Source organism: Ursus maritimus, unplaced genomic scaffold (assembly GCF_017311325.1).
Source record: "Ursus maritimus isolate PB19 unplaced genomic scaffold, ASM1731132v1 scaffold_10, whole genome shotgun sequence".
Taxonomy (NCBI): domain Eukaryota; kingdom Metazoa; phylum Chordata; class Mammalia; order Carnivora; family Ursidae; genus Ursus; species Ursus maritimus.
The window spans coordinates 64,114,069-64,258,247 of record NW_024423344.1 but is presented as its reverse complement, the minus strand read 5'-3'; the positions used below and the strand labels follow the sequence as shown (position 1 = coordinate 64,258,247).

General features: G+C 40.9%; 2 protein-coding genes, 1 long non-coding RNA gene and 1 other non-coding gene across 7 annotated transcripts; 3 read left to right on the top strand and 1 right to left on the bottom strand.

The window, feature by feature from the left end:
* Nucleotides 1–46,047: 46,047 nt before the first annotated feature.
* On the bottom strand, nucleotides 46,048–86,257 carry GPR180 (G protein-coupled receptor 180). Of its 4 annotated transcripts, XR_005833126.1 has the most exons (10): nucleotides 86,013–86,254; nucleotides 83,377–83,535; nucleotides 75,533–75,733; nucleotides 68,344–68,524; nucleotides 68,153–68,202; nucleotides 64,894–65,051; nucleotides 61,902–62,093; nucleotides 59,938–60,015; nucleotides 58,626–58,946; nucleotides 46,048–46,194 (listed from the first exon to the last, which is right to left on the bottom strand). XR_005833126.1 is itself a non-coding variant. In XM_040623834.1 (9 exons), exons 1-9 carry the CDS (start codon nucleotides 86,155–86,157, stop codon nucleotides 58,788–58,790), a joined length of 1,323 nt encoding a protein of 440 aa, XP_040479768.1. In that variant the 5' UTR covers nucleotides 86,158–86,254; the 3' UTR covers nucleotides 58,570–58,787. The 4 variants fall into 4 exon arrangements, 3 of the variants coding, with proteins under 3 accessions (XP_040479768.1, XP_040479779.1, XP_040479771.1); XM_040623834.1 differs by lacking the exon at nucleotides 46,048–46,194 and having other exon boundaries at nucleotides 58,570–58,946; XM_040623837.1 differs by lacking the exons at nucleotides 46,048–46,194; nucleotides 58,626–58,946 and adding an exon at nucleotides 60,097–60,144 and having other exon boundaries at nucleotides 59,936–60,015; nucleotides 86,013–86,257.
* Nucleotides 86,258–88,467: 2,210 nt separating this feature from the next.
* TGDS (TDP-glucose 4,6-dehydratase) lies at nucleotides 88,468–104,746 on the top strand. Its single transcript, XM_008685013.2, has 12 exons — nucleotides 88,468–88,686; nucleotides 91,253–91,319; nucleotides 92,317–92,385; nucleotides 93,525–93,615; nucleotides 95,209–95,351; nucleotides 96,481–96,579; nucleotides 97,429–97,488; nucleotides 98,681–98,724; nucleotides 99,354–99,519; nucleotides 101,337–101,395; nucleotides 102,037–102,134; nucleotides 103,301–104,746. The coding sequence occupies exons 1-12, from the start codon at nucleotides 88,601–88,603 to the stop codon at nucleotides 103,387–103,389; spliced, it is 1,071 nt and encodes a 356-aa protein (XP_008683235.1). The 5' UTR covers nucleotides 88,468–88,600; the 3' UTR covers nucleotides 103,390–104,746.
* Nucleotides 104,747–124,174: 19,428 nt separating this feature from the next.
* On the top strand, nucleotides 124,175–129,281 carry LOC121101197. The gene is made up of 2 exons (XR_005833125.1): nucleotides 124,175–128,138; nucleotides 128,214–129,281. It is a non-coding gene; the product is annotated as an uncharacterized LOC121101197 (long non-coding RNA).
* On the top strand, nucleotides 128,313–128,385 carry TRNAF-GAA. The gene has a single exon. It is a non-coding gene; the product is annotated as a tRNA-Phe (tRNA).
* Nucleotides 129,282–144,179: the final 14,898 nt, after the last annotated feature.

Here is a 144,179-nt window from a genome sequence, read left to right as displayed (position 1 = left end):
CCCCACTGAGCAAGGAGCCCGATGTGCTGGATCCCAAGACCCTGGGATCATGATCTGAGCCAAACACAGATGCTTTACCTATTGAGCCACCCAAGCACCCTGTTTTTGTTCTTTTATTAGACACTTACTGGCTGAGTTGAAGTTAATAATTCTCTGTATATGTCTGTATCAACACAATTGTGTGGAAAGCAGAGATGTCTTACTTAGCTTTGTGTATCAGATCAGCCCCCTCTCCTTACCCCAGTGCCTAGCTCAGACTCTGGTCCTCAGTAAATATTTGTAATAATGTACTCTCTGTGTTGGAATATCTTCTATCCTTCTGGACCTACCAACAATTGGAAACACTTCTAGCTTTAATCACTCAGCTTTCTCTTCTCTTCTGATCTTACTATGTGTGGTCTCACTATGGGCTCTTCGGTTAGTTCAAATCCAAATGCCAGATTTACTTCAAAGAAGCCTAAATCTTAGCATTTAAATATGAGATTAAGTCATAAATCTTCTGGGCTCATATCTTGTCTTTCTTGTCTATATCTTGTGGGGCATACAAAGGGCTGAAGAAAGGAGATCATTGAACACACAATATGAGAAGAACCTGTATTAGTTGGGGTTATTAGTGGGGATTGCTATAACAAAACACCCAAAATCTCAGTGGCTCATCACGATTTTTCATGCATATCACAGTCCAAGGCAGGACATGGGGCTCCTCTCTAACTAGTGACTTGGAACCCAGACTTCCTCCATTTTGTACTGAGGCCATTGCCTAGGGTCTTCTGAATTCTCTGCATTTAGCTGAGTGATAAGCACAGACAGCTCATGCCCTTGCAGGGGTCTTATGGCCATGCCTGGGAATGAGAGACATCACTTTAGCCTATGTTTCTCTGGCTAACATGTCAACCTGGTTATAAGGAATGCTGGGAAATATATTTTACTGGTGTACCAAGATGAAGAAAAGAGGGTTGGTGAACATCTAGCCTGTTTCTTTCAAAGGACCTAAGAAGTAATTTCTTCAGCTCTAACATTTCCCTGAATAGGGAGGTAGAAATCCATGTAAAGGGGGTAGGTGAGTGTCCCTGTAACAACAATCAATTTTTACTTCTCTCTTTTTTCTATAAATCCCAGAATTTACTCACTTTCAAAAAAAAATCAGGGGATAAGTAGGGAGTTTCTGCCATCAGGTATTGCTCTTCTCTCCTAGAACTCAGGCTACAAGAAATGTTCTCAGAGAGTGTTTCTCAACCCCAGCAGAGTATGAGAGTCAATGTGAGCTTTTGAACCATTACGTTGAACATTTCTCTCCTCCTAGAAACACTTCTTTCAATCAGCCTCCAGGACCCTTTCTTGGTTTTCCTCCTGTCTACTCCTTCCTATCTCCTTTTTCTGGTTTCTCTTCTTTGCACTAACTTTAAAATTAGGGTGCCTCAGGGCTCAGCCCTTGAGCCCTGCTTGTTTCTGTCTACACTCATTCCCTTGGTGATTGTGTTAGTTTTGTATTACGGCATAATACATTAACCACAAACCAAGTGGCTTACAGCCACATCCGCTGTCAGCTCACAGTTCTGTAGGTCAGAAGTCCAGGCATGGTGTGGCTGGGTCCTCTGCGCAGGGTCTCAGAACAGAAGTCAGTGGGTCATCCGGGTTGAATTCTCATCTATGGGCCCTGGAGAAAACTCTGCTTCCAAGCTCAGTCAGGTTATTGGTAGAGTTCAGTTCCACAAGATTGTAGGACTGAAGTCCCCATTCTCCTGCTGGCTTCTAGCTGAGAGCTGCCCTGGGCTCTTAGAGGCTGCCTTCATCCCTTGCCACGTAGCTCCCATCCTCCAGCTTCAAAGCTAGAAATGGAGAATTTCTTATGCACGTAATCCCTCTTGCTTCAAATTTCTCTCTTCTGTCTCTGTCCTCTAGAGCCAGATTCAAAGGACTGATGGAATTAGATCAGGCCCATCTGATTATCTCCCTTGACTTAACTCAAAATCAGCTGATTACTAACTGTTATGGACTGAATATTTGTGTCTCCCCCCATTCAAATGTTGAGCCCCTAACCCCCAATGTGATGATATTTGGAGATGGGGCCTTTGGGAGGTAATTGAGCTTAGAAGAGGTCATGAGGGTGGGGGGCCTTCGTGCTGGGCTTAGTGCCCTTGTAACAAGAGATGCCAAGAGCTTCCTCTTCGTCCTCCCCCAACCTGCCTTCCCCACCACTTTCTTTCTGCCTCACTACCATACAGGGACACAGTGAGACAGTGGCCTTCTGTAGGCCAGGAACAGACTTCTCTCTGGAAACTGACCATGCTGACACCCTGATCTCAGATTCTATCCTCTGTGGTATTCTGTTATGGCAGCCCAAGCAGACTAATACATTCGGTAACCTTAGTAACACCTGCAAAATCCCCTTTGCCATATACTGTAACATAATCACAGGAGAAAAATCTCATTATATTCACAGGTTCCACCCACAGTCAGGGGGAGGAGATTCTGAAAGGGCTATATCATGTTAGATATAACATCTATCAATGTTAGAATGTTGTTCACCTCAATAATCCCATTTAGTCTCATGGCTTTAAAAATCATGTAAATACTCATGATTCTCAAGTTTATTTCTCCAGTGTAGACTTGTCCCGAAACCTAGACTTATCCATCTACCTTTCTAGACAGTCCCACTTGGATGTTTTCCAGGCATCTCAAACTTCACATAGATGCAACCAAATTCTCCATCTTTCTGCCCAGGTGTGCTCCTCCCATAATCTTTTGACCTCAGGGAATGGCAACACCATCCTCCCTAGAGCTCAGGCAAAAACCCTTGAGTCATTCCTGATTCCTCCCTTTCTCTACACTCCATCCATCAGGAAGCTCTCTGGAATTTAGCTTCAAAGGCCCACACCATTACCATCTCTCACATGAATTATTGCGACCACCCCTGTTTTAGTGTCCTATTGCTGCCCAGACAAATCACCACAAAGTTAACAACTTAAAACAACACCCCCTTCTTATCTCACAATTGTGTGGGTCAGAGGTCCAGGGGCTTCGGCCAGATTCTCTGCTCAGGGTCTCACGAGACTGAAATCAAGGAGTGCACTGGCTTGGGCTCTTCTCTGGAGGCTCTGAGGGGAAAATCCCCCTCTAGCTTCCTTAAGATTGTTGTCAGGACTCAGATGCTTCTCATGGTTTCCCTTTAACAACAGAAGACCAACTCTCTGTCATACGTGGCCTCGTCCTGTCTTCTCTTTCTGCCACATTCCTCTTACTCCAGGTGAAGAAAACTCTGCTTTTAAGGGCTCTTGTGTTTAGATAGGGCCCATCTGGACAATCCAGAATGATCCATTTTAAGTCCATAAACTTACTTGCCCCCACAAAGCTCCTTTGGCCATGTAATGTAACATAGTCACACATTCCAGGGACTGGGGCGTGAACAGGTTGGAGGGATCATTCCACCTGCCCCAGCTTCCCCAACTGGGTCTCCCCGCTCACACACTTGTTCCTCTCCAGCCTATTCTCAACACAGCAGACAGACCTGCAGTGACTTCCCATCTCATTCAGAGCAAATCCACGTCTTCGCAATACCCTGTATACCCTACACAGCTTGGATCCCAGTTACCTTTCTGACCTCAGCTTCCTTGTTGTCACTCACACACCAAGCATGCTCCCTCTTCTGGGCATTTGCCCCCCCTTCCCCCCAGTATTTGCATGGCTCAGTCCCTCTTCTCCTCCTAGTTGAGCCCTAGATTCCACCTTCTTAGCGAGGCCTGTCCTGATCACTTTATTTAAAACTGCAACCTCCACACTCCCCAGGACGCTTAGACTCTTTCCAGGCTTTAGTTTTCTCCACAGCACTTTTCACTTCCGAATGTAATAAATATTTTATCTATGTTTGTTTACTGTAAGCACCAAAGCAAGTCTCATAGAAATTTTTGTCCATTCTGTTCACTGCTTTATCTCCAGTGTCTAGAACAGTGCCTGACCCACAGAAGGCACCCAGTAAATGTTTGTCAGATGATTGAATACATGGGTACGAAATGGGGATGATAGCCTGTCCCACATGGAGGAAATGTGCGCTTGGGACCAGGGGAAAGGAGTTGGACCTTCCTTCTCATGGAGTGCCCTCTATTTGCCAGATGAAACTGTAAGCTCCTTGAAGACCAGGCTGGTGTCACATCAGAGGACCTGGCACATAGCAGATTCTTGGTAGATATTTGCTGAATAATGTTGCTATCATGGTACTAGATTCTGCACATACATTATCTCATCTGACTCCCTACAACGTGTGAATTATTAATTTCATTTTACCATTTTAACCCTCTTCACCAAATGAGACATTACAGTGTGACAGCACACTGCCAGGTGTCACAGTATTTCTGGAAAGGAGTTTTGGGTCGTTCGGTCCACCTTGACATCCCATGCAGTATTTCTCTCCACACATGTGCGTGTGTTTGAAAGCAGTAATCGGTGGGAAGACTATATGATGCAGTGGCCAGAGCATGGAGTCAGCAGGGAAAGGTCTGACTAGTGTCTCACTGTTGACCGGCTGTGTGACCCTAGACTGGTTACATAATCTTGCTAAGCCTCCCTTTTCTCTTCTTTAAAAGTAGGGCCAGTCATTGCACCTTGTAGGGGTATTGTGAGGATTCATGAGATATCGCGGGTGAAAAGGCCCGGCAGGACGCCAGCGACCGAGGGGGCACGAAATCCTATGAGTTGCCTGCCTTCCTTGATGAGAGCCCAGATCCACCTCTCCGAACACTCACCCTTCACAGAGTGCGGTGCTGGGGAGCAGCGCAGAATGAAAGGCCTCTCCCTCCCAAACAGCGTTGAAGGCAGTTATCATGTTCTCCCTCAGTCTTCTCTTTCTAAAGGTGAAAATGCTCCGTTCATTCGACTGTTCCTTACGAAGCTGGTTCGGATTTCTCAGTGGGCACTAGTTGACAACGTGCCCTCTGAAATGCGCTGTCTGGGAAGGGCCTCTGTAAGAACCCAAGTTCCACGGAGGCGGGACTTCATTTGTGCTGAGCTCTCTTTGTCCCCCCAGCACCTGGAGAAGCGCCAGGCATACAGTGGGCCCTCAATAAATATGTGTCTGTTTAAATGATGAATCCACAGAGCAGTCTACATGGTTCCTTGTGGTGCTCAGACTGCTTTTAATGCTAGCTCTCCTTGCCACATCTCGATGGTTCTCAGTAAAGCAGAAATACACTTCAAACTAGTTTTTAAAGATAATCACTTGGACAATGTCCTCAAGGTCTCTCAACTAGAAAACTTGAAGTTTGTTCCCCATGATGCCCAGCCACCCTTCCATTTCTGGGTTTTGGTTTGTTGCCTCTTTTTTTTTGTTTTAATCAGATATAGGTCACGTAACATAAAATACACTGTTTAAAGTGTACAATTCAGTGGTATTTGGTGTATTCATGGAGTCGTGCAACCATCACCACTACCTAATTCCAACACATTTTCATCATCTCCAAGAGAAACCTCGCGCCTTTGAGTAGTCAGTCTTAATTCCTTCCTCCTTCCATCCCCTGGTAACCACTAATCTACTTTCAGTTTCCATGGATCTGCTTATTCTAATGCAGACCTCCCGTTTGTGGTCTTTTGTGTCTGGCTTCTTTCACTTAGCATAACGATTTCAAGGTTCATCCTTGTAGCGCATAGTCCTTTTTACAGCTGAACAATATTCCATTGTCTGGATATGGATATACCATATTTTGTTTATCCATTCATCTGTTGATGGACATTTGGGTTGTTTCCACTTTGGGGCTATTACCAATCAGGCTTCTACAAATGTGTGTGTACCAGTGTGTGGACATATGTTTTCAATGATCTTGTGGTATACACCTAGGAATGGAATTGATGAGTGATAGAGTAACTCTACGTCTAACCTTGTGGGGAACAGCCAAACTGTTTTCCACAGTGGCCGCACTATTTCGTATTCCCACCAGCAATGTACGAAGGTTCCAATTTCTCTACCACCTCGCCAACACTTGTTTTTACTTTTCTTTGATTCCAGCTGTCCTAGGGGACACGAAGTGGTATGTCGCTGTGGCATTGGATTTGCTTGTGTCTTCTATGTCAGAAAGTTTTAAGGATGTTCCCTCCAGATGTTCATTATCATCCTCTTTGTCTTGATATTAGTCATATATTTGTTAAACAATTATTAAAATTAATTTATGTTTTCAACTTGCATCCCTTCTCAGAGTAACAAGCTTGTTTCATGTACTCTCTGCCTAATATAATGCTTGCTTTTGCCATTAAAAACAAAGAGATTAGTTCAACTTTCACAAGTTATGCCTTAGTGGTACTCATGCATTAGTTGAGGGCTTTCCTACTCAACCCCTCCTCACACTTCAAGCTTCGGCGGACATACTTCGTCTTGCCACTTCTGCGTGTTTCAGCATCCTCTGGCCCTGGCTCTGGTGACAGGGACAGGTTCTGGGTCTGAACTGAGATGCAAGGAGGGCAAAGAGGTGCTGCGACATTTCATCCCCACGTCACTTCTTGTAGAGATAAAAGTCAAGCCTCTATCAAAGAGCAAGACTAGAAAAGAACTCTGGGATACATACAAATAATCGTGAACCACAAATTCACAGGAGGAAAAGATCAACCAAGGACCACACACACTTCATGTGACACAATGGCTTTCAGTCAGACAACTGTGCCCCCCAGGGAGCACCTGGCCATGTCTGGAGACATTTTTGGTTGTCTACTGGCATCTAGTGGGTAGAGGACAGGGACACTGCTAAACATCTTACAGTACACAAGACAGCTTCCAACAGCAAAGAACTCTCTGGCCCCAAACATCAACAGTATAAAATTGAGAAACCCCCATATAATAGGATACCAGAAGGGACTTTTCCTATCCTTGATCGTCAGCATATTTCACAGGCTTTAGCTGAAATTATTTGGTTCAACCTCTCTAGGTGGTAGTGAAGAATAGTTCAGATTTCTATACTCCTATTAACAAGTAGTGCTCAAAATCCCACCAGTGTCTGCAGTGAACTCCAGCCACAAAAAAAAAAAAACAACTTTATAGGATCCAGAAGGTAAGTGGAGAGATGGTATATAAATATAGATATATGTAATACACATACACATATATACATATATGTGCATATATATATTGTCATTTATGAAAAAATCATTGTCAGATAAAGAAGGGTATCTAGACAAAAAAAGGGAAATATTATAGAGGTGCATCTGGCAGTAAATTAAGAAAAATACTGTTATTTTTCTGTATGGGATTTGTCAGACTTTCATTTATTTATTTTGTGTGTGTGTGTGTGTGTGCGCGCGCGCGCACGCGTGTATGTGTTTAAGTAATCTCTATGCCCAACGTGGGGCTCAAACTCACAATGTCAAAATCAAGAATCACATGCTTTACTAACTGAGCCAGCCAGGCGCCCCTTGTCAGATTTTTAAAATGTAAAATGTAAATAATGTAAAATGTATTATATAATTTCTCATTCCAAACAGATTTTTATGATTACAGCTAATTTTGTATTACTTCTCTATTATTTTTCTTTGAGAGAGCCCCCAAGTTGTGGAGACTTCAGGTCACACAGTCAGCCTTCAGATCTTAACCACGACAATGTTCTGCCTTTCTCCACATACCAGGCACAGACCTGGGTATCTTTGAACTTGGCCTACCCCTGCATGAGCCCATCCCAAGCAAGCTTAGTCCTCAGCCCTCCACAGATGCTACTCCAGGGATTACGCACCACCTCAGCTTGGCAAACCCAACCCAGGGACAGTCCTCAGTCATTTGTCAAAGTCACACCTAGAACCTAGAGGGTTCAGTACATGTTTATAAAGTGAATGGGTGAATGAATCCCTGTTTTACAGATGGGGAAACTGAGGCACGGAGAGTTAGGCCTCTAGACCAAGGTAACACGGCCAAAGTTTGAACCCAAGCAGTCAGGCTTCGGAGTCTGTGATCTTAACCACTGTAACATCCTGCCTTTTCTCCACCCATCAGGCAGACCTGCTTATAGTTAGAGACCAGAAAGGCAAGAGGACACAGGGTGGCTACTCTGTCTTGGATCCAAGGGTGACGCCTCCTGGCACACAAGGAGATAAAGCAGCCTAGTGGGTCTCTTCTTAAATACTAGAAGGTGAAATAGGAGTAGATTTCCAGAGTCATTTGCAATCCACTCACGTCCAATTAGAACCCGTCACGGGGTCTTCAAATCAAGCCTGCAGGTGTGACTTTGACAAACTTGCTCCTAAAGGCTTCCCAGGGACTCTGAACAGACCTGAAAGTCACCCTCTCTTCACTCAAACCTAAAACAAAGCAAAAGAAAGTCCACTTCACAGTCGCTTTTAGGAGTAAGTGTGGTGGACCCTGGGGCTGCCATTTTGGCATTTCCAACTGTGGTCCCCTCATGAGGTGAGCATGAATGGGCTGGGAAGCCACTCCTACTCCCTGCTACACCCTCTGTCTCCTGTTCCCAGAGAAAAGAATTTCCTTCTCCTGCAAGCAGCTCACACTTTTAGAAAGTGGTCTCAGGGGTCCTGAGTCTGAGGTAATTTGTTTTTGCTGTATTTGATGAAATATTGTGGCCTATTCTTCCCAGGGCCTAAGTCACTTCCTGAAGTTAAATTTGCCCGTGGAGTGGCACTCTCATTCAAATAATGTATAGAGGTACTGCCAGGGAACTAACTTGTGTTAATTCAAGTGTTTAACAGTATCTTCAACCCACCCCACCCTCCACTGTTTTGCCCCCAGAGTAACTTGTTGGTTGTTTGGTTTTTTCTTTTTCCTGATACCTGGTAAAGTAGAAACCTTCCACACATTGTAGACACTCTCTGCGTTTTTCTTGTTGCCTGTGTGACCACAGCAGAGGAAGAAGGAAAGGCTTATACAGATCTCAGAAATGGAGTCTTTCCAAGCTCATAGCTTGGAGAAATTACTAATCACTTTCACAGAGGTTATTCATTTGGAATCATGTGATTTAAAAACACATTCCTCCCTTTCAGATGTAATTTCTGTGAAATGATAATAATTCAGCAGTTAGTACAAAGAGCAGTAAAGTCATATATCAAGATCACATTGCAGCCCTCTACCATTTCTATTTCTGACACATAAAAAAGGGCAACATATTAATAAAAGAGAAATTTAGAATTTATTTTCAACCAAGAATGACTGAAAAAAGATTACTTTTTGACCTTTGTCTTTCTTTGCTGAAGGAGAGCTAAAACCAAAGGATCAACCTTGGTTACTTGAATTAACCAAGATTAAATTTCTTTACATAATGTCTTATATGTTGCTTAGAAATGATTTTTAGCAAGCTAAAACACATACAGATATATGTACTTTAATACTAGAATTTAAAAGTTATTATTTAAATATGGAGAAATTAAATCTTAAGTAAATCAGAAAATTTGGGATCAACTCAATTACAATTTAAATTAAATGAGTGTGCGCACGCGTGTGTGTGCTTGTGTGTGTGTGTGTTATGCCCTTCTTCTTGAGGTTTGGAGCATCTAGCAGATATTTATTGATAAGGGCTTCCCAAAATCAAGGGCTGAGGTCATTGCCGGGGAGGTCAGAAGCAGCATTTCCACTGAGTTCAGACCTATGGAAATGTGCAAGTATATTCATCTTAATCAATACTCATCAGATCTCAGAGTTGGGAGGACCCTCAGAAGTTATTTAATCCCACCCCCTTGCATTAAAAAAAAGATTCTTATCATACGAGGATGGAGGAGGAAGGAGTTCCTTCCTCCCTAACCTGATCCCGTCTGGCTGGGTTGTATGGTAACCTTTCTGATTACTTAATATTTGTTATCTACTAACAAAAACGTTTGATCATTAATAAAGCAGAATTTCTACATGGGATTCTTCATTAATTGCTTGGATCTAACACATAAGATTGAGAAATTTGAGTGTTTGCTAAATTTAGATGCTTCTCGAGTAAGACGGGGTAGGGGGTAGGAGATGGTAATCCCCAAGAGATCTCAACATTCCCTTCCAGGTTTCCCAGGGTTCTTGGGCAGTTAGGCTTGGGCTTCAGTTAAAATCTCATGTCTTGGGGCACCTGGTGGCACAGCGGTTAAGCGTCTGCCTTCGGCTCAGGGCGTGATCCCAGCATTGTGGGATCGAGCCCCACATCAGGCTCCTCTGCTATGAGCCTGCTTCTTCCTCTCCCACTCCCCCTGCTTGTGTTCCCTCTCTCGCTGGCTGTCTCTATCTCTGTCAAATAAATAAATAAAATCTTAAAAAAAAAAATCTCATGTCTTATGGGAGGGAAACATCACTTCCCTAGTCCATCTAGGAATGGTTCAAGGTGCTAACAAATTCTCCTGGAGCCATCTGTGGAGCTTTTGCTCTGCTGAGAGAATCCACAACAGTAGACAGGATTTTAAGCTTTCTGTGGCCAGGTGATAACCAGACATGGTAGTTACGACTCCACTGACGGACAAAGATTCTGCTCTTGAGACACCCTCTACACACACACACACACACACACACACACACACACACACGCTTAAAACACCATGGAGCTCCTAAATTCACCCATGACAACAGAGCCTTCAGATTCCCCCCTTTAAGTCTCACGGGAGGACAAGCACTACTGACAAGCATTTGTGAATGATGAGGAATCATTCTTCTAGATTTGGAAGCCAATTGTTTACCAGTACTTGATTTTCAGGTTAAAAAAAAAAAATGTCTTTCCCTTGGTTTTCAGATAACAGCTGACATGACTGACTTGGTTGGTCTCTTGAGTTTCACAGCAAAACTCAAACAGTAATCACTAGCATCTGAGTCACGTGGGAAGGGTTTTCGCAGCTGAGTCCACACACCACGGGTGATACCCAAAGCTGTTTTATTTCCACCGTGTTCACATTTTGATCCACAACACTCTATGTTTTGAAGGAAAGGGTCAGTTGGCATTTAGTCTCGTGGAAGTCCACGTGGCCACGTGCCACTGGTTAAGGAGCACACATTAAAGGACATGTATGCCACTTCTTGCCGATTCCTTTTGCTAGAAGGATGCACTTTCCTGGTAAATGAAATCTGGAAACCTCTCTTCCTTCTAATTTGCATGAGAGAATTAGGCGAAGGGCCTATGAGGATTATGAAGGCTCTTGTACCGCTCCTCTGGAGTCACATCGCCGTCACGAAGCTCGATGTAGATAGCGCAATCACCACCACATTCAACATGGAAATTACTCTGTAATTGAACTTTATTAGACACTAAAGTTGAGCCTCCCTGAAGGAAGGAATTTGAACCTTAGGCAATGTTATCTGGGAAATTTAGCTTTAAAACATATTCATTTGAAATATTTGGCTGATTTATTAAAAAGCACTTTTTCAGAAGTTTAAAATATTCAAAGTATGACCTGGATTCTTCCTTCCTGTTGATATGGTTTAGGACCCATCCTAAAATATGCACTTTCTGTCATAATTGCTTAGTCCTTGTATTTCAGTTCTTTGTCGGGAAAGGGGTTAGATTGACTTATAAAAGAGAGAGGTCGAGGTCCCCAGCCTGGTTGCCCTCCAGAGTCTCAGTCTCGCATTTCCACCTAGCTGCTGGACCTCTGAACCTGGCTGCCTTGTATTACCCTGGAGCCCAGCTAACTCAAGGCTCCAATCTCACCCTATGCTCCCAAACACCCCCCCCCCAATTCCCCTCACTGGGTCTGGTGCCGGCGCTCAATGCCACTTTCCTTTCCTTTGTCCCGAATTTCTATGAGTCTCCAAGGCTTGCTGGGCATTCCCTTGCACTATCTCTCACACTCCACCTCTCCTTTCAATTCCCATTGCACCCATACCCCTGCCGCTTCAAGCCTGGATGATTATAATAGCCTCCTAACTAATCGCTTACTTGTTTCTCCCCCTCCAATTTACTGCTGCCACAGTAATCTCCCTAAAACACCATTTAATCATGCCAAACCCTTAATTAAAAATCTTCATTATCTCTTCATTACCACCAGGATAAAGTCCAAGCGCCTTAGTTTCCTTCCACTATCTGGCCTCAATCCACATTTCCAGTTTATTGCCCACTCTTTCCCCACAGTTTTTGTAGACTCCACTGAAACCTGTCTAGTCACACCTTCCATCCACCTGGAATGGTTTTTCCAGCCTCTCACTGGGATTTGTGTTCATTCTTTGAGGCCCATGTCAAATTCTTCTGCCTCTTGTGAGGCTTTTCCCCAGGCAACCGCGTCCTCCTCAGAATTCCTAGGACAGCGTCCCGTATCAAGCTTATCCTGAATCATTATTCAGCTTTTGAAGTGTTTGTGTTTTCTGTCTACTTGGACTACCTGTGTCTTAAGATCAGGAACTGCTCTGGATACATGTTTATATCTCCCTCTTATCATCATCACCACCATAAGTCATTGCCCGCTATCCCCAATAAACACCATTTATGATATGATTTGGTTATAAGAAGTTTGGAGTTTGATGGCCGAAGGAAATAACTGGTATGGTGTGTCCACTGTGTCCTTTTTATTTGGAACAACCCAGCTGGGTGATTGGATGCCAGATTATAAAGGGAATTTATTTGGTGTGAACAGGTACTAAGTTAAATTCATCCAATCCCAGAGAGATCTAACAGAAGAAGAAGAAATGCTGGGGAAAAGGATTTGTAGTGAAAGACTGTGCTACCTACCACCCCTAAGGACTAAGGAATACAGTGAAGGAAAATCCCTTGTGCAAAGCTGTAGAATGGGGGGGGGGGGCTGCAGAGAAAGCAGGCACCATGGTGTTAGTGCCTAAGTTGTAATTTGCATCTAAGTGTTCAGAAATGTGTAGCTCTGCCCTTGTTTGCATTTTGCTAGACTCACGCAGGAGTAAGGCAGAGTATACCAGGCAGGGAGAGATATCAGGTGATTCTCCTGATTCTCTTCCATTTCAGTTCTGATTAGAATGTAGGTACCTTGTCCCGAAAAGGCTTTCGTGGTTTAAAAAAGACAACCAGACAGTGTCTTTCCTGCTCCCTGCTAGCCTGCAGTGCATTTCATCTCAAGGACCTTTCCCTCTTATACTTCATCTCAACTCACTGTGTTCCTGCAGGAGTTAATTGCCCTCCTCATCCCATGGAGTTCTGAGATAGGGCACTTATAATCTCACATGCCATCATCACAAGAGTGAAAATCTTCTTTCGAGTCATCTGAGTAGAGAATGCCTCCTTCCTGTTTTCCCCTACTTTCCTCCCACTTTGGGGGAAGAACTGTGGGGAAAAAAGGCTTCATCAGAAAAGCAACACCAGATAGTTGCTGTTGAGTTTTCTTTTTTCTTTCCTTTTTCTTTTTTCCCCCTTTTGTTCTTCTTAAACATTTTTCTTTCTTTCCACTGGGAAACAGGAATCTGGGCCACTTGTGTGTTCGCATTGTTATGAGAAGCCAGAGGCACAAACGATCATCACAATTGTTGGCATGACCCTGGGCACCAGCTACAGGCTTTTCCATGTTATCTGTGTCCCTACTGCTGAGCTGTCACTCAAAGGAGCCCCCAAAGATTAGCTGATGCCCTTTGACCTGATCATCTCATGTTTCCTAAAGGGTCTTTTGCAACAGGCTTTTGTTTCTCCTAATAAAACATTAAAAATGATATTTCGGTCAGTGACACCTGAGGTCACAGTACCTGTGCAAGACGCTGTCTTCAAAAGCTTGAAATTAGGGACGCCTGGGTGGCTTAGTCGGTTAAGCATCTGCCTTTGGCTCAGGCCATGATCCCAGGGTCCTGGGATCCAGCTCCACAAAAGGGGAGGCTGCTTCTCCCTCTCACTCACAACTATGCAGCCCCCCTCCCATAAATAAATATATAAAATCTTTTTTAAAAAATCATTTGAAATCATTCTGAGCAGGTGAACTGACACTCACATGACTTGAGGTTGTCCCTAGCTGAAGGTGATATATAAATACTTACAAATTACAGATACAATTGAGTATGTGGCTTACATAAGCTGTCTGAGGTAGATGGTGTCCTAAAAGAGGTAAATTTGGGCAAGATTTTGATGTCTATTATATCAAAAAGTGGGAGAGTGGTGTATAAAATGACATGGAGCTGAGTCAGAGTAATTCTTATGCGGATGATGAGACCTTGATCAACAAAGAGAGTTCAGGATGAAAGTTCATTTTCCCAACAGGCTTGAAACCGGGAGTTAGTCTCATCTATCTTTGCATCCAAGGCAACCAGGAGAGTGCCAGGCATAGAGTAGGTGGGCAGTAAATGTCTGAGTTAACGCATAAAAAAATTAAGGGTTGCAGGATCAAATATATCAAATAAAGAGTTAGCTAGCATATTTCAACTTTATTCAATCTTGGTTTAAATTTTTTTTCTTCCCCTATTGCTTGCTGGACTTCTTGACTTTCTGACAGAGTTGAACAGTAAATGGAAATCCTTAGATTTTTATTTTATGCACATCTGTAATGTTTTAGTTGCCTCATGGTGGGTGTGAGAATCAGACAGGAAAAAGCACTTTGATCCCTTCTTACAGAGAGGCCATGTCAATGGCTAAGGAAGATAATACCACCAAAGCAAGTTTAAAAGCTTTTTGTTGTTGGATGGACATTAAGGTCTTCAGGGAAAGGGTTAGGGCATCTTCCAGATCATTTATGTGCTACCAGGAACTCCTCTACAGTTCTTATTCAACTGGTAAGTTGAATTTTCCCAGGGTTTTATCCCCAGGTCAAAGTAACCCTTGCAGTGACCTTTTCTTGCCTGGGTACCAGTCTTTTCCATAACATACCTCTCAGTCTAAAGAGGAAACCATAACAATTTCACTCCACTTGGAAGGTCATATATAGCGCAGAGCAAAAATAAGAGTAGAACACTCATTCTTTGGAGAGGGGAAAATATGGAGGCCTTTCCCTCTGTGTGAACTGGGAGGTCTCCCTCGTAACTGTGTGCTAACTGGTGAACTGCGCATCCGCGGACAGCGGGGCGGGGCAAGTCCCTCCCGGACCTCCAGGCACACGAGCGCCACCTAGTGAGAAAAATCCACTTCAAAACTTCCTGAACAAAATGACCCCAACTGTATTCATCTAACTTCTCCTTGAGGAATAATTACTTTAAGTTCACATAGATACGCATATCATTTTAACAATTTTAACAAAGAATTTTAACTTAGGAGTCAAGAGACTCCTAAATGAACTGAGAGAAAATTCAAAGACTCAACCAATACTTCTATTACCATATAAGATTTCTTTTCTTCCGTGTATATTTTCAAAGTGCTGATACGTTATTTTTCAAATGTAAAGAACATCTCCAAAACTCTGGAGGAAAACAAAGGGGATATGGATAAAGGGCTGTGACTAGTGTGTAGGGGGACAGAAACAAGACCTTTCACTCTATACTGTATTATACTGTTTATTTTCAAACCATATGAATGTGTTGCTAATCAAAAAATTATATTAAAACAGAGCGTTTGGCACATATTCATGTTGCAAAGAGCTGTTTCATGTCAGCAAAAACAATACCACCAAGTTACATTAAATTTACTAATTTCAAAAAAAGCCTGTGAATTTCCAAAGAAAAATAATGTCTTGTTTCCACAAGATTAAAGAATTTTCTCCAAGGAAAAGTACCCGTCTGCTAAATGTAGACTGGTACATATAGAAACTTCATCTCAAACACACATGTACAGTATGAACACATCTCTCCTCTGAGATTCTTACATGTTACATAGACAGACCTCTCAACTATTGATTTTTTTTTAAAGATTGTATTTATTTATTTGAGATTGAGAGAGTGCGTGTGCACACACGCACAAGCGAGGGGGGGAGAGGCAGAGGAAGAGGGAGAAGCAGACTCCCCGCTGAGCGGGGAGCCTGACACAGGGCTCGATCCCAAGACCCTAGGATGATGACCTGAGCCGAAGGCAGATGTTTAACCGACTGAGTCACCTAGGCGCCCCTCAACTATTGATTTAAAGAAGAAAACAAACACTTAAGTCAATGGTACTCAACTTCCTTGAACAAGGTTTACCAAGAACTTTACCTAATTTGATTCTTGGACATACCAACTAAAAGAAGTAAATGGATGTTAAAAGTTACAAAGCAAAGCTCATAGGACATGTCTTTCAGGTTGCTGTAAGTGCGGAAATTATCTTCTGAGGCTTGGAGAGGAAAGACACATGGAATCGTGCACCAAATACTGCTGATTGTCATGACAGAGACATAGACCCAGAACCATCGGGTTGGCTTTGTCAATGTTCCCGTGACACCAGGCCACCTGACAGTGTGCTCAGGGGGTCAGACCACCATAATGCTTTCCATCACACCTCAAAAACTATGATAATTTGCTTTGAGGTTATTTTATAACTAGGCCACACTGTCTGGTTAAAAAATGTGAAACCTAGGGGCGCCTGGGTGGCACAGCGGTTAAAGCATCTGCCTTCGGCTCAGGGCGTGATCCCGGCGTTCTGGGATCGAGCCCCACATCAGGCTCCTCCACTATGAGCGTGCTTCTTCCTCTCCCACTCCCCCTGCTTGTGTTCCCTCTCTCACTGGCTGTCTCTATCTCTGTCGAATAAATAAATAAAATCTTTAAAAAAAATGTGAAAACTATCATGTAGTCTTGGAGATTTCTTTTTTTTTTTTTTTTTTTTTTTGCCTCTGCAGTTGAATTTTTTTCTGTCCACAGACCACTTTATAGTTAGGTGAAAGACCCTGGAAACATAACTGTTTCCACAAAATTGAAGCAAAACGATACACAAGCGAACCAGACAGCTTTTGCTGAGAAAGTGGATGCAATTTTTTCAAGTTCATTTAGAAATTTTGAACAAGACCCTCAGTGAATAAAAACCACACTGCCACCATATTTAACTACTTTGCATTTTGGGTGAATACTGAGGGGAAAATACATTTCTGCCATACTTAAAGCATAATAATCAAAAATAAAAGTACAGGTTTAAGATTTTGAATATTTTAGATACATGAACCACAGATCGTGGCCTAAATACGATTCTAATCTTTTTTTTTTTTTTTAAGATTTTAAAGTAATCTCTACATGCAACATGTGGCTCAAACTCACAACCTCGAGACCAAGAGTCATATGCTCTACCAACTGAGCCAGCCAGGCACCCCCTACATGTAATCTTAATAGTGCTTATTGCTGTACCTAATCCCAAGTATTATCTTTTATCTTATATATTTTACATAGAAATAATAGACAATATTAAATAAATAACTTCAGCAATTATTCTATGACATGTATTTATAAATTTTCCTTATAGTTGCATTACGTATTACATTGAATAGAAGCTGACAGTGGAAAAAAAGTTCAAGTGAGGGTGTTTGAAGATTTTTAGAGACATACCTTTCTATCTTTTACTGAATAAGCTTGTGATTTTAGCAAAGAACTATAAAATAGGGTAGAATCAGTGACGAGGCCATTATCCTGTAAAAATGGACTAAGGTAAGAGATTTTTATATGTCTGACAGTTGGTTTTGGCATTATAAAAAAAAAGGAAAAATATGTACAATTGCAACTGTTGAATGATATCCAATTTATAACTAGTCACATGGCTACCAAGCTAAAAAGCAGTGAAATTGAACCATCCTCCAGTAAATTAAATTCATGCCCATATCCCATCTAAGTTGTTGGCCCAACCATTCTCTTCATCTCATCCGAGTTGACCCAGCCCTAACCTGTCCATTGTGAAATTGTTCTTAGAGTGATAACTATAATCCAACGTTTAGTAAGGATTATTAAGTAGGGGGAAAAAACAAACCGCACATCAGTCAGAATTGGATCTTGGATTCTCAGTTAGAAGATATTCATCTTGCTAGAGCTATAAGTAGTATGAGAAAATCTTTGGTGTTTTTGTTTATACATGATTTTGAAGTTATTTTCTCTAAAAGTGTGAGCTATTTTTGTCGCTTAGTTCTTTATGCTGGGGAGAACCTAATATCCTCCATGAAATTTTATCATTGTTTTCTTTTCTAAAATTACTGTATGTTACAAGGCATCTTTTACATGGACTAGATGGGTTTCTGTGTCCAACTGAATGAACTATTTGCAGCTTATTCTTCAATTAACAGATAGTAATGCTGATTGCTTGAACATGACCATCTTAACAGCTGAGTTGGAGCTAATTAATTATTCAAAATTCTTTATCAGAACAAATAGCAGATCTATTAGCAACATTATTTGAATTAGGTTAAGCTTATTAGACTCATAAGCTTAATATATAATTCTTTGAACATATACTTAGTAACATGTAATCACATGATATATGATTATATATATCTTTGAACATATATATATGATTATTTGAACATATACTTTATAATGTAAACATAACATCTACTTTATAACATGTGATTACACACCACATGATCTGAGGTATTTTAACACTATACTCAACATATTCTGTGAAAATTCCATTCAGTTCCTGAGGAATCTCATTTTTTTTTCTGTAAACCTATTTAAATCATTAGTCTACCAAAGAAATTAACTAGAAATAAAGCAAGATAAGGAATTGTCAGTAAAATTTTCCCTTATTCATTCATTCATTCATTCATTCATTCATCCATTCAATGAACCAATATTGAGTATCTTGTAAATGCCAATCACCAGGTATTAATAACAGCAAACAAAAGACACCTACATGGTTCCTGCCTTCATGGGGAAGTCAGACTAGCATCAAATAAACACAAACATAAAAATATAGTTACAAATTGATGTGAAGGAGATGAGGAAGAAGAATGGGGTGATATGAAAGAGAATAATAGGATAATTTAGATGGGGTCTTCAGGAGGCATCTTTGAGGAAGTGACATTTAAGTCACAAGAAGAATGAACCTGAGGTAGCCAGGTGATGAGTCAGGTTGGGTAAGATTTCCAGAAAAACAACAAATAACTTTTGAGTGTAAGTTTGCAGTATCTGGGACGGGACATACTTCCACTAAGAAAGTATTTGCTGCTTCTCTGAAATTTAAATGTCTTATTGAGATATAATTGGCATAAAACATTATAATAGTTTCAGGTGTGCAACATAATGATTTGATATTTGTATAATTGTGAAATGATCACCACAAAGAGTCTAGTTAATATCCATCATTGGACATAGTTACAAGTCTTTTTCCCTTGTGATGAGAACTTTTAAGATCTATGCTCTTAGCAGCTTTCAAATACGCAATACAGTATTGTTAACTATAGTCACCATGCTGTAAGTTATATTCCCCAGGACTTATTTATTTTATTTTATAACTGGAGTTTTTTACCTTTTGTTTGTTTGTTTTTAAGGATTTTATTTTTTATTTATTTGAAGAGATAGAGACAGCCAGCGAGAGAGGGAACAGAAGCAGGGGGAGTGGGAGAGGAAGAAGCAGGCTCATAGCGGAGGAGCCTGATGTGGGGCTCGATCCCAGAACGCTGGGATCACGCCCTGAGCCGAAGGCAGATGCTTAACGACTGCGCCACCCAGGCGCCCCAAGGAGTTTTTTACCTTTGACTACCTTCACCCATTTCATCCATCCACTACACCCTGCCTCTGGCAACCACCAATCTATGAATTCTGTTGTTTCTCTGAAATTCTAATTTAACTAGCAATCCTGTATTTTATCTAGCGATTCCAGGTGGGTACCTGAGCCCAAAGCCAGTGGGAAGGCTCTGAGGTGGGCAACAGCCCAGCCACTTTGGAGGACCTGCATAAGGTAACAGGTGGGGGCATGGCTGAGTTGAGGTCAGACAACCAGGGGTCATGGAAGATGCTTGCTGTCTGGGGAAACATTGTACTGGCAGGCTGAGGTGTCCTGCAGAGAGATGTGACTTAACTCTTGCCCATTACAGCTGCCCATTTCAGCCACCCCACCCCCAGGTAATCTCACATAAACCTCTCTGGGTAGCACCTAAAATTTAGTCCTTTCGGATCTTTGAGTCGAATAAAGATACTAGCTGCTGGTCTGTAATTTTCTATTTGGTGTTAGGAATCATATTTCTATGTTTCCCTCACCCCCCAAAAGTGTGTACAAGTGTCAAAAAGTTTGTTTACCGTATGTTCCAAATTCAGTAACACTTAGCCGGTAGCTTTTTGTTAATATACTATTAAATAATATTGCAAAGTCTTTTGCCCCATCCCTGAAATAATCTAGGAAATAATAGAAAAAAACAACCAAACCATTTCTGGTCTGCAAAGCGCTGAAATAGAATAAGGTTAACACTAACTGCTACAGAATCACACATATTGACAAGCTGGCTTATCATATATTTGCATGTGTGCCTCTTCTGTAATTCATATATGCTATATTGATAAAGCTCTTACTCTGTGCCACATGAAGTATTTTCTAGCACTTTCAAACAAAAGGTCAAATGGAGCCTTATTCAATTTACTAAATAATTCATTCATTGAGGGTCCATCATGTTAAAAACCAAGCACAATACCAAATTCTGAGGAGTACTTATTTAATCATATTTAGAAATAAAGATGAAATAATACTGGAAATTCAAAGAAGAACAGAATTTGGATAGTTACAAACTAAGGGTTACAAATGTCATTTAGGGTGCCTTTCTCCAAAAAATGAAGGCCTATGACTTCACAACTGCCTTTAGCAAGAGAAAAGAACAAACACACATGAAGTTTATCCACAAAAGGAAACCTGCATTTCCAATTCCTTTTGGGAGTTCCAAAGGCAGAAGTTGCACAAACCCAGTAGTTCTGTCTCACAGGCCTGGAGGCTGGCAGTCCGAGAGCAAGGTGCTTGTGGGGTTGGTTCCTTCTCGGGCAGTGAGAAAGGATCTTCCTAGGCTTCTCCCGAGCTTCTGGCGGCGTGCTGGCAACTGTGGGCATACTCGGCTCAGAGAAGCATCACCCCGATCTTCTGTCTACACAGGGCGCCCTCCCTGTGTCTTCCCATCTTCTTCCCTCTGACTGTGTCTGTCTCTGTCCAAATTTCTCCCCTTTATAAGGACACAATCAGATTGGAATAAAGCCCTCCCTAATTCCTCATCTTAGCTTGATCATCTGCAGAGACCTTATTTCCAAATAGGGTCACATGCACAGGTACTGGGAGTTGGGACTTTAGCATCTTTTTGAGAACACAATTCAACTCAGAACAGGGGCAACTGGACAAATGGTCCAAATACCTCTGGGTTTAAAAAAGGGAAGCCTTGGGGTGCCTGGGAGGCTCAGTAGGCTGGGCATCTGCCTTGGGCTCAGGTCATGATCCCAGTGTCCTGGGATTGAGCCCTGCCTCAGGCTCCCTGCTCAATGGGGAGTCTGTTTCTCCCTCTCCCCTCTCATGCTTTCTTTCTCTCTCAAATAAATAATTTTTTTAAATTTTCTTTAAAAAATCCAAAATAAAAAACGGAAACCACGCTGAGCTGGTTTTCCTAACATGGATTTTATTTAGTGAAGAGTCGGTGTTTGAGTCCAAAAGCATCCTAATCCAGTCACAGGAAGGCATGTCACACTGCGTAATGTAACACAAGATGCTATGAGAGTCGACAGTCATGGGGAAGCCAATAACAACTCATTTTTCCTGACCCACCGACCAAAAATAAATGATCGAAAGCTTCAAAAAGAGTGATTTTAAAAATTACTGGTAGAGTCTGATTTTGACAAGTCAAGATTCCTTAAAAAGACAGATTGCCTAGCTATGCCGTGAAAAGGGGCGCAAGACTAAGTAAGAGACAGACTCTGCCTTCCAGGCATGATCTCCCCTGGATAGCTGAGGACTTTGGGCACATCATTAATTAACTTTCTTAGCCTCAGTATCCTCCTGAGGGGGTTGGACAGTGATCCCTAATTCCTTCCCAGACCTACGTATCAGTCGCCACGGAACACTTGAGGGTGTGGTGAGATACGCTCATGCATCCCTGAGACAGGGGAAGGAGCAGCTCTTTCGAATGCCCCAGAGTAAGATCCTCAGGCCCTAATCCGGGCTGTCTGCACACTGTGTCCTCCACTGATTTAACGGAGTCCTGCCAATACGTGTTCCTTTCGCTCTCGCACATAGTGGACCGTGTGGTCATGGAAATGCCAAGGCCCACTCACAGGAAATGAAAAACGTACAGCAACCCATACCAGGCAGCACGTCTCAGTGCTTTCCTTTCTTTTAATAACTTCCTCTCTACTCACAAACACTAGGGAGCCACAGTGTGAACAATGCTACGAAGGACAGGAGAGCTAAGGCCTTTGCCTTTGAGGGACTTGTTGGTCCATGTGGAGGTTTAACCAAACAAAGGCCTATGTGAACTTAAAGGAGCACGAACCCATTGATCAGAATCCGCGTCAGTGTGGAGGAAGAGCCGCTCGAATAGAGTGGTCAGGTTGTGGACACTGCCCACCTTCTCTAGGGCAATTTAGAAATGCCTCGTGGCAGGGCTGAGTTTTGTCTTCTGAGAACAAGGATCATACAAAGTAGTTTATAACTCACGACAGTCTTTTTGTGACTGCGAACACACTAACGGCAGTTATTACCGGAACTATTGCTTTAACAGGTTTTCACAAGGGTTCCAGTTCATATAGAATAGAAAGGCTCTTGGGAGCCTCAGAAAGGTACCCCAAATCTGGCTTCCCTTTTTTTTTTTTAAGATTTTATTTATTTATTTGACAGAGATAGAGACTGCCAGCAAGGGAGGGAACACAAGCAGGGGGAGTGGGAGAGGAAGAAGCAGGCTCATAGCGGAGGAGCCTGATGTGGGGCTCGATCCCACAACGCCGGGATCACGCCCTGAGCCGAAGGCAGATGCTTAACCGCTGTGCCACCCAGGCGCCCCCCAAATCTGGCTTCCCTTTGAATCCTTGACTACATCCTCAACGCACACGGAATAGAACTGGACCCACGTACACCTATGAGTGAAGACTTGGCAAGACCCTCCTTTCCAACATCTCAGCCAGGCTAGTGGGAGGTTTTTTATAAACTCGTCTAAAAAACTCTGTCTTTTCACCTTTATATCCCCACACGTCCTTTCCTGAGGGAGAATAAATTAGGCTTCTTGATGGTAATTGCTCCAAAGGGTGGGAGTGAAGTCAGGTTTGTTCTGGTAAATTTTTCCACCTTCCCAGAGGGGTTATATAAGAGACCTGCTTTTTTTTTTTTTTTTTAAGATTTTTGTTTATTTATTTTAGAGAGAGAGAGAGCGAGCGAGCAGGGGGAGGAGGAGGAGAGGGAGAGAGAGAATCTCAAGCAGACTCTGTGCTAAGTGCAGAGCCTGACATGGGGCCCAATCCCACAACCCTGAGATCATGGCCTGAGCTGAAATCAAGAGTTGGGCACTCAACGAACTTCACCACCCAGGTGCCCCCAGAGACCTGCTTTTTTTCTGGCAACGGGTATTGGCAGAAAGGCTTTGCTGGAACCTCTCGCTTCAGAAGTAGTAACTGCTCTTTTCTTATCCAGTACCACGTTGAAGGGGCTTCTTTTTGGCCAATGGTCATGCTTCGAACATTCCATGAAGGGAAACGATTCTCCTAGGCTGGATGTGTAAACTGGCTGCTTGAGTACGAGGAGGGAGCAGAGATTTTTCTCTTGAGAACAGGTTGCTGGGTCCTGTTGAGTAAGAAGGTTGGAATGGAAGGTCACTACTCAAACCAGGAAGGCTAAGGCTGTCCCATGATTTGTCCCTTGTCAGCAAGAGTGTACGCTGATGTTCCTGATGAGACTTTTCTGGCCCATGGCCCCCTGCAGAAATCCATGCTGAGCGTACGTGTGTTTTCACAGAGGCACATACCATCATGTGGACAGAAAGGCCCATGCGGTGGGGGAAAACTCTGCTGGGGAGAACACTGCCATTCCTTTTCACTGAAAATCGTGATCAAATGCCAAGCACGACTGTGTCAGATGCGACTTTGGATTTGCAGCAGGGCCTCGGGGTAACAGGCATGAAACAGAGCCACGCCAATAGACAGAGGAGTCCTTGATGAATCTCTGCAAATACAAATCCCCGGCCCCTTATTCCAGACAAGTCGGTGATGTGCTTTCATTTTTAGTTGTCATGAATTACTTCCAGCTGCACGTGTGTGCACATTACCACCTAGCTTCCTCACTCACTCGGCTCACCACGGCAAGGAGCGTCCCCGGTTCTAAATGCACCTGGGGTGATTTATGCGTACAGACAGCAGCATACCCGGTGTTGCTTTAGGGAGGAAGAGCTCATGATCGTTAATGGCGGTGATAATAATACGGGTGTAAAGAGAAGTTGGGGTGAAAGAGGAAATCGGCCTTTATCGCCAGCAGATCTGTCCCATCCAGGATGAAGGGAGTCCTTTGGACTGGCCGGTCGAATCAGTTGTCCCTGTGGCTGCATCTCACCTCTTTCATGGTCCCATTTATCTCTTCACCTGATGTTGTCTGTGCCTTAAAGACTCCCGTCACAATAGAGACTTCAAATAGGTGGGGAGGAGAATTAAGAGCTTATAGACCTCTGCTGATAGGCAACTTGGATTTAGGCTTGGACGTTATAGGATCTCCATTTAAAAACATCAAAATGTTCATTTTGTGCAGTTTGAAATGTGACTTTCAAAGATGACCCTAATCTCGGGGGAGAGATAGTCGGTCGACATACGTGAATTTCACCAGACAGCCTGTTTCTGCTTCCCTGTGAGGAATTAAAGTAGATATGCTAAAAGGTTGTACCTCTTTCAAAGCTGGTTCTCCCTGTGAGAAAGGGTTGAACCGCAGTTGGCGATGGAAGTGGCCGATAAGGCGTCTAGTCAGTCGCCGCCTGCCTCCGTGGGTGGCTGCTCTTTTGACAGATCTGAATTCGGAGTGAGGGGCTCTTTGTAGCAAAGACTCACACACAAAATCTACGTGGTCAGAAAGGTTTGTAATATAACGAACGCCCTTATCATCACCAGAATCTTTACAACAGCTTGGATGACTTTTTAATTGTGCCTTAATATAGTTAATTATGGCAACTCTTCCCCATTTTCCAGGATGATGAATTAATATTACAGATCATTAACGTTCCTAAATTGGCATAATGATATACTAGATTGAACGTCGCAGTTATGTTAGGACCTGCTTTATAATTTGGCTCTTTTGTTATTTGCCTTAAATAAGAACAGCATGCATGATGCTTGCCTCGGAACAGCAGGCTGCGTGTGACCACTTGTGTCGTTTTCCTTAATAAATTATTGATACAGAAAATCCCAAATGGAAGACTTCTTCATCTTCAGACTGTATGTGAGGCCAACATTTTCTTTCTAATATCCACTTCATCAGAATAAAAGTTAGAAAGCTCTGCTCTTGAGCCAGGTTTTATAATTAGACAAGACTGTATTTCACATCTGCAAAATACTCATGCTTAGTGGGAAAAAAATGAGAAACGCGATATGTTCCATTCTGTTGCAATGGTTATACCATTTTAATCTCTTAAGTTCAATATGTATCCTCTAGCAGGCTATACTTCTCGGATTTCATTTTTAGATCCTTAAGGCTGCATATATCTGTCAAACCGACATAATGAATTTAAAGTGCTAATGCCTAGAAGACCAGAAAAACATTGAAATATATCCTTGGTTGATTAAATTACCACCTCCAGCTACTTTACATCCTTATGTCCAAATAGATTTTCTTTTTACTTACCAAGTGCCGGATCTGGAAGATGTGGAAGATGTAATTTTATGGTAAAAACATGCACATGTCTTTAGACAAGAGCATTTTATTTAAGCATCTTTTTAAAGTCTGTACAGTATTTCTGTGATAGGACTTGAAATTTGATTACGGGTCCTTTCAATTATGCTCAACCTGCAGGTTAACCGGTAACTTTCAAGTGTATTCTTGGAATGGGATTTATGTTTAGCATCTGGAGTACCGGTATTCGAATGTTCATGATGACAATATTAGAAATCTGTGAACTTGTTTTGCAAAAAGAAGAAGACAACAATGAATCCTGATCTTCATGTTGAAAGCTGTTTCTTGAGGAACTGCCTGCCTTGACAGACTGACAACCTAAGGTAGCAAAAATGACTCCGAGATATTCCTTACTCCTAAGTGGGGTTGCTTGGTTATCCAACTTGTCTGTCACAAAAGGGAGACCAGGTGGAAAATCTTATTCTTACTCGTAAAAGGTGCAGTCGAAATAATCCTAGAAATAAAAATGCTATAGGACCTCAGCAGGGAGAAAATACTGGTTGTCCATTCAAGTTTTACTTCTGGAATTTAAGGTAAAATCAAAGCTGAAAGATAGTCATGTCTTTCCCTGTGCCTATCATCGAAGACTTCTACTACGTTGCCTCAAACGACTCTACACGCCGTCCTGTGTACACTTATCTCATGGTTCAGTTCCTACACACACACATGCACACTCGTGCACAGTCACACTCAGTTACACAATCACAGAACTCAAGGGTACACATATTTCAGTGATCACCCTCACACAAAGGAAAGGTAGAAAGAAATGCAGCTGTAGCACATGGGACTCGTTTTCTGTTGGAAGATGGCCCATTATGAGCACCCACTCCAAGATTCCCTGCCCTGGCCATCCAGCGTTGGAAGGACCAGTTCTGACCACATGTTCACTGTCCACACCGGCACAAACACCACCAAGGCGGTGAGGGAATGGGTCTGCCATTTCGAGGTTAGGTTTCTGGAAACTTGCAGACACAACACGCAAGACAGAGACAGTGAGTATCAGTGGTTAGACATCGGGGTGCTGTCATGTCTGGGGGTGAAACTAAAGACTGCAATGAACGTTAAATAAAGTGACAAGTATCAGAGGAAACAGGAGCAGGGACTGAAGGCAAGAGAGCAGATTTGTAGTGCTTTGAAATGAAACGTTCTAATCCCTCCAACAATCCTGTTGACTATGAGCTATAGCACTGGGAGTACAACACAGGAAAAAAGATACATTGTGGGATAAACAGCTTCTTATAAGGTAAAACTGAATGGCCAAAATAGATGAATAAGGACACACAATGGAGAGAAAAAAGAAATGAGTCAGTGGCAATATAAGAAAAAGGTAAAAGTGAACAGAGGACAGAAAGGCAGAAAAGAAAAAAAATGTAAATGAGTGAGACAAAAAAGCCAAAAGACGAAAAAGAAAAAGAGAACGAGAGGGGGAAAGAAGTAATATTTTCCTTGATAAAAATGCACAAAAGGGAAGATGAACTTTGTTCTTTTTCTCTTTCTACTCTCCTCTCTTTTTCTGCTTTTCGCCTCGCAGCACGCCAGTCTAAGCTGAGAGCTGTAATGTCATTAAATTGCAAATGCTTTTTCATTTCCGACACACACTGTTTACTTATCTGGCAAAAACATATGTTGGAAGGAATCCGTTAAATTCTGCCCATTGCCTTGGGTAAAAGTGCAATGGAAACGGACCCACCGAGCGTCCTCTTTCTTCTTCTTTAGCACTCCCCTTATCTACAAGACGGCTTCGCAGAAAACTGGCTAGTTCAATGAAAAATGAAGATACAGCGGGAGATTAGGGAAGAACACTGAGCACAAAATTCCTGGAGAGAGGGTCACTCCATTGCAAATGATTTCACTCCTCTAGATCTGCATAAATTACTATTTTTAAGGCATCTCCAAAGTCTGTATATTTTTCTCACTCTGTCAAACATTTAATTTCACGCCCCGTGTTCTGAATATGCTAAAATGCATATCTCTGATGCACCTTTAAGCCAGAAAAACGAATGCAAAATTGAAGATAAAATGATGTGATTTGCACTACAAGCCTATTACTTGAGGTATTTACATATAGTTTACCTCTGCAGTTCCGAGGATGATTTATTAAAAAAAAAATCTGGATTAAGCTCATATAAATATGTATAAATCTTTGTTTAGAAAATAGATTTTGCAGCTGTTGTGTCAAAAAAGTTCTTTAAGATTCTGTGAAGAATTTTCCTTTTAGCATGCTTTAAGAGGGAAAAAATGGGGGACAGAATTTGACATTCTGCTTGGGGGGGGGAGCGTATTCCACCATCCGGCAGTTATAAAGACTCCTTTATTGCCCTTCTTTGCCCAAAAGCAGCTTGGCCCCTCCTCGCTCTTTTATTATACTTATTTAATTTTCCTTTTTTTTTTTTTCCTTTTTGCTTGGGCACAAATAATAGTGCCCTGGATTACTAAGCTCAAATTAAATATCGCTGTTTAATGACTGAAACAATCGTGAGCCTTTTGGACTCGCCCCCAGCCCCTTCCCTGGCCTTTCCCAAACACACTGTCTTCCAATCAATACACCCTCCGAGAGTCTCCTCAGTGACACCAAGCCACGGACCTACCCGGAGTGACTTCTAGTTACTGATTTGGAATGATTATTAACACACTGCAAGTAAAAGATCTTATCCACTGGAGAAGCAATTCTAAAAATACTGCCGTGTCCTTCAAACAATCCCCACATGAGTGTGTTAGTGTCCACCCACCCACCCATTCTTTCTCTAAAATCTAGAGTCTTGCCGCTTTGTCTGAAAAATGCTTCCTTTCGTCTGGCCCCTCGAATGCCCCCTGATCCCCGTCCCTCTGTAATCACTGTGGGCAAATTACTCTTTGCTATGTTCTTGCTAGGCTTTGGGTTTAGGAGAGTTCAGATAACAAAGTTGACTAGTTCAGGGCTGAGCACACACTGGGCCCCGCAAATACACCGTCGGCCGGCTCTGGGATGAGGGCCGGCCCTGCTTCTGGGCCGCACCTGCCAAGATGCTGGGGGAACAGTCGTTTCTGGAAGCAGGCAGTGGGGACAGCGACTTCTTCAAAGCCGGCATTCATCCTTTCGCAATTAAAACAAGAAAGGGGGGGCGCCTGGGTGGCACAGCGGTTAAGCGTCTGCCTTCGGCTCAGGGCGTGATCCCGGCGTTCTGGGATCGAACCCCACATCAGGCTCCTCCGCTATGAGCCTGCTTCTTCCTCTCCTACTCCCCCTGCTTGTGTTCCCTCTCTCGCTGGCTGTCTCTATCTCTGTCGAATAAATAAATAAAAAATCTTAAAAAAAAAACTTATTAAAAAAAATAATAAAATAAAACAAGAAAGGGGTGTTTACAGGCATTTGATCACTTTGGGTAGAGAGAGTCGAGTTTGCTGGTGAAGATTGGATTCCAGTTCTGGTGTCCTGCACCTGCTTCAAGTTGACTAATGACGATTTGAAAGAATGAAACTGCAGTCATTTTCAAAAGTCATTCTTTTTGCACGAAATGGCTTAACAATCCCCCTAGTGGTCTGTTTCCTGTTACTGTGATTTAGGAACACACTCCTTTCCCAAACTGCCTGCTTGGTTTGTTTATAGGTTCATGGCAGAGGAAGGGCAAAAAAACAAAATCAAAACCAAAGTCGGACTAGAGCTGCGATGAGCTCCCACCGATTCACTCTCTCCGATGAAGCCCACCAGGTGCTGTCTGGTTTCCGGCCCAGAGGTGGGACTGCATCCTTCCACAAAGCCAGCCTCTTCTCTCGAGGGTGTTCTCTGAGCTGACCACCTCAGCCTTCTGGGGTTCATGCCCTCGTCACTGAAATCAGTGGATGGCTGGGGATATGATGCACTCAGGACTTCCAGCATCCGCAGTGCTGGCTTTGGGTTCCTGAAGGCAAAAGGAGTGAATCAAAGAAATGGTCTGTGCCCGTCTTACAGGAAGGTTTGGCCCAAACTGGATTATTTTAATCCTTCAGGAGAATTACCTTTACTTGATTAAAAACACTGTATGTTTTTCAAGTGTCCACAAAGAAAATGCCTGGTCATCATCCCCATCCCGTATTCAAGTCTTTTCTCTACTCTGCACACTAAGGGTGGTAAATCCTGTCTCCTTCAGTGTTTGCAGCTGCCGTGAACTGCTGACCTTCTCCTCCACTTCCCTCTAGGCCCCTGCCAGCACACGAGGCTGGCCAACACTGAGTTGGGGCCACCTAAGTATTTCAAGCTTTGAACACTGAGACGGGGGATATGCCATTCACCTGAAAGCTAGCTACATTTCCCTTGGCCATGCTCCCAGTCGCGCTCCTTTCCAGACTATGGAGAAATGGAATCCAGCACACACACTTATAATGGAAGAGGTTATGTAGTGTTGCCTCTTGGTAGCTCCGATGGGGATAGTATCAAGATTTCTTTTTTTTTTTAAGATTTTATTTATTTATTTGAGAGAGAAAGAGAGAGAGAAAATGAGTGGTGTGAGGGACAGAGGGAGAAGCAGACTCCCTGCTGAGCAGGGAGCCTGACACGGGGCTCGATCCCAGGATCCCGGGATTGTGACCTGAGCCGAAGGCAGATGCTTGCTTAATCGACTGAGCCACCCAGGCATCCCTCAAGATTTCTTATGTCATTGGGTATCCTTGTTCAGGCTGCTGTAACAAAATACCACTGACTTGGGTGCCTCATAAACAGCAGAAATCTATTGCTCACAGTCCTGGAGGCTCTAAGTCCAAGATCAGGGTGCTAGCATGGTCAGATTTTGGTGAAGGTCCTCTTCTGACTGCAGACTTCTCACTGTGACTTTACATGGTGGGAGGGGAAGGGGTCTCTGCTCTGTCTACTTCATAAGAACGTTAATCTCACTCATGAGGGCTCCGTCCCCACAACCCAATCACCTCCCAAAGGCCCCACCTCCTAATACCAACCCACTGGGGGTTCAGATTTCAACATATTTATTCTGGGAAGATATAACATTCAGAGCATAGCACTGGAATATGGGAGAAGAAAAATATTAGATATTTACTAAATATGCATTTACAAAAAATGGTGCAAAACAATCCTAAATCCCTCAGCCCTGATCCACAAGAAGCTTACAATAGGAGGAAAAATTAACATATAAAAATGAATCCATTGCCAACTTCCATGAACTTCAGCCTTGAAGGTTTGCAGACTTGAAGGATATTTCTCCCAAATATCTAGACTATTGCCCTCAGTAACGCCTGGACTTGGCTTCATTTCCTTCCTTTCAGTTTCTAGACTCCTTCCAGATGCACAAAATCAACATTTCTTGCTAGAAGTAGCCCTAGGAGTCCCCGTGCCTCCTTTCATTTATTTGTTAATTCCTTTTAGCCTCGGTAGCAAGGAATAGTCACCTAACCATGCAACCATCCTGCTTGGAAATGTGCTCTGGTTCCCAATTATGTCATCGTGAAACTTCCTCTCCTTCATTTTGAGGCCCCTGAAAGGACTGGCTTTTCCATCAACCACCCAATAATATAATTGTCCCCTCACTCATACTCTAGCCCATAGTTTGTTCAACCTGTTTGCTCTTCCTTGAAGCACAGTTTAGGTCTTTACACCTACACACACCTCTCCCGCAGAGACAAATCCACCAAGAAGCTAGTGAAGCTCAGGCCTTGGGGCGCATCCTTGCATCCGCCATGTCTAAGGCCTCAGCCAAACTTTGCACTCGTTTTCTTAAGGAGGGTCCCCCAGAGTGTAGAAGCTTCAGGCCCCACAAAATTAGTACCTGCTCCAGCCCCTTTAATGTTTCACCCAGTGTGGACATCTACTCAGTCCAGAACCTTCTTAGGATTTGCACATATACCTGCTCGTTCTCTCCCTCTGTCCGAACTATATTATGCTGTGTGTATTGTCAGTATTAAGGAGTTTGAGGATTTTCCTCCCTGCAATTGTGTTATCTTTTCCATTAGATGATATAGTGATTCTGCAGGAGGAACTGTCTCTTCTTTATATTCTGTACCAAAATATGAGAGTCCTAGTTTCATATTTTATTTTATTTTTTGAAGATTTATTTATTTACTTGAGAGAGAGAGAACGTGCATGCACCCATGCGTGAGCAGAGGGAGGGCAGAGGAAGAGGGAGAGGATCTCCAGCAGACCCCTCACTGAGTGTGGAGTCAGACACAGGGCTCCATCCTGACCCTAAGGTCAGGACCTGAGCTGAAATCAAGAGTCAGATGCCTAACCCAACTGAGCTGCCTAGGCGCCCCAGAGTCCTAGTGTCATATTCTAAACATACTACACAAACATTTTGACCAATTGCTTCTGAGGAAGTTTGAAATGGTTTGTGTGTTCATAAGTATCTATATTAAAGATTATTAGAGGCTAAAACTATAATATATTCTCAATACCAAGATCATTCAAATCAAAATCAAAATAAGCACACATTTATGGAACATGTTCACAGCTGTGTCTTTAAGCCCAGCATGGGTAGGTCGTAAATACTTCTTGAATTAATCATATGTAAGTCAGGCCTGGGGGTAGAGCGTGGAAATTGTCACCCACTGACTTACATCACTAAAGAAGCCGGGGGAATTTAACTGGCTTCTGGCATGGGCTGGATCTAGAAATCAATCTCTTCCTCTGTTGGTTCTACTTCTGTGTTGGATCCACTCTCAGGCAGGTGTAATTCATGCACTCAAATGACCTTTAGCACCTCTAACGCATCCTATTAGTTCAGAAGCCCCATAGTCGGGTTAAAAAAACAAAAACAAAAAGCACAAGCTCCTTTTCCCCAAACTTTCCAACCCGAATTGCAAAATCCAGTCTCATGAGGCCAACTTGAAGCACGACTTGTCCCTCCTGCCTTGTGCCTGGGTTGATGGACCAGAGCCAGGCTGCATGCACTCTGGGGAGTGGGCAGGTGGGAAGGAGGCTATTCCCCATTAGAACCACGTGGATCAGGAAAACAGAAGCAGGTGGTTTCCTAGCAGAAAATTGAGGAAGCCACTTCCATTTCTTTAGAGAAAAATCTGAAGAATAGTTACAAAGCAAGGGAAATCTTTACAAGCCTCTAGATGGAGAATAATTTGGTAGAACCACCATAAAAGATAGCTTGGGGTCATGTCGAGAAGTTGAACGTGTGCATTGTCTGTGAGCTGGCAGTCCCACTGCTCGGGTCTGTGCCCAAGAACGGCTTTCACTCACGCTCAGTGACCTCTGCAGCAGCATTGCACACGATATCTGTTACTTACTTAGAGGTGGAAAATGGTGATCGTCTACCAAGTTGGTTAGTGGGAAGGTAGCAGGATTAAATGCCCAAAGGACACCTTCCTAAATGACCCTTCTCCCTTCGGAAATGTATAAGAATTTGAATACAATATAACTTGCCCAAAGTTACATCATTAAGTGATAAAGCTGGAGTGGTCCTTGAACAGTAAGAGGCCAATGTCCATACACGGTCTCTCCACTAAGATTAAAACTGTTGTGATTTTAAAATACGTGAACTATACACATGCCTAGCTCTCTACATACTCATCCTTTATCATATTTGTATATATATGTATACATGTACACATGTGTGCATGGGCATAAATTCATATATACACACATATGCTTATGCACACACACATATATACGCACATGTACTCAAAAACAAATAAGATAAAAGAGAATGGGTAGAGAGTTAGGCGTGTATATAATTCACAGATACGTCTAACACATACACACAGCTGACACAGCTTCTTCGGGTACTGAGTCTTACATATTTACTACATGTTTCAACAACTTGTCTTTGAAGTATATGCCTAATAGAGATCATAAATCCAAGGACCAAATTTCCCTTCCAGTCTTGAACCTTGTTTAATTCTCAGCTTGCACTCAAGAAATACTACATTGTGACCATAATATTATAGGAAACAAACTAAGCAATTCAAAATCGGAAGTCACAACAAGTGAAAATTAAACGGGTGATTTATGGAAAACAGAGCCGATAGTCTATTCTATATCTCATCTCTTCTAACCAAGATAAGACTAGAAGAAAAAGAACAAGTAGATTACACACTACAGGAAGTATACTGATTACTGTAATCCTTCATACGGACATGTAATAGAGCAAAATCTGGCCCTTATGGTATATGTTTCTGAGGCAGGGTTGGGCAACTTAATATTAGCATTTCAACTCTAATTTTAAATTTCTTACAATTCAAATATCTACTGGATGCTCTTTTAGGCAAACCTATTACTATTTAAAATAAATTAGACCTCACATCTAGTAAGTATGAGGACTCATTTGTTGCAATCTGTTAAAACAAATGGTACTAAATTTTCTATTTCTTGGTAGACGTAAGGAGGTTGAACTAAACTTACACTTTCAACATGCCATTCCACCAATGTGGTATCCAATGGTTGAATTCAAAATTAAATGAAATGAGACATATCTGAAAAGTAACCGCTGTACTTATGTGCTAATCACACCTCAAAGCATAACACTGCTTGTTGTTTGCTTTTTTTTTAAAAGAGAAGCAATAAAATCCTATTATGGATTAATCTCGTGCCAAATTTTGTTTTTTAATCAAATCTATTTTCAGCTAAAGAAAATACAAAATGCAAATGAGGGGCCTGATCCTCCAGATCTTGTGAACATGTAAGGGCTGATACACTTCAAAGATTTGTTTAAAAACTCATAAATTAAAATCCTCATACAACACAGCAAAACATACTTATTCGCAAACCTTTTAATTTCATATTCCATGTAAAGTTTTAGCCCAATAAAAATCTTTAGGGGAGAAGACTTTAAAATTCCTAAAATTAGATGTTTATAAATAAACACTGGTCTAATTTAATTTCTTACATATGTACCATATTCTTAGGCTGCAAGTGAGAATTCGGTTTTTCATGCTGTAAACAAAACCAAACAACAACAAGAACACCACATTGAAAAGAGGGCTCTCAAATATGCAGCCTCATCCTCTCCAGTACACACACCACTCGAACACAAAGGGTGGGTGAGTTCATGGAAGGGTTGTTTGTGTGGCATTCCCCTGTGTGCTTTCTCCATCTGGGATGAAATATTCATTAGCAGACCTAAACAAACTCTTCAGAACATTTTTATCTCAAAGTGAGAAAATGCTATTCAAACAGGCTGCTAATGAAGCCATCCACCATCTTGTTTGATGTTCTCCTAGTTAAAGAGTGCCCTGAAAGGCTTCAGGCGGTCCCTACTTTCAGTTGGCAACTGTTTCAACTGCTATAGGGCAATTGTGTAGCTGTAACACAGACTCCTGTAAAATGCCAACTCACATGCTGTAAATGTAAAATACAACAATATTCATGGACATCAACTATATAATAGTAGGTATCACATAAACTACCTTTTACTACATGAGATCACACTCATCATAACATATCATTATGAGGATGCTTCTTCTGAGAATTCAAAGCATAAGAAAGAACGCGATTTGGTTTCTGTCCTGAAGCCAGAGAACACAGAAAATGTTGGGAAATAAATGTATCCTGTTGATGAAATATGTAAATCAAGTCATTTGTGCATATATATTTCATAGGATATCTCAAACTGCTTAGAAGCAAATATGGGAAATAACTATATGATTTTGAAGATGTATATGTGTGTATTTACACAGGACTGTAAGTAAAATTGAAGTGTGTAAAATGAAAATTTGATACTATGATTGTAATGATTCAAAGAAATCTCAAGATGTTTTTATCATACATGCTATTACTATCTTTGTTCAATTGGACTATTACAGTTATTCAGATGATTTTGCCATGTTTGTGCCAAAGCCCATAGGTACTGTGTAGAAAGTCACTAAATGTAGTATTCTACACCCCGATGACACACAGGCATTTCAAGTTCGATATGTTAAAAGCCAAACTCAATATTTAAGCTCAATAAAATTGTCCCTCTTAATGCATTTTCTATTTCGATTCATGACAAACTCTCTGTCGTAGGCAAAATTCTAAGATATTCCCCAGTGGCAACACCAACCAGTGTCTGGATAGGGCCTGTGAATATGACAAGGTCATGTTCATGGGATCACTCCCATGATTATGGTACACTATGTGACAATGGCAAAGGGATTTTGCAGATGTAAAGTCCCTAACTGGTTGACTCTGAGTTAATCAAAAAAGAAATGAAGCTGGGGCAGGCCAGATATAATCAGGTGAGCCCTTTAAAAGAGGCTCTAGTAGTCAGAGAGATTCTCCTGCTGGCTTTGAAGAAGTAAGCTACCATGCTGGGAAAGGACCTGTCAGAGGGCCACATAGCAAGAGACTGTGGATGGATTCTAGGAGGTAAGAGCAGTCCTTGGATGCCAGGTAGCAAGAGAATAGGACCTTGGTCTTACAAGGGCAAGGGACTGAAATCTGCCAACAACCCATGAGCTTGGAATAAGACCTTGGACTCCAGAAGGGAACACAGCCAGCTGCCACCTTGACTACAGCCTTGTAAGACCTGGGCAGAGGACCAGCTAAGCCATGCCTGGACTCCCCATGGAAACTGACATAATAAATGTGTGTGGTTTAAAGCTACTAACTTTGTGGTAATTTGTTAAACAGCAATAGAAAACTAATATATTATCTCCCCAGTTTCCCAAGGCCAGGCAGAAATCTTGGGCATCATCCTCACCCATTCTTTGATCATGATTATTCACAATCAATCTTACTTCCAAAATATATTTTTATTCCTCTTCCCATTATTTTCTGTCAGGTCTATAGTATTTCTCACCTAGATTGCTGTACTAGGTTCTCCAACTGTAGAGCCAAACCTCAGTAACCAATACTTCAGAATCTGAGGCCAGCATTCTCTTATTACAAAACTGATCAAGTTGCTCTCCTCCTAAAATACATTAGGATAACCGTTGTATTCTCAGTCTGATATTCAAAATTCTTTCTGATCTGACTACTACCCACCTTTGCCTGCCAGCCTCATCTTCTGGCACTCTCCAACTTAGACTTTGTGCTCTCTGGCCTTACCAAACGACTGTATTTCTCCACGCATGCTCATTCAAACCTCTGTGCTTTGCATAGACCATTCACTTGGCTCGAAACATCCTTCCTATTGTGGGCCACCTGGAAAACTTCCTCCTCCAGTCTTCAAGATTCTAATATCTTCACCTTATCCTTCATTTCCTCACCAAAGCCCTCCCTGGCCACCATCCACAGACCTGTAGTTCGCTTTCTCCTACAGTTTTTCCCATCAGACTTTGGGCATAACTCCTTCACTATTACCTCAACACAACATCATTTTTTTTAAAGATTTTATTTATTTATTTGACAGAGAGACAGCCAGCAAGAGAGGGAACACAAGCAGGGGGAGCGGGAGAGGAAGAAGCAGGCTCCCAGCGGAGGGGCCTGATGTGGGACTCGATCCCGGAACGCCAGGATCACACCCTCAGCCGAAGGCAGACGCTTAACAACTGCGCTACCCAGGCGCCCCTCAACATAACATCATTAATGGATTCCATGCTATCCTTCTTCTGCTGTCTTTTATTTTTTTAAGTAATATCTTCACCAATGTGGGGCCCGAACTCATGACCCCGAGATCAAGAGTGGCATGCCCTTCCATGCCTATCCTTTATCCGTAAAAGCTTCTTGAAGAGAGAGCCTCTATCTCCTTTCACGTTCCTTCATATCTCCACCCCTCACACACTGCTTGGCACATAGCAGGCAGTAAGCAAAAATTCACAAATGCAAAGAAGACATAGTAGAACCCACTGATAGTGGGTCCAATATTATTTATGAGACTTCCACCTAGATTTGGCATTGTGCAACACACTATGAAACGTTTAAAAGGCACAATGAGTCAAGATCGTTAATTAATATTGCTGATGTAAGACAAATCACAGAAACACAAGCAGGAAGAAAACGAAAACAAACTAAAAACAAAAAAAGCAGACGTATTATTAAATTTGTGCTATGCACTGGAAAGGGAGAAAATTAATTTGGGCATTAAAATACACAGATCTGGATAAGAAGTATAAAACTTCACCCACAGATGGGAAAGACCATTATCACAGAAACTCATCCATTCCCTCTTCTATGCTGTGATGTGAAAGTCCCTGAGTGCCTACCATGTCCCAGACAGGGAGACAGGGTGCCAACAGAACAGGTCCAACCCACTTTAGCAGAACTTTGAGTGAAGATGCATTTTTGTTATTCTACCTTCTCTGAAAAGGACTGCTTGCCTTTACAAGTCTTTAAGGAATAATTCAGCATTTTTATAACACTGAAAAATAGAAGAAAATCCAATTGTTTAAACCAAATATCTAGGAATTGGTTAAATAAGTGGTATGGTTGCACAATGGAATATTTTAACTGATGCTAAAGGGGCGCCTGGGTGGCTCAGTTAGTTGAGTCTGCCTTTGACTCAGGTCATGATCTCAGGGTCCTGGGATGGAGCCCGGTCAGGCTCCCTGCTCAGTGGGGAGTCTGCTTCTCCCACTCCCCTCTGCTTACACCCTCTCACTCTCTGTTTCTCTCTCTCTTGAATAAATAAAAACATATTTAACTGATGCTAAAACTTAGTAGATCCTGAATATGATGAAATAATATTATAGTAGTCTCCCATTTCATTTGTGTGCAGTGTGATATTTAGCTTATGTTTGGCCAGAAGGGAAAATCTTTAAGAATATATACAAGCGGAGCCGGGACAGCTCAGTCAGTTAAGCGTGGGACTCTTGATTTTCGCTCAGGTCATGATCTCAGGTTTGTGAGATCAAGCCCCGGATTAGGCTCTGTGCTGAGTGTGGAGCCTGCTTAAGATTCTCCCTCCTTCTCCCTCTGCTCTTTCCCATTCTCGCTCTCTCTCAAAAAAAGAATATATACAGGGGCGCCTGGGTGGCTCAGTCGTTAAGTGTCTGCCTTCGGCTCAGGGCATGGTCCCAGGTTCCTGGGATCAAGCCCCACATCGGGCTCCCTGCTCCGCTATGAGCCTGCTTCTTCCTCTCCCACTCCCCCTGCTTGTGTTCCCTCTCTCGCTGGCTGTCTCTCTCTCTGCCAAATAAATAAATAAAATCTTTAAAAAAAAAAAGGATACATACTAATGTATTAACAGTGGTATCTGGTTGTTGGACATAGAGCTTTGTGTTTATTTGGAATATTCTTTTTTTGATCATATTTAAATTATTTTTCCTTAAACTCCTCTAATTTTCCTATATATTTAGTTTTGAACAGAATATATTAAAAAAAGGAATTTCTGCTAAAAAAAAATAGCATGAATGGAGCACCTGCGTGGCTCAGTCCAACTAACGAAGCGTCCACTCTTGATTTCAGCTCAGGTCGTGATCTCAGGGTCATGGATTGAGCCCCATGTTGGGCTCCACACTGAGCATGGAGCCTGATTGAGATTCTCCCACCTTCTCCCTTTGCCCCTCCCTGCTCACACGCTCTCTCTCTCAAAAATAAATAAAATAACACTAATGTTTTTCCTCCATACATGCATGTGGCCAGTAGGAGATCAGTGTTCTTGTAGACAAACTTTAGATAAGTGGTCATCATTCAACAAATATTTACTGAGTACTTACTACGTGTTAGGCCTACTACTAAATTTTGGCAGTATACTGGTGATACAATTCCTCACCTCAAGAAGTTCACAGTGTGGAGTGGAAGAAGACTCTTGGAAGATGCAATGTAGTGTAGGAAGGCAAGGCCACGTATATAGGAGCATGATGCCTGGGATGGGGAGCGCTGGGGAGGCTTCTCAGAGGAACTAACACTTAAATTGAGCCCCAAAGATCAAAAGTCAGGATATTTCTTAATACAAAAAGTAACGAACACCTTCCTTCCTTCCTTCCATAGTTCATGAAAACCAAAACGAATGACAATGCGTACTGACTCAACTGAGGCCATTAACATAGACTCTTAGACGTCCTGAGTTCACCAGTTCGAGGCTGGGGCTGGTGGTGGTTCTCAAGTGGTTGGTAGTTCCTTCTGTGTTTGCAGACAGCCCCACCAACAGAGAATTTTTAAGGCTCCCATGCACACTTTTGGCAGGTGCATGCATCTTCAATCACTGAATTCTTACTAAAAGTCTAACCTAAGTTCCTCTTACTATAGTTTTGAATTACTGCATATCGTTGTGTCATCTGTAAAATACAAAAGAGCTATTTTCTCCATACAATCTTTTATTCAACGGTTTGCTTGCTTGTTTGTGTTTAAGGAGCCCCCTGGACCTTTTCTTGAACCCTTGTAATTGTCACTCCTTTCACCCTTCCTCATAGGACTGACTTCACCTTGTTTTTAACTAAGTTTCTTCCACCCTCTTCAATATAGCCACAGTCCTCTCAGAATACTAAAATCTAATGGAACCTAACACCTAGACTCTGCAAAACAAAATATTGCTTTTCCAGCTCTTCCACATAATGCCTCTATTAAACATATCCAGGTCTTATAGAGGAAAATCCACTCCGCTTCTTGGTCATATTCAACAGCAGTCCAATACGATTTTGCTTCTATACCTTATTTCTACTGACTTATGCCCCCATCTTACGTGAGGCAACCTTGTTAGCAACCTTCATAGCTATGAATACAATGCCAGCTTTTAAAAATATTCTTTAGGTAAAATTTACATAGAGTAAAATGTGTAGATCTTAAGTGTACAAGTTGGTGAATTTTGATAAATGTGTACATCTACATAACAACATGCCAATCAAGATAGGAGTATTTCTAAGCAGCCCAGAGAGTTCTTTTGTGTCCCTTCTAATCAATTCTGTGTTCCTCTTTCTATAGCCATAGATTAGTTTTGCCCATTCTAAAACTTTATATGAATGTGAAGATACTCCGTGTATGCCTTCTTTCGCTTAAGATAATATTTCTGGGATTCATCTATGTCGTTGTGTCTATCAATACTTTGTTCCTTTTCATGGCTGAGTAATATTCCATAATATGAATATATCACAATTTATATATTCATTCCCCTATTTATGGTTTTTCCTAGCTTTTGGCTATTATGAATAAAGCTGCTATGAGCATTCTTATTCAAGTAAAATGTCTTTGGCCATATAAGCTTTTTCTCTAAGATAAAGACCCATGAGTGGAATTGCTGGATCCTAGATCAGTGTATGTTTAACTATACAAGAAACTGACGGTAAATTTTCAAGAGGGGCTGTGTCCGTTTACATTCCCAACAGCAATGTATGGGAGTCTGAGCTTCACATTCTCACCACTTAGAAACTGTCAGTCTGACTAATTTCAGCCATTCTAGTGGATGTGAAGCAGTGTTTGGCTGTGATTTGTTTTTCCCGATAGTTAATGTGGTTGAGCATCTTTCTATGTGGTTATACGTCATTCATATAGCTTTCTTTGTGAAGTGTCAGTTGAAGATTTTTGCCTGCTTTTATAAATTAGGTTGTGTTTTTTCTCATTTATTTGTAGGGCTCCTTTATTGATTCTGGATCAAGTCCTTTGATGGATATGTGTATTGTGCATAGTTTCAGTCTGAGGCTTGCCATTCATTTTCTTCGTGGTGTCTTTTGAAAAGCAAAATTTTGATTTTGACGAAGCCCGCTTCATCAACTTTCTCTGATACCTCGTGGTTTTTGTGTCTTAAGACATTTTTTGCCTCCCAAAGTTCACAAAGTTTTCTTCTAGAAGTTTTGAAGTTTTAGATTTTATATGTTAGGCATATTATTCCTCTCAAATTAATTGTTTGGGTGTGGCATGAGATAGGAGCCAAGGTTCGTGAGTTCACTGGTTGTTTTGCACACCTGCAGTTGTTTTTAGTAGAATCTGTTGCAAAGATTTTTCTTTGCTCGTTTAACTGCCTTGGCATTTTGTTGTAGAGCAATTGACTGTAAGTGTGGGTCAGTTTCTATCTTCTGTTCCATTGATCTGTGTGTTTACATCAAGCCATATCATCTTGATTACTGGAGTTTTATAGTAAATCTTTTTAAAATTTTTTTAAAAAGATGTCATTTATTTATTTGACAGAGAGAGAGAGCACAAGCAGGGGGAGCAGCAGGCAGAGGGAGAGGTAGGCTCCCCGCTGAGCAGGGAGCCCCATGAAGGACTCGATCCCAGGACACTGGGATCGTGACCTGAGCCGAAGGCAGATGGTTTACCAACGAAGCCACCTAGACGCTTTATAGTAAGCTTAAAATCAAGTCATCTGAGTCCAATTTTGTTCTTCTTTGTCAAGATTATTTTTTCCACATCTTTAAAATCATATACTGTTTACTACAATAAAGTATAACCCTTGAAAAAAGTCAATTTTAATAAATGAACAGTTCCAAGATGCTTCTTTTAGCCAATAAAACCACCACCAATACGATCCCTCTTTGCCCTGAGGGCCCTGCCAAGTCTGTTTAAATACATTAGCAGCCTTATATTCCACATTGATATTTGTACATAAAACCATTCAGGGATGTGTGTGAAGAGAACAGACACTGAGTCAAATTTTAGAATTTCACTTAAAAATATTTTAAGAAGCAACTGTGATGAGAGAGCCAAGTGGCAATGCTGATGTGCTATTGCTGAAGGGAGTATTTTACAACTTCGGCAAATGACACACCTATTTTTGAGGCTAAGATTAACCTCTTTATGGAATACAAGGTTACATATTTGCAAAGAGATTTAAAGAATGCTGAAAAACTATGCTTGTTAATAATGGGATGAATAAATAGACAACTTAAAAATAGGATAACAAAAGGTAAGAACAGAATCTAATTTTCTTTCACATACCTCAAGGAAAGGATAATATTTAATAAAAATGATCTGGTTGATGAGAAAGAGGCAATGCTACCAATAAAAATCAGACATATGGTGACCTAGGAAAATGGAATGGCTTTTCTTTCCCCTCGCCGCAAGCCCAGTACAATAGAAGCAGTGACACACTCGCCCCACCAAGTGTCTCCCCTCCTCCTTCTCTCCCAAAGGGGCTGTGGACATTCTGGCAAGTCCATCAAAGTATCACGTGCAAACACGAGGGGCCCAGAATGTTCGTCTTCTATGCAGTACAAAATACCTCACTGGAAGTTTGTTTTAATCACGAGAAGGAAGTAGAGTGGAGCAGCTAATAAGCTTTCGAGCCTGACACAGTCTCCATTCTGTCATTTCACTGTGTAATGTTGGGGAAATTACTTAATCTATTTGAACGCATTTCCTCTCAAGGTTGTTGAGAGGATTACATTAAATAATGTGCCCTTGGTCACTGCCTTGGACTCCCAAGTCATCAATACTAGCTTCTTTTCCAGATTTTTCCCAAAGTAGGTGAAGCAAACACTTAAAAAAACACATATGCCAAAATAACCACATAGTTTATAAATTCAGCGTTCTTAAAATTACTTCATAACCATAATGTTCATCATGTCCCTGAATGCCAGGAGTATGAAATAGCAGAAAGGGCGTACTAGAATGGGACCCAGCAGCCTGGCTTCTATCTGGGCGCTGCCTCTATGTGACCGTGTGATCTTCAGCAAATTACTTACCCCGGAGGCTCTCTAGGTTCCTTTTCCATAAAATGAGGGGATTGTTTTAAGAGAATCTCTAAGACTCCTTTTCGAATCTACGATTTTAAGATTTGGTTAAGCAATATGGTTGCTACTGTGCTCAGCTCTGACAAGTCAAATATTTAGGATAAAATATCTCACATATCCTCACTCCACTCTAGCACTAGGGGAAGGTGCAAAGTTATGGCAAAATAGGCGCCAGAGTCACTTAACCAATCTCAATGCTTTGACAGAAGAACTCTTGCTAGCTGTAAGACGTTACATTTAGTATGGCAAAAACAAATGTCTCCAAACAGGTCACCGAATGTTACTCGGATTGGCAGGAAGACATGGCCTCTGAAAAGTCTCAGGTTCATCCCCCACCATAATACCTTTATCATCACTTGGACTAAAGAAGTCTCCTAACAAATTATCATATGAAACCTTTCTTCACTAATCTCAGTTATAACAGCTACAACTTAACGGCGGTGTCTAGAACAGTCTGGATATTAACGTTTAAATCCTGGATGAATCGGACGAGAAAGTTTCCTCATCTTTCTGTGTTCTCACTTGAACGAATAATGCCTATTATTCATGGATTCTAAGATGCGTCTATTTTTCAAATGTTAAGATCTTGAAATTGGATGCATCTATAGTCAACATGTTTGGAAAACACTGTATCATAATTTGATTAGCAATACTTTTTCTTTCTTAGTAAAATTAATGGTGAGTCTTAAAAGCAATGAAATCTTAGATTGAGTTAAATACAGTAAATTCCTGCCAACCTAATACAGGGATTTTTGTAAGGCTCTGATGAAATAAATGATCTCCAAAAAGTCTTTTCTATTGTAAACAGGAGAATGGACCGACCATTGTCTAAAGTGCTTAGTCCCTAATGTCTTTAGAAATCCCAGATGAACGTAAGATCTCATCATTAGATTGATTCCCCACGCAAAGTGAGCAGATGTGCTAACGCAAGCCAAGATAAAACCATACTGTTATGATTCTCTCATTGACCAAAGCAATCAAAAAGTGAAATACATAGATTCTTTTTATCAATCTTCCCCAAATTATGCTTCATTCTCAGAGATAAGTGAAATAAAAAATTTAATAAACTCAAGATCAGTTATAATTCAAATCAATATATGTATATAAAATGGATAAATATCTATTTATTTATAAAAATAGAGACAGCAAACTCAGCAAACCTTATGTATGCCAGTGCATATGTCCGCATCAAACAACCCACCTTTGCAAACGATAGCCTTATGATTTTTGTCACAGTTAAAACATTTCTTATACTCGTCTACGCACTGTTTAAAAAATAATGCCTAAAAATTAATCTTTTAAAAAAATTAAAGTTCTTTTGCAACCAATTTTTTTTCCCTTATAAAGGGTAATACATGCTGCTTATAGAGAATTTGGAAAATGCAGAAAAAGGTAAATAAAAAGTTTAAATCTCACCACTTCGAGATAATTGCCATTAAAATTTGAATGTATTTTTTAGTCTTTTACATAGTACTATATACGTTAGTGTAAAATTAGAATTAGTACTGGCATATGTGCATACATACAAAGTTTATATCAATATTTTTCACTTATGCTCATTTTATCATGACCATTTTCGCATCCTTAAGAGGTGGATCGGAACAATCTGGAAAAACAAAACACTGGATCCATACTTGACTACACATTGATTCTTGACTCTTGGTTGAACATCACACTTGCAGAAATTCTAAAACAATGTGATGGCCAGACCCTACCCTCAGAGATTCTAAACGAGTTTTTCTGGAATGCGATCTAAGCGTGAGTTTCGTTTTTGTTTTTTTGTTTTTTTCCTCATGTAATTCTAAGGCATAGTCCTGGACGAGAACTATTGCTTTACATCAAGATAAATTTCAAATAGATTAAGAAATGATGGTTAAAAAAAAAAAAAAACCTGTGGAAATAGTGAATAAAAATATAACTGTATATGTAATCTTAGGGTACTAAAGAACACTAAAGGCAGAAACATCAAAGGAAAATATTTGTATATTTAGCTACATAAAAACCTTTAAATTTCTGAATGCTGAAAATATCACAAACAAAACCAAAGAGCAAATCGCAAAGTGGGAAAAATATTTCCAATATATATTACAGGCAAAGTTCTTAAGGAAAAGATGAAGAACAGAAAAGGTTAGGTATAGGTAAATCACCTAGAAAAAAAAGTCCCTACATATATGGAGATAAAAAGCATTTCCTTCTTAAATGACAAACAAGCTGATCTTCCCTTCAGAATGTATTCCTCTTTCCCTGACTCTTCCCCTGCCACTCATAACTCAGGGGTTTACAGTAGCACTTACATTCATACCCTGAAGCTTTACCTCATTAAAAAAAAATCAAACTCTAAGCAAATATATTAAAACTAAAATATGAATACATAAAGAGGAAAGTCACACTGACACATAAAGGTCTCATAAAATCAGATGCAAAGGAACGTAGCACCACTTTATTACTGCCTGAGTCCAACTCTGCACAGGTTCAACTTGCAATAAAAGGAAGTCTTTTCAATCTTCTGGAGTGACTTTACCCTTATTAGAATGCATACTCATTATTTTCTGATTACTCCCCTCCATAAAACATTCCATTTTGTACCTTGGTTTCCACACCCCTTGTACAGTATTCATATTTTATCTCTAAAGATTGTAATAAATCACTTCAAACACAATAACCCGTTTAAGAATGGGTTTTATAGGCAAAAAGGCACACCTTGAGTGATGTGATTGCAATCCTCAGATGCTCCCATTCTCCCCCAAGCCCATATTACCCAGTGAGCACACAAATGATACAGGAGCACAGCAGAGACTACCACAGGCTGAACGAGCCAACTCAACCCAATGGGGACTTCCTGGTTGCAGGATGTAGCCATAGGAACCCTTTGAGATGTTTTGTTTTATTAATTTGGCTCCTTCTATTTCTCACTAGTGCCAACACTTTCAAGATAATGCAGTTTAGACATGTCACAGCTGCTGAAACTCAGCATAAGCTTAAGCTGACAGTGGTGTGTCATCAAGCACCAGAAAGGCCAAAACAACATTATGATAAAGAGCAGAAGTATGAAAAAGAAGAAGACAAAGGGCAGGAAATATTGCCTTACCGACTTAAAGCAGAGCCCTGGGGGGAAACATCTGGTTCAGAGCAAACAGTGATCCTTTCAGCGCAGTGAAGGGGTCTTGCTGGAGCGAGTGAAGGCTGACCACATGGGAGAGACGGAGACCCAGAAACTAAAGACCAGGCAGCGACGTGTTGTTCTCTGTAAGGGAATTTCGATATTTAAGGAAGGGAGACATCTATCATCTTGAAATCCAGATAGGAGCTGTAATTTGCGATTTTTACTATTGTGTGTAAAACCCGACCTATGTCGGAACACCTTCTCTTTGAGTTTTCAGGTTAAGTTTACGAACCATTTTATACGCGTTGAGGAACAATCAGAGGTAGATCCTCCAGGGGGTTAAAAGTATTGTTAGTTTGGAAATACTAAACGTTAACAACTATTGACTATCATTTATTTCTACAAAACTATTGTCCTTACAAAAGGAAATAAAGAATATTACAGTTTACTATTTGATGAACTTCAGTTTTAGCAATCTCTGTGTCTGAGGAAAAACCACTTCTCACTTAAAAAATTCACCTTCTCCTCCCCCCCCCAATAAACTTTTTACAAACACTCTAACTTCTGGGTAAGTCTTAAAAATTATCTTCTGAAAGATCTATAAGGCTCACAGGCTAGGCAAGAGATTTAAAAGTTTATTTTGTGTGGGTGTAAGTTGGAATGTAGTCGTGTGTAAATTAGATAGAATCTTGAACGTATTCCAATCACGCCTACTTTCTGTTCTAACCACATATGTATGATTATTTAAAGCAAACACTTTCATCTCACGGACATTTAAATATTATCTCCATGAATGAATAGATTAGGAAGAACCTCAGGTTCACTGAAAGTTTTGCACACAACCTTCAGGTCTGTAAATAAAGAACATTGTATTGAGTAGGCACGAGCACCATATATAATCTTTACAGCAATCCCATGAGTTAGTAATATTAAAACCCATCCCTCACATCTGGCCATTCCTCACTCTATTCAGGAGGACCCCTTCTCTGTGCTAAAAGAATCACTATTTGTTCCAAAACCAGATTACATATAAGAAAATCATCGAAACATGGCAGAGTCAGGATTTGAAATCAGTCTGTTGTGCCAAAAAGCCCCTTTTCTTTCCAGTAGATCATAATACCTCCTAAATATAAAAGAATTCAGCACCTTTTATACCTAACCAGCTATACTGTAAAGCACTTACTGGCAACAAACCTGAAATATAAGTGACACATAAAGCAAACATTCAAAATAATACAACTGACTTTGAATGCACTTTTCAGAACAAACACGAATCTTGTCTTTCCAAGACAGCCTCAAGAAGTGAGAGATCTGAATATTTTCATTCTCCAAACTGCCTAAAGTTTCTACCCTTTTAGAGATCCCAGATTTTTTAAATTTTTATTTTTTTTACAGATTTTATTTATTTATTTGACAGAGAGAGGGAGAGAGCATGAGCCAGGAGGAGAGGCAAAGGGAGAGGGAGAAGCAGATTCCTTGCTAAGCAGGGAGCAGGATGTGGGGCTTGATCCCAGGACCCGGGGATCATGACCTGAGCCAAAGGTAGATGCTTAACTGACTGAGCAACCCAGGCACCCCGAGATCCCAGATTTTTAAAAATCTTATCAGACTGGGGCTGTAAAACTTCCAAAAATATATTGAATGATGATTCTACATCAGGAAATTTGTTAACACTACTCACCATATTAATAGAACAAAAGAAAGATTGTACTATCGTATTCTTAGATGCAGGAAGGATTAGATAACACATCCAACATCCATTTTAAAAAATGTATTTCATTTAAATTATGACACGGTAAAATTGACTTTTTTGGTGCGCAGTTCTTTGAATGTTAATACATGTATAGATTCAATGAAACCACAACCACAATCAGTATAGAGAAAAGTTCTATTACCCCTCAAAAAGTCCTTGGCGTTACCCCTTTGTTGTCATACCTTCCTCCCACCTGGCAACTACTGATCTTTTTTTCCATCACTACAGTTTTCTTTATTTGAAAATGCCATCTAAATGGAATCATACAATATATGACCTTTTAAGATTAGCTTTAAAAAGATTTATTTATTTATTTGAGAGAGAGAGAGAAAGAGTGAGGGGAGGGGGAGAGAGAGAGAATCTCAAGCAGACTCCCCACTGAGTGCAGAGCCTGATGTGGGGATTAATCTCACAATCCATGAGATCACGACCTGAGCTGAAACCAAGAATCAGGCACTTAACCAACTGAGCCATGCAGGTGCCCCAAGACGAGCTTTTTTTTACTCACCATAATGTTTTTTAGACTCATTCAGGTTGTGTGAACCAATAGCTTGGGGTTTTTGTTTTGTTTTGTTTTACTACTGGTAGTATTCCTTTGTATGGGTATATTATACTTTGCCAATTCAGGACATTTGGGTTTCCAGTTGTTCTTGATTGTGAATAGAGCTGCCATAAACATTTGTGTACAGATTTTTGTAGGAATATAATTTTTCACTTCTCTAGGGTTAATAACCAGAAGTGGGGTTGCTGGGTCATATGGTAATGTATTTAACTTTATAAGCAACTGCAAAACTGTTTTCCAAAGTGGCTGTACCATTTTGCATTCCCACCAGCAATGTAGGAGAGTTCTAGTTGCTTCACATCCTTGGCAGGACTTAATATTTTCAGTATTTTTATTTTGGTCATTCTAATAGGTACATAGTGGCTATCTCACCATGATTCTAATTTACAGTCCCCTAATGGCTAATTATGTTGGACACCCACCTCTTCGTGTGCTAATTTGTCATCTGTATATTATCTTTGGTGAAGTGCCTGGTGAAGAATTTGGTCCATTTTTTTTAACTGGGTTATCATCTCACTGTAGGGTTTTAAGAGTTCTCTATACACTCTTTATGTAGAGTCCTTTATTAGATATGTGATTTCCAAATATTTTCTCCCAGACTGTAGTTTGTCTGTTCATCCTCTTAACAGTCTTTTGTGAGCAAAAGTTTTTAATTCTAATGAAGTCGAATTTATCAATATTTCTCTTGGGGTTTGGGCTTTTGGTGTCTAAGAACTCTTTGCCTAACCTTACGTCACAAAGATTTCATCCTATGTATTCTAAAAGTTTTACAGTGTTATGCTTTACATTTAAATTTTGATTAATTCTGAATCAATTTTTGTATAAGATGTGAGGTTGCAGTTGAGATTATTTTGCATATGGATGTCCAATAGTTCCAGCAGTTTGTTGAAAAGGCAGTCACTTTTCCACTGAATCGCCTTTACTTTCTCTCTGCCTCCTCTTATATTTTTTGGAAGAGATTGTGTAGAATTGGTGCTATTTCTTCTTTATATGTTTCATAGACTTCACCAGTGAAACCATCTGGGCCTGGAGATTTCTGTTTCTGAAGGCTTTTAAACAAAAATTCCTTGTAGTTACAGGACTATTTTGGACATTTAGTTCACCTGGAGTGGGTTTGGGTAGTTTGGTGTTTGTAGTAATATGCTATGGGTCCTAGGCATCCCTGTATGCCCTCATTGGGTATGCCAAGATGCAAAGCTCTAACCACTCTTTCTCTGGGCCCGTTCTCAGGGCTGTGTTTGCAGGGAGTAGGATGAGGTAGCATTTTCCTCTCAACACAGTGCCAGGATTTTTTGTTTGTTTTGTTTTTTTAGAGAGAGAGAGTGGGGGTAGGGGGACAGAGAGAGAGAAAAAGCATCTTAAGCAGGATCCATGCCCAGTGTGGAGCCTAACTTGAGGCTCGATCTTATGACCCTGAGATCATGGCTTGAGCTGAAATCAAGAGTTGGATGCTCAACTCACTGAGCCACCCAGGCATCCCCATAGTGCTGGTTATAAAAGGGATAAATTTCCCAACTTTGGTGTTCCTTGGGGCCACATGAATCTCACTGCATGTGTAATATCAATCTAGTCCCACTACCGACTATACCTATTGCACCAGTGGATTTAGGAGTTATGTGTAGCCAACCAACAGGAAGCTCATGATATTTGCTATACTACGAATAACAAAGTCCTTCATCTCTGACCTAGGAGTCTCGTGTGCTCTGCAGCCTTTATGAAGCAGTAACAGGTTAACTAGTTAGCTTGTAAAGAAAAGTAAAATATTGGACTCTTCATAGTTCTTGACATACACTTTCCAGAGAATAAGTTATTAAATCTAAATTGTCATATTTATGTAGAGGATTTTTTTTCTTTGCAGTAGTTCCTTATTGTTCTGTTAATGTCTGCCGAGTCTGATACCTCCTCTTTAGTGACAGATATTAGTAATTCATGTCACCTTTTTTTTCCTTTGTCAATTTTGCTAGAGGCTTATTAATTCTATTGATCTTTTCCAAGAACCAATCATTGATTTTTTCCATGGATTCCTGTAATCAAGTTCATTGATATCTATTCTTATCTTTTATTATTTTCTTTCTCCTACTACTTTGGGTTTATCTTTTATTTTCTTTTTGTTTTCTTAAATTAAAAGCTTAGATTTTTGATTCAAGACTTTTCTCCTTTTCTCTATAAGCATTTTGGTTTTGAAGATTTTATTTTAAAAAAATTTTTTTAATTATTTTTAAAATTAAAAAAAAATATTTATTTGCGAGAGAGAGCATGAGCAGGGGAAGGGCAAAGGTAGAGGGAGAAGCAGACTCCCTGCTGCTCAGTGGGGAGCCTGATGCAGGGCTTAATCCCAGGACCCTGAGATCATGACCTGAGCCGAAATCAGATGCTTAACTGACTGAGCCACCTAGGCATCCCGAAGATTTTATTTTTAAGTAATCTCTACACCCAATGTGGGGCTTGCACTTACAACCCTGAGATCAAGAGTTGTATGCTCTACTGACTAAGCCAGCCAGGTGCCCCTCCTTATAAGCATTTAATGCTATAAATTTATTCCTAAGAAATATTCTTCCTTCCATACATTTTGATATGGTGTACTTTCATTTTGTCAGTCCAAAATATATTTAGTAAGCCACCGTTAATTTAAAAGTAGTTTTTCAAGTATTTGTAGATTTTCTAGCTATCTTTTTGTTATAGATTATGATCAGAGAGTGTATTGGCATAATTTCAGGTTTTTTTAGACTTTTTTATGGTTTATTACCCAGGTCATGGTCTATCCTGATGAATGGTCCATGTGTACCTGAAAAGACTATATCCTGCTGCTGTTGGGTAGAGTGCTCTATAAATGTCAAGCAGATCCCATTGACGGTGTTTTTCAGTTCTATATTCTAGCTGATTTTCTACTAGTTCTACGGATGACTGAGAGATGAGTGTTGAAGTCTCCAACTACAAATATGGGTTTGTCTATTTCTCCTTTCAGTTTTGTCAGTTTTTGCTGAATGTATTTTGAAGATCTGCCATTTGGTGTATACACTTAAGATTGTGAGTTCTTGGTGAATCAATTCTTTTATCTTTTCATCCTTTGTTTATCCCTGGTAGTTTTCATTACTCTGAAGTGTACTTTGGTATTAATAGTTATTCCAGCTTTCATTTATTATTGTTTGCATGTGTGTATCTTTCCTGTCATTTTATTTTAGCATTATACTTACATTTAAGTGAGTTTCTGGTAGATAGCATACAATTGGGATATTTTAAAAAATCTATTCTGACAATCTCTGTCTCTTGATTGCTAAATTTAGAACATTTACATTTAGTGTGATTGTTGATATGTTTGGATTTGGGCCTATCATTTTATTATTTGTTTTCTGCTTATTTTTGTTTCTAATTCCTCTGCTTCCCATTTCTTCTCTTCTTTTGGGTTATCTGAACAATTTTTTTTAGCATTCCATTTTAATCTTCATATTGTAATTTTGACAAAACATTGGTGTGTGTGTGTGTGTATAGTTGTTGCTCTAGGGATCACAATATATATTTTTAACTCTTCAAAGTCCACTTGGAATCACATCATGGGGAATGTAGAAATCTTACTGCCATGTTACCAAAACTAATTAACACAGTTTTGAAGATACTAGCAATAAGAGGGTAAAAACGAGAGGTAAAAAAGAGAAAGGAGAGAATAAATATGATCGCTATATGCAGGTGACACAATTGTTTGCCTAGAAAATACAAGAGAACCAGCTAGAAGATTATTACAACTGTTAGGAGAATTCAGTTAGATTGAGAGCAAAATTAAAATACAGAAATTGACACGCTTCATATGTAAAATAACCATTTGCAAGATACAATGAAAGAACACACTATAATACGCAGGGGGTATCATGAAATGTACAAAGTCTATTATATAAGGAAGTCCTCAAAAAGTGATTGACAAACACATAGTCACATTAAAGAAATAGAAAGGTATTTCATACCAGTTTCTTAGATCACCATGAGAGCAACCACAGGTTCACAGTTAATGAAATGCTTTGCTAAGGAGCCGAAAAGATGAGCAACCATCTGTAGGATTAATATCCAACATGTTAAGGCAGTCAAATCTCCCTAAATTGATATCAAAATTAAAGTCATCGAACTAAAAACAGCAAACAAGATTTTTCTTTTGAAAATCAGAAAAGTTGATTCTAAAGTTCATATTAAAAACTGGTAGGTGCAAGAGCAGTAACAGGTAACTCTCCCTGCCAGACAGTATGGCATATTTTAAAGCTACAATAACTGAAACAGTGCGGTTCTACCACCCTGAACGCACCCAATCTCCTCTAGATCATGAATCAAAGAGTTCACTGGAACAGCCTTAAGTCCAGAAATAGATTAAGCAACAAATCCGTAAGGAAAAGGTAGAATACAAAATCCATTACATTGTAAAGGTGGGAAACCATCTGAAAAATATTAAGTTGGATTCCTAGTTCATATTTTTATAGCAAAATAAATTCTAGATGGATCAAAAACTTTAAACATATAAAAGACCAATCGAATCATTGGCCATAAGGCTGAACTTAATCTTGAATCCCTCTTCCCTCCCTAGAGGTCAGGCCGCTGTCACTGTGATTCAATGCCCCAACTCCTTAATCACAGGGTTGGTCGGTCTTTCTGGTGTGGTCAGTCTTCATCCTGAGTCATCTCATTAGCACAAACTTTCAGGTTCCACCATGAATAACAAAGACACTTCTTGCACTCAGGACACTCCAAGAATTTACATCCTGGGAAGGTGGGGGGGGGGGAGGCTGTAGTGCTGGGAAGAGGGGAAGAGGGCCAGGCAAATTTTTTATTCATTTTATTTTATTCCAAGTGTTTAGAAGCTAACTATAATAGCAAAAGAGTGGAAACCAACACTGTCCAGTGACAGAGAACTTATTTAAAAAAAATTAAAATACACCCATTTAATGGGATTCTATGCAACCAATGAAAAAAATGAGGGCAATTCTGTAGACTGGGATACAGAATAAACTGCCGAATGCGCATGACATTGTGTATGGTATACTATAATATGGCCATCTAGGAGAATAAACAAGAAACTGATAGCAAAGATTGGATCCACAGAAGGGAATGGACAGCTGAAAGAACTTAATTTTTTTACCCTTTCAACCTTCTGATTTTTGCATGACATGCATTCATTATCTGTTTAAGAATAAAACATTACAACATACTTGCACACTTCTCTGAGGATACTGAACATAATGTACAACTTAATCTTTGATTACTAAGAGCCATTGTTGCAAGTTACATTGAACAATAAAGCTCTAAGAGTCTATTCAGGCACACACGGCTGTTTTCATCCACACTAAATGATGGCTCACTAAATCACAGGCTCCTGTGATATGAGTTATTGTGATTTTTAATTTTTCTGACTTCTCCCAGCTACTTCTCACTACCATCAGCCTTCTTCCTCTAGCTGACTCAAACTTCTTTTAAACTGGTGTTTTTAATTCTTATGGACTAAGAAACAAGGCACATGGTCCTAATACTATATAGAGGAAAACTCCCTTTGACAACTTGAGGAAGCCTCTCATAATTGGTGAGTTTGAGAGATTAAACTTCATAACAACTACCTGACTACTCAAGATTTTTACACATTCTTGGTTCCATGTAACTGAATAAAGAACAGACAAGGCATTAAGTCATTATGGGAAGTCCTATGATTTAATTAATGCTATATTGCTAAGTACATGTCTGAAACTTTTTCAAAATTGCTTTCATTCATTAATTCAAAAAATATTTTTGAGTATCTAGTGTGCACCAGGGAATGTTCAAGGTACTAGGGATACAGGAACGAACAACAGAGACAATGGCCAAACTCCCTCAGAATTTACATTCTAACTGGGGAGAGAGGCAGCAGGCAGAGAAAAAGCGTAAGTACTATAACAAGAAAAGGGGAAATGTGGGGCACCTGGGTGGCACAGCGGTTAAGAGTCTGCCTTCGGCTCAGGGCATGATCCCGGCGTTATGGGATCAAGCCCCACATCAGGCTCTTCCACTATGAGCCTGCTTCTTCCTCTCCCACTCCCCCTGCTTGTGTTCCCTCTCTCACTGGCTGTCTCTCTGTCGAATAAATAAATAAAATCTTTAAAAAGGGGGGGGGAATGTGATGGAGCAGTTAGGACAGGGTAGCAGCATAGACAGGATACCTATCAATCAGCATCTGATCAGAGAAGAACCACTAGGATATCATACACGCACGCCATTTTAATATAGAAAATAAGGGACTATAGGAGGCTGTTCTTTTTTGTGTTAGGCAGGTGGGAAGGGAAGATGGGTGTGAAGTGGGGGAACTGCCAGAATGAGTGGAACCCATGGGGATTCATGCCAGTCTCTCACTGCCTCCAAGCTCAATGATGGGGCTGTGCCACAGAACCCGGCACCCTTTGTCACAGAGTGAAATACACACCTGGCCCAGAAGAAAATAAAGGAGGTGATCCAGTAGGAGCTGCCATTCCTGTGTGCCTGGTTTTTGGCCCACAGACCAAAAAGATAAGCCAGAAGATAAGTGATAATGTGGGTGAGCTGCAACAATGCGTGGCCTGCTTGGAACTTTCAATTATAAAAAGAAACTGGATCTGGCTACTTAACTTCTGCCTTTTAAATCTCACACCACACAACTCTTGTACCCCGCACGATCCTAAAATCATGCAGGGAGAATCAAGAGGAACGCATCTCCAGCTTAGCCACATTGGCACCATATAAAAAGCCACTACAGATGGTCAGAAGTCTCTGAAAGATACCTGAGCTGAGAACCTGGAGGGTGAGGATTCAGCCACACAACCATGCCAAGATTTGGAAGAGAGTATTCCAGGCAGAAGAAGTAGCTACTGCAAAGCCCTGAGGCAGTGATATAAATGAGGTATTTTTTAATGATGAGGCCAGAGTATGGTGAGAGGGAGAGTGGTATGAAATAAGATCAGAGATAGAGGCAGGGACCAGATCACGTGGGACCTTGTGGAACATGGTAATGAGCATGGATCACTTTTTTCTAAGTGCAATGGGAAGCAAATGGAGAGTTTTTAACAAGCCAGTAGTAGTTTGATCTGATTTATATTTTTTTAAACTTTATTTTAAAATAATTTCAAACTTAAAAAGAGGCATAAGATTAGCACAAAGAATTCCATTATTCAATTGATTTCCCTTCACTTTGCAGAGAATGGGCTTTGGTGGACAGGACCACTGCTTTCTAGGACTCTTCCAGGTCTCCTGGTGTCCTATGTGAACGACACTCCTAGAGGACAATGTGCATGATGCCTTGGGAGTTGTGCAGAAAGGGCTGCCCAAGTGAGGAAGCAGGAATATTCCTTTGAGAACTACTGCAAGGAGTTCAAGCTAGTGTGCTTCCACAGTTTTCAGATTTCACAGGAAAACCAATCTTGTTATTTTTCTCAGTTCTTGAATTCATGTTGGTACAAAAACCAGTATTATCTCTCAGATCTGGTCTCAAATTGGTTACTGCATTACTTCTCAAAAACAAACAGAAAACCTCACAGATTTGACACCACTGAAGCTATTTAAAGAGAATGTTACACAAATAATTCCAGATTTCCTAAGAATTTCCAGAGAACAGGCACACCCTCCTAAGGGAAACAGGCGGAAGGGCCAGGCCACTGTTCATGCGGATGTATACGTTCTAGTCTCTACATTACAGTCGGCCTTAGACTTACAGATCTTGTTACTTCAACAGACTTGGCTTTCAAGTTGAGACCATAGAAAACCTTCCTTAAAAAGCTCTTCTGACTAGATTCTCTCTCCCTCTAGCTCAAAGCCAAGGTTCAAATACTGAATGTGCTGAGGTGCACACTTACTGATAGATATGCAAGCTCATTTCTGACTTCGGTACAATTTTGGTTTAACGTTAGAATCAAGAGTTAAATTTACTATGGATAGCCATGCATTTTCACTAAAAACATACACACCTAATAGGTGGTCATTAAATCATGAGGGTAAAAAGTAGAAAAACGAAAGAAGTCTGGTGCCTTTAGAGAAGTCATTTCTTACACTCAGTTCAAGGGGAGATCTGCTAGCACAGTAGGGCTCAGTGACAAGAAGTGCTTGACACACAGCACACATTCAGTTAAGTAGGAGCTAATATTATTACGTGTGTCAATAAAAGTAAATATCTTCTATACTTCCCCAAGACAAGAAACAAAATGCTTCTGAAAAAAAGAAGAAAAAAAGAGCTCTGGACACAACCATTCATCTTCTTTAAGAAAAAAAATGTAAAAATAGATTTTAAAAAAGCATGATCTGACAGAAAGAAAAGTAGAAAAGTTTTGATCTTTAATGAGAGTCTGCAGTACATACTTATCCTTCCATGCTCTGTGCCGACAGAGCTCCACATAAACATTCAGCAGAAGAGTGGATGCTGTGCCATGACTTACGAACTATAAATTTTCAGCTCTGATTACTAAATTTATTAACAATGTTTTATGTGTTATACGTTAATTATTAACAACTGTTTTCCTTCATTGAACAACGGCTCTTGAATAACAAAATAAATTATCAACAAATTCAACCATAAATTAAAAAATAATAAAATAAAAATAAAAAGACCTGTTAGAGTTTCATACACACAAGCACAGTAACACATTTCATATATTTGGATTACCGTTTCTATGTTCTTTGTGTAAGGTAACAGAAAAATTGTTCCCTATTTCTACTGGTGCCAAGTTCACAAAATTTATGAAAAGGCTTCCCCTTTTTTATTCTGCTTAATTCACTGCACCTCAGTTGAACACAACAGACAGTACCTGGGCTTATGACTGGGATGTGGTATAAGGAAAGGTCGTGATCACACAGCAGATCGTGTAAACCTAAAATAGACCTCAGACTTCCTAGAAGTAACCTGTAGCCCTCATTTATCAAATAATTTACAAAGAACCATTAGAAGGATGATTTAATGAGCAGGCTGACCTCTGTCACTCTGTCAGTTTGCTACTCATAAACATATATATTTTGCCTTTAAAATGAAACAGAAAATACTGTTCATTTCCAATGAGACTAGGTGTAAGGTAAGAACAAAAACGAAGCCATAGCTACTTTCAAGTTACACTGTGTTATTTTAACTATTTAAAAACTTTAATTACCAGATCAGTGCACCATTTCTTGCTTAAAAATGTAATACCGTTGGAAGCAGATAAAAAATATATATTAAAAAAATAAGCCAGATGTAAAAATGAAAAGGCCTGAACAGCATGACACACAGAAACAGAATAATTTCCAATCAGTGACTACTAACGGGAATACTCATTTTATACAGCAGGGATTGACAACCAGTTAGCAATTCTTTAAACAGGCACTTGATAGAGTATTTTGTAGCTAGCATACTCAATACTGGGGCATCACATACACAAAAAAATATGGCTTTATTACAAAGGATTCAAGATGGCAACTACTTAGAATCCAGTGCCAACACGGATTATAACAAATCCAGTGAGTATTTTGTTTTTCAATTATTCATAGAAAATTTAATCCTGATTAAGTATCCTTGGGCAGGAATTCATGGGTAGTTGATGACTGAAACCAACATTTATGTGAAATGCTTCTGTTAATTTAATCTGTGTATACGGCTTAATTATGATTGGGGATTCAATGTAAGAGAAATGAATTATATCAGGATTAAAATTTTAGTAGCATATCACATAGTACGTTTTTCTTCTCTCTTTTTAAACATGTAACCCTGCTTGTCCCTTCACTTAAGTGCTCAGATTTTAAAACTTTGTAAGGAACAACCAATGTAATGTATCTGAGCTTTATTTTTCATAAACTATCTGTCAAAAACCCTTTGCTAATCAAGCCATAACCTGAACTAGGGCCAAAAGTGAGAAGAAAATGGAGAAGAACCCCACACACAAATAAAGAAAAGTTTACTCATTTAGCTATAAATATATTTTATATTCACATTCTGAAGTAATTTCAATTCCTTTAAACTCCAATTTGAAATGTGTTTTCCTTAAAGCATAAAAAGAAGTTTTTAATCAGTGTATTACACTGATTCTGTAATTGGAGTTAGTTTAGATATGTATAAGCAAGTAATCATTTAACTGATTACTTTTTATAAGACTATCAAACCTGAGTTAACTATTGATATGAGGCATTACAAGTGGTGAATCTCTTACCAAAATATCATATAATTCTTTTTCATCTTAATTTCCACAGAGAAACTGCATAAGTCACGTTATAACAACACTTCCTTGAAAGTTTATTAAGCATATTTCAAAACATTTCATTTATTACCTTTTTTTCAGTTTGATACTGCTTAAATGCAGTCGTATAAATAACATGCTCTGCCTTCTTTGTTCAATTTTTCACACCAAAAGTATGAAAAAAGAGTCACTGTATTTGGATCCTTATTGCACTCTTAAATCGATTCACTTTTCCTTTAAAGAAAATCAAGTATCAGAAGTGAGGCCGACTTTTGTGTCCAGATGATATGGTCAGTGGTAGTGTTACTGAAGACAGTGAAGAAACTTCCCAGTATAGACTGTGGGACAGAAAGAGTCTGTAGAGAATAACCATGGAAACAGACTGACAAAGGATAACACCTATTGTAATAACCTGAAAAGAAAAGAAAGGGAATGCTTTTACCACACGCAAAAACAAACAAATTATGTTCAATTTATCGTGAACCTATACACTTTCCGTTTACATACAAAATACACATATACATATCCTGCTCTATGCTCTATCTTTAACATGGGTACATTTTATCAAAGAAATTTTCAAGAGGAAAATATGACTAATGTTCAGAACTGTAATCGTTCAAAGGCAAAATTTATTGAACAGTTAAGTTTAGAGACTCCAAAATAAGACACATTCAATTTGCTAAACCATGCTCTCCTCAGGGTACACACACTACCGAAAGTGGTAAGAAAAATCAGGTTCGTGGCTAATCTGGTTAAGAGGAGTAAAGCATGCCCCACCTGAATCCTGAAGAGCATTCTAAAAGCCCTTTCAAAAATTCTCAAGTTGCTTCTTTATTTCTGTAGACTACTGTCCTATCTATTTACCCTTTGCGAACACCTCAGGTTCCAGAACCATCTGTGTGTTCTAGCCCACACTGCCTTGCTTGTAAGCGGTACCTGGCAGAGCACAATGCAATGACGGAGCAGTCTACCTACGCAGCCAGGTATCCACACAATCAAGTGTGGCCCCCTTGCGCGTGGCACCCCCATCTGCAGTCTGGTAAAGCAACTAGACTGATTTTTCATCAATCTATTTTGATTTTTAACCACTGTGTCTTAAAAAATTTTAATCCGTTGTTCATAACAAAGATGGATCATGAATTGTCTAATTTATAAAACAGTATTATGAAATAGTCTGAAATAATAAAAGCGATTTTCATCATTTTTTTATTAACTAGAATGAAACATTTTTCTTTTATATTATAAAGTTCTTATTTATATACTCACCAGTTCAATTATTTTGTTTCAACGTTTTGTTTTAAAGAATTCAGAAAACCTGATGAGTGGATAAATAGAGCTTTTCTACTTTAATAATTTCTCAATAAAGACAACAAAAAACTACTGTGATCATGTATATTACCTACCTTATCTCTTTGGTAGTCACTAAAAATGACAGAAATACATGCAAGACCTGGATGGCATAAAAACCACAAGATACAGCCCTGAAACAAATGACAGATCGGTCAAATGAGTACATCTGGATGTTTATTTCCAGAAGGTGCCAGATAAAAAAAATTACTAACCTATTTAGGAGGTCCTGATTGACCTCAATTGGTCTTTAGAAGTTCAATCTAATAAAATGTAAAAATAAATTTGCTATTGCTGTGATAATATTTTGTTTCTAATCAAATGCATATTTTAAATTTTATATTTGTAATTCTCTCATATGAACCCATTTTAATATACTGCATTGTATATATTACATACTTAAACATGAAAATACATTAATGTAAGTAACATCAAAAGTTGAGAAAAGCAAAGTACAAATGTGTAATATTCCTATAAAAAAAGAATGTATAAAAAACACATTCGTATTTGCATGTAGAGATACACAAAGAAATTCTGTAAGAATATCCAAAACACCGACTTAATAGTGGTGGCCCGTTTGCTGATTAGTACGTAAGAGAGTGGAATTGGGCAAGAATGGGAAACTTTTTAACATTATACTCTTCAAGCATCTCTTTCCTATTTTTCCAAGAACGGCCATGTATTTTCTTTTCCAAAATTAAATTTGAAGTAAAAGAGTAAGTTAATAAATAGTAGCTGCTGAGATGCTCAGTACTTTGAAGATAAGGGAAAAAAACAAGATGTAAAATTTGTTTAGCATGCTACTACTGCTTGTGTAAATATGGAAGGAAATACACAGGAATATTTGAAATTCTCTAGGAAGATAAATTGGGAATTAACAGCAGTGATTATATGAGGAGATAATAACTGAGTAGATGGGAGAGAGGGAAAAAATATTTGCTTCTCTTCTAATATTTTCAGATGTTTGAACCCATTAAAAAAATTAAATTAAAACATATAAAATAATTTTTTTAAGTTCAAGAAAAAAGTTTGGACCAGTTTTAAACACAGACCAAAAGAGGAAATTTCATTTTAAAACACCTTAAATATATATTACCTTTCCAAACAAAAAGCATTCCTGTTTCTGTGAAAAATTCAAAGGCAAAATGGCGTTTTCTTGCCTGTTTGGTACTCAGAAAGCTGAAGTGGGTTCTGGAGCTGCAGGAGCAGCTTTAAAATGATGAACGCTGGGAATAAGCAATCTGGCCCTCCTTCCACAGCCGCCCTCGAATGCCGAGCACTGTGCACTCGGCGTGGGGGGATGCTGACGAACAGCTTATCTGAATGCTGTTCTGAGGTGCCAGGATGAAGGCGTACGGATACTCTCAATCTGACAGAAAACTATAGCCTTCTAGCGAGGTAGGCTCCTGCAATGTTACTGCCCTGACTTCTCTCCTCATCTTTTCCTTCATTAAATGGGTAGAGAAAAAATACCAAATTTGCTTTCAGATCCCACTTGTGTAAGAAGGACATAGAAAGGAGGAATAAAGTCAATGTGACCTCACAGGGAGGTAGTGAAATGGCTGAAACATAGTATGTGCTCGCCTCCTGCTTCACCTGCTTATGCTGACGAGAGCTCCTCATGGTTAGAAAACACTGCATAACTCTGACAGTAACAGTTCATAATTAATAAGTGGTTTTTGAGAAATGTAAACTGTTTTCTAATTTAATTTTTTAAAAACTCCGATACTACAGGAAAATAAAAGTGAAATTCCTATTGATAAATTATGACCCAGGCAAAACTGACCTACCTAAGATTACAAGAAACTACGATTTCACAGGTTCTGTAAAATGGGAATAGTAATACCTACATCTCATAGGCTGTAAAGATTAAATGCATTAAAGCACATCAAGGGCATATCTTAGTGCTCTGGCACATCATAAAAACTTAACCAACATTAGCATGGGGTTGCTTAACCTCCCAAAAAAAGCAGGACAAAGCGGATAATCAGAAGAAGCCATTTTCTACCCAAACCCATACTTTGGCAAACGTGATGTAGAACTCCCTTTTAAGCGTGCTTCTCTCCACTGTGATGATCTGGTAGAGTCCACAGCCTAACGACAATGCCAGGCAAATCCTTAAAATGATTAGCAAAATCCCAGCTAAGTTGTGATGTGAATGGTAGCTGTGAGGACTGGTATCTTCAAACTGTTCCCAAAGTAGCAAAATACTCTGCAAAATACAATATTACATTTAGAGGAACAAAACCCTGTCTACTCATAAATACTTTGTCAACTCTTTTCAAACATCCCCTTAAAGAGTATATGAACATTCCCAAGAGGTTCTAAGATTTACCAGACTACACAGGCTGTTGACTAGTAAAGCACAGGCATCAGGTATAGATTTTTCCTCCCTGATACCCTAAGCTAAGAAAAGGGATTTTTATCAAATAAGACCACATACAAAACATAAAAAATGCAGTTGCCACCACGATTCAAGCAAGACATCTCTAAGGATGAAAATAAGTTGAAAACATTAAGAGACTAAACCTAAACTTTCTTCTACATCTCTCTTCCTTCAGCACCATATTAGGAATCAAACTGCCCTGTATTCAAGCTCATTATCTCAGGATAACTGAAATATCCAGTATCTTCTGTAATCCAGAAGCGAACAAGTCAGAATTGTTGATTTCAGATGTCACTCCCCAGGGTAAAGGAGAGAGAGAGAGAGAGAAAGTGTGTGTGTGTGTGTGTATTTTTTTTTTTTTTTGAGTGAGAATGAGTACATGTGCATGCACAGGCAGTGGGGAAGGGCAGAGGGAGAGGGAGAGAAACCCCAAGCAGGTTCCACACCCAATGTGCAGCCCGATGGGGGGGGCTCAAACCCATGACCCTGAGATCATGACCTGAGCCGAAATCGAGTCGGACCCTTAACTGACTGTGCCACCCAGGCACCCTAAAGGACAGTGCATTTTTAATATTCACTATAAGCACTCAGGTTATTCATGAATAGCCAACAGTTACTCATCCTTTTGTTTGTTGACTTCTTTTTCCCATATTGTTACCATTATAGTAAAAAGCTCAGCAATTCCTCATTAGCTGTTCTGTTTATGGCTATTCAGTAGAAACTTTCCTTCCATCTTTTCCAAATGTCAATCACAAATTACTATAATGTTTTTGCCATCGCACATGTCAGTAGCCCTGTGTTTCCTTCGTTTGCCAACTCAGCCCTCAGAATTGTCTTCAGTGGCTTCCAAAGAATTCAGATGAAAACTCAGTCATTAAATCCAATTCTTAGACTTTATGGGGTTTGTCAGCAACCCTTCCTCTTCTCACTCTCAAATCTTCTATCCTGGTCTTACTCCTACTACCATGTTTGACAGCTGAACCTCTGTCATCCTGCACATGTGCGTTTCCTTGTTAGGCTGACTATTTGCTCTCCATTACTGAAGTGTTACTTCTTCACTCTCCCAAATTATTATACTCGTATGATTGCTTAACTTCTACTTCTAAACTTAACTTTTGCAATAAGGAAGTGCTACCGTACAACTACCACCTCCCGTTATCTATGTGAGGTGATGGATACGTTACCTAGCCTGATTTTGGTGATCATTTCACAAATGCGTGTGTATGTGTGTGTGTGTATATATATCAAAACATCAAGTTGTATATCTTAATATGTACTTCTATTTGTTACTTATACCCTAATCAAGCCAATAAAAACCCTATCGCTTCCCATGATTCACATTTTTACATATTCCAACTCCACGTTCTCAGATGTGCATAGTAACACGTGACCTGTGGAGTATCCGCATGTATTTATGTAGTTGCGTTCACCGCGTCCGGTGGTTGTTGAGGACCAGGGCTGTGTCTCACTATTCTTCACAGGTGCTTACATGAACTCAAGAGTAGTGTCCTAATCTCAGGTCTCAATTCATATTTGTCTATGATAATGGATTAAAATGACAATGAAATAATGAAAATTCAACTTTTAAAAAAGCTCTTTGAGAAATGAGAATTTAACCCAATATTAACACTACTCTCCATAAGCCCTGGATTAAAACATTAAGTTGGTAGAATCTTGCCCTTATTTTCATCACTTCTAATTCAGTTGTCATTAGCCCTTCGTTCTAATGCCTTAGAAAGGCATTATTTCCTTCCTAACTAAATATCGCCACCTGTGACAGGTCTCTTTCTAACTCAGTCATGAAAGTCAATATACCTATTTCACTTAGCACCTACTATACTAAATAAATACTGAGTAGAAAGATGAATAAAGCACAGGACTTATCCTTCATTAATGAATTTTTCACTTTACTTAATGCATTAAAACTTAGATTATAATGTGCTTGATAGAGCCTAGGTGTAGATTTCACTTTCATCTACAGCTAATGATGGTCACAAACTTAGGATAAATTTTTGTTTATACTTTCCTTAAAAATTTTTATAAAATCCATTGCACATAGCCTTATGGAAATCCTAGAATAGAAGAAAACAAACAAAGAGCTAAGAGAACTAAATCTTCTAAAAGACTATATTTGTTTTTGGATTTGTTTTCAAAAACTAGATCACATTCTTTCTTGTTCTGTATTTTGCTTTTTCACTAATCTCAGATATTCATTTGAATTCTTTCATGTATAAAGTAACAGAACTGGAGCTAAAAATCCTTGCCCATGGATGAATCTCAAATTCACTGATTCACACATTTAAAATGCTGAGTTCTTACTATGTGTTAGAAAATATGAAAGAAAGCTATTAAGTAGGAAATGAGAATCTATCCTAATATGAAGCTTTCTGCACATTTTTAAATAAGCTGATTGAAAGCTCAAATTCAAGTAAATTATAACTAAATTCTGCAATCTACATATACTAGCGCTCAGAACATTACAGGTTATTTGATCTATCACTCTTTAAATTCATACTTTAAAATGAAAAACTTCTCATGGGTCCCAAATTTCACTTTTGAAATGAGGTATGTTCAAGTTTGCATTTTTGCATATTGCAAAGTACAAACCCTGAGTATCAATGCTCACCTGTGTTATGACGATGAATACAGCAATACCAGTAGATGCAGGAGTAGAATCCCACTGGAGAGGTCTGCTTTGAGATTTCTTCATTCTGACTATTGTCCAACCCATGCATAGACTCAGAAGCAGGTATAACATTTGAATTTGGGAAGCAATGTCAAAAACTAATGGGAAATGAAAACCAAAGTCAACCAAGTTTTCATAATATAAAGGATTTGGTCCTTTTTGCACTGAGAATATAATTATTTTTTTAAGCACAAGAAGATAGGCATTTTCAAAGAAGTTGATAAAATTCAATAATAATTCAATAATAAGAGATATTCAAGTACAACTCTAAAAATTCAAATTTTGTCATTAAGTTTGTAAACATTTCTGAAAACAGAACAATGGCAATTGTCTCTCTCTCTATATATATATCTTTATTAAGACCAACTTTAAATCTCTTTGTGTCTCCCATTTTTCTTAGCTTTTCTAACTACATAATACTGTTCTCTATAACTGCTTATTAAAATAAACACACTTTTTTTAAAATTTTTTATTTTTTTAAAGATTTTATTTATTTATTTGACAGAGACAGAGACAGCCAGCGAGAGAGGGAACACAAGCAGAGGGAGTGGGAGAGGAAGAAGCAGGCTCATAGCAGAGGAGCCTGATGTGGGGCTCGATCCCAGAACGCCGGGATCACGCCCTGAGCCGAAGGCAGACGCTTAACCGCTGTGCCACCCAGGCGCCCCAAAATAAACACACTTTAAATGTAATTTCTGCAATGTGGAGAAGACCAATGTCTTCATTTCCAGGTTGTTAATTATTTTTTGGTGGTTGAATTATATAATGTGAACTTATTTTCTAAAACTATTAACAAGAAGTAGCATGACAATAAAATACACGGGTGCTGTAACACTCAAAGAAGTTGGCTTTAGTGTTGAGAGTCTGAAAGACAAATGAAACTCTCCCTGCGTTAGTGTGACGCGCCACCAGGTGGCCATCACTGACACTGCAGGGGAAGGCCGCTACTTTACAAAAAGGAGGCAACAAGACCACCCATCCAGTTCTGCTTGGAGCAAACAACAATCTATAAATACTCCAAGTTCCACGCATTTTTATTTTGGAAACTAGTATTTACTGACTTAAAGAAGATGACCACTTTCTTATCTCATCACAGGGTATTTTGATGTGGATTTTGGAATAAACGCGATCAGAATTTAACAAAGTGAAATTTTCCTGAAATTGCCAGCGTATATACCTTTGATGTCTACAATTTTTACTTCTTTTATATAAAGATATTCTTGCAGAAACAGGTAAAACAAGCTGTACTACAATATATTAAACAGTTACAAGCTGAAAACCTATTAATGATACACCTTTCCAGATATATTTTGACCATTTTCCCTCTACTCTGCCATCCAAATTAAAACTGGATTCTCCACATTTGTGGTCATATATTTGTAATAGTGAAATCTGATAATAAACTGTTACTACATTTGAATGGTACAAAATGTCATGGCCTTTCAGATCAAGCATGATTTTCTTACATCACAGATTGTAAGTGACTGTGATGCCAATTACTTTTATTAAACCCCTCACAATACATACTCAGATACTTAAAGAAGTCAGCCAAAGGAATAGTCCTGCATAAGTTGCTAGTTAGCAAAAACAAATACCTGGGGGGAAAACATTTCTTTGTATACTAAGACACATATTGACAGAACACTATAACTGTAAGCACAGGTAGAAAACTGCATATCTGTCACTGAAAAATAACTAATTGTACATAAAATACAGAGGTCACAAAAAAATCCCAGTCTGTGTGATTTTATTAAAAATCTTGACATTTTGGGGCGCCTGGGTGGCACAGCGGTTAAGTGTCTGCCTTCAGCTCAGGGCGTGATGCCGGCGTTATGGGATCGAGCCCCACATCAGGCTCCTCCGCTATGAGCCTGCTTCTTCCTCTCCCACTCCCCCTGCTTGTGTTCCCTCTCTCGCTGGCTGTCTCTATCTCTGTCGAATAAATAAATAAAATCTTTAAAAAAAAAAAAATCTTGACATTTTAATCATTTAACTGATTAAACCTGTTGTCAGAACACCAAAATCTAGCAACATTTATTGTAGTTTAATAAAAAAAATAGTAACTTTTGCTTTTTAACATACAGTGAAGATGCCAGACAGCCTAAAACACTATTTTGTATACAGCAGACACTCACAGAAATTCAAAAGTCCTTGGTTTTAGTAGTAGCTTCCACTGCTGGGCTTTTGTTTGCTTTGCCTCTCAAAATGCAGCAGCTAAATTATTTCTCAGGTTCTGTTCAGCTTTAAAATTCTATAGTTCTATTAAATATTCTGAGTCACCTAAGAGACAAGGGCAGGAGAAGCCAGAGCTCTCAATGCTGTTCAACAGGAGAAGCAACTCTCGCTCATGTCCAAGAAATGACCAGTACACATCCTCTTCAGTAGGAAAACAAAGATTCTAGAAGGTTTAAAGTCTTAACACGAGGAGGATAAATGGGTCCTGAAATCATTACAGAGATTACATTGAGCTATCCTATTAAATGAAGAGAGATGAGACCAAAAGAGAATTATGGAAATATTTTAAAAGGTAAATCCTAGAATGGTTTCATATTCAGAATCTGCTTTTTTAGAACAAATCTTGAGTATTTTTCTGGGACTGAGAATGGCATTACAGTTTATGGGAACTTTTAAATATTTTCCCCATCATGCCTAGTTGAAAAATTACTTCATCAAAGTTCTTCATACAAATAAAAGAATGAAGCTGTGAGGTCAATTCGATTATAGGTATAGTATACTCTCTGGCTCTGCGTCAGAAATAGAAAAAGTTTAAAAAGGGATGAAAATAGGAAAACCACCTCAGCTTTGGGATCAGAAAACCTGGGTCTGAGTTTGGTCTCTACTGCTCAACAGCTGCTGACATTTGGAAATGTGCTTCCTGTCAATGAGCCCAGATTCTTTATGTGCAAAATAGGGATAAACACCTCTACTTCACTGAGTTTTCATTGAGATAACTGAGAAAAGGCATATAAGTATGCTCCAAAACCAATGAAGAACTACGCACATTACCTATCAGCAAGAAGGAACTAAATGGGACATATGGGAACGAAAACTGTGATCCTCTTTTCAGTTGGGTTGAATTCTAACCAACCCTGGATAGAAAAATTGTATCAGGACAAAAATAATTTACAAAGAAGGAAAACAAGCCAGAAGCAGATAGGAAGTTGAGGTTTCAAAAAACCCATCTCAGAAAGATACTCACATTCTGCCAAACTTCCCATAAAAGGTATCCCTATTCCATCTTTGGAGTAACTGAGGAATTGAAGAGAAGAGTATTAGTGTAAATTACAAATGCGCAAAGATGGTTCATAATCAAAGCAAGCATAATTTTGGCAAACTAATTAGGATTAATTAGATGTACTGCTGAACACAGTTTTAGTGGTTTCGAGTTACCTGGAGAAATGAATATAATTGGCTAAAGCTGAGCTGGCTTGTAGCAGCAGCGCCGTTGTCAGAACCTTTAGGATCACGTGCATGGGCCCTCCTTTCTTGATAGCCTGCCACAATGACTGAGCATAAATGCAAGCAAGCACAAAGTACACCAGGACTAAGAGGAAAAAGAACTCATGTAACCCTGTGAAGAGAAGAAAGGAGTTTCCTTCAGTACAACAAAGCCAGTCATAGTGTGGGGTTGCTTTCAAATCATCCTTCAATATATTTCTAGAACTTGCTTTTTTAATTGGAGTCAGAGCATTCACTTTTGCATGGAAAAAAAGGGAAATTGTTAAAATGTAAATAATTTCCTACTTTGGGATAAAGATTTAAATGTAAGAAGGCAGATTAAACTAAAGTAGGTAAAATCAATCTATAAAAAAGCATCGTGGTCAGGGGATAAGCCCGAAGACTAACCATAAGACACAGTTTTGTTAGAAAACAGTAAATTAAAACAAGGATTTTGGCATTCAGTTAGACATATTTTTTACCCCCAAAGTGGATTACTTTAGCATGAAATTTAGGAAGATTTCATCAACAATAGTTTAATACACCCTGACAATGGTTCTCAAAGTATGATCCCTGGGCCAGTGGCATTAGTTGGGAACTTGTGAGAAATAGAAATGCACATTTTGGGGCCTTATCCCAGCTCTACTATATCAAAAATTCTGGGAGAGGGGAGCAGCAAGCTATGTTTTAATAAGCCCATCAGGTGACTGATGCAAAAACACAGCTCTGGAATGTACCATGACATTTCCAGTTGGACAAAGTTTCCAAATACCTGTTATGACCAGAGTCCCCTTCTGAAGTAAACTGTCTTCAGCTCTTTCAAAGAGGAAATCCTATGGAGACCATGAGACTCCACTCCGCAGCTGACTAAGACTGTAATACCTGACTGAACGGCCACCAATCTGAAGACTAGCCGCTGGCCACCAGACTAATGTGGTTCTCAAAAGTAAGTCAGGCTAATCATATTCTCTCAGGAAATGAAACCACAAAACATGGAAGAAATCAAGCAACAGAAACTGAAGTTGAAAGGAGCTGATGCTGGGACAGACCAAAGACAGCAGATCAGGCCACAGTGACATAAATATTTTGAGTAAGCCGAAATTTTGAATAAGCAAAGGGAGCTGGCTGGTAAAGACAAGAACAAAGTAAACGAGCAGACTTTATATTACAAACGGTGCCAGTCGTTAAGCAGCCTCTAGTTTCTACTAACAGCTTGCCAGTACAGTCTTCATGCATCCACAAGATAAACACCCCCTTTTTCTGCATTACCTGGAATCTTCTGACTGTGTCTTCATTTTTCAGAAATTTCAGAAAATTTTTATCATAAACTAGAGGGCCAGCTTTGAGTTGAACAGCTTACTCACATTGACTTGGTTACATAGAGAGCTAGTCCCTAATACTAAGATTTTATACTGTATCTAAGTAACACTGGAGAACAGCGCGGGCAGCTGTGGGTGAGCAGTCTGAACTGCGATCACTTCCACCCCATCATGAGCGCTGAATCCGCTCCAGCTTCCCTTCTGAGGTAAATTCCGATCAACAGGCAGAGAAGGGGGTATTAATTTTGAAAAAGCAATCCAGAAAACGCATGTAGTAGGAAAAACAGTCAATAAACTGTTCAATCTCAAATCATGTTTTTGGAATGGTTAGGAGGAAAAAGAGAGAGAGAGAGAGAGAGAGAGTAGTATTTCAGCCACTGGGTGTCTCTCCTGCTCTGCGTATATAAATGTCGCTAGTTACTCCTCCCATTCAGGTAAAAAGGCATGTTTAGTACTTCAAGAAGAGAAGATCAAAAAACTGAAAAGGCATAATTTCTTTTTCAACTCCTTACATAGAAAGTATTCCAGCTTTAGAAATAATGGGACAATAAGCCCGGGATTGTTACAGTAATGGAACAAGACAGAAAATATGCTAAATGTATTACCACTGTGGGTCAGTAAAATTCTTTATGTTGTCCTGTCTTTTGAATCTCGGTTTTTGTTTTTCCTTCTTAGTATAAAGAATTAAATATGGCATTCTTTTGTTTTACTTACTTATAATACTTTACAGAGTATCCATTACCAGATAAAGTTTCAGGCTCCACTAGGTTACAAATCCAGGACAAAAAGAAAATCCTCAGACTATTTACTGAGTAATCAGAATAACAGGGGAGGAAGGTACGTGTGAAAAGAAGACATATGTCAGTAGCACAAAACAGGATTATTCAATATTAAATGTGCCTTCCAGAAAAGCTAACATTATAAGCAAGGAATTATTTCACTCAGATGATATACTGAATAACTTGAACTAGTGCAGGACATTTGTGTCCTGTACTGTATTCATTCATGACTCTTACCTTGGCCCTGTCCACAAGACAGTCTAAAGATCAAATGCTGATTTTGCATGCACTGTTCTCTTAAATAAATCCCTTCTAGAAAAAAGAAGTCTGTTTTTTTCTCTTCAGTGGTCCACTTTGCCTTTATTCTGTCACCATCCTTCTCAAGAGAGCAATCTATATTTGTTCACTGTGAAATTAAATTCTAATTTTAAGACAGGCGTACTAAAGTATTAAATCTCATCCATACACAAAAGAAGAAAAATACTGTCAAATAAGCAAGCAACATGTGGCAAACATGTATGTTATAAGGAAATGTGTAGATTTTAAGGACAGCTTAATGGGACGAAGCACTGGCAAAATTCAGCAGGAAGAAAACTTACAGAACAGCTTCAAAAAACTCAGCTCCAGCTACATGATGGGAGTGGGAGGAAAGGGGGTAAAAAAAGGGGAGAATCACTGGGTGACTGCAGCGCTGGAATACTCCTGACTACCCCAATGTCCACACCACCTGCAAGGGTTTCAAGACATATCCTGATTAGCCTCCACTGATCACAGAAATTCCAACACCCCTGCCAGTAAGAGGTGAGCCTAACCCTTTACTTTGACATGTTAGTCTACCCTTATCCTTCTTCTGACACCTTCGCTTCCATTTCTCTTAAGATGTTGCAGAGCAAGGACACATGACCCAGCTCTAGCCAGTGAAATCTGACACGGGAGCTTCTGAGAAAGGTTTCGTTGCTCTCAAAAAAGAGATACTGCATTTTGTCATTACCTAGATGTGATGCCCACAAAGTGAACTGCAGTTACCTTAGAACACGGGGGCACTAGCCTAAGGACAAAGATGGCGGTCTGAACATGGGAGGGTACAGAGACGCTGAATAAACCCCCGTGAAGAAGCCTCAGAAATTCTTGTTATGTAAGATAATCTCCTTAATGTCTATCCCACTTGCATGAGAGTTTTCCATTACTTGAAACCAAAAGCATTCCAACATGTTACCAGAGCTAATATCTGGAATTTTAGAAACAATGAGACAGCAGATGTGACAGAGAATAATACCACAATATTATTCCGATGAAAACCAGCCTACTTTAGATGATAAAGCTTTAACTCTTGGGATTCTGAGCACTTCTTCTGGTCTCTAACAAGACCACAAATATTGTCAATGAAGATTCTAATTTTTTTAAGACGCAGTTTTACTTTATTTTACCTTAAAACATAATATTCCTATGTAGTATACCTTGTCAAGTGGCATTATCCTTGCCTTAGTGTTTTTTTTTAAACACAGGCCAATCTGTAAAATAGGAGATTAACCAAAAGCCTGATAGATACAAAATACGTAAGTTGTTTGAAAGAAAACAAATTATAAAGTCTAACTGGAATAACATGTAACATTAATTGCAGCTATCCACACCAGGTTATTCTAATTCAAACTCCTTAGACATACGGCTTAATAGTCAATTCTCAGTAAAAACCATAGCAAATCAATCTTCCCTACTCAGGGCAGAAAATTAGACAAATAAGCAAAGTTTCTAAAATGAACTAACTAGGGATTATTCCCTGGAAAGAAATTCCATACCTGAGGCTACAGAATAGGAAGAATCCCTCTCAAGGCTCTGCTCTAAAACCAATACAACACCAAAACAATGTGGGATATGGACTTCTATTTTTTTTAACTTTTTAAAAAGATTTTATTCATTTATTTTGAGAGAGAGCGAGAGAGAGCACGAGAGAGGGGAAAGGGCAGAGGGAGGAGAAGCAGACTCCCTGCTGAGCAGGGAGCCCGATGTGGGACTTGATCCCAGAATCCTGAGATCACGACCTTAGCCAAAGGCAGACGCACAACCAACTGAGCCACCCACGCACCTGGGATATGGACTTTTAGATCACTGGTTCTGCACATTAGAATCAACTTGGAGCTTTGACAAACCACAGTTGCCTGGCTTTCACTCCAAAACCAAATCTGAGTCTCAGGGGATGGACATTTGTATTTTTTTTTAAGCTCTCCAGATACACAGTGATGGGCTGAGGACCACTGATTTAGACTCTGATGTAGAGCTAATTATATTTTAAGGGTTTTAGGCACCTTAATCAATAAAATGATGTGATCCCTAGGAATTAAGCCAGCCATATAACAACTTTGAATACTTCTAAGTATGTCTGCTACTTGTTAATGATCAATCCCCACAGATTAGCCTTGCACAGAATCATGCTTAATGAAAATACATACTGTAGTGAGGTTTTTGCCCCTCATTTAAATATTGTTGATGACATGACCAACGTAACTCTCTCCATTCTACTATAAGAGATTTTATTTTTTTATTTTTTTAAGATTTTATTTATTTATTCGACAGAGACAGAGACAGCCAGCGAGAGAGGGAACACAAGCAGGGGGAGTGAGAGAGGAAGAAGCAGGCTCACAGTGGAGGAGCCCGATGTGGGGCTCAATCCCATAACGCCGGGATCACGCCCTGAGCCGAAGGCAGACGCCCAACCGCTGTGCCACCCAGGCGCCCCTACTATAAGAGATTTTAAACATAAACATAAGCATCAAATCAAAATCAGTCTTGGAGAAGGTACGTCAGAAAGAGTCTGGGGAGCTGAATTAGAATGGTTCATGTGAACCCTAAAGAAAAAGCTAGCCATAATTCAGAATGCCGGAAAAACACTGGAAAATGTGGGCAAGGTTCAGGGTGAGCCTGGGCAAGTATGGCTGACATTCAGTGGCCCAAGGGGGGCAGGTGCCACAAATCTGATCACTCTACGGCCTACAGTCAATGTTCAGATGTCTAATCAGGAATGAGGAAAGAGACCAAAAATGGGAACCTGGATAAGGATTTAGTAGAGTCTCGTGGATCCACACAATAAATAAAACAACCTCTTAAGCTACAGGCAAATTGCCAGGAAGGCCAGAGGGGAAAGGGCTTTTGGATCGACTACACTACAGGCTGTAGTGTTTGCACATACAGTGAATGCAGCAGACTGTTATTTTCTGCTGAGCCTTTACTAGTCCTAAAAATAACGGTCATATGAAATATTAAAGACTTAGGGTTAAAAGGGACTTTACAAGCAATTTAGTGCACCTGTCCATCCAATGCTATCAGTAGACCTGGTTTTCATCAATGCCTTTCCAAAATACAGAAAATAAATGTCAACATCTTTTATAAAGATAAAAAAAATAGGGCACCTGGGTGGCTCAGTTCGTTAAGCATCTGACTGTTGATTTAGCTCAGGACATGATTGCAGAGTCATGAGATCGAGCCTTGAGCAGGGCTCTGTGCTGGGGGCTTGGGGCCTGCTTGGAATTCTCCCTCTGTCTCTCTCTCTCTCCCTCCCTCCCACCCTTCTCTAAAAAATAATAATAAGTAAATAAAGATAAAAGACATAGTAGGACTGAATTGACTTCCAATAATGATCCATACTGATCCAAATTACTATTAAGTAAAATTTAACCTTTAAGTTCATTTGCATTCAAAAATAACTTGAGTAGCTTACCCTTCTGTCATTTCCTTCACAGGAAGAACTTTTAAATTTAACTATTTAAAAATGTTTGGCTCTCTATTCTGTCACTATGTAAATATTTTTTTCACACTAAAAGATATTTTAAAAATTTATCTCTTCATATGTTAAGAGATATGTTACTGGTGGGGCACCTGGGTGGCACAGCGGTTAAGCGTCTGCCTTCGGCTCAGGGCGTGATCCCGGCGTTCTGGGATTGAGCCCCACATCAGGCTCCTCCGCTATGAGTCTGCTTCTTCCTCTCCCACTCCCCCTGCTTGTGTTCCCTCTCTCGCTGGCTGTCTCTATCTCTGTCAAATAAATAAATAAAATCTTTAAAAAAAAAAAAAAAGAGATATGTTACTGCTGACCTACTGTCTACAACACATGTTCCTTGAGTGACATTTCCAGCTGTGGCAATTTACACTTTGAACTAAATAATCAGTTTCATCTAATGTAGCCTTAATTTCTTTCTACCTGCACCCACTCTCCCTGATGGCCAATGAGATTTAATGGGATTGAATTTCTCTCTAAGCAGACTGATTCTTCCAAATGGATAATGAACTCATTAAGAGTAAACTCCTAATCCTCTTCTTTGATAGACATCCTACAATATTAGTCTTCATTCTGACATGTTAATTTACAAATCTGCTATAATACTGTATAGCATGTTTATCATTAATCATAAGAAGTCGTTCATTTCTGTTTGGGCTAGGAATCTTACCTCTGTAGGGCAATACACAGTCAACATACAATTTTGATGAAATATTTCATGGTAGTAAATCGGATTTTGGAAAACATTATAAACTTTGATCATTCCTAAAATGGCTGCAAGTTCCCAAGAAGACAATCCGTAATCTCTTTAAACAATTTGGTGAAAGGACAGCCATATAAAATAGTGCAATTTCCATCTCATTTAAAAATTGATTTTCTAATTTAGATTGCTCAATTCATTAGCATTTTTCTGTTTATAAAAATAATGCTACGTTATCATAAAAACAAAAGGGTTTAGAATGCATAGAGAAAACTAAAAATCCATAATTCTACTACCCAAAATATAAAAACAATCTACTAATATTTTTGTACTTCTTTCAGCTTAATTCTCTGTATTTTTTGACATACTTGAAATCATAAAATATAAAATTTAGTGTTCTCCTCTTCTAAGTTAACAGTATGGCTATTAAAATACTAGAAGAGGGTTCACTTACCATCTGCCTACTGTTGGATACTTAAGTTGTTTTTAATTTTTAATATTCAAAAGACATAACATGAAGGTATTTGTAAGTTTTTTCTATATTTAAGACATATACTTAGGTATATATTCTTACCAGATTCTCCAGCACTAAAATGATCAAATGGATTCCCTTCGGCATCTGGGTTTAGTAGCATCATTTCAAATGGGATATCTTCCGCCTGAGAATTCTCATTGTCATCTTTGCATGTATACTTGTCTGCATAAAACACGTGCCATGTTTGTGGATATGGAATCTGGGACACGGTCAGATTATGTTCAGTCTGATTCATGGTCACTTTAAAGAGAAAGAAAATAGCACTTTCAAAGCAGAGCTCTCAAATGTATTCATAGTTTCAGTTATCTAATCAACTCAGTTAGAATTCTTTTGTTTTGTTCTTACTACCTTGAAAATCCAAGCCCTGGTGTAGTACCGGAATAAGGCCTGCAAATCATAAGGCAGATAAAATAACATATCCTCACCAAAGGAGTCCCTATAAAAGTACTGTGAAACACCACAGATGAGTAGAATGGTTTCAATGATATTTTCACTCTGAATTTCCAATATTTCAAAGTTTTCAAGTGGATTAGTAACACTAAGAATTTTTTATTGTGGTAAAATATACATAAACACAAAAGTTACCATTTTAACCATTTTGAAGTGTACAGTTCAGTGGCATTAAGTACATTCACAACACTGTGTAACAACTGCAGTGACATTTTTGAAAATTATATTTGAGTTAAATTTAAAATGGAACATTCAACTCACAGACTCATTATATCTAAAAACTATGACCCACAAATACCTTCAAAAGATTTTCCAAAATCTTTTTCTCATTGATTATTCTTTCAAAAGGTACCGAAAGGGGAAAAGTAGAAATTACTGAAATATATGAGTTGTTCTCCAGAGTCAGGTCTATATAGTGGGGGAATGGGGAGGCTCATGAATGCTGGCATCACACAGATCTGTGTTTGAATCCTGACTCTAATACTTCCTTACCTTCTGTGTGACCTTGGGCAAGTTATATAAGTAATGACACTTTCTTCATCTATAAAATGAAGCTAATACTTACAGCAAAGAGCTGATGGAAGGACTAAGTTATATGAGTCACTTACCATGATACCTGTCCTACAGTAATTGCTGAATAAAGGTTAATTCTCCTTTTCCTTTCTTTAAAAGAGGCAGTTATACTAATAAATGTTTCTCAATCCAGGGTAATCCTGGCTCCCCTCCAGTGCATTTGCAATGTATAGAGACAAGCTCTGTTGTCACAATAGTTGAGAAGGTCCTCGTAGGGAGGCTGTGCTAAGCTTCATGCAATCCAAGGTAAAGTTTCACACAATAAAGACCTGTTCTGCCCAAAATGCCAATAGCACCTCCTTTGAGAAACACTTAATGATGTCTAAGATGCCTTCCAAACCTGAAACTACGATTCTGACTTAAGAGGCACTCACTAACAATACCATGAAGCTGTACGACAGTACTGTCTCAAACGCTATGTATAATAAAAAGAATAGAAGAGTTAGAAGAGTAAGTCTTGGTGCTATTACTTAATAACCTGGCGACTCTGCACATAAATTGCTTAACCTCTCGGAATGTGTTTCCTCAGCAGTAAAATTAAGATACCTGGCCTAACTCAGAGCTCTTGTGAGGAGCAAATGAGACAGCATATGAAAATTCTACGTAAAGAGCCTGATTCTATACAAAGTAGAGTATTCTTAAAATATAAGATTATGATGGGCCCAAGTCCCAACTCTAGATTGCCCCCACAGCATGCCAGCTAGTCTTGATCTTTTTATCAATTGAAGAAAAAATGCTTTCTAATAAACTAAAAGACACTTCCTGATATAAACATGGGGATTTACATGGGGGCATTATGAACTTACTCATTTTCTTAGGTGTCATGATGGTATTGTTGTTATGGAGAAGTGCTCATGACACCCACAGCCTATTTTCATATGCCTTGATTAAAAACAAAATCACACACATACAAATATAAAGCAAATGTAACAAAATATTAACAATTATTTAATCTAAGCAAAGGATATACCGATGTTAGTTGTACTACCACTTTCGACTTATCTGTATGATTGAAAACTTTCCAAATAAAATGTTAAAAAATGCTATTTACAAGTTGTCTTTATAAATGAGATACAGATTTATCTAGTCGGGATTCAAATTTTGAGGATTTAGACTTTACAACTGGGAATTTAATTAACAGTGGTTAAAGCGAACAAGATGAATTTATTAACAATGCCACAGCACTGTTTTTTGGGGCTGTATTAATTTAGCTGACATTTATACTATTGTTTTTGGTTTGTTTACTTTTTTACTGTATATAGCTTCTTGAAAAATGTAGCAAAGACTCTAGTTTTTGTTAAATATTTGAAGACCTTTAATAAGAATTCAATATATGATGAACAGTGGCTCAGAAATTAGGCTTTTGAAATCTGCAGCTTACAATTACATAATCTGGACCTTATAATATAAAGGTTCTGATATGTTGCCATTTTATCACTTGCACTTTTTTCTTAGATAAAACAACATAAAAATTAACCATTGTATTTTTTACCAATATACTTTTCAATGTTTCATTTTCAATTATGCAGATTTACATAAAATAAAAACAAAAGTGTGCTTCAAAAAGTGATATTGGCCTTCAGTTTTTTGTCTTGTGGCCTTTTTTTAGCAAGCCTGGGAAACAAGCATCTTGACAAAACTGTATGTTCATTGTTTTTGAGACAAAAGAGTTACCACAGAGCATGCATATTCCATGCTGATGTAATTAGTATTTCACATATTAACAAAACTTGAATTGCACAGAATGGTGTCACATGGCTAGCTGCCCCATCATGTTATAAAAGAAAATGCACAGAATAGTAAAATGTTAACACCTTTAAATAATTTATAAAATACACCAAATGTAAAAAAGGAAATTTTGTGCAAATGACATAAAAAGACAATACTGAAAATGTTTCGTAAGCAAAATATTTAGTTCTTGTGACCTGAACCTCCCTGTCAATTTTTTTACATAAAGCCATAATTTTCAGTGCTTTTAAATGCCTCATTTGCTTGCTTTAAAAACCTACAAAATAGTTATCATTTTTTAAAAAATCTGATGTTTTATGACTTTACTGAAAGAGGAAAAATGAAAAATGATTTCTCAAACATTAACTTGGGGAATGTATACTCACAAGCAACATTTGATACTACAGAATTTTTCAAATCTGCTAGTCTTTTCATAGTTCATGGCAGCAGTAAGGTTTTACATAGGAGTTTGGCATAGTTAATGAACTCATTATCAAGTAGGTGAAAGGCAATTAATTCTTAAAAGTCTCATTAATGGCCAGGAAATGAGAATTATTTCTACAAGAAATCATTTAAAAACATGTGATACTACTACATTGTCATGAATTTAAGGATATGCTTTTTGTTTCAATGCACCAAAGCTCCTGAAAAATAACATACTATAAATATGACAACTAATATGTAAAAGTAGAGAATATAGCTTTTCTTAAGACTTGGCTTTTGTTGCTGGGAAAAGAGTTGATGAAATTTGCAGAAAGCAATATATATATATATACATATATATATATGTATGTATATATATGTGTGTGTGTATATATATATATATATATATACGTATGTATATATATTTATATATTTATTTATATATATATATATATATATATATCACCAGTACTTAATTTATTTCAGGTCCCATAATTTAACAAAACAATCTTCATTCCTCACAAATTTCTATTTCCAGAGATCTTCCATTCCAATAATTCCAAAGAATACCTTTGCACTCAACAGAACAACAGAGAAGGAAAAATAGTCTAAGAAACAACTGCAAGAGATTTTGGAAGTTATAGACCTATATATATGGATCTCCATCCTCAAGAGTTATAATTAAAATTGTAGCAGTTTAGGACTTTGAGGAACCTTAACGAAAACTTACCCAACTTTCTGGTTGTACAGATACGTAAAGTGAGGCTTGAAGAAGACAGGCAGTGATTCTCAGTTTAGCAGTCTATCCACTGTACCATACTCTCGCTGCACATATAAGGTCTGTGACTGAAAGTATATGACTGATACAAAAATTGTTTCTGCAAGTGTATATAGTGTATGGTATAACATTAACCAGGTAATATAAAAAACTAAATCAGTTCCTATAGCTCAAAGCTTTAAATCGCCTGCTAAGTTTTTACTGGAAGAAAAAGAACAAATACAAAGCGATCAACCTACCAACCAAAAAAACCCCTCAATCTCTTCCACAAATGATGTTGGGAAAACTGGACAGCTACATCCAAAAGAATGAAACTGGACCACTCTCTTACGCCACACACAAAAATAAACTCAAAATGGATTAAAGACCTAAATGTGAGACCCGAAACCATAAAAATCCTTGAAGAGAGCACAGGCACTAATTTTTCTGACCTCAGCTGTAGCAACATTTTTCTAGATATGTCTCCTGAGTCAAGGGAAATAAAATCAAAAATAAATTATTGAGACTACATTAAAATAAAAAGTTTCTGCACAGTGAAGGAAGCAATTAACAAAACAAAAAGACAACATGGGAGAAGATACTTGCAAATGAGGGTTAGTATTCAAAATATACAAAGAACTTATACAACTGAACACCCAAAAAACCACAAATAATCCATTAAGAAATGGGCAGAAGACATGAACAGACATTCCTCAAATAAGACATACAGATGACCAACAGACACATCAAAAGATGCTCAACATTACACATCATCAGGGGAATACAAATCAAAACCACAATGAGATATCACCTCACACCTGTCAAAATGGTTAAAATCAAAAACACAAGAAATAACAACTATTGGTGAGGATGTGGAGTAAAAGGAACCCTCATGCACTGTTGGTGGGAACGTAAACTGGTGCAGCCACTGTGCAAACCAGTATGGAGGTTCCTCAAAAGATTAAAAATAGAAATACCATATGATCCAGTAATTCCACTACTGTGTATTTACCCAACGAATACAAAAACATTAATTTGAAAAGATATACACACCCCTACGTTTATTGAAGCATTGTTTACAATAGCCAAAACATGGAAGCGGCCCAAGTGTCCACTGACAGATGAATGGATAAAGATACACACACACACACACACACACAAATGGAATAATAGTCATAAAAAAATGAAATCTTCCATTTGTAAAAACATGGATGTATCTAGAGAGTATACTGCGAAGTGAAATAAGTCAGAGAAAGACAAATACCATATGATTTCATTAGTATGTGGAATTTTAGAAACAAAACAAAGAAAAAATAGACGGAAAAAAAAAAAAAAAAGACTGTTAACTACAGAGAACGAACTGATGTTTACCAGAGTTAGAAGAGTAAGTCTTGGACAGATGGGTGGAGGGATGGGTGAAAAAAAATGAAGGGGATTAAGAGAACATTTATCGTGATGAGCAATGTACAGAGTTGTGTAATAACTATATTATATGCCTGAAACTAATATAACACTGTATTAACCATACTGGAATTAATTAAAAAACAAAACCAAAAAACCCTTCAAGCCCTAAGCTTTATGATTCATCCTACAAACACTTAGTAAAAGCTTAACCAAGTACTTGGGTATTATAAATTTTCATTTTCATACTACCATGTAACTAACATTCATAGTACTTATCGCAATTGCAATTTCACATTTATTCCCGTTGATGAGATTCATTTCTGTCACCCCCACTAACCTTAAGGACCAACAGAGTATATTTTGGTCCCTGATTTATTACAAGTGCCTTGCCTAGTACATGAAACAATGGAAGTGAATGAGTGAAAGAGTAAACCAAAAGAGCCCTGCTGCTCTGACTGATTTTAGAACAAATACGTAAGATGTAAGTGGTAACTCTAATATGTGCTATGGAAGAAAACAAGCTATAAAAACTCAAGTGTCAACTTAGCGTAGGGAGGGGCCAAAGAGGGACAGAAGAACAAACAGAGAAAAAGTCTATGCAAAGGCCCAGGATAGCACTGAAATAGAATAAGCTTACGAATAAAATGAGGCAGGTGGGGACAATGCTGTGAGATGGAACTGGGGAGAAAACAATGGCTAGACCAGGATGGCTTTGCTGATCAGGTTAAGAAGACCTGTCTTTGTTCTAAGAGCAGAAGAAAATGACTGGAGTATTTCTGGGTGTGGTGAGGAAGTGAATGTGACATGATCAAATCTGCTGTTCAGAAAGATCACTCTGATTACGGGGACACCAGCACAGCTGCAGCAGCCAGAGAAGAGACTGCTGCAACAGGAAGAAGATTACGACAGCCTGGTGGAGGCAGAGACGCAGAAAAATAGATGAATTCCAGAGATATTTAGAAGTCACTTACTGACAGATTGGAAGGGGATAGAGAGGTCAAAGAGGGAGTGTCGGAAGACTCCCTGGGTTCTAGCTTGTTTAACTGGACAGGTGATGCCAGCTCCTGAAACAGGGAACACCAGAAGAAGAAGAGGACCAGGTTTGAATGGGTAAGTTGATGAACTGGTTTTGGAAATGATAAGAAGTGGGAATGGAAGGCTAGAACTTTTTGTCCATATGTGGAACATTTAGATGACCAAATTGGTATAGGAAGAAAAAAACTGATAATGAGCATTTGCACAAATTTCCCAGGTAAGTTCTGAAAATCAGGGGAGAGGTAAAATAAATTTATGTAACTGTCTCTTTGATATCTGAATCTAGTTATTCAAGACTTCTTCAGCACACAAGTCATCTCATTAATCTAGATAAGAGATCCCCACAAGAAGTGGCAAGGATTGGGGGGGCTTCTACTCTTTTTTTAAATGATGTATTTATTTATTTGAGAGAGAGAGAGAGACCATGAGGCAGCAGGGGGCGGGGCGGGAGAGGGTGAGAATCTCAAGCAGACTCCGTGCTGAATGCAGAGCCCAACATGAGGTTCGCTCTTGCAACCCTGAGATCATGACCTGAGCTGAAATCAGGAGTCTGATGCTCAACCAACTGAGCACCTAGGCCCCCCTGGGGGCTTCTATTCCTACCCCTATTCTAGCTAGCTGCCTTATAAGGGACCCAGAGAGCTGCTGAGACTAGGAAGATTAAAAGCTCAGAAAACGGCAATGTTTTACTTTACTAGATTAAAAGAAGATCCAGACTCACTGATATGCAGAACACAGTAGGGGAAATATAGGGGGGGAAGAAAGGAGAGGGATAATTCCTACTTTTTCTCATGGATGCTTCACATTCCTAGTATCTCCTACAACCAATTAACTTCCAAGGCGTAAAATGGGTAGCATGGTATATGCCCTTCATTTCTACAGAAATTAAAGTTTCACTAATTCTGGATAGTGGACCCTAATATTTGGGATAGTGTTGATGAGAATGGAAGGGTTCAAGGATACAGGCAACTAGGATAATAAAAGTAGAGCTTCTCCAGGGGCAAATCTATAAATTTACAAATGATGCGGTGCTGGTACATCCTAAAATGATGTACTTTGTCACCATATGACTAGGTCCCATGTTCCAATAACATGTTGCAAAACAGCGTCACTTGGGCTAAATCATACAATTAACTGAGATAATACATATTTAGTGATTAGCTCAGTGCTAACAGATAATAAGCATTCAATAAATGCTATTATTCACTCCACGCTGCCACTGGGCCAAAATATATTCGCCATATTGGTCTTAATCAGATGACTTTTAAGAAGTACAAATGAAGGAAGCATGCCTTTATACATTATCTGGATATTTTTCAAAAATCTTTAATGATAAGGGGAGGAGAAAGGCATTCTATCCTTTGATCAAGGAAAACTTCAGCTTAAAACGTACTAGAGAAAATGTCACCACAGTGCGATGTGTCATGAAACATCTTGGTATGAAAACAAAGATTTCAACATTCAGAAGGAAAAAAAATGTATCTAATGATCAAAGAAAAAAAGATATACTCACTTGTCAACTGAGCTTTGGATAATTTTTCACCACAACTATAACCAGGACTGCTTTCCTGCAGCTTTAGCCATTCCTGGGCTTGGAACAAGTAGAGTTTAGCTTCTTTTCCAACAGCTACTGCTATGTTGTTGATTCTCACACACAGAAGAGCATGGTCACCTTGACATTAAAACAAAAATTATTAAATAGTTTGGTCTTGTATGGAACTGACATGATAAGACAATTCAACACCTCTATTTATCAAAATAGGAATTTAAAGAACATAGTTTTTCTTTCTTTCTTTTTGTTTTATTTTTTAATTTTTTAAATTTAAATTCAATTAATTAACATAGTGTATTATTAGCTTCAGACACAGAGTTCAGTGACTCATCAATCTTACAGAATACCCAAGAAGACAGTTTTTCTTAAATCTCACTTAACTAGGTAGATCACATTGGAATGAACATCCCATACAGGTGCAAGTCAAGAGACTATTCACATTAGTTATCCAAATTAATGTGTGGTGTCTCCTTACACTTCCAATGAAGAGTGATGCCATTTCACTGAATAAATAACATCTGCTGTATCTGAACATTCACTACAACAGGATTTTTGCCTCATTTTACAACCACTCCACGTCTTTAATATTTGTTCATAAACTATCTGTAGAAGTTTCCCACCAAAGTTTCTCTTGTTTTCTAATATAATATGTGTGTTAATATTATACTTTTAACGGAAAAAATAGGCATAGCTAACAGCAAGAAAGCTTAAACAAATTAGTTTGGGGGTAGACATTTTACACCTGATAAAAAATTTGACATCTGTGACTTTTACAAAGGAACTTGCAGAACAAGAGATGTTGTGAGACTTAGAATGAGCCTGGTTGCACACACTGAGTACATTGAAGGCCCTAAACAGAAATGGCAAAAAAGTAGTTGCCTCTAGGCAAAGGAACTCTGGATGAGGAAAAGTAAAGCAGGATACGGTTTTCATTTTTCATTTTAAGATCTCTTCTCCTGTGCTGTTGTCACATTTGTTATCATAATAATCACTCTGATTAAACATTTTAAATAAATTTAAATGTACAGTATGTATCAAGGAATGTCCAAGTCTCTTACATAAATTGATTACATGATAAATTATCCAAAATTTTAGAAGTGACTTGAAGGTTTAACATCTTAAATTGCACTGAGTTAATTATTTCAGTATAATTTAGTATTATTTTATTGAATTCAAATTCATTAAGACTGGTAATAAAAAAATATATACACACACATAGAAAGAGCGTGTATGTGTGTTAATATACTTGGAACACTCAATTTCTCAGTCTTCCTTGAGATATCTGGATTTCCTACCTATGTTTCTCCTGTTTACCAAGTAATCATGAAATATCTGGGTTGTCTAAGTCCCTCTCCTAGTGATAACCCATGTCATAGCTTCTATATATCCCAGATTTTCCAGCACTGTCCAGGTTGTGCCATTTATTCTAGTGTCTTTGCTGTCACTGTTCATATTCAAAGTACAGTTATAGCCAGCTGATTAAAAGAAACTAAAAATGTGACCTAAAAAATAATAATAAAGCGTTTCTATATTTTAAACACTTTGATAGAAAAAAAAAATTCAGGTTCCCCTCCCTTTACACCACCAATTCTGTAATTTTGCAACAGTTTAAATTCCTTTCCTACACCAAAATAGCTTCTTGTTTCTATTATCTTCTTAAGAATCCTCTCTGGGACAACAGTTTGACATTGCATCTTTTAATGCTAAAAACTGTATTAATCAAGGATACCAACCTTATCGAGGCAAATCATTATTTAAAATACAATACTAGTCAAATAGAGTACCAAAAGTACGTACCAAGAAAATCACTTAAATTTTGAGAGTGCAAATAAAGCAAAAATTAGAATGAATTGCAAATTCATTCATTGAAGATTTATTGATTTTTGAGGGAGACCAGGAAGTAAGAATCAAATGCAGTTCTCGTTTCAGAAGAGCCAGACAGGATACAAATGATGAAGCTTCCAGGACGCACTTAAATGCATTTCTGTCAAGTGAGTTCTAGACCTCCTGGTCCATGGTAAATCTACTCCTTCAGTAGTGGAGTAACCAAACTGTCCTAGCAATTGTTACCACTAGATTAACAGGTATTTTATTTGGTTTCCAAAACCTCTCTGCTTCAAGTGCGTTTTAGCAAATTATCTTAAAAACAAAGACTAAACCCAGTAAATCTAAGTTCTGGAGCTTAAATGCAGACATAAGTACAGTGCCTTAGTGCATATAATCAGGCTGAGACAGGAGTGAGCAAACGATGCTCCCTTGAGGGAAGCATCTGGAAAGATGCAGCATAGGAAGTCCTCCGTACTTTCGTTCGTGCGGGGAGGGTGGGGGAAACGGTGTTTCAAGTGCAGAATACAATCACCAGTGGGGGAGGGTGCTGAGCGGGGAGCAGCAACAGCAGGGCTGGCGTTAACGCATCCCACGATTCCGGCAGCTGCAGTCGGGGGTGGGCTGCCGGCGACGCGGGAAGTCCAAGTGGGGCTGGGGGCAGTCCCCCGCGTCGCCGCCGCCGGCTCCAGGCCTCCGCAAGCGAGGTGGGGAGGCGCGCCCCGCGGGCTGGGCCCACGCGCCTGCATCCCGCTCCCCGCCCCCGCACCTACCGTGGAACTCGAAGTGGCCGATGCTCTGGCCCTGAGCGTCTCGGGCCGCGGCACTGCTGAAGCTGCCCCGCAGGGTCTTACCCTGGCTGCCCGGCGGCCACCAGCAGCAGGTGAGGGCCACCGCCAGCAGCCGCAGGGCTCCCATCCCCCCTTCCCTCTCGGCACCCACACACCCCGGCCCTAACCGCCTGCGGCCGCCTTCCCCACGTCGGCAGCCGGGGGTGAGGGAGGAGGGAGCCGGACCGGCGTCCCCGACCCGCCCCCGGGAGACTGACAACCTCTGTGGCAGGCCCCTCCGCCACGAGCCAAGTACACCCACCAATCAAAGGCTGAAATGGGCGGGACGTGCGGAGGCGCGCGTCCCATCACTCCCCAGCCTGCTGGCTAGTTCCCGCCTTTTTTATGGAGACGCAGAAGGGTGTCGCTTCAGGTTACGGAAAAAGCATTGCCCTACGTCGTCTCCGTGTGTGTGCCACTGCGCATGCGTGGGGTCGCCCGCACAGCTCCCGAGGGCTTTCCAGGGGCGGGGCGCGGAGGGAGTGGTGGGATGTGGGATTCTGGAAGAACTGAGAAGCAGCGCACGACGGCGCCGGTTCTGGTGAGGAAAGGAAGACTCCCTCAAAGCCAGAGGTGCCTATGCAACCTACTGGACGTTTCCGCTTTACCGTCTCAAAGACACGTAACTACATGTCCAAGTTTAACACATGAATGCTCTTGGCGCGTCTAACCGATTTTAACCTCTTAGGTTCCCTGTCTTCTTGAATTATATCGTCAGACAGCTGGGAAGTATGTAGCTTACACCCGTGCATCCAATCATCTCAATAAAACAGGTCTATTAGCGCCTCTTCTGGGCGGCGATGGTAGGAAGCAGCTGCCTCTCTTCATATCCAGGGCCATCATGGTATTATCTTGCTTGGCCTGTGGAAGTAACTTGCCACCAGTCTTAATTTTCTCCAGTTGGCCACGCACAGCCCATCTCTATCCTAAAGCCACAGAAAGCTTTGGGAAACGAAATCTGACTGCATCACTTCCTTCAAAGGCTTTGGATCGCCTGTAGCACAGAAGCCAAACTCTTTAGAATATAGCTTTTGAGTTTCTCACATTTCCATCTCGACTTTTTGGCTCCATCCTTACCGAACCACTGTCAGTTCGCTGAACACTCCAAGTTCTCCTCTCTGAGCCTGTAGCTCTTGCAGATCCATTGTATTTAAAAAGTGAGATAATATTATTAGATTGTATGCAGCTTTTCATTATTACGTATAAGCAATATATCAGTGAACATATTTGTGTTTTTCTGCAATTATCTATATTATATATCATGGGATTTGGGAATCGTAGGGTATGTGCATTTGAACTTTTCCTGTATGTTACCATTTTTTTAAAAGATTTTATTTATTTATATGACAGAGATAGAGACAGCCAGCGAGAGAGGGAACACAAGCAGGGAGAGTGGGAGAGGAAGAAGCAGGCTCATAGCGGAGGAGCCTGATGTGGCGCTCGATCCCATAACGCCCGCTGTGCCACCCAGGCGCCCCTGTATGTTACCGTTTTGCCCCAAAAAAGGTTGTAACAAATGACATTTCCACATATACTGGGTATTCTCTTTCTTTTTATACTTTGCCAACACATTATATGAAAAAAGAAAAAAAAACCCAAGATATTTATCCATTCAACATTAACTGATCCTTTATTCTGTGCCAGGTCTGGTCCCACGACCTTGGGATTATAGCAGGAAACAGAACAAAGCCCCTGCCCTCCCTGGCCCATACCAATGAGTAGTTCAACATAAATGTTGATGACTATTTTAGAGAAAAAAGAAAGAAGGATAAGTGGTTCAGCNGGGCTGGGGTAGAGCTTGCTATTTTAATTGGGGTGGTCAAGGGTGACCTTCAATCTGAGAACTGACAAAGTAAGGGTAAAAACCAGGCAGACATCTGGGGAAGGGGCATCCAGGCCTAAGGGAAGTAGCACGCCTGGCAAATTCAGGGAGAAGCAAGGAGGGCAGGCAGGCTGGGGCAGCGTGAGCAAGAATAGTAAGGGTGGGATCTAGGAAATATCTTTACCACCATTGCCAGCAACCTGCGTTGTCGGTAATAATACTAACAAAGCAAAAGGCATTTTCCGATTGCAACCTCCCATTTCCACACTTTGCAAGCAGAGAACTCCCGGAGTTCTCAGCTCAACTGGTGAGTAATCTCGGGAGATTCTTTAGCAGTACAAGAATGAAAAAAGTAATCACTCATAATTCCGACTTTCTGTGTATCCAAGTAAAACCTGATCTATAGTGGTGTCACTTGACACAAAACGTTCCAGACCCTACTTCTCAGATAGCCCACTTACGCCTAACCGGTCAGGTTTGGGAAAGAGAGGAGCTGCGCCTGCGCAGTAGCGCAGCACTGCCCGCCCACCCAAGGGCCCCGCCCCTACTGCAAGTGGGCGGGGATAAGGCGGCCGGGCTCCGGAAGCTGCAGCAGCCTGCCCCACTGACGTGTCGGGGCCGCGAGACGCGTCGCGAAAAGTCGCGGTGGAACTTACCTGCGGTGTATAGATCTGGCGCTTTACGCTGCCAGACACTGCTGAGCTGGGAGATGTCGGCTGCAGGCCGGACGGAGCCCTTGGGTCCTCCCAGCAGCTTTGCGAAGCGGCTTCTGGTGACCGGGGGTGCTGGTTTCATGTAGGTAACGGCGCCGCTGGCCGAGTAGTGGCTCCCCCAAAACCCCAACCTTTTCCTGCGCCTCTGCTTGCTCTTGGCATCTTGGAACCAGCTTGGGGGGTCTGATATGGGGAGGGTCTTAACGCACGAACAGCATCAGCCTACCTACCTTCTTCCCCCTCTCCCCGCCTGCGAAGACTTGGTTCCTTTGAAACTGCGATTTTATTTAAGATGCCTCCCAACCAAAGCCAAAGTACTGTGGTGCTATCTGCCCTCTTACCTGGCCGGGATGCACCCGACACTCTTCTGAGTGCCCCCACATTGCAGTAGGCTTCTCACCAACTGCCCCAGCCTCCAGCCCTCCCCCTCTGTACACAGGCCTTGTACATATAAGCGCCAAGAAACGATTTTTGAATTACAGTAAAGCATTCATTTATTTAACGGCCTTAAAAAAAAAAACACTCTTTTGAGGCTTTGACCTGGACGAGATGTGTAATGCCTCTTTCCCTTTCACACCCACACGCAATCAGTGAGTCCTCTTCCAGGGCTTCCGAAGCGAACACTTCTCGCCCCTCCCCCCTCCTATCCTAGTCCACGTTACTGTCTTCTGCCTAGATTACTACTGTAGCTTCCTGATTGGTCATACTGCTTCCCCTCTTGTTCCCTAAAAGTCTGTTCTTCACACAGAAGTCAGTGTTTAAGTAAATAAGTGCATAAAGTTTTACCCCAGTGGTTCCTGTCACACTTAGAATAAAATCCAAACTCTTTAGCATATCTAGAAGACTCAGGGGTCCAGGCCCTACTTTTCCAACCTGATCTGCCATTCTGCCTCTTTGCTTTTCTGTACCTGCCACACTTAACCTTTTTGGAGTTCCTGGAACACATGAGGCCCATTCTTCCTGTCTTGAGGCCTTTGCACTTGCTTCCCCTTTGGTTAGAGCACTTGCATCACTCAATTCAGATGGTTACTTAGCTATCTATCACCTCCTGGGACAGGCACTCCCTGGCCATCCTATCTAAGATAGCCCCTTTCCCAACTAACACACTAATCACTACCCGAAGTTATATTGTGTATTAGAGTTTACTTGCTTACTGCCTGCATCCCCGCTCTAGAATGTAAACTGGATGAGGGCAGAGACTGTTGTTCACTCAGCATCTGTAAGAATGCCTGGCTTATTTTACAGAGGTCTTCAGTAGTTATTGAATGGCTGAATGCACAGGTACCAACAGGAAGCTCCCAGTGTCTAGTGGAAGAGGAACATGGGTATCACCTCCCCCATTAGCACATTAAATCACCTCTTCAGATCTGACAGTAACTTGGAGGAGGGTACCAGGCAGGCGGGATTTACTTAATAAGAGGAGGGGCATGAGGGGCGCCTGGGTGGCACCGTGGTTAAGCGCCTGCCTTCAGCTCAGGGCGTGATCCCGGCGTTATGGGATCGGACCCCACCTCAGGCTCCTCCGCTATGAGCCTGCTTCTTCCGCTCCCCCTGCTTGTGTTCCCTCTCTCGCTGGCTGTCTCTATCTCTGTCAAATAAATAAATAAAATCTTAAAAAAAAAAAAACTTAAAAAAAAAAAAGAAGAGGGGCATGAGGTGGTACTTGTGTGAGAGTGCTGGTCCCAGAAGGGCAAGTTCTAGAAAAAAAAAAAAGAAGAGGGGCATGAGCATAAAAAGGTGGTACTTGTGTGAGAGTGCTGGTCCCAGAAGGGCAAGTTCTAGAAAATGCTGTGAAAGGGCCATCAAGTACAAACTCTGAGTTCATAATTTCATCAAGGGCTGCCCTTGGTCCTGGGAGCCCAATGTTTTGGCATCTATGAGAAAATCTAGTGGATCATCGCACTGAGAGATGTCTCTGGTTCCACTTAAGGGTCCTCGGAAACCCAGGAGCCACTATGGCTTTCTAACTCAGGATGGCCTCAGCCATTATAAGCCTTGGAAACCTAGGTTTAATCTAGAACCTCCCTGAGGATTCTAGTTTACACCACCAAATTCTTGTACCAAGAGATAGCAATTGCAGTAGGGTTACTGTGAACATAGACAACTCCTATGCTCATACTAACTTAAGTTTTGCATGGTTCTACCTACAGTCTCTTAAAAGGTACGTTATAGTTTCAGTCTATTTGTACTGACCATCATCCATCGTATTGATCATCCTGCTTCACTCCCGCACTCAAAGCACATGGACAAAATCATTTGGTTAAACTATTTTTTTCCTTATACCCAGGACCAGTAAATTATCTTTTCTCCACAGTGCAAAGGGATATCGATATATCAATACCAATTATTGATACTGTTGAGAAAGTTAGTGAAAAGTGGGGGGGGTAGTTAGGTTATTTTTGTTAGTTTGCAGAAACTTAAAGGTATCTTTGTAGTTAGGTTATTTTTGTTAGTTTGCAGAAACTTAAAGGTATCTTTGAATAGTTTCCTAATACTCGATGGGTTAAGGTAACATTTAGGAAATGTTAAGAATTTAGGGAAATCTAATGATGTACTGTATGGTCACTAACATATCATAATAATAATAAAAAAAGAAATTAGGGAAAATGTTTAATTTTTTACTAACAAAATATACTTTTTTCTTAAAGCGCATCACATGTGATTGTCTCTTTAGTAGAAGATTATCCAAACTATATGATCATAAATCTAGACAAGGTGAGTTTTATAAAAATGAGCTTCGTGCACTGACACTTAACGTACATTTTTTTAAAGCGTTAGAATCTTATCACGTTGATATTTTAGTTTTTTATTTAGTCATTTTAGCAACTTAGGGGACTACATTGTCATGTGATCATGCTGCAATTAATCTTAGTCTTTTTAAAGTTTTTCATTATGATAGCCCATGAAGTAAAGATTTTAAGTGCAGTATTTTTACCAAAAGAAAATCTTCAACCCTAAGTTCAATATTTAGTGTAATCTTGTCATTATTAACCTTTTTTGGAGTTGGGATAGTCTGATTATTTGATTTGATTATTTGATTATTTGATTTTATAACTGCCACCTCCTGGAAAATTACATATTTATTTCTTAAATTAAACTCATTTAGTTTTGAGGATTTTTCTGTAATAATTGAGGTTTCCCTGGAGAGTCTGAAAGCCATGATTGGTAATCACTGGATTTTTGACTTTAAACACAAGATGCAATTGGTTAGCTTAATCTCATAAAACATAATAGTAAAAGTCTATGGACAGAATAATCTGTAGGTCTTATCAATTTTTGCCTGCCTTACTATTAGGGACAGTAATTTTCCCCCTTTGTACAGGGATTTACAAACAATTCAGGAAACAGTGTAGTGAGTTATAATATGCATAACACAGGTGTGATTGTTTTCAAGTACTAATTCTTTTGCAGTAAGAAATGGTAAGCTCTTTTGGTGGCTGGGGGCAAATCTGGGCAGGAAAAATTTTTAAAGGTGGGGTTTCTAAAAAGTAATTTTTTTGTATTTTGAAAAGATAACAAAATTACATGGGTTTGTTTTTTACTTTTTAAGATATCAGAGACTTCTTCTAAAAGCAAAGAGCAAACACTTTAAGAAGACGTTTTCGTATTATGATCAGAACACCTGCAGTCTTTACAATAAGTTGATATTTTACAGGAGAAACTATTATCACTTTTTGTGTTGTTTCTCTCCCTCCCCCTCACTTACTTTAAGCTGGATTACTGTGCAAGCTTGAAGAATCTTGAAACCATTTCTAACAAACAAAACTACAAATTTATACAGGTATGAAAATTTTCTTATACTTATGTAATTATTATGCTGTGCCTCTTTATCCATTCAGACATTCTATCTTTCTACTTCGCATGCTTGTGTAATGTGGTCTTGGAAAGCACGCTTATTAAAGACCTTTTAATTTCCAGAAGTACCATGTGCTATAGAAAATACTGCTTTTAGATTAATACCACTCTAAAGCTGCGTGCGACTTTTGGTGCCTTGGCAGATCTATGGGTAGGTGGTTGAACTTACATGATTTATGATTTTTCGGTCCTCACTGGCCTTATTAATGAGGCCTTGCTGGGATTTAAAGAGACTGGTATAAAGGGGCAGGCAACAGCCAAAAAGCCCACCATACAGCCCATGGGATAATCTTCTGTGAAGGTCGATTGATTGGCTCTGGAAGGCTGATTCTTACTAGGTACTCTTAGTACCAAGAGTCCAAACTATAAACCAGAGAGCCAGGTCCTTGCAAAGGGAAATTTTAATGTCAAATGAAACTATTTAACTCATGATTTATGTTTTTTTTTTAATTACTTATAAACTCTCTTTTTCACCACAGATTATAAAGAATATACTGAGCAAACATTTTGTAATTCTACTCTCCTATATGAAAGTGTTTCTTTCAGTCAGCAAAGAATTGTTGAGAATACATATTTTTAGAAGAATTAAATGTGCATATAACATCAAAAGTACTCATAAGTTCACTTAGTTGTGGTGAAACACATTTTTAAAATGTCATTGTAATTGTTACACTTACTTTAAATGTATTGCAATAATGGTTACCTCAAACTTTAAAAATATGTTTAAAAAGTTTCCTGTTAACAAGGTTGGCAAGAATGTTATGGGGAAAAGCTAGCATGGTTCTTAGTCATAGTTGGTGTTTGATAAAATACTGCTTTAGACACATATTTGCAAAAAAGTATTTTGAATTGAATATCTTATATCCTAGGATGCTGGAGAAATACATCATTGCTATACTTACTTCACTCCTTGGTTGGATTTTCAAGATATTTTCTATTAAAGCAGGGTGGTAGTGGGGGGATTAATTTTTTTCTTATCATTTTTTTGGTTCATGTAGTAAAATGGTTATACCCATGGGAGTGCTGAATGAAACTTCGCTTTTTCCTGTTTGCTTTTTCATATAGGGTGACATATGTAACTCTCACTTTGTGAAACTGCTTTTTGAAACAGAAAAAATAGATATAGTACTACATTTTGCTGCACAAACACATGTAGGTAAGCATTGTTTTATGTTACAGTTACGATGGGCACATTTTTTTCCCAGTGACTAATTAGCCTAAATCAAAGTCCAGTATTGAAGTCAAACAAGTAGGGACTTAATATGTCTTTGAAAGAGCACATGCCATGCCCTACCAGGAATACTGGGTGCTTTTCCAGTCACTTTTATTAATATAGGTTGAAATATAACCTTGAATGCTATCTTAAAACTTTGAGTTCAACTAAATTCAGTATAGTGATTACTTCTGGGGAAATGGGCCTTCAATTGTATTTTTAATTTTTTTTTTTTAAAGCTGGGTGGTGGATACGCAGTTGAACATTATATTATTATCCATACTCTTTTGTGCAGTCTGAGATATCTTCTCCTTGTCTGCCATTTTATATTGTGCAATATACCATACGTACATTCAGAAGTAAAGCTAAATGAATAATGATGATGTGAATACCCATATAGCCATCACCTAAACAAAAGATAGAATATTGCTGAATCCTCATTAGTAGTTACTACTATTACTGCCTTCTTACCTGATTTTACAATTATAATTTCCCTTGGTCTTCTGCACGGTATATTTAGGAGATTATTCCATAACAGAATATAGAGATATTCCTCATTCCTTTTCCTTATTGTAACTGAGGCTGAGCTTCTTAAGCTTAAGGACCTTTGTGTTTCTTGTCTAAACTATTAGTTTATGTCTCCTATCCAAAAGGGTTGTTCCTTTTTATTTTTTATAACTTCTTTATAGATTGAACATATTAGCCCTTTGTTTCTGATAAGTTCAGATATTCATCCCAGTTTGTCATTTATCTTCTTACTTTGTTTATAGATTTTCTGGTTGTTTGTTTTTTCTATGCAAGAGCTTTTACATAGTCAAACTGATCAGTTTTTTTTTCATTTTGCTTCTGGGTTGTGAGCTATTTTTAGTAAAGTTCTCCTCATTCCCAGATTGTAGAGGACCTATTCTTCAAAGTAAATTTATTTTAAAAATAATTTATCCAGCATTTATTGTGTTTTCAGCAATAACAGATTGATCTGAAAAGCCTCGCCATTTATTAGTAGAATCTAGAAGTTTCAAGTTTTAAATTTAAGAACATTTTAAATTTAGATGTATCATTTTTTTTCTTTTTAGAATAAAAAAAGTGTTTCCTGCAAATTTAGCGCTGATAGTTTTCTAGGTTAAGAATTTACATGTACTTTATAATTTAGGCTTAAAGCAATCATAAATAGGAATGTGTTGGGGCGCCTGGGTGGCACAGCAGTTAAGCGTCTGCCTTCGGCTCAGGGCGTGATCCCGGCGTTATGGGATCGAGCCCCACATCAGGCTCCTCTGCTGTGAGCCTGCTTCTTCCTCTCCCACTCCCCCTGCTTGTGTTCCCTCTCTCTTTGGCTATCTCTGTCTCTGTCAAATAAATAAATAAAATCTTTAAAAAAATAAAAAAAAAATAAATAGGAATGTGTTTTGTTATTTTTTTAAACTGTTGAAGTTGTGGTGAATGAAGAAAAGTGAGTAGAGCTTTCCTTAAACCTGAGTCTGCTGGTGGGTATTTGTGTCCCTTGGGTGAAATTGTTCTAGCTTTTTCTCTTTTCTTTAGATCTTTCATTTGTCCGTGCCTTTGAGTTTACGTATGTTAATGTCTATGGCACTCATGTTTTGGTAAGTGCTGCTCATGAGGCCGGAGTGGAGAAGTTCATTTACGTGAGCACAGATGAAGTGTACGGAGGCAGTCTAGATAAGGTAAGCTTCGAAATGGTAGGTTTCACCTGCTGACCATGGACCACAATGCAAATCTGTCTTACTAAAACCTCTTGTGGGCTTTTTTCACCCCCTCGTTATACACACTGTGGGACTCTCCAAAATGTTTTTCCTTTGTGTCTTCTGTTCAAATCAAAGAATGCCACCCCAAATGGCAACAACCACCTAGTCTCAGTACAGATTTATATGTAATTTGACTGACAATATTTTGCAAGAGAGCAGCACCTCCCGCCTTTCTGTCCCAGTACATACGTGACAAATGTCACTCCCGTGGGCCGGGTATAGGTAAATAGGCTGCAGTCTACGGCCTGCTCACCTTTCTCTCCCACTCGGAAACACTGGAATGTCAAGGAGTGAATGTGAAGTTATTGTAGAAGCTGGAAGCTATTCTTTTTTAATCATTCGTACCTAGTGTACTTTTTATGCAAAAGATGTCTCCATTCTCATCTGTATTTTTCATCGTCACTGTTTCCAACGAGTGACCACATTCTGTTTTATATTTTTACCAAAACATATACGTGGTGAAAAAAAAAATCAAGCAGTTTGAAAAAGCTTATAATGAAAAAAAGCAGACCCTGACCACATCTCCTTAATATCCAGTCCCACCTGTGAGACGCAGTTATTCTCAGTTCTCATTGCAATGTGTATGAGGTGAACTTCTTTCTTCCTGTACCTTTGTCACCCTACATCAGATCTGACACAGTAGCTAGAATGATTTTTAAAGTATAAGTCAGATTATGGCATTACTCTGCTCAAAACCTGTTCATATTGTTACACTGGCCTTCAGGGTCCTACATGTTCTGGCCTCCCTCTGGCTCTCCGGCCTCATCTCCCATTTCTCTTCTCTCACACCAACCTCCCTGCAGTTCCTTTGGACACAATTCTGTCCCAGGACCTTTGTACTTGCTGTTCTCTCTGCCTGCCTTATAGGGTTATTGTGAATGCTACTATATAAAAAATGCTTAGAAAAATGCCAGGGACATAGTTGGAGTTCAATGAATGTGTTTTAACGTGTAGTAATTAACATTTCAAGTTTTTAATATGTTTTCTGATTTTTCTACTTAGATATTATGCATAATACGTATTTTTTAATGCATCTTTTTAAAATAAGGAATTTGACGAATCTTCACCCAAACAACCTACAAATCCTTATGCATCATCTAAAGCAGCTGCTGAGTGTTTTGTACAGTCATACTGGGAACGATATAAAGTAAGAACCAATTTCAGAAACTCTTGAATTATTTTTCTTTTGACTTAGGTGATAAAACTCCAAGTTTGCATTAGCTGCATTCCATTTTTAGACTCAAAGACCTAGATTGAGGAGTTTATATATTAAGGAGTTTAAAATACTTATTTCCTATATTGTGTGGACAAAGCAGGACCTACTTCTTGTTCAGTTCACCACTTAAAGGAATAATTTGTATATATGTTTTCCAACTTCAGTGGTACATGGAGTATTTTAGCTGTAGGGAAAAGCCCTGTTGGAATATCCTGATTCTCAGAATCCTCCGGGTGGAAGAAGACAGAGGGGGGCAGATTCCGTGGCCTGCCACATGGTCCTCTCTACATGATTCCCCTCTTGGCTCCTCATGAGTGGGAGTTGACATTTTCTTGCCTTTTGTGTTTCATAGCATCGAGCCTTTTCCCTTTCGTGGTAGCTCTTTTTATTTGTAAGGGTTGGTGCATCAGAGAAAGACAACGTGAAGTTTCACATCTAACCAAGCCTAAGGTCTGAGACACAGTCTCTGAAATCATCAGGTAGAAATTCCCTTAATTTTCCGCTGTCAAACCTAACTAACCTTCCCCCATCTGTATTCATCCTGCTCTTGTCCTAGGAAAGAAAATATGCCTCTTCTTTATATGAGCCTCTGCCTTTCCTTGAATCCTATCCTCCTCCATATTTTCAGGAACCTTACATTAGAAAAAAAATCCCTTCACTTCTGTGCTTAAGGCGTGTGGAGGTATTGAACTTCAAGTGCCCATCTTTTAGGACTGCTTATCTTTAAAAAATCATTACAATTGGACCTCTTATTATGTTAACACTGACTACTCTTTTAAGTTTCCAGCTGTCATCACGCGAAGCAGTAATGTTTACGGACCACATCAGTATCCAGAAAAGGTACATTTTACTTGTGAATCCATGGTGTGTTTCGGTGATTGTAGCTTCTCATTATTTAAGATAATCTGTCTTCAGTTATTTGTCTGGAATAATTTCTGCTATAATTACTGTATAGGCCACATGCAAATCTCATCAGGTTTAGAGTCTGAAGACCTGAGTTCAAGTCTCAACCTGACACCAGCTGGTGTGACCTTAGGCCCTTGGAGCATCATCTTTAAATTGGGGGATAATGAAAATACTCAGCAGGGATTTTGAAGGATCCAGTGAGATGATAATGTGGAAATGCCTGGTGCTGTTCATGATTCTGAAGTCCTGTAGAGCATTCCCATCGCTCCTGTCATGTTGCTGGAGACTCCTTCCTGGTTTGCAGTCTAGAAATTTGAGAGCTAGTTAGAGAGTCCTACAGGAAGCTTGTACAGAAATTTGTCTTCCTGTCAGCTGGCTCACTGTTCCCCAGCTCCTCTTTATTGTTGCTGGCTGGAACATCTTCAGAAAGTAGTACAAGTAAGTGAATAAAGAAATGTAGTTAAAAGGCTGAACCAGCTGTGCAGTTGGGTCTGATCATTAAGCCTAATTTTAAGTAACCGTTGCCTTCTGTGCCTAAAAATGTGGAGACAGGGTTTTTCACCTTCCAGCCGGTTGCATTGATCTATTTGCCCGAAGAAAGGGGCCATGTCATGATCTGCTGGTCTTAATAGCTACTCTGCTTAATTTGGGGAGTATCTTTCAGAGGTGCATTATAAGTTTAATAATATATCTCACCCTGTTTAACATAACTTTTCTTTTAATTCAATGGCACTGGAATTTACTTTTCATTAATTTCACAAGCACTGATCGGGTAGGTGCTATATGCAAAGCAATAAGTAGGATATGATTGCTGCCCTTAGGAAATCAAAGGTGAGCCTTTATGATGAGACCAAACTGTCCCTGAGGACTGTTCCTGAATTTTGCACCATTTGTATCATTTTGTCTTTATGTTCGTCCAGCAGATAGCTTGTTTTCGTGAAGTAGGAAGCTATCTTAGAGTTCTTTCACTTACCAAAATTACAGTGGCTTTTTTCTTGAACTGATAAGAATTAGAATTTATATACATATTTCTTAATAATCATAATCTTTTAATCTTATGATGAGTTAGATTCATATTAATGAGTGAATTTCCAATGTCTGAAATGATATTTAAATATTCTTTTAGGTTATTCCAAAATTTATATCTTTACTACAACACAACAGGAAATGGTATGTTATTATTTACCTTTGTTCCCCTATGTTTTTCTTTATGCAGATAGTATTTGATGACAGCATGTCTTGAAAATCATAAAGTCTGAAGAGTTGAAGGCCATAGAATTGAATATTTCAACAAATTTATGAATTCCCTCTATAATCAATGTGATGGTTCTTTAAATAATTACAATCTGTAACTCATCTTTATACTTTACTTAGATAATTTGAATTTTTTTTATAATTTCAGTTCTTAAATAACGTATCCTAGAACTTTGAATTATAGCATTAAGGCCTAACATCTATCTTTATATAATTTTACTTTTCCAAAGGACTTATTTAACTCACAGAGCTATACCTATTTCTTCAAAATGCACTTAAAGTAGAAAATTGATGAATAACTTATTTCTCAGGGGTCATTTATATGCTTGTTACCTCCCTACTGAGTGCTGTAGGAGGTTCGGTGGTCATTTAAAAATTAGGGATAAAATTTAGAAAAGTCATGAGAATTTGTGTTTTCAGTAAAAGATTTCTAGGCTCTCCATGGGAATTGGCTTCTCTGGGATTGTACCCAGTCATTGTGTTACCCTGGTTTGGGAGAGCTTACATTTTATGCTTTATGATTCTCTTTCATTTAATCTTTTTAGCTGCATTCATGGATCAGGGCTTCAAACAAGAAATTTCCTTTATGCTACTGATGTAGTAGAAGCATTTCTCACTGTCCTCAAGAAGGGGAAACCAGGTGAAATTTATAACATCGGAACCAATTTTGAAATGTCAGTTCTCCAGCTTGCCAAAGAACTAATACAGCTGGTATGTATATATTGCAAAAGGGTAATGTTTTCAAAATTGTCACTAAATTAGTGGCAGTAATCATTCATTCAGTCAAAATCAGCAATTTACAATTTACTCAATTGGAAAGTGAATGAGTAGAAAAATGAAAAGTACACAAAGATATATCATTGGGTGTTTTATCACTCATTTATAACAGCTTTTCAGGAAAATAAAAATCCTAACACATTAAATGTAGATATTTATTATAATAAATACTTCAATGTCAGAAATACAAAACTGTGTGTGCTAGTCTTAGGGATTGATGATATATAAGTAATTATAGTTAGGAGTGTATGTATGTATTAGTGAACATCAGTTCTCAGTCTCAGGATTCAGTAGAAAGGGAGACTTGGTGTAGGGAAATATTTTTCCTTTGCACAGCTGTCAGAATACTCTGTACTCCAAACATGTGGGTTTTCCATACCAAGAAATTCTGAGAGGCGAGTTGGGTGGCCTATCATTTAACTCAATTTTGACATTATCTGCCTGGAGATGGCTTCAGACCCCATAGGCTAAGGGCTCAGTCCTATAAGACTGTCCCCTGCTTTACGTGCCAGCCACAACCCTGGTTGTCCCCTGTGCTTCTGACCAACTGGCAATATAGCAGAGGTACTTAGCCGGAGCGACTCACGGAAGTCAGAAAAACAGTTTATTTTCTAGATGACTGGCTCATTGCAAAGGATAGAACTCAGGAACAGCCAGATGGCGGAGATGCCTGGGGCAAGGTATGAGAAAGGAGCGTGGATTGACCACGTACTCTCTGGGCCCACCACCCTCCCAGCACCGCCATGTTTTTAGCACCTCAGATGTTCTCTAAACCTTGTTGTTTTGTTTTTTTATGGAGACTTCATTAAGTAGGCATGATTGGTTAAATCATTGACCACTGGCTATGAATTCAACCTCCAGCCCTCTAAGGACAGGGTTGGTTCCCTTGGCAACCAGCCCCCTTCCTTAGGAGCATTCCAAAATTCTCTCATTAACGTAAACTCTGGCATCCTTAGAAGGGGCTTGTTATGAGTAGCAAAAAACACTCTTATCTCTCATCACTTAGGAAATTCCAAGGGTTTTAGGAACTTGGATAAAGAACAAATATATACTTCTTATTATAAATACAATATCAGGGGCGCCTGGGTGGCACAGCGGTTGGGCGTCTGCCTTCGGCTCAGGGCGTGATCCCGGCGTTATGGGATCGAGCCCCACATCAGGCTCCTCCGCTATGAGCCTGCTTCTTCCTCTCCCACTCCCCCTGCTTGTGTTCCCTCTCTCGCTGGCTGCTTCTATCTCTGTCAAATAAATAAATAAAATCTTTTTAAAAATAAATAAATAAATACAATATCACACTGAATAATAACCAAGAGTCAAAAAACTCATTTTCTCCCTTAGTTTATGCCATGTGCATTCTTTGTGAGCTTCGGGTAGAATGTGCGTTATAAAGTACGGAAAGTGTTAATAAAACGCTCTCATTTTAGCTGTCTCCCCCCACTTTGAAGGGGTTATTTTTCTTTTTTTCTTCTTTTTTAAAGATTTATTTCTTTATTTTAAAGAAAGAGAGTGTGCGCACAAACGAGAGGAGGGGTAAAGGGAGGGGGGAGAGAATCTTCAAGCAGACTCCGTGGGACTCAACCTCATGACCCTAAGATCATGACCTGAGCTGAAATCAAGAGTTAATCGAGTGCCTCACCCAGGCTCCCTGAAGGAGATGTTTTTCTTGTCTTTTTAATCAGCTATTGAATACCTTTGTTATTTTCTGGTCTTATTCTATCATTTTGACTCAAAAGCCTTCTCCATTTTGACAGATCAAAGAGACCAGTTCAGAGTCCGAAATGGAAAACTGGGTGGATTATGTTAATGATAGGTGAGTAACAAGTTAAAAGGTTGGGGAAAGGTTGTGAAAGCTCAGATACTTTTATCATTCTAAAATATGTGGACTTAACCAGAAACTACTATTATTGCTCTTGAGTTTTTCGCTAAAGTATTTTTTCCTAATCATGTGTCGAAAGAATAAAGTGTAACATTATTGCTTACTAGCTGTGTGACTTAAAGAAAGTTACTGACCTTTTCCAAGTCTGAGGTCTTCTCGAGTGTGAAATAGGGATAATAATGTCTCATTAACAGAGGTATTTTAAGATTTTATTATAATGTATATAAAGTGCCTAACCCAGGATGTGGAACATAAGATCCCTAATACATTTATGTGAATTTATTTATTCATTCATCACACGGTTAGGTATGAGGCACTGCATTCATACCCAGGTCGTGGCCGAAAGCAGAAAAGGATGAGCCACGGAGAGGGTTAGGCATCTGGGATTACAGATGATATGTTTTTAAATGTGTACTTTATTTTACAAATTTTCTATAATAAGTGTGTCATCGGAGAATTTTTTAAGAAAAAATTTGAATTATGGTAAAGATTCATGGACACACATTAGATCTCTTAGTATTAAATTTGTATATATATATCCACAATGTCATTTTAAATCTGTTCTGTTTTCCAAGACCTACTAATGACATGAGATATCCAATGAAGTCAGAAAAAATACATGGTTTAGGATGGAGACCCAAAGTGCCTTGGAAAGAAGGAATAAAGAAAACAAGTATGTTATGCATTGATCTTTTCGGGGCCGGGGGAGGAGATTCAGAAAAATTGAAAGGGAACATAATTTACTTTTAGAACACTATAAATTCAGTAGAATGTCGTGATGAAGCATTTTCACTTTTTAAATTGTTACATTTCATATGTTTCTAGCGACAGTAACATATCTCCTAAGCATCTTGATTTTCACACACTGACTTCTGCTTAGGCTTCCTGTGTCTTATCAGCGTTTGTCAGAAACCTAGTTCATTGATTCTCAGATGCAGACTTTTCACTTTTTTCACATCCTTTACAGGTGTGAGTTTTAACGTCACAAGTGTCTTATTATTGCATCTTTCTTACTCCCTTGGTAATACGTTAAATAACGGTCAGTGGCATCTTGGATTTGATGAGCAATTGACAGTTGCAGTCTTTGAGTGTCTTAAGTCTTTTTATATTGAAACAAACAAAATTTAGTATGTGCAGAAATAGCCATTAAAATGAGTGTATACAAAATCTGTATATATATGTTAAAGTTCAGTGTAAAAATGTATTCATGAGAAAAGATGAACTCACATGTAGAAAAGAAGTGTTCATTTAGAGCTTGACACAGAGTCCTTGTGTTGAATTTTTAAAAGCAAATTTTAAAGATAATTTCTCATTTTTTAACTAAAAAAACTTTGCTGATAGTATAGCCTCATAAACTAATTTTACATATGACCGGAAGGAAGACCACACCATCTCATTATGCCTGTAATGCAGTGTTGTTGCATTTACATGAACAAAACATTGCATTTTTTTCTGTAACTTTAAAACCAGTGCAAATGACTTATCTCTCTCCCTGGATTTCTTAAAATCAGAATGTCTTAAACACTTAAGACTGGCAAATTCAGTATTGAAGGACTTCTGAAGTTAAAAAGAAAACAATAATGGATTTTTAAATCTAAGTGTTCAGGTATTGAAACATCTTGTGATTAATAACATTGGTTAGTTCAGAATCAAATTGTTTTCTTCATGAGGCATCCCTTTGGCAAGAGTGATTCTTACTTAAATTAAAAATCTAAGTAAAATCAGCTGAGCAGCTGATGGGTAGGATTTTTCTTACTTAGCAGGAACTCAGTAAATGTTGGTTAACTGGTGTTCAGTGTTTTATTTTTTTATTTTTGTCTTTTGGTTTTTTCCTATCAGTTGACTGGTACAGAGAGAATTTTCACAACTGGAAGAATGCAGAAAAGGCATTAGAACCCTTTCCAGTACAACCACCATTTGTACAATAAGGACAATTTTCAGAAAAGGAAGAAAATTATCCTACCTCGACAAGCGATATGAAATCAAGTGACCAGATGAAGTGTCCTCTTCATATGGAATTAGATTCATGACTTTTTGCATAAAATTCAAATGCAGAATGCCTTTAAAATAGTTTCAGTATTGCCATAGGATTTAAATATTAAGATTCAAGTTAGGAACCAGTAGGCCTAGAAAGACCTCTCCATGGGAGGGGGCCAGGAAGGAGGACTCTCATGGTTCCGGGAACCAGGATGGGGAACAGCCCTGCACAGATGACAGCCTTGGCTGGCACTGAACTCAGCTTCCCAGCCTTTCCTCCTGCCCAGAAAGTCTCAAGTTTTCATTTTTAGGCAATATAGGATGAGCCGTATACTGTCATTCATCTTTTTTTAAAGATCTGATGTGCTATAATTGTTTTAAAATGGGAACAATGGGAGCATATTTAGCACTTTTTAACTTTTGATAATTTTGTAAAATTAAGTTAAATGTCTTTTAAAAGGATGTAGTTTTTATATTTTCAAAATCAGTTGTTGAAGTTATACATAAGTAACTGCATAGGAGAAATTTTATCATGTTTTTACTGTTTAAAATGATTTTATTTATAAAATTATCAATATTTTAATGTATTTAATGTAGAATGTGGCTTTATTTTTAGTAAGGTATGTTTTTATTTTGCTGTAGAAAAACTTTTATACTACTTGATTAAATATTTTTAATTCCTCTGTCTATTAAAGACTTTAAGATGACTCGAAAAAGCAACTGACTGGATATTGCATTGAGAAAGGGAAAGGAGTCCAAGACTGTGCCCAGCTTTCTGGCTTCAGTGCACGAGTGATGGCTGGTTTCCTCTGCAGAGTGGGTAGCAAGGCCATTAACTTGGAAGTGGTCAAAGGAAGGGGATAAGAGTGGAGTCAGGGCCTTGAGGAGGTGGAGATCGAGAAAAGAATAAGCAGATCCAAAGTCAGTTAAGAGGATTTGCCAAACAGGAGTGAAACACAAACTGAAGTTGAACATTGTAGTTCCAGAATTCTGAGCTAGGTAAAAATAGATTGACCCATAGGTGGGCATAGTCGGGGTCAGTGGGGGCAGAGGGAGTGGAGGGCTGAGAGTGAGAGCGAGTGAAGTGATGCCCACTGGCCCTAGCTGTGTAGGAGAGAAAGTGCTTCTTGGGGGTGGCCGGTAGCTAGAGGAAATGGAGAGGGGGACGGGCATAAGGGCGTGAAGGTGAGAGCTTGGAGAGGTTAGGAAGTTATAGGCAGAAAATGGGACCAACTGAGAGCAAATGGTCTTTGGTGAAGTTTGGTCATTGAGGGTGGATGACAAAATAAAAACACTTTTTCTGTGTCATTTGTTTTTGCACATACTTTTGTGTACACTTTTATTTCCAACTTCGATGTAGTGAATATAGCTTAACCTTTATCATTTATCTAGTCTCAGGAGATGACCTTGACAAGCATTAGGAACATATAATGAAAAATCAGTTTAAAAAAAACTTTATGCAAAAAGTGTAAAAAAAAAATGAATGTTCTACATCATATGTCATCAGAGAAGTATAAATTAAAACAAAAATTAGATACCTATTAAAATGGCCAGAATCTGGAACACTGACAACACCAGATGCTGAGAATGTGGAGCAACGGGAACTCTCATCCGTTGCTGGTGGGAATGCAAAAGGGTACAGCCACTTTGGAAGACAGTTTGGCAGTTTTCTTACAAAACTAAACATACCCTTACCATGTTATCCAGCAATTGCACCCCTTGGCACTTACCCAAAGGAGTTGAAACTTACGTCCACACAAAAACCTGCAGATATTAACTTTATTCATAGTTGTCCAAACTTGGAAGCAGCCAAGATGTCCTTCAGCAGGTGAATGGATAAATAAATTGGTGCATCCAAACTATATGAACTGTCAAGCCGTGAAAGGACCCAGAGGAAGCTTAACTGCCTATTACTAAGTGAATGAGCCAATCTGAAGGGAATGCGCGGGAAACAGATGCTCAGACGAACACCTGTGATGAGAGAAGAAGCAAGATTCGGCCGGATGATGGCGCTGGCTAAGGCTCTGCAGGCAGAAAGGGCAAATCCATATGGAAAACGTATCGTGAGAATAAGCCACTGGCCCTTTCAGGCTGGAAAGGGCTCGATGGAGTTATCTTGCCACCAAGTAACTGGTCATATTGGGGGCTCAGCTTTGTCTATTGCCAGCACGCTGGGTGTGCAGAAGAGGCAGCAGCTGGATTGGCCTTGGTGAGAGTCCGTGCTGGGGGCACCATCTCTACATCAATGGTGAGTCCATTCAGATGCCCACCGGGGCAGTTCCCAGGTAGTTGATGGTGAAGACTAGTTAAAGTCAAGTAACCAGCGCATTTTGTCTACCTGATAGTTCAGGGCCTCTTCCACGGTGGTTGCTTTCTAGTGGGCATGACCACGTGATGCGTGGATCTTCATACTCCCCAGCCACCCCCATGCAGCCCTCACACACCTCCAAGCTTGCTCCTTATCTCCAGTCCTTCTCCTTCCAAGTCCCCAAAGTGGCTAACCGGGCCATTCACCGCTGTCTATTTGTTCATATATTTCTCACCTCCGGTCACTTCTATACAAAGTGCAGGAGCAGGGGCACTGCTCAAAGCTCCATCCTTTGACAGATTTCTCCTTTGCCCATTTTTTTAAAGGCTACAAGCCAACTGGTCTATAACATTGGGGATTTTCTCCCCTTTCAGTAGGTTGTACAGGCCCTTCCACACGGCCACAGGTATAAGCTGAGAGAGGTAGAACCAAGGTGGTGACATGCGAGTCTAGCCTACCTGTTGCTGCAGCTCACTGGTGCCCTCTGATTGCACTCATTCTCAATCCCGGTGCTCCATTTTCATCTTACCATGGATTGCTACTCGGCCCACCTGACTTCATGGCTAGTTGGGTTCATGAGTTTCTCAGGGCTGCCGAAACAAAATACCACAGATGGCTTAAACCACAGAAATTGTTTTTCTCATACTTCTGGAGGCTGGGTGTCTGAGATCAAGTTGTTGGCAGGGTTGGTTCCTTTTGGAGCCTCTGTCCTTGGCTTATTGATAGCTGCCGTCTCCCTGTCTGCATGTGGTCATCTCTCTGTGATGCTCATGTCTGTGTCTAAATTCACTCTTCTGAGAAGGACACTGCTCACCCCAGTGTGATTAGGGTTGCATTGGATTAGCCCCAACCCTCCTCCCTCCAGACCTCATTTTAATTTAATTTTCTCTTTAAAAACCTATTCCAAATGCAGTCACATTCTGAGGTATAGAGGTTAGGACTCCAATACATGAATTGGGGGGGGGGGTCAATTCAGTCCATAACAGTGAGTCCAAAAGAACCCAGCAAGTAATGGACGGTTCTAGAAACACGGTTACTTGGTGTCCTCTAGTCAAGCATTCTGTCTCCACCAGGGCCCAGTAACCTGCCAGGAGCTGTTTTCTTTTCTTTCTTTCTTTCTTTTTTTTTTTTTTAAGATTTTATTTATTTATTTATTTGACAGAGAGAGACAGCCAGCAAGAGAGGGAACACAAGCTGGGGGAGTGGGAGAGGAAGAAGCAGGCTCCCAGCGGAGGAGACTGATGTGGGGCCCGATCCCAGAACGCCGGGATCACACCCTGAGCCAAAGGCAGAGGCTTAACGATTGAGCCACCCAGGCGCCCCAGGAGCTGTTTTCTAAAATCATAAAATTCTCCACTGTCATTGGAAAGATTCCCCCCAGAACCCTAGGTACTTGCATTGTGATTCTCCCGCTGGGGCTCCCCGTGCAATCTAGGCTGCATCTCTGTCTACAACTGACATCTCCTCTACCACAGGGCCCACCAGAGCACAGGGCCTGAGGGGCAGGGAAGCTTGCCCTCCAGCTTGGCCCTGCTGTAGGGCCCTTTCTCTGCTCCAGACAGCCTCTGTGTCACTCAGTTTATGGGCTGGAACATTATTCCTACATGGGGAAGCTGTTGCCTCCAGAATCCAAAGAGGCCCACCAGCCTCTGCGCTTCCCTCTCTGTGGAAGACGGTGCAAGGGGCAGCAATTGGATTTTCACTGCAGGACTCCTAAGAATTTACTGAAGGGGCAAATCCTGAATCTTCATGGGGTTTCTCTTCCACCTTCTAAGGCTGCATGTGAATTACCAAAGCCAGCTGTGTGCTAATCCCCCAGCTAAGTCCGCCTGATCGGCACGATGCCCTCAGTTGAATAGATCAATGGGACATCCTGCGGGATGCTGGGAAGACCCAAGTCTCTCCAGAGAGCACAACCAGTAACATAGCCCCCAGGGCAAAACCGGAAACTCACCCGGTTTCTGATTTTCTTTTATGATTGAGATAGAAAAGAGCACATTCAGCAGACCCATGGCTGGATGCCATGTTCCAGGGACTTTGTAATCTGCCCTAGCAACAGAGATGCCACATGGGCACGGCAGCTACCACGGGAGCCACTATTTGACTGAGCGGGCAGCTGCCAGCAGCCGCTCTCCCGAATCCAGCCAGCTAGGTGAACTGAATTAAATGGGAGACTTGATGGGGCCCCAGCCCTACGTCCTTGCAAACTTTCAGGGTAGTGCTCATCTTCCCAGGCTCCTCCAAGTTGTGAATTTTTTTAAGGATTGTATTTATTTGGGAGAAAGAGAGAGAGAGCAAGTGGGAGGAGGGAGAGGGACAAGCAGACTCCGAGCTGAGCCCAGAGCCAGATATGGGGCTCCCATCCCACAACCCTGAGCCGAAATCAAGAGTTGGACGCTCAACCGACTGAGCCCTGTGGGCTTGGGGGCCCTGTGATTTTGTGTTTGATCGACCATCTCCGCTAGAGGAGGAGAGCAGGCTGTTTGGAAAAGCCTGGGCCCCTGACACTTGGGATAGGGATATCTGGGTGGATACCCGTAAAGATTTTGACTCTTTGAGGTTTTTTAACTACTAAGTTCGGTCTTAGGTTTTCTTCTGTTCTCCTATTTTAAGAAATAAGGCCCCACACTTCATTGTCCCTTGTTCGTTAACTGCCCTCCGCTTTTCTTCACCCGCTGTGGGGCATCCCCGTGACTCAGTAACAATGTTACCAGCAAATTCCATTGTCCTCATATGACCTGTTCCCTGAACTTTTCAAATGCCTGAATGGATTGCAAGTTTTGACATTTGGGTTGCCACCTTGTGCGAGGGACGACGTGCGCCCCGTGCCCCACCCAGGATGGCATTCTCCTCACCAGCCAGGCAGAGTTATCTGTCCCCAAGCCTAACTTACCACCTGCTTTGTTGCACCAACTCTCGGACCGTCTGAGTCAGTTGGATCCTCTGGGGAGTGGTGACTGAGACAGAGGTAAGGGTGCACGCGATGTATTGTGAGGAGGGGTAATGCTTATGAAAGATGCGCCAGGGAGGCTGCTTTTCTGGGTGGGAGGGATCCTCGGGCTGCAGTGCAGGTCTGACAGCTGGGAAAAGAAGGGGAGGGGAAGGGTGGGCAGGGAGAGCCTCAGCCCTCGAGGCAGATCTGCCCCAAAGCCAGCCAACTCCACAGGGAGCTCCAGAGCAAAGACGGTGCCAGGTGCCCCGCTGTGCTCTGTCGTGCGCTGGCAGCGGCTCTGAGAGAAGTGAGGTGGATCCTGGCGGCTCTGCACACAGAGGCTGTCCGCTGACCGCACTCTCGGCTGCTGGAGGGCAAGCTCCACCCTGAAGGGAAATCCAGGGGTGGGATGGCCATAGCCCCTGCTGGGCTGTCTGCCAAGGGGGCTTGGGGCTTATCAGCTCCCTGCACAGACTTCCCACCAAACCGCTTGCTTTTAGGCCAGTGCCTTACCCCCTCCCATCCCCTGTGCCCACCTTCCATGGCCCCTGGTGCGCTGGGGGCCTTTCGTGAGGCCTGCCAGCCCAACCTAGAGGTTCTGAGAAAACTTCCTGCAGGTGGCATTGGAGTTGTGTTGTGTCTTAAAGGATGAGCCAGTCAGTAGAGCAAACGGAGGAGGATCCCAGGCAGAAGGACCAGCCCCATGGAAGCACCAAACGATGAACGGTATTGTGTGTGCCTGGAACGGAGGTCCTCAGGGGTTCTCTAGCAAGGACATTCTCGAGACATGTCTCCGGTCCATTAGGGACATCAAAACTGTAACGCGATACCACTTCTTACCTTTTAGGATGGCTATAATTGTAAAAATCAGACAATAATAAATAAATAATAAATGTTATAAATAAATAAATAAATAAATAAATAAATAAATAAATAAATAAATGTTGGTGCGGATGCAGAGAAATGGGAACCCTGGTGCGCTGCTGGTGGGAATGTTACAGGGGGCAGCCGCCGTGGAAAACAGTCTGGCAAGTCCTCGTCCTCAAAATGTTAGACATAGAGTTATAAGACCCAGCAATTCCACTTCTAGGTATGATGAGGGAACAGAAGGCAAGCTGAGGACAAAGCAGAAACTGACACCCCGCAACACCCCCCCCCCCACCATGGGATGTATGTGACATTCCTCAGGCACTCCTGGCTGCCCTAAAGGACAAAGAAATAGTTAACCTATAGATACCACAATCCTGCAAGACTTAAGTCTCCCTCAGTTTGCAAATGTCTTAGCAGTTTACAAGAACCAAGCATTTCTACCAATAACCTACCTTCCGGAAGGAATGTAGATACAATTAAATGTCCTTATAATCTGCAGCCTCCAGGAAGTTCCCAACCATCTTAATGTTAACGCCTTGCTAGAGGGAAAAACAATCTTAACTTGACAATGGCAAGGCCTCCAGTATCTTGTGAATCTTCTTTAACATATGAAAGTATTTTCTCAACCTCCCTTTTTCCTTACCTCCCTATATGGTATATAATCAGCCACCCCTCACAACCCGGGGCAGCAGCTCTTTCTGCCCACGGGTCCTATCCACTTGCTTTAATAAACCACCAATTTTGCACCAAAGACGCCTCAAGAATTCTTTCTTGGTTGTCGGCTCCAGACTCCACCCCACTGAACCTCACCTATATTCCAAACCTCATCAGGTATATGCCTGAAAGAGTGGAAAGCAAGGGCTCAAACAGATCCTTGCACACCAACATTCATAGCGTTATCCACAGTAGCCAGAAGGTGGAAACAACCCAAACGACATCTCTAGATGAGTGGGTGAGTGAAGTGCGGTATACACAAATGAAGGAATGGTTGAATTCCACTTATACGACCTACCTCCAAATGGACAATTTCATAGACACAGAAAGTAAAATAGAGGTTTACAAGGAGCTAGGGGAAGGGGAGATGAGGATGTAATTGTTTGATTCCTCGGAGTTTCCGTGTGGAAGGTGAAGAAGTTCTGAGACTGCATGATAGTCACGGCTAGATGGCTACTCAACATTGTGAACGCATTTCATGCCATTGATTATACACTTAAAAGTCGTTAAGTAAACTTTATCTTGTGTATTTTGCCACAATAATAATTTTTTGAAAATGTATCCCCCAGACCAGCAGCATCTCTAGCACTTGTTAGAAATGCCAGTTCCTGGGCCCCACCCCAGACTTACAGAATCAGAAACTCTGGCTGGGCAAGGAAACAGTCAAAAAAACTAAGAGGCAGCCCACGGAATGGAGAATATATTTGCAAATGACACTACAGATAAAAGACTGGTATCCAAGATCTATAAAGAACTGCTCAAACTCAATACACGAGGAAAAAATAAACAAATCAAAAAATGGGCAAAAGATATGAACAGACACTTTTCCAATGAAGACATACAAATGGCTAACAGACACATGAAAAAATGTTCAAAATCATTAGCCCTCAGGGAAATTCAGATCAAAACCACACTGAGATACCACCTTACGCCAGTTAGAATGGCAAAAATAGACAAGGCAAGAAACAACAATTGTTGGAGAGGATGTGGAGAAAGGGGATCCCTCCTACATTGTTGGTGGCAATGCAAGTTGGTACAGCCACTCTGGAAAACAGTGTAGAGGTCCCTCCTTACTATTGAGCTACCCTATGACCCAGCCATTGCACTACTGGTGTTTACCCCAAAGATACAGATGTAGTGAAGAGAAGGGCCATATGCACCCCAATGTTCATAGCAGCATTGTCCACAATAGCTAAATCATGGAAGGAGCCGAGATGCCCTTCAACAGAGGACTGGATTAAGAAGTTGTGGTCCATATATACAATGGAATATTACTCAGCTATCAGAAAGAACGAATTCTCAGCATTTGCTGCAACATGGACGGCACTGGAGGAGATAATGCTAAGTGAAATAAGTCAAGCAGAGAAAGACAACTATCATATGATTTCTCTCATCTATGGAACATAAGAAATAGGATGATTGGTAGGGGAGGAAAGGGATAAAGAAATGGGGGGGCTAATCAGAAGGGGGAATGAAACATGAGAGACTATGGACTATGAGAAACAAACTGAGGGCCTCAGAGGGGAGGGGGGTGGGGGAATGGGACAAACTGGTGATGGGTAGTAAGGAGGGCACGTATTGCATGGTGCACTGGGTGTTATACGCAACTAATGAATCATCGAACTTTATATCGGAAACCGGGGATGTACTGTATGGTGACTAACATAATATAATAAAAATCATTAAAAAAAAAAAAAAAGAAAGAAACTCTGGCTGGGGCACCCCCATGTTTGAGCACCACTGCTTTCCATCGTGAGAGGGGAAGTAAAGCTAGAGGGGAATGCAGGGGCCAGGGCCAGGGCCAGGTCCTTGACGGCCTCGTGTGCCCTGAAAAAGTGCTTGGACCTCACCCTGCAGGCAGAGAGCTCACTCGAGATTTTAAGGAAGAAATTGACATTGTTAGATTTGTGGGACTAAACTTTTTCCTGATTTGAAAAATAATGTGTGCTCATTGCAGAAAGCTTGGAAAGCTAAATCAAGAAAAAAAGAAAATCACCCTTGATCTACCACTGGCAGATAACCCCTGTTAATATTTAGATGTATATTCTCCATTTCTTGGAGCATATATACACATTAAAAAAAAAAACCAATATGGGATCATAATGGAGACATACTGTTTTGGAGTCTGCTTTTTTTCCCCACTAAGCAATATATCATGAATGTTTTTACATGTTACGAGATCTTTTGCCGTTTTTATTGACTGCAGAATTACGTTTTTGATAGCTTATTCTGGCAACAGTATGGAAGATGAATTTGAGATTCTGGCAAGATTGAGCTCCTGCAGGGATCCGAGTGATGAAACTGTTGCAATAAATCAGGCTGGTGATGATACGGCTGAAAGCACAGCGCTGCGAACAGGTGGCATCGAGACAGACGGGACAACTCTTTAGATCAAAAAAAAATGTGATTGATTATGCAGGGAAGGTGCCCTTTCCTGACTTGGGTGGTATGCTAAGGTTTTAGATGTTGAATTGGAAAGAGATTGGTAAATTATATTTGGGGGAGACGTTGAGCTGTAGAGATCCAAGGGACGCCCAAGCGGAGATACCTAACAAACAGGCCAACAGATGAATCTAGAGCTCAAACTGGGGGACAGGGTTCAAGATCTACAGATACATACTTAGGAGTTAAATGGCCATTAAAACCCTGAGAGTGGACTAAATCTTCCCAAGGAGGGCACACAGAATGGCCAGGTGGGCAACACTGATTCACAGGCAAGCCATGAGAAACACCAAGGTCTAAATTGTAGGCAAAGGGGACAAGGAGAACACTTAGAAGGATTGATTAAAAAAAAAAAAAAAGTCAGAGGAGTGGAAGAGAAAGCAAAGGGGTCAACATTCAATGACAAGCAGGGGACCAGCTGAAGTTCAGTAAGGCAAAGACTAAAAAGTGTCTGTTTTGGCAATGTGTCAGCAAACCTTCTAGTCATTTTGGTGGCATGTGGGGGAGAAGAGAGCATCTGGATAATAAAATTGAGTAGTGATTCGGGATCGAAGATTGGAGACCTGAAATTTAGACCGGTTTTTCAAGGAGCTGAAAAAAGTCAAGAAATGGCCCGCCCTACTGAGGACGCAGGGTCATGGAAGGTGCGCTTTAAAAATATATTTGGTCTTTGTCCCAGGCTCTTGGCACAGCTCCTAAAACCCTAGGAATTTCCGGAGTGTTAGGGGTGTCTTTGTTATTCATAATAAGCAGCTTCCCATCACCACGGAGTTCCTACTAATGAGCTGATTTAGGGTGGGGGTCCCAAGAGAGCCCGAGGACAGGGCTGGTCACCAGAAAGCTCAAGCAATTAAGGAATGGGATCTTTCAGCCCCGCCCACCAACCTGGGCAAGGGGCCAAGGGCCAGGAGATCAAGCTGTATAAAAAACTTTTTTTTTAATAAAAGATTTTATTTATTCATTCGACAGAGAGAGAGACAGCCAGCGAGAGAGGGAACACAAGCAGAGGGAGCGGGAGAGGAAGAAGCAGGCTCCTAGCGGAAGAGCCTGACGTGGGGCTCGATCCTACAACGCCAGGATCATGCTGGGCTTGATCCTAGAATGCCAGGATCACGCCCTGAGCCAAAGGCAGACGCTTAACAACTAAGCCACCCAGGTGCCCCTCTAATAAAGACTCTTGAACCAGGAGATTTGCTGAGGCTCCAAGTTGGCCAGGGCGAGGAGGTGCTGGGAAGGGGTGCACCGGGGAGGGCATGGGAGCTCTGCACTCCTTACCCCCCCATCTTGCCCTGTCCATCTCTTCCATCTGGCCGTTCCTGAGTTGTATGCTTTAGGAGACCCTAGTAAACATCAGTAAAGTGTTTCCCTGGGTTCTGTGAGCTATGCTAGCAAAGTATCAAGTCCCACAAAGGTATCATGGGAACCTGCAGTTTAGAGCCAATTGGTCAGAAGTGGAGGGAACAAACGACTTGCCAGGGGTGTCTGAAGTCGGGCAGTCTGGTGAGACTGAGCCCTTACCGAGAGTGAGTCCTGCGGGATCTGATGGCCACTGCAGTTGGACAGTGTCCATGGAGCTGCATGGTTGGACGCCCAGCTGGTGTCCACAGAGAACTGAGGAACTGCTTGGTGTGGGGAAAACCCACGCATGTGGGGAGAAGCATGAGTGTGGTAATAATAGAGAGTAGAGGAGGCCATCTAGTTTTTCTTCTGGAAGGGTTTTCAGAGGCCACTCCATTTTGTGTTTAGCACCAAAGGGACTTCTGTATGATTCAAAACTGCAGGCTGGGCAGCAGAGGAGAGACTGATGACCAGGGGAGGGCAATTACTAGGGGGCAGTGTCTGAGGACACGGGCACCACGGGAAGGGCTAGCTTTGGGGGCGAATGGGATTGGTGGTGTCCATCTCATCCTCCTGGACCAGTAAAGGCAGGCGTTGGAAGAGTTTGGCTGTAGAGACGGTAGGGAAGCAGCGTGAGGGACGTCACCATGGCCTCAATTTTCACTCGAGAGCAATGAGGAGAGAAGTGGGAGTTTTGAGAACGCTCAGGGGCACGTGAGGGCAGACGCTGTGCCACTGCCAGCGTGAAGGCCATGGATTTACAGTGGCACCTGTCACAGCTCAGAAGGAGCTGCTGCGGTGATCAACCCTGTACACACCTACCCACGCAGGTGCGCGTGTTTCGGAAGGGCTGGCGCTGAGAACCGCGGTTTGGGGTCCAGAGGCACAGGCACCTCAAGTTGGAAAGGCACAGCTGAAATACTAATGAACCCTTTAATCTGTGCCAGTCTGAGAGATGCAAACGTTCTGCTGTTTTATTGCACTTCTGTCATCTTTAGCTAGGGCTCAAGTCTCTCCGCGTATGTTTACGAACCACTGGTGTTCCTTTTTCTCTGAACTGCCTGTTTATATTGTGGCTGGTTTTTCAACTGGGGTGTTTGACGCAGATCTTTTTCAATGACATGGTTAAACAGTAATTGGAGCATCTCCTTTGAGGGCATCTCCCGGGCTGTGAGCTTCAGGGGGCCATCCAGTCCGGCTCCCACCCCAGACCCCAGTCAGATCATCCTCAGCGGTCTGTCTCCTCATGTCCCACGTGGCTTCCCGGCTCCTCCTACTCAGTCCGGACCCACCATCGTCCCCACTGGTGTAAGCTCATTCCCGGCACTCTTCCCTCCGCCGCCTGCCCTCTGGATGCTTCATTCATCCGTCCATTCCTGTATCTATTCATTCAGTCTATACTGTTGAACACCTACTGTGTTTCAAGCACTACCCTTCCTTAGCCCAACCTCAAACGAACCGAACCTTTCTCCTTGCCGAATTCTACACCTCTACCAGAGGATGTTGCTGAAAAAACACATCGAAGTTTTACATGCGGGTACCATCAACCTAAATAGCTGGGCGCTCAAAACTGTGAGCATGCTTTCATCTGTTCCTGCTCAGCTCCCTTTCATACACCCCGCTGCGCGTGAACAAAGTGAGCCGCAGGGTTAGTTGTAAGGCCGTCCTGACCTGTTCCTCGAATTCGAGCCCTGCCTTCGAGCCCTGCAAACCGGCAGCCGAAAGGGAGCAGCGGCAGCATCCGCACAGGACAACCAGGAAACACCACCAAGCTCAGGAGAGCCCCCAGCACTTGCAAGTTCAAAGCCCAGGTCATCCCTTCCTGCTTCTGTGATCTTTAGCACATTTCTTCAGCTGGGGCTCAATATCCCCCTTTGTAAAATGGAAATAGCCATTATTGTGAATTTTAAATAAAGTAATGCATGCAAAATACTCAGACAGTGACAATACATAAATAAAAAGTGTTTTTATTTCACAGGAAAAAATAGAGAAAACAGGAGTCTCTTGCTCCCTAAACAAAAAAAAAATTGTTTCTTGCCTCCCGTCTTGGTCTCCCTCTTCTATTTACCACAAACTCAAGAGTGTCCTTCCCAAGCAGTGTCTCATCTGTTCCCTTCCTGGTCCCCTGACTTCTGACCCATTACTTTCCGAGTCTGTTTTTACTAACCTCAGTCAGCCTCCTCAATGGGAGACAAAGGCCAATTTTCTTTCTCGTTCCCTGGCAGCATGTGGCCCTCCTCCCGCCCCATTTGTTAAAACTTGTTCTTCCTTGGCCTTTGGAGACACCACTCTCCCATCTCACTCCCCATTCCCCTGCTCCCTCCTCCTTGCTGGCTTCTTCTTCTGCCCATTCCCTATATTGACATTTTGGGCTGGATCAGTTGTGGTTGTGAGGGGCTGTCACGTGCATTGTAGAAGGTTTAATAGCATCCCTGGCCTCTATTCCTCCCCCGACTTGTGACAAACAAAAATGCCTTCAGATGTCACCAACTGTCCCCTGGTGAGCAAAATCATCTCTGGTTGAGAACCACTGCCCCAAGTGATGATGTTCCCAGAATTCCTTCCTTGGAACCCCTCACTCACATGCTGTCCCAGTGGGTCTCATTCATTCCTGTTGCCTCAACTGCCATCTTCAAGGTGACCATGATACCCACATTTCATTTTCCCAGCACCTATTTTTTTTTCTGGGTTCTAGGCTCTGAGGGCCTAGTGCAGCCTGGTCCACCCATCTGGATTCCAGAAGATGGAATCAACTTCTCAACTTTTACAGATACACAAGAGAACTCCCCTCCTCCACAGCCTCCTGTGTTTGCGGTCTTGAAAAAAGGTATCACCAACCACCCTATCCAAAGCCACCAACCGTGATGCCATCACTGACTTTCTCTCACTGTCCATGTCTATAGTCTCGAAATCTTTCCATCACACTTTCCAGGACTTGGATTTTTAGAAATCAAACCACTTCCCGGTATAGAAAATATACTCTGGGTCCCTGATGTTTGGTGCTTCAGATTCCAAAGGGTGCTGCACACACAGGCTCTCCCTCCTTCCTGGCAGCTCCATCCAGCCACCCTCAGCCACGGAAATGTCGTCTGTTCCCCCAAGTTGGCTTTGCCTGCAGGTGCTGAGGTGCTGTCCTCTATATTACCATCGCTCTTCAGTCAAATGACTCATGAGCACGTGGGGGGTGTGTGCTCTATCAGAATTGATGTCCCTGGCAGTGTAATCATCTCTGTCCCACGACCTGGACACACAGCTTCTCTATCCGGCTGTGGGGTTTTAAAGGAACAGGGTCTTTGTCACGTCTCTTTGTCTCTCTCGGTTTCTGCCTCTCTTTCCATCCATCCAATCTCCTCCATCTTCTCTCCATCCCCACTCCAGGCAGAGCCCCTTGCTTTTTCACACCCCACCAACTACCTAAAGCTCACTTTTTCCTTGAACCTCACCGGTGAAGAGATAAACCAGTTTTGCAAGTCTTGTGCTTGCTACTGATTTCACTTATGTTCTGTTGTTGTTTAGAAGGACTGATCTTTAATCCTCACTTCGGTTCTTCTTTGTAGAAACATATCTTTTGTAGAAATTAATAAAAGGAAACCTCATTTAGAATGGAATTGGTGGGGGGAGGTGGTGGCAGGGGGAGCTCTCACACCCGCACTAGTTTTCAATTGTAGACCCAGCAAGAAGAGGGGGTCCTTGCTAGTCCATACTACCTTCCTATCCCAGCAGGAGGAAGGAGGAAGGAAGATCTCTATCCCCCTGTTCCCCACCCCTCAACAGCCCAGCCCGTGAGAGACAGTCACAGCTCAGCCAATAAGAAGCTACTATACTTCAAATGCCCAGTTTAGTCCAATGGACTTTTAGTTTATAAGAGCCCCCCCCACCCCCCCACCCCCCCACCGCCTTTTTTCCTCTATAAAAGAGCTGTCCTCTCCTTTGTTCTCCAGAGTTGCCTATGGTTTGGCTTATCCTGTGTGTCCCGGATCACTATTCCCTTCTATTCCCAATGAACCCCTATTTGCTAGTAAAATAAGTAGCAGTTTTATGTTTAAGGTTAACACTTTGAATAATGGCTCTTTGATCTTTTCTTGGCTTTAATAGTATTTCTAATACTCTTGCGTTTATAGCTAAACTCATTACGTTCTAATTGACACCCTTTTAAAAAGATGAGTTTTACCCAATGGTGGAAAACATTCTATTTTACCAATGTAGTCTTTCTATCGTAAATGCAGAAAGTGGGAAGCTCCCTTTCTATCATCCTGACTTAATTAGGTCAATTTTGAGGAGCAAAAGAAGTAATTCTAATTCATGGTCTCCCTCCCTTGGCTCTAAACTAGTGGAAAACCCTTCAATCGAATGTCTAATAACAGTTCTACGCTTTGCTTAGTCCCCCATCTATTGACTTGGAGTGAAAATTTTGCTCACTTAATGAAGAAAGCTGTGAGGATTAACTACAGGGGTAGGAGAAGAGGGAAAGCACATTTTCAGGTTAAAATGCTGAATAAAATTTACAGAGTTGAGAAATAGTAAATAAAATAGGGCAAATAAGCCCTTGAGAAACGTCTTTCTATTTCCAACAAGTTTTAAAACTTTCATTAATGGTTCTGGAGTTCTGACACCCCCCCCCCTTTTCTTTAAATAGAATAAGGTGAAAATATAAAGCAATTTTCTTTGCCCAGAAAAAAGCCTCCAAAGTAGAATGTTCATTTTAGCTATTCGGATGTTACATATCAAATGAAAATTCCATGTGTTAACTTTTAGGAAATACACATCTCCCTTACATTAATCTGCTACTCTTCACATTTTCCTTTTGCCTTGGTAACATTCTAAATAAGTATGCTACCTCTGACTTACTCAAATATTTCAGTTATCATAAAAAAAGAAGACTGAACCACATAGCTAAAATTAAATCAGTTTAAAATTCTCAAGAGTTGAAATTATGGTTGCTTAAGTTAATGGATTAATCAAAACATAGTTTTAGATGATGTTTCTGCAATATTCTAATTACTACAATCTGATTTTCCCTTGTAATTGTGAAGGTCAAAACTGAAAGCCTGATTTAAAAAGGAAATTAAAAGTTAAGAATAAAAGACAAGGAAGACATTTTTATGCCCAACATATGTCATGATAGATTATTAAATTGACCTTGTAAAGCGAAAGAAAGATTTTGCTGTAAATCACACTGGAGTTGACTATAAGATATGGAAACGGCATTCCAAACCTTTTTGAAACAGTATAATTTTATTTGTGTTATTTTTCTCTGAAAAAGGTGATTCATTATATATCAAATAAACAAAAAATAATATCTATGCATGTTTTTGTTTTTATGCTTTGTAAAGCTTTCATGAGAGTAAAAGCAGAAATAAGGGGGAGAAATCCTTTGTCAGACTACATTTCCTGATTTGGTGATTGCAAAAATATGGTCCTTGTGCATATAGGACAAATTTTAGCAATAGATGGACAAAGGGACTACTTAGACTGATTATGGATTTTATGAAGGGCTTTTCTAGTTTCACAATATATATCCCTAAGTCACATTCTGATACCAAAATCCCATTAAGAAGGAACAAAGTTCTTTAGTCTTTAGTGAAAAGTAGCACTGTATTCAGAAATGTCTAGGATCTGAAAGATAAGACTAATATCTACCTTTTTTCCAAATGCTTATTATGAAAAATTTAAAACATGCAGAAGTGAAGGAGATATTTCCCCACCTGGCTTAACAATTGTTAGCATTTTGCTATATTGGTTTGCTTTGTATGTGTGTGTGTTTGACACATTTGAAAATAAGGCGAGACATCGTGACACTTTAACCCAAAATACTTCAGCATAAATCTCCAAAAAACCCCAAAGCATAATGGCAATATACCGTTTCATACTTACGAAAATTAAGTTATTTCCTAACACACATATTTACATTTTTCCATATTTCCCTGAGAATTAGCAGAATATGCCCCCCCAAACATGCCACTTTAGCATAAATAAAGATTATTTTGAGCTGAAGGCAATTGAGAAGAAGCGGAGACAAGAAAAGCTCTCTGCCTTCCTGCTATTTGCCTAAAAGCTGGACATAAATTTGTAAAGATGCCACCCCCTTCTTACCAGGAAGGACAGAAGTGAATCACCAGTGACAACAGGACACCCTCATCAGCCCACAGACGGCATCAGGAATCTATGTGACCCAACTTTACCAACAAACCTTATCTGCCATTGGTTTCCCATACATTTATCTTCCCACAATTTGCTGCCCTAGAAACTTGGGGTTTTCCCTTTGTCTTGTCACTTCTTGACAGATTTATTGTTCTTTTGTTGAGATGCTTGAATTGCTCATCCCTGGGTGCTCCCACCTGTGCGTGCAGTGCCCAGGTTAGTAAATTCCCGTTTGCATTTCTCTCGTTAATCTGTCTTTTGTCAGTCTAATTTCTAGGGCACCTGCCGAGAAGCTAGGAGGGTAGTGGGTTGAAGTTTTTTCCTTCCCTACATCCCCCAAAGTCTCTTATTTAGAGCTCTTTTTTCCCCTCCATAACAAGATCCAATAAAGGTCCACACATTACTTTTGGTTACATTATCTTAGCCTTTTAAATATAGAGATGTTTTTATTTGTTTTCAGGATGTTGACGTTTTGAAGACAGCAGGCCAGATGTCTTAGAAGAGTGTCTCATACTCCGGATTCATCTAGTTATTTCTTCGTTGTGTCATCTAACTTACTTCTCCACTTTCTGAATTTCATATAAACTGGAAGTTAGTTCTGCTTCGAGGCTTGAATAGTTTCAGGTCAAACATTTTTTTGGCAAGAAGACTGCACAGGCGCTCCTATGCATATTATATTACAGCATACTGAGAGGCCCATAAAAACAGGGAGAAGGATTTCTGTTTACAGGGAATTATAAACGGTTTTAGCAAGTTCTTTTCTGAACCCAGTTTTTTATTATGAGGAAGTGAATTGAAAGCAGTGAGGCCCCAAGATCGTCAGAGCAACATTGGCATAAAGTTTCTTCATGTGCTGGGGGAATGAGCCAGGTTAGGGTAAGCAGCAAAATTCACTGCTGAATAAGGTCAAGACCATTTGGCTCAGAACCCTGATGTCTCCAAAGTGCATGTGGGTCGTAGATTGAAAGGAACTGCCATATTTTGGCAAAGCTGGTCTAATATGGGACAAGCATTGTGCAGGTTGGCAGCTCTGGCCTGGGAGCTGGGGCGGAGCTGTTGTTGTCCCATGTCTGTCACCAAGTAACTGTGTGATACTGGGAATCATTAACCACGTTCATCCACTCACCCACGGGGGAGAGGCCACTGTCCCAGCTGATCAGAGGTCACCTTGTAAATATTATGTAAGCACCAGTGCAATTGAATGTCAGAGGGGACTTCTTATGGAGACAAGCAACAACACTTCGATTTTATTTCTTGCTTGCCTTATGGGGCAAGTAGAGAAGCGCCAGTCATACCCCCTTATCCAGTCGTTCAGACAGTCATTGCTCAGAGGGCAATATGCACCGTCTGGAGCGGGCGCTTCTGTCTGGCATGATGGGTTCCTTCCTGCCCGTCGAGGAGGATTTGTACACTGGACTATGAATGGGAGAACGCACGGCATGATGATGAAAGGGAGCTGCAGCCCCTTCTAAATCACACACAGCCTTACGTGTTGGGGAAGACCGGGTGTAGTCAACTTTTCCAATGGCTGATGATGGGAAAGGGCTAGATACCTGAGAGGTGCAGTCTGGCATCAGGATCCTGCTTTCTGCCCTCTAATTGAGCAGAGCCCTGGAAATGTGCCAACTGCAGGCTGGAGGAGAGCAAATCCGATGAGGCTTCTGCCTCACACAGGGCAGTCCTGCCCAAGCCTGGACGGCCGCAAGCAGCCAAACCCACTGTCCCTTGCTCTCAGGCCATCCAACCCATCCACACACATGCTCTAGAAAAAGTCTGGCATGTGTGTGCAAGGATGATGGGGAGGAAGGGTAGAGACTTCCCCTGACTTGGTGCCAAGGCTCCTGAGTAAAAGCCAGGTGGGTCAGGAATTGGCCTATCATGGGACATGGTGTGGGGTGTAAAGATATACAAAACAACAGGACTAGAGAAGTGGATGAAAGCAGTACAGAGTCAAGAAGGGGAGCTACCTGGAAGGTTGGAGACACACCGGGCCAAATAGCACAGGGGTGTCTGTGTCCTGGCCTCCCTTCCTGAGTCTCGGGTCATCTTACACCACCATCTTGTGCATCTCAACTGGCACAAAGGAACACACTGATTTATCTCTTGTTTCTGTTATCATCATCATCATCATCATTATCATCATCAAAGGATTTAGGAAGCTCCTTGCTAAGTTTATTTTGTCTTATTTCTTTGGGTGAATAATCAGGCTTTATCCGTTAATCGCTGGATAGAGGTGGAGTGGGGAGATGGGGCAGAGATGCAGTTGGGAGGCTGGCCCACTTCAACAAGAAAGAGGCAAGCAATTAAGCCGACAGTATTTAAAAAGCACCCAAGCCTCTGAAACTCAAGCTCTGGAATCCAAGTTTTCTGGCCTCTAGGGCATTGTGCAAAATCCACATGGTTAGTTAGGCATTTGTCTGATGGATGTGGGAGGATTGGATTAGAATGTATGAAAAGCTCGGTAGGTTGTTCTTGAGTATAATTTACTTGATTGTTTTTGGCCTGGTAAGTACACCCAGAGGCTTTATACTGATGTATGTGATTCAACAAAAACAAAAAACAATACGGTCTTTATAGACTTGTGGTTTAATGGCTTTAAATAAATTAACTTCTTTTGGATCAATTCACTACACTGATGATATTTACAATCTATTAACTTTTTTATACTTCTCCCCTAAGTTACCACTTTAATATAGAACTTTGGAGAAATCGCTTTATATCCCTCAAGCAAAAGTATTATTTTCTACACACAGGGAACATCAAAATGCACAGACATGCCCATAAAAAAGCATCTACTGGGAAAAGCTGAGCCTTAACCCCAAATTCCAGTTTCAGATTTAGACTCCATGCCAATTTTTTTTGGGGGGGGAGAACATAAATTTTATTATTTTTTAAAATTGTTAACTAATTAATTTTTTAAAATTTAAATTCAATTAATTAACATATGGTGTATTATTAGTTTCAGAGGTAGAGTTCAGTGACTCATCAGTCTTTTATATAAGACTCATTATATCACGTGCCCTCTTTAATGTCCATCACCCACTTACCTCATCCCCCACTCCTCCCCCTCCAGCAACCCTCCGTTTGTTTCCTGTGATTAAGAGTCTCTTATGGTTTGCCTCCTTCGTTTTTATCTTATTTTATTTTTCCTTCCCTTCCCCTATGTTCATCAGTTTTGTTTCTTAAATCCCACATATGAGATCATATAATAATTGTCTTTGTCCGACTGACTTATTTCACTTAGCATAATACTGTCTAGTTCCATCCATGTCGTTGTAAATGGCAAGATTTCATTTTTTGGATGGCTGAATAGTATTCCATTGTATATACATACCACCTGTTCTTTATCCATTCATCTGTCGATGGACATCTGGGCTCTTTCCATAGTTTGTCTCATGCCAATTTTTAATTGAAATGGGAACTTTCTTCAAAAAAAAAAAACCCATCATGAGCATTTGGTGCAAACTAAAGAATTTGTTCTATAGGTCCGTGGTCAGTTCTGCACCTAGTTAATTGTGTCTGGACTGAATAGTGTCTCTTCAGCCCCAATTCATATGTTGAATCCCTTTTCCCCATTGTGACTGTATTTAGAAATAGGGCTTTTAGGAGGTAATTAAAGTAAAAAAGCTCATAGGGTGGGGTCCTAATCCAACAGGATTGGTGGCTTTCTAAGAAGAGGAAGAGAGAGGTCTCTCTCTGCACAGGCAGCAAAGAAAGGCCATGTGAGCACACAGAGAGGGAAGGCCACCTTCTGCAAGCCAGTAAAAGCTCTCACCCTAATCGGCTGGCACCTTGATCTTGGACTTCACAGCCTCCAAACCGTTAGAGACTAACTTTCTGTATCCCACCCATGCTACTTTTTTTTTTTTTTAAGATTCTATTTATTTATTTGACAGAGATAGAGACAGCCAGCGAGAGAGGGAACACAAGCAGGGGGAGTGGGAGAGGAAGAAGCAGGCTCCCAGCAGAGGAGCCTTATGTGGGGCTCGATCCCATAACGCCGGGATCACGCCCTGAGCCGAAAGCAGGAGCTTAACCGCTGTGCCACCCAGGCGCCCCCCATGGTACTTTCTTGAAGCAGCCCTAGCTGAGCAAGAAGGTAACCTTCACCAAGTTATTTATAAGGCCTCTGGGCCTCAGTTTTCTGATATGTAAAAATGTGTGGATCAGGTTCACTCAACCCTAAATTCTCTTCCATCTGTAGCATTCTAACCTGTGATTCCAACTGAAATAGTCTGGCTCCACAAGAGCACCACACTTTTAATTTTTTTTTTTTTTAATTCTGAGTTTCCAATGTTCAGAATAGTTACAAAATGGTATAGAGAAGTCCCATGTATCTTTTACCCAGATTCACCAACTTTTAATATTTTTCTCCATACACTTTTTCATATTCTCCCTGTATCTGTACACATATTATTTATTTCGCTGACCCACTTGAGGTGCAGATATGATATCTCTTCATTCCTTAATAGTTCAGTATGTATTCCTTAAAACCATATTTTCTTTCTTAACTACAGTTGCCAACCCAAGGAAATTTCACATCGATATTACACTTCTATATAATCTATAGCCTATGTGCCAGTTTCTTCAATTTTTCTGTTAATATCCTTTAAAGTATCTTCCCCTCCTGGATGGGAATCAGTCTAGGATCACGTATGGCTCCTTACTAGGCTGTGGTCATGTCTCCTTCCCCTCCTCCATCTGGAACGGTTCCTTGGCTTGTCTTTCTTTTCATGAGCATGAGTTTTGAAGAATACAGGCCAGTCATTTACTAGAATGACCTTTAGATTTATTTAATGCTGCCTCATGATGAAAGTCAGGATGTACATTCTTGGCTAGACCACTATATAAGTGACGTCATATCCTTTCCAGGGAATCACATTAGGAGGCACATGATATCTGAATGTCCTTCATGGGTGATGTTAATCTTAATGACTAGATCCAGGCATTGTCCAGTTTCTCCACTGTGTATATAGTTTCTATTTTTCCCCCTTGCAACTATTATGCGATCTATGGAGAGACACTTTGGAGACCATGCAGTGGTCCTGCTCACCATATGACTTCCCCCCAGACTTAGCATCTGTTAAAGAAAGATTCTTGACTGAACCAGTCTTTACTAGGATGTTTGGAAAACGGTGATGTCCACTGTTACCACTCTCTCCATATTTATCAGTCCATGCAAGTAATTCACCTGTAAACCAGAACCCTAGTCCTCTCCTCTCTATTATTGTACTCGTGGATCTTTATTTATCCAAAGGGTAAATAATCTACTAATTTCCTTATTTATTTTGATGCTCTGGCCCAGAAATGACCAGCGGGAACCCCTTCAAACTAGCTCTTATATCCTTTTGATACATTCCCAGCTTTTTAACATTTTTGAGAAACGTTGATTAAAATCAGAGGCGACTGAAAATAAGTGCGATTTGTGTGTGTGTGTGTGTGTGTGTGTGTGTGAGCGTGCATGGACAAATTATCCATTGACAGCAGCTCAAAAATTTATTAGATGCTGTAACTATACACAACATATTTTCTTTAGTTGTATTATTCTTAGGTCTTCCAGTTAGTTGTTGTAGTTTTCATAGTTATCATAAGTAATTAGACTGGATTGCCAAAATCCTAGAGCTAATTTGGAAGCAAGGACTGCAGCCTACGGAAATCTTCTTTTCAATGTGGAGTCTTCAGTGTCTTATCTTCATTTGAGTGCCAATGTCTTTATCATCTGTCCCTTACTGTGATGTGTGTGCACAGATTTTCACTTCATTTTAGCCCTTGGCACTTGGTCTCTGTGGAATTTCTGATGGTTCTTCTTGCCTCTGCAATCTTGCTGAACAAAGCCACATTTTCTCCCAAATTCAGTCATAATTTTCATTTCTGCTATCAACATTAAGGCACTACGCAAGAGGTCTTCAAACGTTCACGGTACTCGTAAGAGTCTCCGTAATTTTTTCCAATGCCCGCAGACCAAAAGACATTCCGAGCCGTTCCTTTTATTAAATATTCAGGCCCAAATAACTTATTAAGTATTTATGTCCAAAAACTTTGTGACCATTTGGCAGAATTCTATACACAACTGAAAGAAAGTTCTATTTTTATTTCATCCTTAAATAACCATCCTTACTCACCAGTGGGGTGTGTGTACCTGTTAGGTAGCGCACAGCTTCTCAAGGCTTGAAGCAGACTGGACGTCACCACTTCTATTTCCTAGGACACGTTTATTTTCATGGGCAATTACTTTTTATCAGAACTTCTAAAAAGCTTGCTTTGCAGAGTGATGACATCACTGAAAGTAACGTAGAGTGACTTACTGCCGAAACTATCGACTACCTAGTAGTCTGAGCAGTGTTCCACGATGGCCAGTTATCACTGTGTTTCCCTCAGAAATGGAAAATACTCTGCCGCACAGTTTGGGAACGATGACCCTAAATCCTGGAAACCTTCAATCTCCTTTGTAAAAGAGCAACAACAAATACTGAGCTGTTGTTAAAAATCTTTTCACTAGTGGTGAAACTAGTAGCATTCGTGATGCAGCAACAAGCTGTGGGTCTTTTTCACTGTTTTTCAATTGGGTGATCACATCGTTTATTTTTCCCGTCACAGGAGACTTGTAAGAGCGAAAGAGGTGCTACCGCGACAGGGTTCTGGGACGACAGGTGTCAACAAGGAGTGTGCTGGGCAAACGTGGCCACCCTGTTCATCCTGACATACGTCACAACGCTTACATTCTGAAATCCGCCTTTACTCAACAAATGATCACTACTACAACGTCGTTCCTATGATCTTGTAATCTGCCAAAGGACCTTATCACATCACATTGTGAAAAGGTAAAGTTGATTGACAGCGCTCTTCCTTCTCCTCTCTGTCCTATCCCTTTTCCTCCATCTCCCCTCAGATGCTGGGCCTTTTCTTCTCTCCGACTCCCACCTCAAATCCCATCAAAACTCACCTGCCACTTTCCCAGTCAGCCAGGTTCAAGTCTTTCCTGCAGTGTTTTGAGGACAATGTGAAAGGTAACTACATTCATGATGCACAAGAAAGCCTGTAAAAGTCCTCTCTTCTCGTCTCTTTATGTAGGATCTGCACAAGGCAGCTGCTCCAGATTGCCCCTTCTTCCACACTAATCCCCACAAAGCCTTCACAGTCAACGTCCATTCCCAAGTTTTCTTGGGTCTCTTTCCCCTCCTTAGCCATGACTTTGAAATCTCAAGCTCTTCTCTTATCTGGATTCCACACAACAAAGGAACTCAGAAAGCGACTCTATACCTTAGAGATTGCAAACACTTCTAATATTCAATCCTTTCCCCTCCTTTTTTCTTTCACATTCGGAGGCATTCATCCATGCATCCCTCAAAATTGCCTGTGAAGGTTCCACTTAAATGCAAAGCTCTGAGGGGCGGCCTAAAGGGGCGTTACGGTAATCATTACTGCTTTTAGAGAATCGCAAATTAATTGGAGAGAAAAAAAATCTATAAAACAATAGGATGTTTAGGCTTTGCAGAATGTCAGTGCCTGGCACGTAGCGGATGCCTGGAAACAACTGTCTACTGGTGTAGGAAGTAGCACTGGCACTGGGAAATCATCCCTAATGAGCTCGCCAAGTTTTTACGGAGCGTCCGCGGTGTGCCAGGCCGACTCCGTGCAAAGTGGTGGTAGGTTCAACGGGCATCCCGAGGACCCAGCGTCACAGGGAGGCTGCGATCCTGCCTCCACGCCCTTGCCTGCCCCTTCATCTCAATAATGATAAATGTGCACGATCACAGCCAGGCGCGGATGGGTGGGAAGGGCCTGCCTCTCGGGGCAGGGGTTCGCCCAGGGGACCACACCGCTCGAAGACCGCGGGGACGAGCCTGGGAGGACGAGCCCGCCCGCGGAAGCGCAGAGAGCCCAGTACCCGGCGCCCGGGAGCCTCGGGATCCGTGTTGATAATTCAGTCCGAAATTCGCATTATGTTGAAGAAAGTAAGTAACGTATACGTTGCGTCTAATCACGGCTCGTGGAAAGCGAGGCGGAACTCTGATGTAACCCTTTAACAGGACCAGGAAGGAACCCTCCCAAGTGGTGATGGAGGAGAGACGGAAGGGGCGGACGCAAATAGTTCAGTAATAGCCTACTCTAAAGAGATTTCAGAAGGCGCCGAAATAGCTCAGTTGGGAGAGCGTTAGACTGAAGATCTAAAGGTCCCTGGTTCGATCCCGGGTTTCGGCAGCGCTCCTTTTTAGTCCGAATGGAGTCAAATTTCGAGTGAATTCCTTACCCCGAGTAACGCGGCGCTTTAACGCCAGACCACTTGAAAACAAGGACTTGAAGGATCAGCGAGCGAGGAGCGGAAACGGCGACTCTCAGCGCCACCCGGGACAGCGGCCGCCCCCACCCCCACTTCCGGGGCGCCTTCCCGGCTGGCGTCGGAGGCGCTGTTGCGCTTGCGCGGTGCGGAGCCCGGGCGCGCCCCCGGCGAGTGGAGGATGCTGTTCGCCCGTTACCGGGGCCGCACTGCCTTGGGTGCTGGGGTGAGACAGCGCTCCATGTGTCTCGCGGGGCGAGAAAGACAATGTCACCCCAAATTTCATTCCCCAGAACATCCCAGTTTGAAAAGCAAGACCCTGCTGTTGAATCGAGCGGCCCCTCGCGGGCCTTGCCCGTAAAGGAACCCGGCGGCTCCGTATTTCCGGTTAGAGGTACGGGCTGGGCCGCTCCGGGGCATAATTCGGGGTACTTGCCAAAAGGGTGAAAACGTGGCGGCATCACAGCTCTGTTAAATTAATATCTTGCGCCCAAACAACTTTATTTGGAGGGTAGACCAGTGGTTCTCAAAGTGGGGTCCCCGGACCAGCAGCCTCGTCTTACACTGGGAGCTAGTTCGAAATGCAGATTCTGGGCCCTACCCCAGAGTACTGTATCAGAAACTGGTTTCCAGCGTTAGGTGTTTTAACAGGCCTTGCGAATGAGATTCTGAAGCAGCTGAAGTTTGGGGATCCACTTATTCTAGACTTTCCTTTGTGTTTCTCAGAAGAGCTCTTTCCTAAGACTGTTTTTGTGAACAAGCTTTTTCCTTTTGCCGTCTTTTATCCTGCAAGTCTGAAATAAAACTTTGACTCGTGCTCGAAATACATCTTTTTCTGAGCGTTTTTTCTTTCACAGTGAGTGTGTTGGGGGTGGGATCAACTCTCCTAGCTAATCCTAAACCCTCCTATTCTATATTGTGTGGCTCCTGGGAGCTGAGCCAGGACCCAGGGGGAGCAGTTGCAAGGATGTAGATTTGAATTAAAGGAGGAAGAAATTTCAATTTGTGAAGTCACTAGAAAAGGAGTATGTGGTGGTGCATTGCACAGGAAAGAATCCCTCTAGCGATTCATGCAGTAGGGCTTGCATATCTTCTATTGTTTTGGGAGGGTACTTTGCATTTGTGAAGTACTGTGTGCTCTCAGGTTATTCATTCATTCATCAATCGAGCATTAATTATTGACCTCCCACTATGTGCCAGAAATTATTAGATTTTCATAATTACCTAATACAGTATGCATCATTATCTTCATTTTACACATAAGAGTCCTCCTAGGATTGCAAAGATTAAACCTAATGTATGTTAGGCATCTAACATCTGCTACCTCTTAAACGTTACTGTACCTGAACAATTGTTGGGATGTTTGGTTAAGATGTGTGCATAAAAATGAGGGGAGCTATAGGAAGAAACTAAAAGCCTTTGCTAGTTAATCAGAAAAGGCAATATGGGGAAGTAGGTCTTGGTTGGGCCCTCAGAGGAAGATTTCTTGGAAAAGGGGAAGACCAAACTGGGGTGCAACCAGCTCTCTGCATGTTTAAGCGCAAGGGGAATGATGTGGACACTGAAAGCAAGAGGAGTTGTTCATTTCAGACAACCTGACGGTTGGCTACCCTGCTGGGCAGACAATAAGATCAGGTATTTGCTAGTGGACATTGGTATCGGGGGAGGCTAGTTGCACACATCAGGTTAGAAGTCCGAAGGGGGAAAAGTCAATGGGGATCGTTTGGACAGGTCCCACTGGGGTGTGGTTGGAAAGGGTTTTACTGGCCTTGTGGGGGAGAGGAATGAACACAAAGAAGATAGGGAGCACTTAAAATATTTTAGGTATGTATATATTTTAAAATAATTATATAATATGTATATAATTTCTTTTTTACCTTAAGAAGTAAAGTCTAAAGATGTAATCTGATCACTTTTATTGCTTTTCATTGATGCGTGAAGTGCTCTGATAGATCTCAACACTGTCACTTCCCAGAGTGAGGTCTGAGCAGGACTGAACATGATCTGTCTCCTAGGGAGCCCCTGACATCTACACCAGGATAGCTCTTTAGGACTGAGGAGGGGGTGAATGGTGAGGGGGGAAGATGTGGAGTCAGCCCTTACTTTAGAAAAGAAATGCTTTCAATGGAAAGAACGAGATCACATATTTATCAGCATATTTATCAGCTAATGCTCAGCCCAGTTCTCTACAGGCAGCAAAAAGGTTGTGAACGTTTACTCTTGCTTCAGGTCATTTATTCAGTGTGGAAAGGGAAAGACATCTTTCTACATTTCCTTGACAAGTTTTTAGAAAGAGACCTGGGACATCTGGCTCATGTGACAAATTTCTAAGGGAGCCACAAGCACATTGCTAAATGACCGTTTACTCCTTAATTATCCTGGATACTATATTCATTTTAGGGCGGAATTAAGATAGAGCGAAGCTGTTATAATTGGTATCTATACACTAAAACTAGATGGGCATTTAATAATTCATTGGGGGCCTTTTGTGTCATCAATATGTACATACAGTAATACACATTTTATTAGCCTTGGGTTATGGGTCTACTCTTTTAATTGTATAGTAGTTTATAGCTGTTTAGTTTTCTGTTGTATTTGCTGTCCTATCTCGGATTTATATGTTGAGCCTTGGTCAGAAATACAACTCCTGTTTGGATTTGCCTCAGGTCAGGAACATACAGCTCCTACACAATAATCCTTAATGTGGTCTCGGAATGGATTACTTTGTGTAGGTGTAACTCACTGATCTAACTGAAATCTTGGAGGATTATTTGCAGTCCTAGGTGTTAGAGCCCAGGGAATGAAGCAGAACAGTGTGAGCAAAGGCAACGGTCTTCTTCGTAACAGACACCGAGTCACATACTCCTTCCATAAATCCCAATGCCCATACATGAGCTGCCTTACAGCAGGGTGCACGAATATTTGACGATTCATTGCTGAAATATATTCTCCGGTGCATGTGGAGGAACCCCTCTCCTTACCCCTCACTGACGCTCTAACAAGAATCTCCAGAGTCACCATTTTTGGAGTGCTGTCTATGTGCCGGGAATTCTGATGAGCATGTTTCGTGCATAATCCTACTAAACTTGTCAATAACTCCATCGGGTAGGAGGCAAAGTTGAATATAAATGAAAAGAAAAAAAAGCTACATAGGTGTGCCATTGAGAAAAGCCAGCACAATTCTGAGACGTATCAAAATGAAATACGAGCCATAAAAAAAAAGGGGCAATTCTTTAATACACTGCGTTAGTGCGGTTCATGTTAGAGCATTTTGTTTAGTTTTGATTAACTCAGTTTAAGAGGAAAGGGTTAGTAAAGAACAAAAACATGATTAAGAAAGAGGAGATTTATTTTATAAACAACAAAAATGGGGCGCCTGGGTGGTGTAGTCGGTAAAGCGTCTGACTCTTGGTTTCAGCTCAGGTCCTGATCTCAGGGTTGTGAGATCAAGCCCCACCTCTGGCTCAGTGCTGGGGGGCGTGGAGCCTTTGGGATTCTCTGTCCCTCTCCCTCTCCCGCTCATGCTTGCACGCTCTGTCTCTAAAATAAATCCTTAAAAATACAAAACACCACCACCAAAAGGATATGAAATAGACTCGCCAAGATAAAAGAACACTAAGAGTCACTTGATTACAGTCTTCAAATTATTGTTTTGCAAGAGTGTATGATTTCCAGGGAGATGCTACAAGAAGAACAGGTTTAGATGAAGGCAGGAGAGGTAAAGAGAGGAGTTGCGATAAGCTATTTGACCTATTTTGTGATAGAAAATTGTCTGACTAAGATTGGGTGAATTGGAGAGTTGCTGTTGAATAGATCGATCCGTGCTTAGGAGGACCTTTGAGATGAAAGGGAGGAAAAACAAATTTCTTCCCCTACCCTCTTAGCTTCTCCGCAGGGGCCCTAGAATTCAGACTGACAAAAGGCAGATTAACAAGAAAAGCTCCACAAACAGAAGTTTATGAACCTGTGCACTGCACACACATGTGGGAGACCCGGTGATGAGTAGCTCAAAGGGCTGGTTCAAACTTAGGCCTCTGTAGCATCTGAACCACAGAACAATACATTTGTAGAGAAGTGACAAGACGGAGGAAAAAGACTATGTTTCTAGGGCGGCAAATTGTGGGAAGGTAAACGTATGGGAAACTAATGGCAAATAAGGCCAGCTAGTAAAGTTGGTTACGTGGATTCCTCTGGTGCCATTTGTAGGCTGATCAGGGTGTCCTGTGGTCTTTGGTGATTAACTTCGGTCCTTCCTAGCAGGAGATGGGGGAGTCGGCGAGGAACGTCTTTACAAATGTATGTCCTGCTTTTGGGCAAATGGGGAAGAGCAGACAGCTTCTCGTCAGGTGCCTTCAGATCATATTAATCCTAATGCCAAAGTGGCATGTTTCCGGTGGCATATTCACGCCTGCCGACACTTTCAAAAAACCGGAGTTGTGGGTGCTTCGCGAGTGTTGGTGCTGACCAGGAAGGAAGGGGGGGGCAGTGTGGTGTCAATTGAAAGAAAACCAACCTCAAAGTAGGTTAGTAAATGCTTTACCCGTCGTCCTACTGAGGACGACAGCCTGGGAGACAGCCTTTAGACTGCTCTGAGGCTGTGTTCTGAGGCTTGTTCACTACAAGGGGTTATAGACACACAAAAAGGGAAAGGGACGCGCGTACTTGCAAGCAGTTCTCCAAATAGTTTTGCATTGTAAGGTCTAATCTGTTTGGTTGTAAAAATCAAAAGTTTTTGATTTCCACGTGGACATGAGAAAGACCCTTAGGTCATCTTATGTTTCTATCATATCTGATTGTTCAAAAATATTGCCTGCATGCTTCTGCTTAATTGGTTTTCCAGTTCTTCTTGTTTTCGATTTCTCCTTGATGGCACATGAGATGGTCACAGGGGCTGACATGAGTCACCTACTGCAATGCACAACAGGGTGTGGACTTTGCTGGCAGAGACCACAAAAAAGATGGTGGCTCATTGGGATGGATCCTATTATCTCTTAACAATAAGTATGTCTAAAAACAATATTGCATTTGACCCTGCCTCTGGGCTAAGTTGGTGTGCATGAGAAATCCTGTACTCTAGTCAGACAAAAATTTTAAAAGGCGCTTTGCTTCCTGAGATAAAGCAAGACATTCTTCCGGAGGGTCCCCCTGTCTGGTTGCAGTCCCCATAATAAATGAAACCGTAGTTGCTCCTGGACTGACTCTGCATCAGAGATCATTTCATCCATGACAATTTAAATGTTGATGGCTGAAGATATGTGGTGACCTCTGTAGATAAAATACTGTGACAAGATCTCTGTTTTCCCACCATGAACAGACTACGTGTGAACTTGGTCACATCGCTTCTCTTGCGTGTAGATGCGGGTGTGTTTCAACTTTTGTTATTGTTCTTTATTTTGTTTTTTTGCTTGCTTTTGTTTTCTTTTTAAGCTATTCTTTTTAAAACTGGACTCGTCCTTATTAAACTTCCTTGCAAGTAAACTACTTTTTTTTCCTAAATGCTCTTCTCAGAGCAAGTGTTTTTAGTAGCTTCTAGTGTATTCTGCAGTAAATAATTTTCATATAGACAAGCATGTATGTCTATATATTTCATTCTATACAGTGTCACTACGCACGCTACCGTAAAGCTTTTAAAAGTACACATTACCTGTCCTTTTTTCTTTCTTTCTTTTTCTCTTAACCAATTGTAAACCTGAGCTGAACCTTTAAGCCATATTTAGTGTCCCGTAAAATATTCAGAGATAATCTCACCCAATAGCCATGATGTTTTCATTCCTTAATTGAAGGAAGTTCTAAAGATATGATTGTAAAGGACTTTACTATTACATCCATAAACTGTGTCTAAAGTCGATTGGTCTGATCTCTTAATAGAGGAACAATAATTAGCAGAAAAATTTGGTTTTATGCTTTTTACAAAATGAAGCCCTGATTTATTGGGTGGGTGAAACTATTGATCAGGCGGGAATGAAATACAGGTTGGTATACAGCAGCATGGAAACATTTTGCTTTTAAGCATTTTCTCACGTCAAGTTGGAAATTGCTCAGAAAAAATAGAATCGGATGTTTGTTTGTTGTACATCTTATTCCTCTATTCCTCTTATTCCAAATTCATCCATCTTTCAAATTCTCTCTCAAGTTTTGCTTCTGCATGAGACAGTTCCCCCAGTTGAAGCAAATCTGGATCTCTCCCATTTCAACCTCCCAGAGAGCGCAGTATCGGCTGCTCACGGGCCGTCACTCTGGTCCAGCTTTCACTTTCTGTTTTGAATGCGTGCTCATTTCCTGATGGCAAAATGCCACCTGCTCCAAACGGTGGCTTTGACTTCAGAAGGAGATACCTCCGAGTTTCCATGTTCCGGCAGGAAAATGCTAGCATTACTGAGGGGTGGTGGGCGCTGGAAGAGGGCATGTGACCTGGAACGGCAGGAGGGGCACGCACTGGTCACCCTCCACGGTGGGGTGGTGCTGGGCTCCCAGACGAGAGGAAGAGGGCGAAAACAACAGAGAGAAGGGACCAGGCAGGCTGCAGCAACGCAGTCAAATGCTCCCTCCCGCGGCGGCGGGGGTGAGGGTGGGGAGCAGAAGGGCGCCCCCCACAACTGACCTGGCAGGTTAGAGCCAGGATTCTCAGAAAAGGGCTTTTATCTCCGGCACAGAGAGAAACTTCAAGACAGCCTGAATACGACTTTATTCCTTTTAAATCCGAGTTCTCAGCTGCATGCGTGGTGGGCAATGGGCCTGTTCCCCCAGCCAAGCTGGCTGCAGGATCGGAGTTGTGGCTCGTTGCCGCCGTCTGTGGTTCGAAGCCTTAAACTGTCACACTGTGAAAGCGGACCGGAGGGAGGCCAACCCCGCGTGAGGAGGAGGAAATGCGGCCTAGCAGGAGGCAGAGGAGAGGGAGGAAGGAAACCAAGTTGCCCCCGCCTGCGGTGTGTATACAGATGGCCGGGCCCAGGGCCCGGGCCAGAGCCCAGCCCCTGGGGGCAGGTGCCCAAGCCTCGGTTCCAACTCCACCTGTTGGCTGAGTAATGTCCCCAAGTTCTAGAACCCTGCTCAGTTTCAGTCTCTCCATCTGCGAAATAGAGAAAAAGTAAATGACTTCGTTTCTTTTCTTTTTTTAATTTTTTAAAAAATGACTTATTTTCTAGTGAAGTCAGCCCATCAAGCACCATTCTCCGCCTGGGGAAGTGCCGTCCAAATCAGCTCGTCCTGGCTCCCCAGGGGAGTTTCAATATTCCGTCACATCATCTTGTCCATGTAACCATCAGGGTAATATTTTGTTGACTCTCACAGGTCTTTTTCCCTTACTGGCTACTATTATTTCTTGAACACCTCCATCCATGTGCCTAGCAGAGAGCACATGGCAGATACTCAATGCCTATTTATTCAACAAATAATAACACCTCTCCTCCCCCGCCCTGCTCCGCCCCCCCCCCCCCAGCTCACCACCATGTCTCAGCCCCTGGCTGTTTTTGTCTTTATTATATTCCCTACCAAGAGAATGAACTCCTCTGAGGGTCTAGACTGAGGTTTCTGTTCCTTTCCTATGCGTTTATGTCATCGAGCCCTGTGCCGGAAACATTTTAGATTCTCCAAAAATGCTTCTTGACATCTACTGATTTGACAATAAGCAACTCTTTCAGAGAAACTGAAAAGGTGGTGTGGGTAAGACTGTGGATGCTTTCCAGTGTTTTCTTTTTTGTTGATCTGCATTTTGTAAAATTTCTCACTTGCATAATTTAAAAAGCAGGGTGCAAAAATGCTCTACCCCTTCAACATCGCAGAGTAGAAGAGCGGGAAGTCGAGCCTCTTTGTCAGCGTTCCATGATGAGCATGCGTTGTCTTGGTCTAACAGACAAGTTGAGGCATTTTGGAGACCAGGATCCAGCAGAGCACGAACCCAGGTTAATTTAGGTCGCAAACCCAGGAGCCAGGATCATCGTCACACATCACATGGTGTCATTCCGTGTAATGACATTCAATAAACGTCTTAATAACAACAGCAGTTACATTCTCTCCGTCTTTCAAGTTACTGAAGATGTTCTGATTGCTTTTTTTAAAAGTAAGATTCAAATAACATGTGTTGAAAAGCCGTCCAGGTGTAACTGAGCGATTAAGAGCTAAATAAAGGTTTTGTGTTCTGGGAGCTAGAAAGAGAGTAAACAGTCCAACACAAACAGAAACATGTCTTAATACTGGAAACTTTTTCCTTAATCCACCAATTATCACTCCGTTCATTCGTGTGGGGTTATGAGCCTGTGCCGGTGTTGGTGTTCGGTAGGTGAGCTTGGGAGGTCCCCTTTGAAGAGCAACTGCTGGACATCAGAGGCCCTGGCAGCTCCCAGAACATTCTTCTGTCCATTGTCAATGTTATATCATCAGGTCCAGGCCTTTTGATGAAAAGATTCTTGAGGGTGGGACCTGTCAACCCTGGATTCTGGACTGTGTCTACCACTGGCCCTTGGAGGAGCTGCGACATTTCTGCGCACTTCCTTTGGTTCACTGGGGGCCTTTGATAAAGGGCTTAGCTTCTCTATATGAAGAGGGATTTTGTGTTGCCACCGGCTTCAGAGCTGGAAGCAGAGCCCAGCTTTTCCCTGGTGTGGAGGGCTGTACTCTTCCCAGCGAACACCACTTTGGGATGCCTGATGAGGCACTGAATAGACTTCAGTTTTCCATAGCGCCTCCTCTGGGGTGGGAGGAGGTATCGTCCCTTGAAGAGGGCAACATGGGGCCCCTGGGGGGCTCAGTCAATTAAGCGTCCGACTCTTGGTTTCAGTTCAGGTCATGATTTCAGGGTCGTGGGATCGAGCCCCTCATTGGGCTCCCTGCTCAGTGAGGAGTCTGCTTGAAATTCTCTATCTCCCTCTTCCTCTGCCCCTCCCCCTGCGCGTGTTCTCTCTCTGTCTCTCAAATAAATAAATAAATAGATCTTAAAAAAATAAGAAGAGGGCAACTGACGCTGGGCTTTGCCATTTCAAAGTACTGATACACTATTAACACTTCTTTGCGATTACCCTGCCCTACCAACCGCAAGGTATAGATGGGGTCACAATATTGGGAATAGATCAGAATTTTCTGGCTTTTGCCCCAACTATTTATTGAAGACCTCAGCCATTGGAGAGAATCTCACTTACCTGCCTGGGGGTGTTTCATGTATTTTCACAAAAAAATCTCAGGTTGTGGGGCACCCCCCTTGGAACTCAGTCTATCAGGTTTCTCTCATCTCCTGCTTGGCCGCAAGGACCCTCCTGGGGTTCTGCTGGACGCTGACATAGGTACGCTGTGTCCTCGGGGTGCTGCGTGTTGCCCTGCTGTCTGTGGAAGAGCTGTGGAAGCTCCCGGCTCTGCTAGTCTTACGGTATCAAACAACCCCCCAGCAGTGGGCTGGAAGTAAGTCATCATGCTGTATTCAGGACACTGGGCTGGGCAGAGATCACTGACACCTGGGAGGATGGGCCGTATTCAAAACCCCACATTCATGCTATTTGTTCTGCTTGCGAGATGCACGGTGGTTCGGAGCCCGGATTCTGGGGCCAGACTGCAGCCTGGCTTTGACTCCCGGCTTCGCGGCTGACCTTATAGAGGACGTCACTCGATCTCCCCTTGCCTTAGTTCCTTCACCGGTAAAGTAGGGACGATGATGATGATAGTATCTCCCTCACAGGACAGTTGTAATCCTTCAATTGCTAATATATGTAACCAAAACACAGGCTGCCGCATACTAAGCTCTAAAAAGACATTTGTTATATTACTGTGCCAATTGTCACATGAAAGTATCTCATCTCCCAGAAAATTGAGTACAAAGAGATAAATGGGATGACTTTATTAAAAGGAAACATTGTTTTACTATTCTCGGCTGTGCAGAGGCCTCTAGAGTTGGGTTTAACATAACACACTCCACCTTCCCACAAAGTCCTGCAAAGGCAGAAGGAACATCCCCCCTGCCCACCCCACCCCCCCACCAGCCTGCCACAAATGAGCCTGGAATGAAAGAGGCAGGTTTCCCTGTGACACGAGGGAAAGAAAAGACGAGATGGGAAACGATTCCAAAAACCAAGGAAAGGGCCTGTATTCACGTGCTGGGGCCGCCATGACGGTGTACCACAGACTCGCGGGCTATTGTCCCACAGCTGTGGAAGCTAAGAATTCCAGGATCAAGGTGTTGGCAGGCTTGGCTCCTTCTGAGGCCCTGAGGGAGGATCTGTTCCACGCCTCTCACCTGGCTCCTGGTGGTTTGCTGGCAACCCCTGTTCTCTGCCTTCACTTCCCGTGGTGTTCTCGCTCTGTGTGTATCTCTGTCCAAATGTCTCCTTTTTACAAGGACACCAGTTGTATTGGGTTATTATCTCCGCAACAACTCTAGTTCCAAACATGGTGACATTCTGAGATACTGGGGGTTAGGACTTCAAAATCTGAATTTGGGGGGGCACAAGTCAACCCATAATGGAATTCTGCTGGGGATCTCCAGAAACAACCACTGAGGACGAACCAAGAGAAGATTCCATTATTTCTCGAGGGAAGAAGGCGACTGAGCAAGTGGTGCTTAAAATGGAACCAAGTGTCTTTTCATTGACGGCTAGAGTCGTCATGGAGCCCGCACAGGGATGCTGGCTCAGCCTGCACTCTCCCACCTCAGTGCACTGGGCTCCGTGTGTGTCTCAAGGGCCCCAAGGCCATTTGCAAATGACACTGGCCAGGGTCTGGGCTGAACAAGGACTCAGGGCGGTAGTGAAGCTCACAGGCTGATCTGGCCCGGGATTCTCTGCAGCCACATGTCCTTCTCACCCTGGGTGGACAGGAGGCCATGCGCACAGCGGCTCCCTGGCATTCACTTGTCCAGCCATTCCGAAGGCGCTGCAGCCCGCTGAACTTCTCTGGGCCTGTGAGGCGCTTTGCTGGGTTGACCATGCCTTTCAAGGGAAGTGAGCAACCCATTGTTCTTGGTTACAAGACTCCCAGCCCCAGTCATAGCCGGTCTTGAGTTTTGTGGCTGAGAGTCTTTCCTGGGTAGAAGAGCCTGGAAGGAGACCAGCTTGTGCTAGTAAAACGTGGGGAAGGCAGGCATTCATAAGCTCATTTTACTGAAGTTAAATCCACAGATGGATTTCAAACCCTATTTTCTTTCTCTCTCCACCTCTCCCAAAGTGGTTTCCAGGATTTTGTATACACACCCATACACACTAGAGTTGTGTATATAAATGATCATTGTTAACAAATCACTTTGATTTAGGCTTGGGGGAAATAAAAGATGATTAAAAAAGAAAGTTCCCCTCCCGCATTTTGTGAGCAAGCAGAGGTTACGGAGAAGAGCTGTTATTTATTATCTTCTCTCAACTCCTTCCAAGACACAAAAAGTGTACCCGAAGCTGTGGACCTTCGCATGTCCCGCTGGTTTGACAGGCCGGTGCCCACTGCAGGCCAGTTGTATCAGGAGAAGTGTGGACTCTGCTCAGAAGGTCTGAGTTTGAATCCCAGCTCTGCCCGCAACTGTGTGGCTCTGTAACCTTCGCCAAGACCTCTATCATCTTCCGGCTCACCCCTGAAACGCACAACGTCTGCCATCCGGCATTGTTGTGAGCTGCAAAGAAAATGAAGGCTGATAGGAGATGTTATTATGCTTTGATTATTTAGCACTGAATTTGCAATTACTCTATCAAGGAAACACAGCAATGGATAAGCAAAAGTAAGTACATTCATATAATAAAATACCGTTCAACCCTAGAAAGGAATGAAGTCCTGATGTCTGCTATAGCTTGGATGAACCTTGAAAACATAATGCTAAGTGAAAGAAGTCATTCACAGAAAAACTACGTATCCTATGATTCAATTTCTATGAAACATCTGAAAGAGACAAATCCATAGAGACAGAAAGTGGATTAGCGGTTGCTTAGGGCTGGGACAAACTGGGGGTTGGGGGTGATAACTAATGAGTATGGAGTTTTCTTTTTTTTTTTTTTTTTCTTTTTAATGATTTTTATTATATTATGTTAGTCACCATACAGTACATCCCCGGTTTCCAATGTAAGGCTCAATGATTCATTAGTTCTGTATAACACCCAGTGCACCATGCAATACGTGCCCTCTTTACTACCCATCACCGGTCTATCCCATTCCCCCACCCCCCTCCCCTCTGAAGTCCTCAGTTTGTTTCTCATAGTCCATAGTCTCTCATGTTTCATTCCCCCTTCTGATTACCCCCCCTTTCTTTATCCCTTTCTTCCCCTACTGATCATCCTAGTTCTTATGTTCCATAGATGAGAGAAATCATATGATAGTTGTCTTTCTCTGCTTGACTTATTTCACTTAGCATTATCTCCTCCAGTGCCGTCCATGTTGTAGCAAATGTTGAGAACTCGTTCTTTCTGATAGCTGAGTAATATTCCATCGTATATATGGACCACAACTTCTTAATCCAGTCATCTGTTGAAGGGCATCTCGGCTCCTTCCACGATTTAGCTATTGTGGACATTGCTGCTATGAACATTGGGGCGCATATGGCCCTTCTCTTCACTACGTCTGTATCTTTGGGGTAAATACCCAGTAGTGCAATGGCTGGATCATAGGGTAGCTCAATTTTTAACTTTTTAAGGGACCTCCACACTGTTTTCCAGAGTGGCTGTACCAACTTGCATTCCCACCAACAATGTAGGAGGGATCCCCTTTCTCCACATCCTCTCCAACAATTGTTGTTTCTTGCCTTGTCTATTTTTGCCATTCTAACTGGCGTAAGGTGGTATCTCAGTGTGGTTTTGATTTGAATTTCCTTGATGGCTAATGATTTTGAACATTTTTTCATGTGTCTGTTAGCCATTTGTATGTCTTCATTGGAAAAGTGTCTGTTCATATCTTCTGCCCATTTTTTGATTTGTTTATTTGTTTCTCGTGTATTGAGTTTGAGAAGTTCTTTGTAGATCTTGGATACCAGTCCTTTATCTGTAGTGTCATTTGCAAATATATTCTCCCATTCCGTGGGCTGCCTCTTAGTTTTTCTGACTGTTTCCTTGGCTGTGCAGAAACTTTTAATCTTGATGAAGTCCCATAAATTCATTTTATCTTTTGTTTCTCTTGCCTTTGGGGATGTGTCATGAAAAAGGTTGCTTTGGCCGATGTCGTAGAGGTTGCTGCCTATGTTCTCCTCTAGAATTTTGATGGATTCCTGTCTCACATCGAGGTCTTTCATCCATTTGGAGTTTATTTTTGTGTATGGTGTGAGAGAGTGGTCAAGTTTCATTCTTTTGCATGTAGCTGTCCAATTTTCCCAGCACCATTTATTGAAGAGACTGTCTTTTTCCCACCGGATGTTTTTTCCTGCTTTATCAAATATTAGTTGCCCAAAGAGCCGAGGGTCCATTTCTGGGCTCTCTATTCTGTTCCATTGGTCTATGTGTCTGTTTTTGTGCCAGTACCATGCTGTCTTTGTGATCACAGCTTTGTAGTACAGCTCGAAATCCGGCATTGTGATGCCCCCAGCTTTGTTTTTCCTTTTCAACAGTTCCTTGGAGATTCGGGGCCTTTTCTGTTTCCATACAAATTTAAGGACTATTTGTTCCAGTTCTTTGAAAAATGTCCTCGGTATTTTGATCGGGATAGCATTGAAAGTGTAGATTGCTCTGGGTAGCATGGACATTTTAACTATGTTAATTCTTCCAATCCATGAGCATGGAATATCTTTCCATCTTTTTATGTCTTCCTCAATGTCTTTCAAGAGTGATTTATAGTTTCTAGAATATAGGTCCTTTACGTCTCTGGTTAAGTTAATTCCAAGGTAACGTATGGTTTTTGGTGCTATTGTAAATGGGATGGATTCCCTAATTTCTCTTTCTTCGGTCTCGTTATTCGTGTATAGAAATGCAACTGATTTCTGAGCATTGATTTTGTATCCCGCCACGTTACTGAATTGCTCTATAACTTCTAATAGTTTGGGAGTGGCTTCTTTTGGGTTTTCCATATAGAGTATCATGTCATCTGCAAAGAGAGACATTTTGACTTCTTCTTTGCCAATTTGAATACCTTTGATCCCTTTTTGTCGTCTGATTGCTGTTGCAAGGACTTCTAGTACTATGTTGAATAATAGTGGCGAGAGTGGGCATCCTTGTCGAGTTCCTGATCTTAAGGGAAAGGCTTCCAGCTTTTCCCCATTGAGAATAATATTTGCAGTAGGCTTTTCATAGATGGCTTTTATGAGATTGAGAAATGTACCTTCTATTCCTACACTCTGAAGGGTTTTAATCAGGAAAGGATGCTGTATTTTGTCAAATGCTTTTTCGGCATCGATTGAGAGGATCATATGGTTCCTGAGTCTTTTCTTGTTGATATGATGTATCACGCTGATTGATTTGCGAATATTGAACCACGCTTGCATCCCAGGTATGAATCCCACTTGATCGTGATGGATAATCCTTTTAATGTACTGTTGGATTCTATTAGCAAGTATCTTGTTGAGGATTTTGGCGTCCATATTCATTAGGGAAATCGGTCTGTAATTCTCCTTTTTGAGGGGGTCTTTGCCTGGTTTGGGGATCAAGGTAATATTGGCCTCATAGAATGAGTTTGGTAGCTTTCCTTCTGTTTCTATTTTTTGAAATAGCTTTAGGAGAATAGGTATTATTTCTTCTTTGAATGTTTGGTAGAATTCCCCAGGAAAACCGTCCGGGCCTGGAGTTTTGTTATTTGGAAGGTTGTTTATCACTGACTCAATTTCTTCATAATTAATTGGCCTGTTTAAGGAATCAATTTCTTCCGGTTTCAATCTTGGTAGTTTATAGGTTTCCAGGAAGGATTCCATCTCTTCCAGATTGCTTAGTTTATTGGCATATAGCTGTTGATAAAAATTTCTAATAATCCTTCCAATTTCAATGGTGTTCGTCGTGACCTCTCCTTTTTCATTCATAATTTTAATAATCTGGGTCCTTTCTCTTTTCTTTTGGATAAGTCTTGCCAGTGGTCTGTCAATTTTATTGATTCTCTCAAAGAACCAGCTTCTAGTCCTGTTGATCTGCTCTACTGTACTTCTGGTTTCTGCTTGATTGATTTCAGCTCTAATTTTGGTCAACTGCTTCCTCGTGCGTGGATTAGGCCTGTCCCTCTGTTGCTGTTCCAGCTTCTTGAGGTGAGAATATAAAAACTGCATTTTAGATTTTTCTATTCTTTTGAGTGAGGCTTGGATGGCTATGTATTTCCCCCTTAGGACTGCCTTTGCAGTATCCCATAGGTTTTGGACTGTTGTATTTTCATTCTCATTGGTCTCCATAAATTGTTTAATTTGATTTTTGATTTCCTGGTTTATCGAGTCATTCCTGAGCAGGATGGTTCTTAGTCTCCAAGTGTTTGAGTTTCTTCCAAATTTTTCCTTGTGGTTGAGTTCCAATTTCAGAGCGTTGTGGTCTGAGAATATGCAGGGGATAATTTCAATCTTTTGGTATCGGTTGAGACCTGTTTTGTGTCCCAGAACATGGTCTATTCTTGAGAATGTTCCATGGGCATTAGAATAGAATGAGTATTCTTTGGTTCTGGGGTGTAGTGTTCTATATATATCTATGAGGTCCAACTCGTCGAGTATGGCATTCAAAGCCTTTGATTCTTTGCTTAGTTTTTGCCAGGGTGTTCTGTCTATTTCTGAGAGTGGAGTGTTGAGGTCCCCTACTATTAATGTATTTTTATTTATATGTCTCTTTATTCTGGTTAAGAGTTGGCTTGTGTATCTTGCTGCTCCCCTGTT

What these genes read in the sequence shown, in the direction of transcription:
- TGDS (XM_008685013.2), top strand. Translation starts at nt 88,601, where the DNA reads ATGTCGGCTGCAGGCCGGACGGAGCCCTTGGGTCCTCCCAGCAGCTTT. An exon ending in CCAAAGAACTAATACAGCTG is followed by an intron (nt 99,520 to 101,336) that starts GTATGTATATAT and finishes CCATTTTGACAG; the next exon opens with ATCAAAGAGACCAGTTCAGA. An exon ending in GTGGATTATGTTAATGATAG is followed by an intron (nt 101,396 to 102,036) that starts GTGAGTAACAAG and finishes CTGTTTTCCAAG; the next exon opens with ACCTACTAATGACATGAGAT.
- GPR180 (XM_040623834.1), bottom strand. Translation starts at nt 86,157, where the DNA reads ATGGGAGCCCTGCGGCTGCTGGCGGTGGCCCTCACCTGCTGCTGGTGG. An exon ending in TTTTAGTGCTGGAGAATCTG is followed by an intron (nt 68,525 to 75,532) that starts GTAAGAATATAT and finishes TTCTCTTCACAG; the next exon opens with GGTTACATGAGTTCTTTTTC. An exon ending in AATTATATTCATTTCTCCAG is followed by an intron (nt 68,203 to 68,343) that starts GTAACTCGAAAC and finishes TCAATTCCTCAG; the next exon opens with TTACTCCAAAGATGGAATAG.